Source organism: Gossypium arboreum, chromosome 7 (genome assembly GCF_025698485.1).
Source record: "Gossypium arboreum isolate Shixiya-1 chromosome 7, ASM2569848v2, whole genome shotgun sequence".
Lineage (NCBI taxonomy): Eukaryota > Viridiplantae > Streptophyta > Magnoliopsida > Malvales > Malvaceae > Gossypium > Gossypium arboreum.
In genome coordinates this window covers 86,355,684-86,499,862 of record NC_069076.1, presented here as the reverse complement: position 1 = coordinate 86,499,862, position 144,179 = coordinate 86,355,684, and the positions used below count along the sequence as shown (strand labels likewise).

The window sequence follows — 144,179 nt, the reverse complement described above, 5'->3', positions numbered from 1 at the left end:
GAATCAACCCTAGATCTTCCTTATCATATCGAACCTCCATGGCCTCCAAGGTTGAGAGAATTTCTTTAAACACTGTTAAGTGTTCGTGTCTGACGCACCTTCCTCCAAACGATGAGCATAAAGACGCCGCTTCATATGCAACTTGCTTGTTAGAGTTTTTGACATACATATTTGTTCTAGCCTCTTCCATAATGCAATGGCAGCTTTTCTCTTTCATCACATCCCGCAAAATTTCGTTGGACAAATGCGATGTAATTGTGTTAATGCCTTTCGATCCTTACGCTTCTTCTCTTCATCTGTTAATGTCAAGGCATCTTATCTATCCTAGCAGGCATCCTCTAGATCCATCTGCAAGAATCGCTTGCATCTTAATTTGCCACAACGCAAATCTGGTGTTGCGATCCAACAATGAATTTCATACTTCAAAGACGCCATTACCGTGATCGAGATGAATAACCCTAAGCTCGATACAAATTTGTGAAAAATAAAATAGAATAAAATAAATAAAAATAAAGAACACATAAATTTTACGTGAAACCCTTTCGGAAAAAAACCACGGCAGAGGAGAAGAAAATTCACTATGTCGAAAAATTTTTACTTAAATACAAGAGGAATAGACTATGTCTATTTATAGGCTTGCAAAGCCATATTCTAGTAGGATTGAAACACCTTATCCTAATCAATATAAAATAGATGGAGTTTAATAAGGTTTAAAACCTTATTCTAAAATAAAATAAAAGAAGTCTAGTTCTATATGGATTTTACTTTTATTTTATTTTCCATCGTATTTTATTTAAATAAGAATTTGGGTCACTTAATTCTAACAGATATTGATAGAAAATACAAATTTGAATCGAAATTTTTCAAAACAACTTCTTAAATTATAAATTTTATATTGGATGATGAAAATCTAACTTGTAGTAAATAATAATCTTACTAATTAATTCATCATCATAGCTTTTATTAAATAAACAGAGGAAAGTGAGATGTAGCACATCTTTGTATAAATTCTGTTTGTTGAAAAATCACACATTATTGAATTTAATTAATAAAACTGTTCATTCCTTTAAAGTTCCACTCAGATAAATAAATAAATAAAATGTTTTAGTCAACACCACGAGTTTTCCATCTATAAGATTGAACGCTGATTCATCATCCACAGCTTTTCTTCTTGATAACCTTTTCTATTTGAATAAAATAGCTAGCCTTTTTATTTAACATATTTTCCTAAAACCTTAAAATATCATTATCTATAATGTCATTAAAAAGTAATTTAATGACATTTTAGTATGGATGTTGTCAATTATTAATTATTTTAATGTTAAATTATAAAATAAATATTTGAATATTAAAATATAATTTAAGTCTCTATTTTTTATATTTAAAATTTAGTTGTTTTTAAAAATTTAGTGTTTTTATTTTTGAATTTAAAAATTTAAATTTAATTATTAACATCATTAAATTCGTTGGTTTGACATTTTAAAATTAAAAAAATATATTCAATTAATATTCATGTAAAAAATAATATTAAAATTGACTTGCATTTAACAAATAGTTTTAATATTGCAAACAATTTTTAAAAGTTATATCAGTATTTTAATCAAAATAAATGTACCAAATTATGTCTAAAAGTTGAAACTATAAAAATTAAATTTTAAATTCGAGTGTAGCAAAGACACCAAAATTAAAAATTGACCAAGAATTGAAATTGAAATTTGAGGGGTTTTCTGTAGATGTCAACCATAGTTACATAGATTTTGGGGGAACGGATTCAAACTTTTTTCTCAAAATTAACGCGACTCTTTTAAAATTTTTAGATAAAAAGTTAGATATAATTTCATTTCCTTAATTGAATAGAAGGTATCTAATTTATTGAGTTTGTTTGAGTTAGGTATTTAAATTATTTTTTGAGTGAGAAGGAGGGGGCAGGACGATAGGAGAGTGGTAAATTATTTTTATTCTTTAAAATATTAATATAATTATTTTTATTTAAAATTAATAAAAAATTAATGACATTAACAACAGATATCAACTTCAGAACGGAATCAAAATTTAAGTACTCAAATTTATCAAAAAATATTTTAGATACCCAACTCAAACTAATCCAATAATTTAGGTACTCTTGTTTAATTAAGCCAATTTCATTGAATAGTTTATATGTCATTTTTACTAATAATTTCTCTAAAAGACTTGTCTATAAAATTATGCCATTTACTCTTCTCACTCTTTCTTAATATTTTCTTTTCTTAGATCAATAATTCCTTAAAGAATGGAAGTCTGTTTGATGGTGAATTATCGTCCATCAATCTTTGCCAAATTCGATTTATTATTAGCGAAAAATGAAATGTAGCATGATTGATGTGTAGAAACTACTTAATAATTTATTTGTCTTGTTTAAAAATAAATTTGTTTTTTAATCAAAATATTTTGATAAAGAAGACTTTGGTTATTTTAATTATTTATATGTGAATACATTAATAAATTAATAAAATCACCAATTTACTATAGTTTGAGATTTGTAATGAACAAATAAAATGGATTTAGATCCATAATTGTAGAATATCAATAACCTATTAATAGTATCCGTTGGTATATGGAGTCATCTGAAAATTTTAAATAATTCAATAAAATACATGAGAAACGTAATGCCAACATCTCTAAAAATAGTCAATCATTGAATAACATTCAAATCTTAGTAGCACTTGGATAACCCATAAATATCTTATGTTGGCTAAGCCTTAACCTTTTCTCATGTATGACTTTTCTCACACATGTTTTTACTCCATTATCATCTTCAATCTTGTTTACTCCCTATCAAAATATTGACTTAAGCATTAGAGAGTGCCCCAAACCACAAGCTTCAACACCTCTAAACTCACTCATGTCTTGCAATTTTACTGACTACAAAATTCAATTCATTGGCTACAAAACCCTTCTCACTTCATTTTTCAAGCCCAACAAAAGAAGAATAAACAATTGCGTTTGTGGCAAACAAGCAGAAAATCCATAGCTCAATCTCCTCATTGTTGTTTCATGTTGTTCTTTGGTTTTCATCTCTCTCATTTTTTTTTCTAAATTTCATCTCATTATTGAAGCATGTTTTTGAAGTGGCTATCTATGAGCCAATGGAAGTGACCAGTAAAATTGTTATACACATAATTTGCCTTATTTGGTAGCATATTTTACTAAAATATTTTGATTATTTACTTGCATTCTTATCTCATGTTTATTATTGGAAAAGAGATTGAATCGAGCAATGTTACTTTTCAAATATTCTTATATGATCTACTTATCTTACATACTAATATATGTAATTCAAGAAGATATGAGCAAACTTTATGATCTTTTGTGTGAATCAAGATAATTGATTTGATGAGATTTGGGTAAATTAAGATAGATTAAAGCTTACTCTGTGACGTTGGATTCTTGATTTAAATATGGAAGGTTTGTTCAACGTGGATAGATGTTTTATTGTTAAAACAAGTATTTTTGAAGTGACCATAGAAGTGCCAACATAAGTGGCAGTACAGTTTGTACTTTGACAGGAAACATAATTTGTCTTATTTGGAGTTGGAAATCTTTTCAACAAAATAATTTGGGTAATGATTGAATATCAATCTTGTGAAGCAAAAATGTTTAAAGATCGGATCGGATCAGATCGAATCCAACAATCGAATCCCTTTGATTGTAGAGAACGGATCAAAATTACATTGAAGACATATATCTCCAAAAATCCATTTTATATTAGTCTTTATTATTATATTGTATCTTAATATTTATTAGTTGTTGTTTAAGAAGGATTGAATTGTAATTGATCTTTAGTATGTTATCAAGTCTTAAACACTCTTATATATTGAGAGACTTGTATAAGTTTTATGCGAGACATGCTAGTATTTGTTTCTTCATTAAGGAACTTGTATTTGAGAGTGCGTTGAAAGTGTAAAGCAACTTTGTTGCTTGGTTTTACCGCCTAAGTTCTCAATTGGAGAACTAAAAGGTGAGTGATCTAGATCTATAGGTAAAAAAGTGAGGTTGCTATGTTGGGATGTGATAAGACTTAAATCACTTGTTGTATTAGGTATTAAAGATAGTGGATTTACAAACTAAGCTAGGCTCTACAGATGTAGGGAAATCGAACAGCATAAATAATTCATCTGTGTTTCAATTTTTTCTATTGTTTATAACAATGCCATATGAAGTGTCTACTTCCACTACCACTTCGGTCATCACTTATGCACTTTATTTTTCTTAAGCAATTATTGATTAGAGGTCCAACACTCACGTTATTTTTGGGCTTCATATCTCTCATTTATTTTTGGATTCCTTTCTATGTTAACTTTCTCTATTTTGGGGTTCTTAAACTTAAGAAATCTTAACTTTATTTTTGGGCCTCTTAAAGCTTCCTCAAAATATTATATCACCATTTTTGGGTTTCTTGAAGTTTCTCTCTTCCTCAACACATTTAATCTCGATCTTTGGATTTTCCTAAGCTTCCTCAACACTTGTGTCATCTTTTGATCTCTTAAAGCTTGTTCTTAGGCTTATAAAAGCTTTTCTCATTTTTTTAGCTCATTAAAGCTTTTTCAACATTGACATTATTTTTAGGTATCTTGAAGTTTCTTTAACACTCATATTTTGTAGCCCATATTCTATGATCAAAACTTGTAACAATTTTATAGCCATGGTTCTATGACCTTGATTTGTGACAGTGCTTCTATAGCCCAATTTCTACAATCAAATCTTATGGCGACAATTTTGCAACAACTCTAAAGTCTAAATTCTACAACTCGGATTATGTAGCTTGATTTTGTTAGTTTCTTCCAACTTCCTTAACTATCAAATTCTACTTTATAACTCAAATCAAGCTATACATCCTCATCTTTCTATTGCATTTTATAGCTTTTTTTAGCTTCATATTATTTTTTTATGTTGGATGAACATGTAGTTTGTTGTCTCTTTTCTAAATTTTTACAAACTCTTTGGTGTTATTTTTGTATGAGCATTTGTTTTTTTGGTTTCTTCTAGTTTCATGTAGCTTTTCTTGTGTTGTTTTTTGGTATACATATATTTCACACAACATTTTCACGTTAGTTATGGGTGCACATACTTTTTTCAACTTTTAGTAGCCTTTTGTGTTGTTTTTTAATGCATGTATGTTATATTGGGTTTCCGTCTTCTTGTTTCCTGCAGCTTTTATAACTTTCAACTTTTGGTAGCTTAGGTTTAAGTTTTGTCTTTATGTTGGCTTCTTCCTTTTTCCTTGTAGTTTACTATAGCTTTCTACAATCTGAGTATGATATGTTTTTGGGCGCCATACCTTCCATATTCATGTAGCCTTCTGCACACATTACAACTAAATTATCTTTTGTAACTATGCTATCCAATTCTTTCTCTACAACTTCATAGTTTAATTTTATAGATATGTTGATTTATTTAATTTCTTTAGAACTTGTCATACAACCTCTTCAACTTGTCCCTGTAGATTCATTATGTTCATTTCTTATCACTATGTTGTTTTGTTACTCATCTCTACTCTATAACTTTACAATGTAAATATTTCATATTGGTATCTTTTAGCTTCATATAGTTCTCTACAACATCATATAACCTTTGTATTTCTACAACTTTTTGCACATATGTTATGTTGGTTTCTTCCAGTTCTTATTAGCTTCTTGCAACTTTGACGTTTTGTCATGTTGTTTGTTGCTTTTTACAACCCATAATCCTATTTTTCTCATAATTCTAAATCCAATTTCTATTATGATGATTTTAGAGCCTAAATTCTGTGACGACAATTCTATGACACTGTGATTCTAAAGGCATGATTCTGTAGCCTAAATTTAATTAATCTAATGATGCAATCTTCAAATAAAGTTTAGTTTCTTCTAACTCCATATAACTTTAACTTTGTTTTCTTTTTTTCACTTCAAGCAACTTTGGCTTTTCACCATGTATATATGATCTACACTGCAATTTATGCAATTTTATCCTATAACCTATGTGTCCTACAACTTTTTATAGCTCTATAATCTTATTTTCAAAAGCATGCATGTTATATTGGATTCTACAACTTTCTACAAATTCTATCATGTTATTTTTGAGTGTATATATGCTTCCTACAACTTATATAGTTTCTTGCAACTTCACTCCATAATTTATGTTGTTTTGGCTTTTACATCTTACAATCTTATTAAATAATTTTGTTATATAGATCTCTCTCAACAAGGTAATTTCCCACTTCACAAACAATAAAAAATTTCATGGTATATAATTTTCGCATCCACAAATCTACCCACAAAGCATGGTTAAGAAAAATCATTTAAAAGATATTATTCCACCAAACAAATTAGCTTTGAATAAAATACTCAGTCCATAAAGTTAGAACTTCTACTTTGGCTTCTATGACTGTCACTCCCAACCCCAAAACTTGAGGGAGAAAAAATCTTACTATTCAGTGGTAAAATCTTACTCTCATAGAATTGCTTAAGCACATATCATCTAAGAGCTACAACTAAACTTTCAACACTTTTTTCATCTTAAATACTTTCAATTTAGTGGTATATTTTACTTGTAATTTAAATGAACGTATAAAGGAGGTTTTTTAGTTGTATTGGGCATAATTGAATAAAAGTTGAAGTTTTCATTTACTTTGCCTGAAGAAAGTTTTCTTTGAGAGTTGAGTGATTCTTCTCTTGTTTATTTTTAAAATTTGTTACTTTCAAAATCTTTCGATGAGTGTAAATCTTCAAGTTTCAAGCCCAATTATTAACTTTTTAGGAGTCCTTATTTTAAAGGTTTTGTAGGGGTTCAAGTCAGATCATTGACATTCTCAGATACAAGTTATCAAAGCGTTCTATAGAGCTATTCTATCCTTATTTTCTTTCTATTTATTTTCTCTACTCCTTTATTTTGAAACTGACTTGGTTTAATCCTATATCTTATTTTCATATTCAAACACTCTTTGGGCTAGGAATTGTATTCAACACACTCATGCTTCCTCTAGATCGAATACAATACAATAAGCCTATTCTTTCTTCTTTGATTTTTCTTTCTTTAATTTTCCTTCTTTTAATTCCTTATTTTTAAAATTTTCAAATGTGATTTTGTGGTTTTTTTTAAATTCTATTTATTTCTAGGAATAATTAAATAAATTGCAATTGACATAAAATGCAAATCATTTTTATAAAAAGTTGTAATATGAAAATTATAAAAGAAAATTAAAAATGCTAAAATTTTGAAGTCATGGGAGCTTTTGATTTAGCTAACTCATTGTTGATTTCTTGAAGAAATTGGTGTGAAATTGATAGATTTTAAGCTTAGATTATGAAAAGGACTAGATTGTAATGTTTAATTATTAGTTTTGTACATAAGGACTAAAGTGAATAAAATATATTTTTTTGTGAAACTTTAGTATAAATAGATAGTAGAGAGTCTCTAATGAATATAATTGAAGTTGGTTTTCAAAGCGAGGCTCAAAGATATGGTTATTTCAAATGTAAGGACTAAATTGAATAAAATGTAAAAGTTTAGGGGTATCAAAAAATGAGATTATTTAGATTCATTCATGTCATGGCATAATGTATGAATGTTGGGTATTGATGAATTGAATGAAAGAATTGCATAGATCAAGAATTGGATCAAATTGGAAGTAATTGAGGAAAAACCAAAATTGTTTATTAGTCCCTAGGTAAGTTTGTATGGTACTTATAACTTAGATTGTATATATTTGAATTATATATATGTTTGGTTGTAAATTCAAGTGGTTGTGAATTTATATAAAAGGTAAGAATTGGACTAAATTAAAAAGTGATGATTATATGTGTAATAGATGCCTGTGTGAACTTACTAAAGGTTAGGATACGATTGGCATGTCAATAGGGTCTTGTGCGCGCTTGTACGAGATTGATCACAGATGTTACCGAGGTCCAACATTTGTTGTAGATTCTCAATTATATATGACATAGGTCTAGCTCAGACGAGTAACTTGATGTCGTTTTAAAGGTTTAGCCCGGACAGGTAACCTGAAATGTATATATTTAGCCCGAATAAGGAACTAGTGTGGTGTAGATACTTGTGTATCTGAGCTCATTTACTAGGGTCCATCGAGCGAAACGATTTATATGAAAGGAGAAATTGAAATGGAATGAAATGAACTTGACTAATCAAATGGTGAGTTATTGAATGAATGGTGCAAGAGATATTGATTTGAGTAAGGCCATTAATATGTATATGAATGTAATATCCTTTGAATGAGTATGAACTTTAAATTGTTACTTATTGTCTCATGATTTGGCATATTAAGCATTTGTGGTATTATATGTGGTTTGATTTTAAGCTAATGCTCACCTTGTTGATGTTGTGATTTGCCATGTCTAACCAAACTATGCCAAAGTGTGGTAGCTTATTATATTTAATTAAAAGATAATGTAAGTTTTATTTAATGCCTATGAACTTACTAAGCATTTCATATGCTTACCTAATTTGTTTTCCCTTTTCCTTGTAGATCGTCACCTTGTGGAACATGTCAAGCTGAATCGTCTCGAAGCTCACACTGTCCCCAATTCAATAGCTATTTGGTCATTTTGAGTCTAGGGTTGTGGCATGTATATAAGTGTTTTGTGTAAACTTTAATGTATAAAGTCTATGATGAGTTTAAATGTTGGTCTTGGTATGCGAATTAGAAATGCATGATTTGGAAATGGTGATGCCTAGTTGAAATGGTATATTTTGAGTGACATGCTTGAGATATGTAATGATAAATGGTTGATTTGTTTTATGTTTAAGGCCAACAAGCCATTAATTTATAAAAAGGTCATAAGTGCATGAAGTTAAGGTGATATGGTATGTTTCAAATTGATAAGGCATAGGTATGAATTGATAATTACATGACTTGAATGTTAGGTTAAAATAACATAGACATGTTTAAGTTTAATTGATGAATAAGTGTTGAATGCGTTGTTAAGATGTTGAATTTGAATGTTTGAGCTTGTTTAGCATGATTGGTAAGTTTTGAATTAAGTAAATGTGGTGATTTGTGAACATATTGAATAGTTGTTGTTGGAAACTATGAAATAGGTATCAAATGGTTCATTTTTACCAAACACAAGGTCCATGTCCTAACGACCAACCTATCTCGTAGCAACTAGACATGCTCATGGGTCGGGCTACCCAGCCCGGTCCGAAGGATCGCCCGAAATGTGGGAGGATTGGGGCAAAAATATAGGCCCAAAAATGGGTTTGGACAAAAAAATGAGGCCCGTTTAAAAAATGGGCCGGGCCTCGGGTAAGGTATTTTTGGCCTAGGCCCCACCCGACCCGAATTCACTAAATGACAAAAAAATTATGCTATTTTTTTTATTTTTGAATATTATTTTCTTGTTGTTTTCTCCCTATTTTGCTACCATATTATTATTAGTTGCTCCTATTTTGTTGTTATCATTTGGATATTGTATAAAACTTATTTTATTATTAATTTTGTTATTATTTTAAAGGTATTTGTTAATTTTATTATTATTTTAGAGGTATTTGCTTGTTAAGTTGAATCTATCTTAGTACTATTTAAGTTTACATATTTTTAAAATTTATTTTAATTTGTTGGAAAATATTTATTTTGATTTTTTAGTATTTTTGATGTATTATATATATTTAAAAATTATATAAAATAATATAAAAATAATACAAAGTGCTGTGCTAGGTAGGGCCTTTTTTTAGTATTTTTATTTGGGTCGGGCTTGGGCAAAATTTTAGGCCCATTTTTTGGGCCCAACCCGAGCCCAATGAATGGGCCTAAATTTTTAGTTGAGCCCGGCCCTGGCCCGGCCCATGAGCACCTCTAGTCGCAACATCGATTGTCAGTATGTGACATCGTGACGTCGAGTGGCTTGAAGTTGAGACGTGATATACTGTTTTGGCAATGTCACAACATAGAAGAGATGACATCACAAAGTCGGCCCTGAACTTCAAAAACTTTCCAATTTGATCTTGTTTTGTGTTCGGGTTGATAAAAGAGCTTTTGTAAGCTCGATTAAAACTCGAAATTGATTGCTTAACATGATTTGAATGTAATGGACACGTAACTGCACGTGTGAATGATTATTTGTTGTGTATTTGACTATAGTTGCTCCAACAACAAATGTGGCATCCTGTAACTCAGACCAACGACCGAGTCGGATGAAAGATGTTACATATTCATAATATCTTATAAATATAATAAAATTTTCTATATTTTATAATTTTCTACAATGTCTAATTTTTATAAATTTTTTCATATTTTTATAGTATATTAAAAAATTTATGTTAAAATTTTTATAATTATATATATTTAAATTTATTATAATATTATAATAATTTTTATTTTAAATAATTGAGAATCAATTAAGTGTTGATGTCATCATGTTATAAATTTTTTTCATTGTTAAATATTTTCATCATTACTTAATGGTTTGTCGAAGATTTCAATAAAAAATTTATTTCAGATTCTATTAATTATAATTTTTAATTATTTTATTAAAACTTTTTTTTGACATTTTAACCTATTTAAAATTCAATGCTTCGCTCACATTGCAAACGACGTTAAATTCGGGTGCGTGATTAGATTACTTCTCTTTTCCTCGCCTGTGCCTAACTTTCATTTGAGTCCCACTCTTTTTTAAACAGTGGGGTCCTTTATATGATCTTTCCATTGACTTTTCCTTCATTTGGTCTATCTTAAATTTCACTCTTCTACTTTATGAAAATTAAAAATAGCCCATTTATTTTAATTTATTAAAATTTAATCCTCAAAAATAAGTTATTAATTTAATTAGGTAACACTACTAAGTCTTACCGTTAAATTAGTTATCTAAAATTTAGTAGTTGACTAATTTATATGTACAAAATTAGCATGTCCAACAAATTAGCAAGTTTATGTATTTATTAGTAGTAGGATTAATTTATATGTATTTTAATGAGATAATGAAGTTTTCAAGTAATATTACCCAAGTTTTTAGTAAGAACTGATTTATATTAATTTTAAATATTTTTTATTGTGTCTTAGAAAATATTAATTATGGATAATCTGATTAAGTATTAAAATTAAAATTTAATGGATAACATTTTAAAAAGGTTTAGTTGCCATTTCATGTGCATTTGCATTTGAATTTGGGGATTTCTTTTCCTTTTTCTTTTAAAGAGGGAAATGAAAGGAAAGAGCGATGGGCTCATATTTTGGACTCTTCTTATAAAAATGGAATATCAACGAAAAGTCTCTCTCTTTTCTCTTTCTTTGTTTTTTTGTTATCATTTTTTAATGCGGGTTTGAAACTTTGAAGTTTGAAGGCACCAAGCTTGCATTTTTCTTAAGGACACATTCTGGGTTCTGATCTTGTTATCACATTTGTGTTTCAAAAATCAAAGGCATGTATTCTCTTTTCCTATGTTGGTGCTCTGTTTGTGTTTGTTTAGTTGGTGAGAAAATGTGGGAAAAGAGTGAAACTTTCAAGTGTTTTGGTTGTTGGGGATAGTTACTTATTCTATGTTAGTACTATGTTTGGGAATTCTGCCTGATTGTTTTTGTATCTATAGTTAACTTTTATTGAAGATTTTGGTATTTTTTAACTGATTTTTCTGTTCTTTAATTGGTTAAAATTGTATAGGCGTGTTTGGTCGAGTAGAAAATTAGAAAGATAGATAGATAAGAAAAGAGTGTGAAAGTGAAACGAAAATGATTTTCTTGTGTTTCTGGTAAGGGAATAGATTGAGTAAATTTACTCACAAAATAAATCATTTTCAAAATTAAAAAAAAAAAAAGAAATACAAGATTTCCATCATATTTAGATTTTACTTTTAGAATTTTGATTGATAAAATATAAACTGGTAAATTTCTTTTCTACCCATTCTGCCAGGACAATCTATATGCTTTGGTTTTAATTCTAGGATAAGCTTATTTGTTAGAAATTTAATGGTTAGTTTTTTAAGGATTACAACTTTATTTGTAAAGTTGAATGTTTAAGGAAAATTTATGATGTATGTCTCTTTGTTTTTTTTTTTTTTTTCTGTTAAATTCATGAATTGTGGGGTTTTAGTGTGCTCTGTTTCTCTCTTTTTATGTCAATTTCAGGCTCTGAATTTTTTGGATGAGTTGATGAGTGTTTTTCTTTTTGTTTTCTCTTTGTTTGCAATTTTTGCAGAAAGAAAAATATTTTTCAATGTGCAGTGGTCCAAAGAGCAAACAAGCTCAAACTAGTTTCTCGATGGAGGGTGAGTCTCATAAAGAAGAAGGGCTTCCTCAAAAGTTGTCTATTTTGCTAGAGTTGTCGGCTTCAAATGATCTGATTGGCTTTAGACGAGCTATTGAGGAAGAGGGTTATGACATTGATGAGTCAAGCTTGTGGTATGGAAGGAGAATGGGATCAAAGAAACTTGGGTTTGACGAAAGAACACCCCTTTTGGTAGCTTCCATGTTCGGGAGCAAAGATGTGGTGAATTATATTATCAAAAGTGGCTGTGTTGATGTTAACAGGGCTTGTGGTTCTGACGGGGCAACGGCTCTCCACTGTGCTGCTGCTGGTGGCTCCTTTGAGTCAGCTGAGGTTGTCAAAATCTTGCTTGGCGCCTCCGCTGATACCACTTCTGTTGATGCAAATGAAAACCGGCCTAGTGATTTGATTGATCCAGATTTGGACTCAGCTTTTAGCTCGAAGAAGAAAATGCTGGGGTTTTTGTTGAAAGGAAAGGAAACTGTTGGTCAAATAGCGGGTTTGCATGCTCAGGTAGGAAATGAAATGGAAGGGCAAGAGCAGCAACAAAATTCAATGGCTCAGGCTTTGAAGGAAGGAACTGAGAAGAAAGAATATCCAGTCGATCTTACTCTTCCAGACATTAAGAACGGAATATATGGTACAGATGAATTTCGGATGTATACTTTTAAGGTCAAACCTTGCTCCAGGGCTTACTCTCATGACTGGACTGAGTGCCCCTTTGTTCATCCTGGGGAGAACGCGAGGAGGCGTGATCCTAGGAAATATCATTATAGTTGTGTCCCTTGCCCTGAATTTCGTAAGGGTTCCTGCAGGCAGGGTGATAATTGTGAGTATGCACATGGTATTTTTGAGTGCTGGCTTCATCCTGCTCAATATCGAACTCGTTTATGCAAGGATGAGACTAATTGCACCAGGAGGGTCTGCTTCTTTGCTCACAAGCCCGAGGAGCTTCGTCCATTGTATGCTTCAACAGGTTCAGCAGTGCCTTCTCCAAGATCTTATTCAGCTACAGGTTCCTCCTTAGACGTGGGTTCGATGAGCCCACTTGCTCTTGGCTCTCCATCTATTATGATACCTCCGACATCAACACCACCCTTGACCCCTACCGGTGCCACTTCTCCTATGGGTGGAGCTATGTGGCCTAATCAGTCTAACATCTTGCCTCCTACTTTGCAGCTTCCTGGTAGTAGGTTGAAAGCTGCGTTAAGTGCCTGGGATATGGATTTAGACATGGAACTATTTGGGTTGGAAAGTCATCATCTCCACCAGCACAAGCAGCTAATTGATGAGATATCTGGTATTTCCTCCCCAACCAGCTGGAACAATCCCTTGTCTACTGCTTCAGCCTTTTCTGCCTCTGGTGACCGAAATGGGGAATTAAATAGGTTTGGAGGGGTGAAGCCCACTAGCCTTGAGGATATTTTTGGATGTCTTGATCCTAATAATTTGCCGCAATTACAGGGAAATTCACTTGACGCTGCAGCTCCTCAGCTGCAATCTCCCACTGGATTGCGGATGCGTCCGAATATTAACCAGCAGCTCCGTGCTAGCTACCCTACCAACCTAGCATCCTCTCCTGTGAGGGTGTCTCCATCCTTTGGGATTGAGCCCTCTGGGCCAACTGCAGCAACACTTTTAAGTTCGAGGTCAGCTGCCTTTGCATACCGAAGCCAGAGCTTTATTGAGCGTACTGCTGTGAATTGTCATTCAGGGATATTTTCACCAGCTTCTTCAGCAAATGCAGTGCCTTCTAACCTTTCAGATTGGGGTTCCCCTGATGGCAGATTAGACTGGGGTATACAAGGAGAAGAGCTAAACAAGATGAGAAAATCTGCTTCTTTTGGGTTCCGAAGCAATTTCAGAAATGCAGTACTCTCAATGTCATCAAGTTCTGATGAGCCTGATGTGTTTCGGGTACAGTCTCTGGCGAAGGACACTTCCTCTGGACAGTTGAGTTTGGAGGATGAGCAGCAGCAGTGTCATCTTAGTTCCGGGGGTGCGGAGATGCTCCCTGCCTGGATGGAGCAATTGTATGCGGAGCAAGAGCAGATGGTGGCCTAAAAGCAAAGCCGGCCCCCAACTTGGCTCCTAAGTTAACCATTAACTAGTTTTCTTTTCGGGTCATTTTTGTTAGAGTTGAGCTTTTGTAATTGGAATGAAATGGAGATGGGAAAAAATTGATCGCTCCCTTAGGAGAGAATACAAGGTGAGCAGAAGAGAGGCTTTCTGCTAATACTGCTCTTAGATTCTCAAGAATAATGTCTTCTTTATTCTCTTTTTGTCACAAAATTTGGTTCATTTGATGAATGGGGTTCCATATTCATCCAAGTAGAAACATGATTTGCAGAAGAGGGTTCCTTTTTCTTTTTCAATTTCTGGAGGATGTGCATATTTTATGTAACACAAATTGCTGCATTATTTAATATATATGTGTATAAGATTTCCAGTGAAAAGTGCTTGCTTATTCTTTTACTTGTTGAGGTTTTGTATTTGCTCATTTCCTCTAGGGACAGAAGGATGGATCTTTGGATGTGAGTCCCTCCCCACTTTAATCATTGTTTTTATCTTTACAATGTTATTGCTTCATCTTACTTTGGGCATTTGAAAAGGTGGGTGGCTCATTGGTTCCATGATTCTATAACGGCAATCCTGCATGCTTGTATCTTTTAAATAGCTTTCTTATTGAGTGGGATGGACACTAGAAACCTGGAAGAATGAAAAAACAAAGATTTTTTTGGCTTCTCATTAGCAAAAAATAGAAATAAAAAATAGAGCTTGATTTTCTCCACATTCATTAAGGTTTCTTGGGGATGTAGAAATCAAATGATGAAAAATCTTGTTCAAAATAAATTAGAGAAAGGCTGCTGCCGGCATTTGCCTGCTTTGGGATTGTTTTATTTTGGTGTCGTGAGGTTTTTAATATTTTCTCAAATTTATTTGTTTAATGTGCGTAAAATAAAAGAATTATTAGAAATAAATCTGACAATTAAATTTGTTACATCTTGTGAAAGCAATACGAATAACAGAATTATTAACCATCAAGTCTCAATTTATCCTCAAATAAAAGAATTATTTGTTTAATGCTTCTTTCTTTTTTTTTTTTTAATTTATGACTAAGTCCTCAAGCAATACAAGTAAGCTTTCTAAATAGATTTCTTGTGAAAATCTGTCCATTCATAATTTATCTAAAAAACGAATTCATTTATTAATCATCATATTAAATCTCAACAATTACGTCTCATCTTTAAGGCACATCATAATACCACTCTATTTAGTTCTATCGCATTAAACAACTTGCCCCAAATCCATTAATACCTACTCAGCACATGGCACATGGGATAGTAGAGGACAAGTATATGAAGACTCATGTCCAAGGATCAGACCAAACTATCTACATCTCTCCTCCCAGCCTAGCTCAGGGCACATCCTCTCTTCCTTTTTGTCTTTCCTTCCCAATACTCCAATCATTCTTTCTGACAGCTCTTTGCCCTGTCCTAAATAGGGTGAACTACCCATCTTCACCATTTATCCATTAGTGTATCAACAACTGAGACAGTGAGCATGAACCCACTTCTGACCAAGTAACATTTCTAATGGACCAGGCTAATCGAAACAACCAAATTACCAAGACCTACAACAACAACCAAACTATCCAATACATTAATCAGACTCAACCACAAAACCAAAACTTTGGAATGTACTATGACGACCTATACAACCTGGATGCCCAACATTCTCCTTTACAACAAATATATTACGAAGCTTACCCTAGTCACCAGCCCACGAACCAGAAAATTACAACTTAAAACCAGAATAACTCTCACCAGTTTTCTAAGTTGCAAGAAAAAGTTTGGAATTGGCAAGAGCAGTTTAGACAATCTCAGGAATTCCAACAACAATAGCAACAAGTATACAAGCAACAACATTAACTTTTACAGTGTAAAGTGCAAGAACTATTGACGGCCCAGCGCCATCAGAGGGGATGGTGTAATGACGAAGAGACAAGAGCTTTCTCAATCAGGCAAGGCTAGGACCGCAATTGGAACCGATAAAACCGACAACAGAGAAATAAAGCAGGCAACAACCCAAGGGCCGATAAGGGAATTACACAGTGAAGGGATCTGGAGTATGTTTTCATACAATATGGAATGATGAATTTCAAACTCTTTGCAAAGAGTTGCAGGATTTGCAGACTGCACAGCTGCGTTATACAAAATGAATGCCAATCACTCAGATCCCCTAGCAATGTGTATCCAGACAACTTAAAATTGCTAAAAGAAGTGTACGATGGTAAAAAGGATCCCACAGGCCACCTATTGCAAATAACAAGCTGCATGGATATTTTTGGGCATCAAATGAGTTAAAGTGCAAAGTCTTCCCTACGACACTCTGAGGGAATGCAAAAAACTAGTAAAATTCTCTCACACCCAGGATTATTTAGCAGCTTTTGATGAATTGTCCGAACTCTTTGTTGGTCATTTTGTTGGGTTTTTGAACAATTTATCCAAAGGAAGTATGAAGTTCAGTCAAGAACTTGAGCAACAACGTAAAAAATCCGAATAAATAATGAAGGAAGATTGAGCTTCAAAAGGTTCGATATTTGCAGGATAAACAAACAGAATTTTACTTGGTAAAAGAAAGCAAAAATTGAGAGATTATTTTTCTTGAATGATTTCTATTGAAATTCATTGATTAAAAAATATGGCATACTGCCAATATATATACCGGTCATAAGCTGATCAGCTTTAACATATTAACTATTTTTAGATTTACTTGCACCACTTACACATTGCAACTTGCAAATCAACTTGCACAATTAGGTAAGTTGATCTATCAATCTTATCAGTACCCAATTAAATACAATACCTACTTAGTTCTAATTTAACTAAGTTACAAAATATTATTTAGAGTAACAAAATGAAACTGAAATTGAACAGTCGCATCAATTTTAGTAGCTGCATGTACTTCATCCAGAAATACTACAGGAGCTTGATCTTCATACTTCATCCACATAACTTGGACTGTATGTACTTTGTGTGCTATAAGTGCGGCTTGATCTGCTTCTTCATACTTCATCCGCATAACTTATGTTGCATGGTCTGCTCCTTGGTTACTTTATCTGCTGCATGCATGCCAACTTCAACACTCCTCCTTGGCTTGTATGCTGCAAACTCCCATTTTGGCTCTTAAATCTTCAAATCTTGACACACTAAGGGGCTTTGTTAGGATATCAGCAAGTTGTTCTTCAGAACTGCAATGAATCAGCTTTACTTCTTGAGCTTGCTCCATCTCTCTAACAAAGTGAAATTTGATCTTGAAGTGTTTCGTTCTCCCATGGAACACTGGATTTTTTGCAATTGCAACAGCAGATTGGTTGTCACAATTGATCTCTGTTGCTTCCTTTAGTGTTGATTTAAATCGGCCATTATTTTTCTTAGCCAAATAGCTTGATTGACAGCTCCTACAGCTGCCACATACTCTGCTTCAGTAGTTGATTGAGTAACAACAGTTTGCTTCTTTGAACTCTAGCAAAAAATGGTTGAACCAAGGGTGAACAGATACATTTCAAGATCAAATTTCACTTTGTTAGAGAGATGGAGCAAGCTTAAGAAGTGAAGCTGATTCATTGAAGTTCTGAAGAACAACTTGCTGATATCCTAACAAAGCCCCTTAGTGTGTCAAGATTTGAAGATTTAATAGCCAAAATGGGAGTTTGCAGCATGCAAGCCAAGGAGGAGCGTTGAAGTTGGCATGCATGCAGCAGATAAAGTAACCAAGGAGCAGACCATGCAACATAAGTTATGCGGATGAGGTATGAAGAAGATCAAGACTTACAGACACAAAGTACATATGATCAAGTTATGTGGATGAAGTATGAAGATCAAAGCTATAGTATTTTCGGATGAAGTACATGCAACAATCAAGTTGATGCTACTGCTCAATTTCATTTGTTATCAAGTAATATTTGTAACTTAGTTAAATTAGAACTAAGTAGGTAGTGTATTTAATTGAGTGATAAGATTGATAGATCACCTTACCTAATTTCAAGTTCATTTGCAAGTTGCAATGTGCAAGCTGCAAGTAAGTCTAAAATAGTAAATATGTTAAAGTGACCAAATTATGATCGGTATATGTATTGGCAAGATGCCATCTTTTTAATCAATGAATTTCAATAGAAATCATTCAAGAAAATACTCTCAATTTTTTGCTTTTACCAAGTAAAATTGCTTGTTTATCCTGCAAATATCGAGCCTTTTGAAGCTCAATCTTCCTTCATCTTCAAGTTTTCAAAGTCCCTTCTTAAATTTAGTAGCTGTTGCTTCCTTGTTCTTTCAGTCCCTTGGAACTCCTCCTTCAGCTTATCCCAGGCATGCTTTAGTGACTCACAAGCCATGATTATTGTGAAAATCACATCAGACACACTGTTTTGGATGCAAGACATGGCTTTGTGCCTTTGGGTTCTTTCATCTGAATGTTGTCTGATCTGAGCCACTGTTGGATTGGCTCTAAGAGGTGTTGGTTCAACATTTGAGTTAACAACCTCCCATAGGTCAAATGCCTGTAGGTAAGTCTTCATTTTTACTACTCATATGTGGTAGCCTTCTCCATTAAAGACTGGTGGCGGCACTGGTGAGAATCCTGATGAAGACATGGTTTTAAGGATTGAAAAAAAAAATGACAGGTCCACTAAGAATAAGGCTCTAGATACCAAATGTTGGGTTTTTGAACAATTTATCCGAAGGAAGTATAAAGCTCAGTTAAGAACTTGAGCAACAACGTAATAAATCCGAATAAAGAATGAAGGAAGATTGAGCTTCAAAATGCTCGATATTTGCAGGATAAACAAACAGAATTTTACTTGGTAAAAGAAAGAAAAAATTGAGAGAGTATTTTTCTTGAATGATTTCTATTGAAATTCATTGATTAAAAAAGATGGCATACTGCCAATACATATACCAGTCATAAGCTGGTCAGCTTTAACATATTTACTATTTTTAGACTTATTTACACTGCTTGCACATTACAACTTGCAAATCAACTTGCACAATTAGGTAAGTTGATCTATCAATCTTATCAACACCCAATTAAATACACTACCTACTTAGTTCTAATTTAACTAAGTTACAAAATATTACTTAAAGTAACAAAATGAAACTGAAATTGAATAGTAGCATCAACTTCAGTAGTTGCATGTACTTCATTCGGAAATACTACAGTAGCTTGATCTTCGTACTTCATCCACATAACTTGGACTATATGTACTTTGTGTGCTATAAGTGCGGCTTGATCTGCTTCTTCATATTTCATCCGCATAACTTATGTTGCATGGTCTGCTCCTTAGTTGCTTTATCTGCTGCATGCATGCCAACTTCAACACATTTCCTAGCCAACAAGACGACTTTGAAATTAAAAGACCAACCTATTAAGAGTTCGACAACAACTAGGGGAATCGCTTAGCAAGTTTACCCATCGTTTCAGCTAGGCTACGTTGGAATTAAAAGATCTCACTAATGAGTGGGTCGTATCTGCATTCATAGCTGGCCTAGAACACCAATTTCAGAAGTAAAACTTGACGGTTAACAGGCCAGAATAGTATTTCAACTGTATGATATGGCGAGTGAATGCGCAGAAACTAAAGATATCAACAGTGCGACAAGCTTTGGGTATAGTGCAAACCCTTCCGCCCAGGATTTTGACAAAAGTTGGAGAAAGAAGCACAAAAAATCGAGAAAGAAGGCAATAGGCAATATGAGTGAACATGGGAGAAACAATCTCCTAAATTCCCGTAGGCTGCATTTCATAGGCAGTCAAAGGCAACGTTTGAAGGGTCCACGAAATAGTCTCGAAGGCAACCCAGTTTAAAGTGCCTTTTCTTATTGCAGATTAGTGCAAAAGAAACATTTAGACGTAGATAAGTATTTGAGCACCCTAAACTTTTTCCTATCCACTTTGGGCAAAAACAAAGTCTTAGCCTTTTGCTTTCCTTTAGCTTACTTTCCCCTTTTTTTTTTTGAGGAAGAAGCAACTGTAAAGTTGGCTTCTGTTCTTTTTTGGATTGGTACTCTATTATTCAACATCAACTCAGAAGTGTGCAACTCTTTTATAGTAGTGTAAGAGTGAGCTCTTTGTTTCCTAAGTTGTAAGCAGCCCTAAGATCGACAAATTCCTTAGGCAGAAACTTAAACACCGTTTCAATCTAGTGTTATGATCTAGTTCAACCTCATTATCCTCCACTTCTGCAAAGAATACCATAAGCGCTAGCGTACAGGACTTCTGCTTAGAGTTTATCAAACTAGTTATTATGGACTGTCGAGCCAAGGTATTTTGGCCTTCATACATCTCTTCCAAATTGTCCATGATCTCTTTAGTCATAATGTAGCAGCGAGTTATCTCATTTGAGTCCTTTCTACAGACCCTAGCTTGATGTTGGTTTTCAGGAGGGCATGCTCCATCAAACACAAATTTATGTTTTTCACAGCTTAGAACAATGTGTAGCTTCTGGTTTCCATTGCTTTTATTTTCGTTTAACTTATTTTTAGTAAGAATGTTCATGAGTGGCGTTGGTGTCATTTTGAACTGAAAATAAAATTAACCATAAATTAATTATATTTTTATTAATTAAATACTCTGATTATATTTTGCAACAAACAATATGCATTAAGAATGATATACGCTTCTTACATTAAACACGTTGAAAAATTAGTAAACTGTTGCAACCATAATTACATAAAAATAATTTGTACAGACATGTATCACATTTACATATAACAAATTTAATATCTAATTTTAGAATTTCTCACTTTAATTTAACTAATTAAGTGCCAATAATCTATAAAAAAAATATATCTATAATATTATTACATTTATTTTTGTTAATCACAATAAATAGATATTGTTTTTATTTTGACAAGACTTTTTATTTAAAAATTGATGATATATTTATAATATAATTTTATTCTTAAAATAAATTTAATGAATAATTAAAAAGAAAAATAAATGAAAAATTGGAGAGAGCGCCACTTGGCACAAAGATAGAATGTGTACCTTGTTCTATTATATTTTATATATGGTTTGTCATTTTAAATATTTTTTATTATTAATAAGATTTATCACATATAAAAATAAAAATTTAATTTACTAAAATATTTCATTAAATAAGTAAGAAGCTTTATGAAACATATTAATAAGAATTTTTTTGATAATTACAATAATAGGACAAGACTCGAACAATCAATGCGACTAGTACAATTTGAACTCAAGTCACATCTCAAGAAGTGAACACCTTTGACCATTAGGCCATCACATAAAGTTCATATAAATAAGAATTTTGATTCTATTAAAAGATTTTTATTAAATGAATTTATATAATAATAAATAAGTAAACACTTAATTTTTTATTGGAATACTTTATTTTATATTATTTTGTTTCCATCAACCAAAAAGTAAAAAAAATGTAGTACTTTAATTTTAAATAACAAAATTTAATTATTTCTATAATAAGTAAGTTTATATTTCATATATGAAAGCTTATAAATAATACATTTATATAATTTAAAATGTTATATTATATGTGTATTATAGTCTATTAATTAACTATAAAAATTTATGAAAATTGAACAAGATTTTAATTTACAATATATCAATTTTTTATGACTCATAAAAATTATAATTTGTACAAATATGCTTTAATGACGATTAAGGTTTTTATTAACATTATATCTAAATTATCAAAATATTGATATATTTTAATTATATTTATTAATTATTATTTTGAACAATATTGTTTTGCATTATTTATATTATATTATACCTCGAATATGATATGAAAATTTTAATATTATTAAAAATTATTGATCTACAATATAGTCAGTTTTGCTATGGTATAAATTCTTTAATTATTAATTGAAATTTTGTTAATATATTTGAATTATTTTCAATAATTTGAATAATGAACTAAAAATTAATTATAATAATTAAAAACATATTATTTAAAAATAATTAAAATTAAAATTACAACATTGAAAACAAGTGAGAAATGAACAAATTATGGCCCTTAATCTTAGTTATTGTATCATTCAGATTTGGCAAGGGAAAGCAACTTAAACAGGTTTAGATCAGTCCGATAAAACACTATATCTCCACTATTGCTGACGTAATGATCTTGTGCGAGGCTTGTGATTAAATTATTGATCAAATGAAATGGAACAGCCCCTGATTTCTTCGGCTCCCGGTAGAATTTTCCTATCACCGGTTTTGCCGCTTTAGTCTGCAAAACCCAGAAAACATCCTTCATTTTATCTTATGAAATCAATCGGTTTAATTGTTTCTAAAGAATATTTTGCTTACAGCTTCCACTAAGTGATAATGAGGGATTTGAGGGAAGAGATGATGGATGACATGTGTCCCAATGTCATGGTGGATATTATTGAATAAACCATAATCACGATCCACTGTTGTAAGCCCTCCTCTCAGATAACTCCATTCCTGTCATGTAAATGAACAAACCTCTCAAGTTTGAACAACTTTTTACTCTCAAATGCGTACATACAAAGTTAAATTGTAGGTACCTTGCCACGGTACCAAGGTAGTTTCTGCTCATGGCCATGGTGATGTAGGTAAGTCACTAAATCTAGCCATATCACGAAAATCTACGAAACCAGAATAAAATGGCTCAGCTTGATGGATCGAAACTTAGCGCAAGTGAATCACACAGCTTGACGTACCAAGTAGGGAATGCCATAGAGCTTAAACATGTGGGATGGACCAACTGTAAAGGATACGTAGGCAAGTATAATAGCCATTGTAGACCAACAGGCAGTGGATATCATCACAAGTTTCCTCTCTTGGGGGCTAAACAAGTTGCTGTAAGGGTTGAAATGAGATCCTTCTTTGCCTGGGCTTCTATACCACTGTAATGAAAACAAAAGATAGCCAAATTTAACTCCTTACCAGCCATTATGTTAATCTTTTTGTCGACTAAAACAAAACAAGCTTTCTCACCAAATACACGGGGAATGCAAATAGGGGAAAGGGGACGGTGAATCGCAGTAATCGCGTACTGGTGTCGAGTTTCTTGTAAATATTCTCAGGCAACTGAGATTAAAAACCAAAAGCATGAAGGGTTAGTCTGCAACTTGATATATATAGCATGGATGAATTATAAGAAAAATAAGGTCGAAAATGTTGTACCGGAACCCATGACTCATCATTTTCGACATTTCCGTGGTTCTGATGATGAGTTCTATGGCTTATTCTCCTGTAAGATTTTCAGATTCTGTTATGTAGTTGCAAGCATACAAAATAAAGAACAAATATTTACCTGATTGAACTCACCATCCATGGTAAGGAACAAGAACTGAAGAATGTAAGATATGTCCCACCACACTATTCAAAATAGCATTGTCTGAAAAGCTTCCATGGCCACTGCAAATCCAAAACTAAGATAAAGAGTTATACTAAAAACAAGAAAAAGGAAATGAAGTGTACTATTACCAATCATGTCCAAGGACAAAGACAGCCCAAAACATGGTTCCTTGGGCAAACCAGTAGATTGGCCAAAACAGCCAATTATTGCAGTAGACTGCAGCTGCTGCTAATGCAAAAACCACACTGACATCCCTAAAAACATAACTCATTGACCTCCATGGATTCTTGATCCAACACTGCTTCGGTATGGCAGCTCGGATATCCGCAATCCGGAATGGAGGAGGTGAACTCGGATCAAAATCACCTTGCTCATTCATTCCATTAACATACTCCCTTTTCAACTCCATTGTTTCAAATCATGTATCTAGGATGAGATAGGTGACCAATGGTTGCTTTATCTCCACTCCTTTCTAACCTTTATATAGATGTGAACTTAGAATTTGATATTTATGCTAACAAATCCACCTAATTGGAATTACCCTCGAGATATTAATGCTTCCTTGCAACAGAAAAAGTGAAAAAGGTTAAAAAGATTATTCAGTGTATTTGCAAAAGCTTTCAAAGTATGGAAATGTCTATTTGTTTATTGAAAGAAAATTTCATCTTCCAATCACACACACAATTCCTTTTCAGGGTTTTTCTAATTTTATCATAATTACTCTAATTAATCTATCTTCCAACTCTCTGAATCTATACTAATTATAATGTGAAAATTAAGCATAACAACACACAAAGAAAATAAATTAACTTTTTATCAATCTTAAATTTGATACTAACACTTGACTAGATGCAATAGTAAAGAAAAATGTGAAAAATATAAATTCAAAATGTTGAAGACCTTATTATTAGGCGGAGCAGTCATAAACCCCGAACATGAAATATAACAAAAATTTTAAATTTAATTCGAATTTCAAAAATAGTTCCTAAACAAGCAATGTGCTTAAATCCTAATATAATTTATAGTTATTATATTCAACAATGCATGTAACAAGTGTGTTGTATTTGCGGGCTAAAATCAAACACGATCAAAGTGCCAAAATTTTCAATAGACTTAATAAGTAAATTCTCACTTAAATTATACCATTTTCTCATCTTATATATTTAGTCCAAAGCTATATAGAAAAAGTAGCAACATCATTTAACAGTGAATTTTATATATAAGCCTATTGAATATTATAAAATTAGTGGATGTGTAACTTTTGGGTACAACAAAAGTACATGCAAACATCCATCCATCAATGGCGATTTTCCAGAATGCTAAAAGGGTTTGAAAAGAATGATTTCATTGGCCAGACCAACTTAGCATGGAATGGAAGTGAATTATCAGGAAAAGAGAGTAGAAATTCCAGTAAAACAAAAGTTAATAAATTGTTCTGTTTTTTGGGGAATCAAAACCAACAAATTCTACTTTTTTCAGAGTGCAGGGAACAAATTCTAAGACCACTAATTGAAGTTTAGCTTGAAGAACAAGTAAGGAAACCAAAAATAATAAAGAAAAAGCTTGTTTACACTGAAGGTTCCAAGAAGCTGGAGCAGTAAATCTGAAAAGAACACAACCATGATCTTAAAGCAATCCCCCTCATAAAAGAGATTTTAATTACTAGAGTAAATAAAAGAGAGAATGCAATTTTTATGTACCAACCTGAAGAAGAAGCTAGCTATCAACTTATGGACTTCTCCACTGAAAAATTTTCGACCAGTTTTATTTTCTTAGGGAAAATTATCTTAGTTGGTTATCTAATTTTTAAGCCGCTTTTATTTTAGTCACTCAAGTGTTAAATCTTTAATACATTTAATTGTACACATCACATCATTTTTACATTTTCATTTTGGTCACCCAACATTCAGGCCGCATTCATTTTGGTCGCCCAAAAAATTCCCCTTTTTTTTTTCTTTTTTGTAAGTATGAATTTTGGGTAAAAAAAAATTGAGAATTAAAATGAATAAGCGTTAGAAACCAAAATAATATACAAAAAATATTTAATTGTACTTTTTATCCCATTGAAAAATTCTAATTTTCTTTTTTAATATTGAAATTTTATTCAAAACATCAAAATAAATTATTGAAAAGAATTATCTCTTGATAATGTCAACCGGATTGTTACTACAATATAAAAATAATTAATTTAATTTCCTTCTAAATTTTAAAACTTTATTTTATATTTTCAAATTATCCTTAACGAAATCATCTCAAATAACTTATATTTAATAATTGTCTATGAAACTTAATTGTCTTTGGATTATATAATCTCAAATATTTCATGCTAAGCTAAAAGCAATGAATAAATCCTTGCAAGGATAAAGGAGTAATGAAAAAATATGAGTTTTGTTTGGCATAGAAGATAAAATTAATTAGTTAAATTAATTGCAAGATTTTTATTTTTTTTACTTTTAGCTTAGCATGGAAAATTCAACATAAAATCAAAAGAAATTTATGTTTCATAGACAACTAATTAAAGATGAGTTATTTGAGTTTATTTTAATTTAGAAACATAAAATAAAATTTAAATTTTAGAAGGAAATTAAATTAATTATTATCAATACTATAGTAATAAATCAGTTGACACTATTAAGGCATAAAATTTTTCAATAATTTATTTAATTGATTTTGATGTCCGTAAGGAAGTAAGCAAGTACAATTTGACAATTTTTTAATGTATTATTTTAGTTTTTACCTTTTTTTTACTCTGAGTAGTACTTAAAAGGATTTTTTTGGTGTGATGAAAATAAAACTGACCTAAAAGGTGGATGGCCAAAACGATAATGTAAACATGATATGACGTGTGCAATTAATCATCGTCAGAGATTTAATGCTTAGGTGACTAAAATAAAAACACCTTGAAAGTTTGATGATGAAATTATAAAAATTTCATTTTGAGTGACGAAAATAAAATTATCCTAAAAAATTAAGTAAGTAACTAGGTAGTTTATATATAAGCAAGCTAACTAGGTAGTTTATATATATTTTATAGTAAAAATTAAGCAATGGGATGGATCTTTTATAAGCAAGCCCATAAGTAAATTCATAACTTTTTCACATTTGGAAACGCATGCCGGATGACAAGTAATTAGAGGTCGCAAACCTACGGGTTTTGGGCGGGCAGATAAATTTTAGATTAAATTAACTCGAGTTTGGATATTTTCGAGTTCAGATTTTGTTAGATTTAAAATTTTTTTGAGTTTAAATTTTTTAAATTATATCAGTTTAGTTAGACAGATTTAAAAAATTTAAATATTTTTATATTTTATAAATTATATTTCAAATGTGATAATTAATTTTATTTATAAATGACAATAACACAATACAAATCTGTTTTATGAAAAGGAGAAATTTTTATTTAAGTTTTTAAAAAAAATAGAAATATTGTATATAACACAACTAAAAAGTAGTTAAAGTAATTGTTATATATAATGTTTATGATTATATAATAAATAAGAATTCTATAAATACAATTAATATTATTATATAATACATATTTGAATTTGTATATAATATTTTTGTTTATTTGTATGTAAAATTTATGGTTCTATGATATATATATATATATATATATATATATATATATTATTTGAATTATTATCTAAAATATATATAAGGCACTAGTTTGGAAAATATTTTAAATTGAAAAATAATATTTATTTTTTATTATATTACTAAATTAATATTTGAATAATTTTTTGTTATTAAATTTTTAATATTGAGAAATATTTATTATATTTAAGCTTAAGGCTAAAAAAATACTTTAGTAAAAAACAATTAAACTCTTAAGAATGTCAAAAAAAATCAAATAGACCGTTTTGATAATGAAAATCGTCATTAATTGATTTGACTTATAATAAACACTTATACAACTAACAAAATCAACGAGAAGCTACTACATGACATGCTACTTGGACAAATATACTGACGTGGCATGCTACATATCATATATTAAAAAATTAAAATACTAAAATTATAAATTATACAAATATACTAAAAATATAAAGAAAATTTGTTTTAAGAAGCTTTTGTGTTCATTTTTCATATGTATTATGGGTACAATGAGTCTATACAAATTTGATTTTTATTAACTAAAAGTTTAATAAATTTGATAGGTAAGATGTTTAGGCTTAATTTGAATTTTCATATCATTAAATTAATATATTACGTCATTGTATATTTTATATAATCATTAAATTTAAATATTTATTATATATACATTAAAATTATTTTATATTTCATAATTAAATTTTTAATAGTTCATTTTAGTTTACAATTTAACATAAAGACATATTGTTATTTATAAAATCTTAATATGATTATATAATATTTAAAATATATTTTCATAACATCTTTTTCTTTGGGTTTTAGATCGAATATATTTTGGGCTTAAGCTTGGATCAGTCTCAAGCTCGAAACGGGTCTCGGGTCGGTCTTGGATTATTTTTAGCTCAAGCTTTCTCAAGCTCAAGTCAGCTTAGACCCGAATTTTCTCGAGTTCAGACTTTCTAGGGCTCGGATATTTTGAAGTTTGAATTTAGATTGTTACAAGCTCAGATCGACATGGGCGGACTTTCGAGGTCGGACCTATTTTGTCAGCTCTACAAGAAATATTAAAATTAAAGAAATAAAATTAAACCATTCATTACCATTGAAGTAATCAAAATTTTCTTTGTTGAAGGTGTAACAATTTCAATATATTCAATTATTGCAAATAATGAATAATTAACTCAACAACTAAATTAAATAATTAACTAGCAAACTGACCTACTATATTTATAAGTGATTGACTAATTAGAGAATGTAAACACAAACTCTAAATCTTACCATTTTCATAAAATATACAATTTCTCTTCATAGGATAATTCTGAAGAGGTGATATTTATGGATTTAATGTTCACAATCTTGGCCATCTAACTACATCTAGAGGTAGGTTGTTTGCTGTGTGGTTGAATCACTGCCTTGCCTGCACCATACTCCACAGTGCTTTTTTTAAATCTCTAAACTCTTTTTGACTTGGGAGCACCAAGAAATACAAAATTTCAAGTTAACCTTGGAGAAAGCTATTTAAGATTTTATCATAATAATAATAATTCTATTTTACTTTCATCGTTACATGTTTTTCAAATATAATGCACATCAACCTTAATCCTTAGCCGACTAACCCTTTTTCTTGCTATTGGGTTATCATCAAACAATTTTTTTCTATCAGTGAAGGCAAGACATTTTCTTTTCATCAATATTAAATTATAAATTTTAAAGAGATTAAAACATAATTTTATGATTGTATGGATTTAAAATTTTACACTTTTAAAGGGTTAATTCATAAATTTATCATTTAGAATTGAATTATAAATTTTAAGAGGACCAAAATTAAATTTACAATTATATTAATTCAAAAACTTACAATTTTAGTGTAAAATTTTAATTTTCAGATTTTTTGAATGCCCATTTATAAAAAATTATATTCAAGAATAATAATTTAATTTTTTCATTTTTAACATCTATTTTTCTATGTTCTTACTTTCAACTGTTTATATTCCATCACATATTTTACCTATTTTTGTAATGGTGTTAAAAACATGAGTGTGCTATGTTGTCATAAAAATAATATTAAAAAATTAGGACGTATAAAATTTAAAAATAAAATCTAATTGAATTTTTTACACAATATTTTTTCTTCTTAAAAAGTTCATGAAAGCATCCAAACTACCAGAATTTCCACTAAAATTATTTCTTTATTATGAAGGAAGTTAGATAAGAATCAAAATCAAATCCTGCAATTTCCAAAATCATCTAAATAGCATTACTCAAACATCTAGGAAAAAGGAGCAATCTTTACTGGTAAGTATTTCATGTAAAAGGAAAAGGAAGAAGAAAATCACTTCAGATCTACAACATTGATTTAAAATTCAAAACCTTAATTTTAACCCAATGAATCTACCCCACAATTTCCTTTTTAGACAATCACAATTCAATAAGGATAAGTAAAGTTTGACATATATAAAATATGTTTTTTTTCTTTTAGATTTAAAATTTATTTCTTAAAATCAATTTTTATTACATTGCTATCGAGTGGTTATTTATTTTTATTTCAAAATATCATATCAACGAAATTAATAAAAGAATGTTAATAGAGTTAATAATTGGACTTGAATTTTTAAACCTAAAAGATAGAGAGATTAAATTTCTGAAAATAAGAATAAAAAGATTAAATTCTTGAAAATAAAAATAAAAAAACTAAATTTCAACTATACTGAAAAGTACAAGGACTTGAAACATATTTTAATCTAAAATAACATTTACCAAATTTAATTCATTGCTAAAATAAAACTTAGGGCGTGTTTGATTAAATATAAAAAAAATTCAGTACATTAAAATTTTTAATATTTAAATTATTGGGTTTAAGTTTATCTAAACTAATATTTAGATATTATATTCAAAAGATTAAAAATGATAATTTTAAAAAAATTAAGATTTGCCGTCATCAATTGTAATAAGGTTTTTAAAATGTTAGCAATGATTCTTTAACACCGAACTTGGTTTGACAATCAAAATAAAAATTTTAGGCATGCCATAGACACGGCTACATCAATTAATTAAACATACAACCTTAATTATCTCAAACATTGAGTCACTGGTTAGGAATTACATGTCTTAATTATATAATTAAGAACCGATATCAGATGACTAATTGAAGGGTTAATTCCACAATTGGTTATCGAACTTTCATAAAATTTCATTTTGAGCCTCAGAGGAGAAAATTTTATTTTAGGTATTGTTGCTAAAAACTGTTTTTTTTTAGGCCACCTACTATTAATTTAATGTTTGTCGCGCCCCAATTTTATAAGGTTAAGCGTCCAAGTTAAACAAAAAATGAATTAGGCTTGATGATGTGTTGTACATTATACCTAGCTTTTCAAACCCTAGCTATTTAGTCATTATTTTCCTATTTTGATTCGGATTGTCTATTTTCAAATTCTAGTAAAATTTCTCTTCATCTTATATTTCTTTTCTTCTTCTTTACACCATATTTTCGTCGTATTGTTGTTGATTAATTTACTTTCCTACATCCAATCATCACCCGTTCAATCGTTTTCTATCGGATTTAAAATTGTCATCAATAACATCCGTATCTTTGATAAAAAATGGTAAGTACACCTCGTTTCGATGATTAGATCTCATATTTTCATAATACTACTATTCGACATTAATCTTTCGTTTGAATAATCAATTTTTTACGGATCTTGCCAAATCTTTAATAATCTTGTCAAAATCTTGATATGGATTGTTAATTTGTGCATAGTTGCCTTTGAAGGACCGGATATAGATGAATCATATCAAAGTTGATTGTGGGAAACGTCAACCAGACCCATGGTGAAAGGTATGTGTCTTTTCCAAGTGAATCAATGATTATCATGTATAGGTATAGGGCCACATAGTTGGACCACTAGAAACACAAAAAAATACACACTTTTTCATGCCCTTTTTAACTCAAATTCATGCAGTTTTAGTAAAATTATTGTAAATATATATATAAATATTATAAAATAATTATTTTGTACTTAAATTATTAACATAATGAATTTTAATTAATTTTATAATAAATTCTGATTAATTTTGGTCATTTTCAACAGATTTGCACCAAGGGTGAAAATTGGCTCGGCAGACACTACTAGAAGCACAAAACTGAGAATCAATTTTTGAACAATCGAGACAAATGAATTTTTCAGCTAAAAACGGTCTAAATTATGTGCATTAATTCATAATATAATTAATTTTAATTTTAATCTAATTTAATTTAATTTGGGTTAAATAAATTATTATTAAATAATTATGAAAGGTTGTCCAATTGAGCTGAACCGAGAGAACCGAACCAACCAAGCTATGGGCAGCTCAAAACCGTCCAGCATGCTGACCCAATCAGCTTACTTGGCTGATTAATTGGCTTGCAAAAAGACCTTCGAAGACTTCGTCAAACTGCAAACAAACCCCTCCTCTTTTAGTGCCTTTCTAAATTTGCCTCAACCTTAATATAACAAGTTTGAAAGCTTCAAACTTGCCACCTGTGTGGCCGGCCAAGGGAGGGCTCTTTGGCTACTGATTTTGGCTATTTTTAGTAGCCCTCTCACCCTATAAAAACCCCCCATTATCTGCTCATTTCAACAAATCTCAAGCATTCACATCTTTTCGCTCTTCTCTCCACTTTCTCTCTTCTTTTCCATTCCAAATTCCCTTACTCTTTTGTCGATTTCTCCTCTTCGAAAAGGGGCATTCAGCCATTTGGAGCAGAAATTAAGTGTTATAGTAGCCTTGGTCGACGAGGATAACGGAGAAGGAAGAATAGAGCAAACTAGTCAAGCCACGGAAAAAACCGAATTTGATTCTTGTTCCCTATCACCAAATTTCATTCTTGTTCCCTATCTCTTTAATTTTTGTTGTTGTTGTGATGAACATATCTATGGATATTTATGTTGTTGGAATGATTAATTTAATCAATTTAGCTTGAATTTAATTCGTGTTAGGTTGATTGCATTTTGTTTGCTAAATTTGTTAAAATTGTATTTATGTTGTTATAGGCCTCGGTAAGATGCTTGATTAAATAAAATCATGACTAAGTTATTCTTGCATTACAATTGTGAGGTAGCTAATGAATTAATTATTTAAACGGATTGAAATTGTAATTAATGGACACAGTACTTAATCAGTGCATGTTTAATCATCTAAAGTAGCTGAGGGTTAAATTAGCAATGGTATCTGACGATACATTTGCCTTGTATAACTTGCAAGATTATTGTGATTAAACTGTTTCAAGGTAGGGATACCTTGTTACCTCACATAGTCTTTTATGTGCTTATTAGATTTAATTAATCGTTTGAATTGACATAGGGATATGTACAAGAGATTATTTCGATTTAATAAGTATGTATGTGCAATAACATATTTGCCTATTAAGATTTATTTAACCGATTGAATTGACATACGGATATAGTCAAGAGATGAATGGATTTTGGTAAGTGAGTATGTTTATAAGTTAGCAAATTACCGAGTTGCCGTGAATTTATTTGTAACAATATAAACATGAGTTTAATAATTCTAAGTTAAGAAATGTAATTAATCTAAGACAATTATGTCATCTTGATTAAAATCGTATTTTGAAATAGTGCATTTGAGATTTATTTATTTAGTTTACTTAATTTAAAATCTTAGTTTTTAATCACTCTTTTCAAAAAAATATTTTTCTTTACCAAAGTGTTTTAAATAGCATTCATAAATAATTCTTTTCACAGTCCCTGTGGGTACGATAACTCGACATTTACTTGTCACTTTATTACTTGTGATTGTGTACACTTGCACATTTTCGTTGTTCTAAGTTTTTGGCATCGTTGCCGGGGACTGTATTATTTGTAAATTTGTTAGTTTTTCATTTTGGTTTATTTTTCTGTTCAAATTTTAACTTAATTAATTTTTCTGTGATTATTTCAGGTGTTTATGAGTATTGACCGAATTATCGATTTACTCCCTATAGACTCTGAGATAGAAAAAACTTTTCGACAGCGAAGAAGACAAGGGAATCAGAGAAGGACTGAAGAGATGAACCTTGAAAATTTGAATCAAGGAAACGGACCTTATTCAAAATCCTATCCTTATTGCTGATGATAGGGATAGAGCTTTAAGACAGTATGTAGTGCCAGTGTTCAATGATCTTAATCCGGGTATTAGGAGACATGAAATCGAGGCATAACAATTCGAACTGAAGCCAGTCATGTTCTAGATGCTTCAGACAGTGGGCTAATTCAGTGGAATGCCTACCAAAGATCCTTACCTACACTTAAGACTGTTTATGGAGGTGAGCAATTCTTTCAAGTTAGCCGGAGTGCCTGAAGATGCATTACGATTGAAGCTATTCCCATATTCACTAAGGGACAGAGCTCGAGCCTGGTTGAACTCATTACCACCAAATTCAATTTCCACATGGCAAGAGTTAGCAGAAATATTTCTCATGAAGTATTTCCCGCTTGGCAACAATGCTAAGTTGAGGAACGAGATCACTACTTTCCAACAAATGGATGATGATTCCTTGTATGAGGCATGGGAAGGGTACAAAGAATTACTACGAAAGTGCCCTCATCATGGAATCCCAAATTGCATCCAACTTGAGACGTTTTATAATGGTCTCAATGCTCACACGAGGATAGTAGTGGATGCTTCTGCTAATTGTGCTCTCCTTTCTAAGTCTTATAATGGGGCTTATGAAATCATTGAGAGGATTGCCAGCAACAAATATCAATGGCCAACCAATGGAGCAGCATCAGGAAGACGAGTTGCTGAATACATAAAGTAGACGCTCTCACTTCACCCGCATCTCAGGCATCCTCAATATCTTCAATGCTTAAAAATTTTACTACTAATGGGTCTAATAGTTTTGCAGCACAACCACCAAATCAATTTAAAAATATAACATGTGCCTACTGTGGGCAAGGACATTTGTTTGAAGAATGTCCATCGAACCCAGAATCCGTATATTACATGGGTAACCAGAACTAAAATCGAGGAAGGAAAGGACTGCAATCTAATTTCTATAACCCATCATGGCGAAACCACCTAAATTTTTCCTAGAGTAATTAAGGGGCTGGAACCAGTAACACTTACACTCAACCTAGATCAACCCAGCCACCTAGTTTTCCCCAACAAGTTCAGAAACCAACCCAAGTTGAACCATCCAATGACTTAAGAAAATTTGTTAAAGGCATACATGGCGAAGAATGATGCCTTAATTCAAAGCCAAGCTGCTACATTGAAAAATCTGGAAAACCAAATAGGCCAGCTTGCTATTGAACTCAGGAACCAACTATAAGGTGCTTTACCTAGTGATACAGAGAATCCGAGGAATCCAGGGAAGAAGTATTGTAAAGCGTTGACATTGAGGAGTGGAAAAACTTTAGAGCGTAATTCCGTTGAAATTGAGAAGGAGCAAGTTGAAGCTCAAGACTCAGAGGAAGTTTAATCGAGTGTTGATATTCCAGTTTCATCGAAACCAGAATCTGTAAAATCTGGCAAGTTAACTTCAGAACTAGCTAATTCTTATCAACTAACAACTTCGTTAGATGCAAAATTACCACAGAAGATGAATCAATCAGTTCTAGTAAAGAAACCTCCACCATTTTACCTTTAAAGACTTTAGAAGCAGAAGCAGGAAATTCAATTTAAAAAGTTCCTAGACGTACTCAAGAAACTTCATATCAACGTCCCGTTAGATGAAGCACTTGAAAAAATGTCGAACTACATCAAATTCATAAAGGATATCCTGTCTAAAAAATGAAAACTTGGAAAATTTGAGACGGTAGCTCTAACAAAGGAATGCAGTGCATATCTTCAAGACAAACTACCCCCAAAATTGAAGGATCCTGGATGTTTTACCATACCTTGCAATATTTGAGCAACAAATTATGGTAAAGCACTATGTGACTTGGGTGCGAGTATCAACTTGATGCCAATGTTAATATTTAGGAAGTTAGGGATAGGTGAAGCTCGACCTACTACGATTACACTTCAACTCGTAGATCAATCCTTAGCACACCCAGAAGGAAAAATCGAGGACGTATTAGTACGTATAGACAAATTTATTTTCCTTCTGACTTTGTGGTTCTAGACTTTGAAGCAGACAATGAAGTGTCAATCATCTTAGAAAGGCCTTTCTTAGCAACTAGAAGGACCTTTATTGATGTGCAGAAGGGCGAGCTTACTATGCGTGTTCAGGATGATCAGGTAACATTTAATGTTTTTAAGTCTATGCGATTTCCTGACACAAATGATGATTGTTCTGTAGTTTTCGATTTAGAGGAGTTAATCATGGAAAAGGAACTCAACTATGTTGATAACCCATTAGAACGAATTTTGACATCAGATCCTTCAAATAATGAAAAGGAGGATGAATACTTAGCTTTGTTAGAAATAATCAAAGGGGATTTAATCTGTAATCCCGCTTTGAATCTTTGGAGTTAGAGAAAAGGGATTATGCCTATTCAAAAGTGTCAATCAAGGAGCCATCTAAATTAGAACTTAAGGTACTTCCCTCAAATTTTAAATATGTTTATTTAGGTAACTCTTCTACTCTCCCTGTGATTGTTTCAGCAGAATTAACTACTGAGCAAGAAAAGAAACTCATCCTGGTATTGAAAATTCAATAAGGCTATCGGATGGGCCATAACCGATATCCACAGAATTAGTCCATCTGTATGTATGTATAAGATTATCCTGAAAGATAGTGAAAAAGGGACAATTGATGGACAACGAAGACTAAACCCCATCATGAAGGACATAGTCAAGAAAAAATTATCAAGTGGTTAGATGCGGGTATAATTTACCCCATCTCAGGCAGTTCATGGGTAAGTCCGGTCTAGTGCGTACTGAAAAAAGGAGGTATCATGGTCATTGAAAATGAGAATAACAAGTTGATACCAACTAGAACGGTTACGGGATGGATAATTTGCATTGATTATCAGAAGCTGAACAATGCGACTAAGAAAAATCACTTTCCTTTTCCATTTTTGGATCATATGCTGGATAGACTTGCGAGGCGAGACTATTACTGTTTTCTTGATGGATACTCGGGGTATAATCAGATTACAGTAGCACCAAAAGATCAACACAAGACAATATTCACCTACCCGTACAGTACATTTGCATTTAGACACATGCCATTTGGTTTATGTAATGCACCTGCTACATTTCAAATATGTATGATGTCTATTTTTACTGACATGGTTGAAAAATACTTTGAAGTTTTTATGGATGATTTTTCAATATTCGGAGATACATATGATGATTGCCTAGCCAATCTAGCCAAGGTACTAAGGCGATACGAAGAAACAAACCTCGTACTCAATTGGGAAAAGTGTCATTTCATGGTACGAGAAGGTATTGTTCTAGGGCATCGGATAACGAGGCATGGAATCGAGGTAGATAAAGCAAAAGTAGATGTTATTAAGAAACTCCCACCTCCAACATTTGTAAAGGGTGTTAGGAGCTTTTTGGGCCAATGCCGATTTCTATCAAAGATTCATCAAGGACTATTCCAAAGTTGCTAAACCCTTATGCAAATTATTGGAGAAGGACGCGACATTCAAATTTGATGAAGAGTGCTTAAGAGCTTTTAAAGATTTGAAGATTCAACTAGTTTCAGCACCCATAATCATCACAGTAGACTGAGATTTTCCATTTGAATTGATGTGTGACGCAAGTGACTTCATGATAGGAGCTGTTATGGGCCAGCAAAGGAACAATGTTTTTCATTCCATCTACTATGCAAGTCGAACTTTGACAGGAGCTCAACTGAATTACACGATGACAGAAAAAGTGTTACTTGCTATTGTGTTTGCTTTTGACAAGTTTCAATCTTATCTTATAGGTATCAAAGTAACTGTCTATACGGACCACTCGGCAATTAAGTATTTACTTGCCAAGAAAGACGCTAAGCTGAGACTGATCTAGTGGGTACTTCTACTTCAAGAGTTCGATTTAGAAATTCAAGATCGAAGGGGAGTAGAAAACTAAGTAGTAGATCACTTATCTAGATTGGAGCCGCAAGAAAGGAATTCTCCACTTATACCCATTCAGGAAACATTTCTAGATGAACATATACTGAAGGTAAATCATGTCTATAATACCCCTTGGTTTGCTGATATTGCTAACTATTTAGCTTATGGTTTGATACCGATTGATAAGACATATCATCAAAAGAAAGAGTTTCTTCACGATGTGAAGTACTATTTCTAGGAAGAACCATATTTGTTTAAAAAGTATACGGATCAATTAATCAGGAGATGCGTGGCAGAAGATGAAGTACATAAGATTTTATACCACTATCACTCAGCTTCGAGTGGGGGACACTTCGGAGGAACACGTACTGCGACCAAAGTATTACAAGCCAAATTCTTTTGGCCAACACTATTTAAAGGCGCAAATGCTTACGTAAAGAGTTGTGATCGATTTCAAAGGGTTGGAAATGTCACCAACAGAAATGAGATGCCTCGAACAAACATCATTGAGATGAAACTGTTTGATGTTTGGGGTATTGACTTTCTCGGTCTTTTTCCTCCGTCATTTGGTCACAAGTACATGTTGGTAGTAGTAGACTATGTGTCAAAATGGGTTAAGGCCGAGGCATATCAGACAAGCGATGCTACGGTTGTGATGAAGTTTTTGCAGAAGCATGTGTTCACAAGGTGTGGAACCCTAAGAGCCATCATCAGTGATGAAAGGTCCCATTTTGTGAACAAGTGGTTGAAATGGTTACTTGACAAACATTGAGTGAAGCACAAGGTTGCCACAGATTACCATCCGTAGACGAATGGGCAGGCTGAACTGGCAAACAAAGAGATCAAAGGCATACTTGAGATGGTAGTTTGCCCGAACCAAGGAGATTGGTCCAAAAGACTAGATTATGCTTTATGGGCCTACAGGACAGCATATAAGACACCTTTAGGGATGTCACCCTATAGGTTGATCTTTGAGAAAACCTGTCATCTACCCTTGGAGTTAGAACACAAAGTTTACTGGCTCTCCAACAACTCAACTTGGATCTTAAACTTGCTAAAGAGAGACGGATGATCCAGCTCAACGAGTTATAAGAATTCTGAATGTTTTCATACAAGAATGCCAAATTACTTAAAGAGAGACTTAAGAAATGGCATTACAAGCATATTTGAGTTCGAGAATTTGAAGCAGGTCAGCAAGTCTTGTTATTTAATTCCAGATTAAAGTTCTTTCCAAGTAAGTTAAATTCACGTTGGTCTAGCCCATTTACAATTCACCAAGTTTATCCGTACGGAGTTGTTGACCTTCAAGGTAAGGGAGGGATTTTCCGAGTCAATGCTCAGCGCTTGAAACATTACTGAGGGGATAAAATTGAACGGGATCAAATCTCATTCATTTTATTGGATATTTAATTTTTCTTGTTTTTCTTTTTAAATAAATGTTTTAGGGTATATTTTTTGGATTAGTATGTTTAAATAAATTCTGTCTAGGAGATTGGAACTTAAGCGGGACCATTTGTGACCCTTCCAATCTTTCCTGAGAATTAATTTTAACATAATCTTCTGAGAAATTATCCCCTAAATGGAAAAATAAATATTTAGTTTCAAATAAAAGGGTCAATTTTGATCCAAGTTTTAAATTGCAACTCAATTTGATTTTCTTTAAGTCCAGGTACTTAATTAAATAATTTTCAAAATATGGTTGTTCTTTTTATAAGTATCAAAATTAGATGCCTCTTTTGTAAATATTTTCAAAAGGCTTCTAGAATAAATGTTTTTAGTTTAATAAAAATATGATAATTATTAATATATAATTATATCTATTATAATATATATTAATTATTATCAACTTTACATTGAGTTAGGATTAGTTTTAATTTAATTATATTTTACTTGATAAGTTTTTATCTTAATAAATTAATAGAAAATAATAATTTAATATGCATTATACTAATTATTAATTGTTATTTACTTTGAGTAGAATTAGAACTTAGATTTTTTATTTATAAATTTCTTAAAGAATTCTACTTTAACTCCTATTTCCTCACTATAAATACCACCAAACTTCTCCATCTTTCTTCATTCAAACTTCTATCCCACCAAACCACCTAGTGTCGTAGCCCTCAACTCCATAGTCGCAGCACTATCGACAACCCAGTTAGCCAGCACACTTCCAGTAGCCCTCGCACACAAGCGCACTAATAGCTCGCCTGGCCTTCTCCTTAGCGTTGCACCTGCTTCTCGCCCCAACCCGTGTGCACCCCACTGATGCCTGCTGCCGAGCAGCTGCCCACGCCAGCTTGTGTTGCTCTTTGAACCCAGCACCCGTGTGCCACATCAGCCCTATTACTCACACAAACACCCCATCCTTAGCTAATAATCCTCTAACCTACCCTAAATCGACCTTTTTTGTTTTCTAATTATTTTTTAGGAGTTCTTAATTTTTATAAAAAGGTAATAAGACAAATTTTCTCTTAAATTTTAAATTTTATTTAATTATTTAATTTTTCAATTTATTGAATTATTAATATTTTATATTAATTAAATTTTTGAGAAATTGTTTTCCATCTTATGTTCAGGTTAATTATGCCTCACAAAAAACTCGTGCATCTGCCTAAATTGACGAATCACAAATCAAATTTCATTGTGAAGAAGCCAAAGCGAGATACGAAAATGTTTTCAAGAATCAACAGATGCATCCAGAGAAAGGCTTCACATTGAAAGAAAACAATTATATTGATTCCATGGTGCACATTCGTCAAGTTGCTGAAACTCTCAATTAGGAGTTGTTTTGTGAGAAAAGACCTAGTGTGGATGAGGAGTTAGTTTGTGATTTTTATGCAAATTTAACATCAAGTGATTTGACAAAAGTATCTGTCCGTGGAACTAAGGTACCAATAAACTTAAATGCTATTAAGAAATCTTTGAATTCCTTGATTTTGAAAAAGACGAATATTCTTACTTGATGAGTGATATTGAGCCTGAAAATTTTCAAGAAATTATTAAGGAACTTACAGTTCCAAATTCCAAATGGACTGTGTCAAAACAAGGAATTCACACTTGTTGAAGAGAATATTTGACACCATTTGTGAAGGTATAGTTCTATTTCATCCGATCCAGCCTTATGCCTAGTTCACATGGAACTACGATTTCATTAGAAAGAATGATCTTATTATACTCGATTTTAACTGAAAAGACCATTGATGCGGGAAAAATCATTTCGAGAGAGATGCGGAATTTTGCTACTAGACGTTTTGGCCCAACTTACTTCCCTTTTACGATAACAATTTTGTGCTTGAAAACTAAAATTCTTGCAAACGTAAAGAAGACAAGTTATAGCTAGGGCACAATCACAGATTGGGACCTCTATTGAATAGCTGGAGACTTTGTTCTACAGCAACGAGTTGAAAAAAGTAAGGACCCCGAAAAAAAGAAAAAGATCCCACAGAGATCGAACCAATGCTATCAGCTGAAATCCCTGATAAGGCAGAACCAATGGAACCAGAAGCTGAACTTGATGTCGCAACTTCAACGTTCAGAACCCAATCGCCTCATCTAGATCTTCGAGATGAGCTGTCAAAATTGATGGACTTAATGCAACATATGCAGTGGCAGCAGCAAGCTTATTGGAGATATTCAAAAATTAAGGATGACTCCATGAGAAGCGCTTTTACAAAAATATATAATGACCCGTTTATTTTTGTGCCTGAGTTTCCAGATTTCATATTTGAACCATGGAGTCCACTATCGAAGAGGGAGCAAAGCTATTCATGCAAAAACAAAGATGATGGAGCAAAAGACGAGTCGAATCCGGAAGAATCTGCAAATAAATAAAAAGAGGGGAGCTTGACTTTATTTTATTTTTATTTTTAAGTTATCTTAGGATTAAGTTTAATTAGGAATTTTTTTCGCATAATAAAACAAGAGGTGGGAATCATTAATAAGCAAGTCGCAAAGTATAAAGTGTGGCAATAGATATATACATGTCTAGGATTAGATTTAGAGAGAACTTGGTACTTAAGCAGTCAAATTGACTCACCTCCTCTTTTCTAGAATCCTACCTGGTATATAGTATCTATTCATTTTTCACAATGAGGACATTGTTCATTTTAAGTAGGGGGACCGAAAAATTGAAATTGTTTCCACTCAGAATAGTTTTTTTCTTTAAATTATGATTAGGATATATTTTATTTAATAAATTTGAAATTTTGTTAAGTATGCTAAACTTCAGTATAAATAAAGTTCGATTATTTCAATAAATTGTTATGTTAGCTTAATAATGACATAAATGTATTTTTAATAAAGCATGCAAATCATACCATAAAACTTTTAGTTCCTTAGGAAAGTTAGGTATGCCTGAAAGTTTAAGTCTCTAGAATTGACTTAGTAGTTTCTTGAGGCGAAATCTTAAGAAGCATGGAATGTTGAAAATAATTTAGGAAACTTTTGTTTGGACCGTTTGAGCCTTTCAACTGACCTTGATGAAATTTTACCTTCTGAAACCCAACTTTGAGACTATATTGCCTAATTTTTTTTGAACCTTTGCAATATTTAGCCATCACGTTTCTCTTAATTATCTTTAAATTGTCCCAAACACTAGACTCAGTATTATGCAGAATATTCTTTGAAAATAAGTTTGGGGGAGTTGAAAAGAAGTATCAAATGCTAAAAAAAAAAAGAGCATACATACTTGAAAGAAAATAGATGTACAAAAGAGCATGTGAAAGCAAAGTAATTTGCTGTATTTAAGGTAAACGTTCCGAAGGTCCGATTGAAGCTGAGTCTAGGGTTTTTAGCCTAAATTTATCTATCTTTTACCTACCCCTAGCCGAGCCACGTTACAACCTTTGTAAAAACCTATTGATTCAAGTTTCTATGCTACCTACATTAGTGGAGAGAAATTGCTATATTCAACATATTAAGGCATAAGTTAAACTTAATGATTGCAGTTTAATCTTGAATAAGGGAATAAAATCAAATTGGTAGGGATTTACATGTTTTAATTAAGAAAGCATTTAGTCTATTTTTGCTATCATAGTAGTTATTGATATTAATTTCAATGATATGTATACATAAGTAACATAAAATATAAAAATTCTTGTTCTTGAGCATAAGTGTACCTAATTCATAATTTTGTTCTGAATGAGTTTTTCAAAGGTGTTTCCGAGAACTTCTTTCCAATTTGTGCATTACTCGGGACGAGCAATGAATTAAATTTGGGAGTGTGGAAACACAAAAATATACACACTTTTTCATGCATTTTTAACTCAAATTCATGCAGTTTCAGTAAAATTATTATCGAAAAATATAGAAATATTATAAAATAATTATTTTGTACTTAAATTATTAAAATAATTAATTTTAATTAGTTTTATAATAAATTTTGATTAATTTTGGTCATTTTCGACAGATTTGCACAAATTGTGAAAATTGGCTCGGCAGACACTACTAGAAGCACAAAATCGAGAAGCGATTTTTGAAGCATCGAGACGAATGAATTTTCCAGCTAAAGATGGTCCAATTTATGTGTATTAATTTATAATATAATTAATTTTAATTTTAATACAATTTAATTTGGGTTAAATAAATTATTATTAATTAATTATGAAATGTGACCCAGTTGAGCTGAACCGAGAGAACCGAACCAACCAAGCTATGGGCAGCCCAAAACCGTCCAGCATGCTAACCCAATCAGCTTACTTGGCTGATTAATCGGCTTGCAAAAAGGCCCTTGAAGACTTTGTCAAACTGCAAACAAACCCTTCCTCTTTTAGTGCCTTTCTAGACATGTGTGGCCGGCCATGGGGGGATCTTTGGCTGCTGATTTTGGCTATTTTTAGCAGCCCTCTCACCCTATAAAAACCCTCTTAGCTGCTCATTTCAACACATCTCAAACATTCACATCTTTTCTCTCTTCTCTCTACTTTCTCTCTTCTTTTCCATTCCAAATTCCCTTGCTCTCTTGTTGATTTCTCCTCTTCAAAAAGGGGCATTCATCAGCCATTTGGAGCAGCAATTAATTATTCATAGTAGCCTTGGTTGACTAGGACAAAGGAGAAGGAAGAACAGAGCAAACTAGTCAAGCCACGGAAAAAAAACGAATTTGGTTCTTGTTCCCTACCTCTTTAATTTTTGTTGTTGTTATGATGAACATATCTATGGATATTTATGTTGTTGGAATGGTTAATTTAATCAATTTAGCTTGAATTTAATTCGTGTTAGGTTGATTGCATTTCGTTTGCTAAATTCGTTAAAATTGTGTTTATGTTGTTATAGGCCTTGGTAAGATGCTTGATCAAGTAAAATCATGACTAAGTTATTCTTGCATTACAATTGTGAGGTAGCTAATGAATTAATTATTTAAACGGATTGAAATTGTAATTAATAGACACAGTACTTAATCAGTGCATATTTAATCATCTAAGGTAGTTGAGGGTTAAATTAGCAACGGTATCTGACGATACATTTGCCTTGTATAACTTGCAAGATTATTGTGATTAAACTGTTTCAAGGTAGGGATACCTTGTTACCTCACGTAGTCTTTTATGTGCTTATTAGATTTAATTAATCGTTTTAATTAAATAGGGATATGCATAAGAGATTATTTCGATTTAATAAGTATGTATGTGCAATAACATATTTGCCTATTAAGATTTGTTTAACCGGTTGAATTGACATAGGGATATAGTCAAGAGATGAATAGATTTTGGTAGGTGAGTATGTTCATAAGTTAGCAAATTACCGAGTTGCAGTGAATCTATTTGTAACAATATAAACATGAGTTTAATAATTCTAAATTAAGAAATGTAATTAATCTAACAAAATTATGTCATCTTGATTAAAATCGTATTTTGAAATCGTGCATTTGAGATTTATTTATTTAGTTTACTTAGTTTAAAATCTTAGTATTTAATCAGCCTTTTCAAACAAAATATTTTTCTTCACCAAAGTGTTTTAAATAGCATTCATAAATAATTCTTTTCACAGTCCTTGTGGATACAATAACTCGACATTTACTTGTCACTTTATTACTTGTTGCAATTGTGTACACTTGCACATATCCGTCGTTCCAACCACATGGCCACCCTACAGTAATGTGCACCTATAGATTTTAGGGACTTCATGAACCACACGACCCCAACCTGTTACACGACTTGCCACACGGTCGTATCTCTACTGTAGGGTAATTTATCATTTTCCACACGACATCAAGTTGTTACATGGCCTGGCCACACAACCGTATACCCATTTCACACTCGTGTAACCCCTATTTTACAGTTTTCTCTAAAAATTTGTAAATTATTCTATTTAGTCCCTATACAGTCTTCGAATTATTTTTAGAGTTTTATTTCACACAATTGAGTCCCTAATAATATGTATACTTTGGAATATACGATCTGATTGACTGAATTATTATTATTTTATGCATTATCTGTGAATGATACATGCCTACTACCATTGTATTTTTGATAAACTATTACTGTTATTTTTGTCACTGTATTACTGATTACATGTTCAGTATGCCTATAGTTACTATTGAAACGAATACATGTTAATTATGTCTATTGTTTTTGCATTGTTCTGTTGCAAGCATGACATATTACATTTCTTGGGGTGAGACGATATGAACGGAGAAAGTACTGACAGTTTAATAATCAACAAATACTGGCAGTTTATCTGGAAACTTTTTATCTGAAAATACTAGCAGTTTATCCATAATTTTTATTGGTAGTTTATCTGCAAATTACTGATGGTTTATCCACAATGTGATGTGCAGGGATGGATGAGTTCTAGGGAACTCTTACTATGGTGTATAGTAGAGTTAGGTAAGATCTTTTCTGATAAATTGAAATTGCATTTGCCATTCATAAAGCATTTACATGAAAAACTGTGAATTCTAATATATTATATTGATAAGTAGATCTGAAAAATCGAAACTCTAATTTTCTATTCGATTGTGATTATTCTATGAGTTATTTTTTCGTATGTCTTGTCTATTGTTTTGCACCGATTTTCTTATGATAGGACTCACACTAAGCTTATTAAGCTCACTCCCACTTAATTTTCATCTTTACAAATAACCCAACAAGGTTAGGACACAGACTCGATATACGGAGGGCTCGACTCGGTTATTTTAGCTAAAAGTATTTTAGATGTATTTATATAATTTTTGTTATTTTGGCATTATAATGCTTTATTTGAATTGTGGCATGGGACTTAGATTTTGGGTTCATTTTGCATGCATGACATTTAATTTGATTTTAAGACATTGAAACATGAATTTTGAATTAATTATGCATAAAATTGTGGTTTTTCTTCATCAAAACTATTTTGAATATAACTTTTCCGCTGCGATAGCACATAAATGAGATTTTGAAAAGAACACAAATTGAAAATCAACTTTTGCTAATAAACTTTAAAACCCATCGTTTTTTGGAAAATTATATCTTTTAGTGAAAATAAGATAACATACTTTTTTTTTCTTCAAAAATAAGTAAATGTTTTTAAATTACTATTTTATAAATTCTGATAATTTTGCTAGGTCATTTCGGTGGCAATGTAATCTTCAGAATTCGGTTATAACTTCTGGACTGAGTTAGGGAGGTTACATTTGGTGGTATCAGAGCCCAGGTTTTCAAAATTCAGACTGTGAAATTTTTAAATGAGTCATATGCATGTATTTAGAAAATGGGTATTTGGGGGGGAACTCATACCACAAACTTATGAAAAATAATTTTCTTCAAAAAAATAAAATTTGAGACTCCGATGTCAGTCCTAATTTAGTTATTGTTACTTTTGAAACTTTAGATAAGTTGTAAACTTTAAACTATAAGCACTCAGGAAAAATAACTAATGCCTAAACTTTTATGTGAAAATTGTAAATATACTTTATACTATAAATTTCATGAGATCATTATGAACACTGAAGGTAGACATGGTAGAGGTAGGCCGCGTAGGGTCGCTCCTATTGAACTACCCACCATTTAGGGTGAAAACCCACTTTTTGAAGTAGATTATGTAGAGAATTCAACTGCCAATGGTGGCGGAAGTTATGAGAATAGAGATGATGCAGTGTTGCAAGCGATGATGATGGTTCTATAGAAGGTTGCTGGAGCCCAAACTGGATCTGGGAGTCATGGATCTGTTACGAAAAGGCTTTGATCTAATGAAGCTAAAATATTCAAGGATGTTGTTGGAACAACCCCTACGGTGGCGGAAAAGATTCTAGAGGAATTTGATTGTACTCTAAAATAAAAATTAAAGGGTATTGTGTCCTTACTAAAGGAAGAGGCCTATTGTTGGTGGCAACCTGTTGTGTAAGGTACACAGGCTAAATGGTTAATCTGAAAATATTTTCAAGAGGCCTTTCAGAAGAAGTTTGTAGGCATTAGGTACGTGGAAGCCCACAGAATCGAGTTTATCGAGTTGAAACATGGAGAAAGGACTGTGGCAAAATATGAGGTTGAATTTCTGAGACTCAGTCGCTATGCTTAAGGTATGGTCACCACAGAGCAAGATAAATGTGTGAGGTTTGAAAATGGAATGCGCTTTAACCTTAAAATATAGGTTGTTCCACACTAGGAAAGAGTGTTTGAGACCCTATGTAATATCCCGCCGGGCGAAGTCTCTATACCTGGTTATTTTTTTGTGTGTTTTGGTAAAATAAGGATATATGTGAGTAAGTAATGTGTGTGTTTTGAATAAGTATAGGAATCTATGTGTATGCACCATTTGGAAAATTATTTATCTTGGCGAGTTTTGCAGTTTAGCAGACTATTCTGTTTAGTATTCGTCCAACTCAGATGTTTTGGAGAACTCAATAAGTTTGTAGTTGTTAGATTTGTTTATTATTTAAGTATGATAATTTGGCTAGTTAAATCGAGACTTGGTTAGAATAAAACAAGACTACTATAAATGATAAGACTCAAATTAAATTAAGAGCACTTAATCACGATAATCAAGAGAGTTAGTGGATTTATCTGATTTTTCCACTAATCATTGTCTCCGAGCTTAAGTATATAAAGTCAAGCGGTGGTCTTTCTGAACATTTTTACTATTTCTTCTTATTTCCAAGCTTTCTCCAAAAAACTCTTTGAAAACTTAAGTTCAAAAAAACCCCCTTTAAAGTAAGGTTTGTAGTATTCAACTAACTTACATGTTAGTGCCAACTTACTGGTAATTACTAATGAAACTTAGGTTATTCTTTAAGTCATTTACGTGTTCTTTATTTTGCATGTATAAGTGCTAGAATGGTGTGTAAGGAAGGAAACTTCTTGATTCTGTATGAGTGTTGTTGATTCTCGCATGCATGATCAGATTTGATAGAATGGTGATTTGATATGTTAAATTATCTTTATTTTAGCTCAAGAAGATAACGAAGGTCCAAGTAATAAGGGCAAGGGACCTACTTTATAGACTTGTGTTAGAGTTTCTAGTGAGTTCCTTCTTACTATCATGTGTTGTAACTTTATTTATTTATATTTTCTGTAAGGTAAATATTACTCATGGATGAAAAGTGTGTGAGTGTGTAATGAATGAAAATTGTTGTGTAGGTAATGGTTATCCAAAGTTATCAGTTTGAGTGCACTCCGTTTGTAATATGAAGTAACGTTACTCTTCATGCTCAAGCCACTACCATCTAGTTCTGATATGTATTCAGTGAAATCGGAATAGTGGTTTTGGAACCACAAATCTGAGCCAGAAAGAAAATTTATTTTAATATTATTGCATGGTCTGTATTATGATAGGAATGTTATATGAAAATTCTGATAAGAAAATTTTACCGATTATGTGTTTAACTATGGAAAGGACCAAATTGCATAAAATGCAAAAGTTAAGTTCTAGTAGCTATAAGTATCAAATAGCTATAGAATTCAAAACTTGAGTTCCTTATATGGTAATTAGACCATTAAAGAAAAGTTAGTATATATTTTTGATTAATCATCCATGAAAAATTAGAAAAAGGTAAAGACTTAATTGGAAAGTGGAAAAATTAATAGATTTTAAATAATTAATTAGAAATATTATCATTTTATATCATCTTCATCCCCAAAATATACATGGAAACCCTAAGAAAGAGAAAACAAGCTTTCTTGACTTAATTAGGTAAGTATTCTTGTCCCGTTTTTAGTAATTTTTATATTTTTGAAATCAGAATAGCTTAATCTATCTATTTTGGGGATTAATTTGAAAATTTATCAAAGTATCAAATTTTTTTCATGGATGAATATGTAGAAATTTTGAAATTATGGTAGAAAATGAAAGGTTGTTGATAGATAAACAACTTTTACAAAGTCAATTTTGATGAAATTATGATTTAGGGATTAAATTGTAAAGATGTAAAAGTTATAGAAAAATTCTAAATTTCGTGAAATACATGTGTTGTAAATATTATATGAAAATTTTGGTTAGGCTTGGAATAAAGATTAAATTGTATGAATTTCATTTTTCAAGCCCAGGGACGAAATTGTCATTTATGAAAAGTATAGGAGCAAAATGGTAATTTTGCCTAGGATGTAAATGGAATCCAATTGAATATAAAATGTGATAAATTGATGATTAAATTCATTTATATATATTCGGAAAACTCAAATTCGAAGATAGATCAAGGGAAAGAAAAAATTTCGAATTAGTAGATTTTTATATACAATCAAGTGTCGAAGTAAGTTCGTGTAACCGAATTGTTCTTATTTATATGCTTGTATTGAATGTTATGTGATTGTATGAATTATATGAATGTTAAAAATAAATGAAATAATCTTATGTTCAATCATATCCGTAAAATATTAAGTTCCGTTCGAATAATGAAATTCGATGGATTTATGTGATTTCCCATATTACATGTGGTCTTGCATATGTTGCAGACAAAATATAGCTCGGACAAGCAATCCTGTTATAGCCCTCTCGAGCATCCTCTTATATAGTTCCTATAAGCATCCTGATCAGTAATGATTCTGCATGTGTTGTGCACTATTGCAGCTCTTTGTGAGCGTCCTGTTACATAATTCGATTGGTTGTGATCTAGTATATAATGCGGACACAAATGCAACTCTACATAAGCGTCCTGATTTTGGATTTTATGAGCTTCCTGACATGGCTCACTTGAACTCCCTGTTACCTTATCTGGTGCTCCTTAATATTAACTCTTCAAAGTTATCTGTTAAGCTCTATGAGCTCCCTGATTAAAACTATTATGAGTTTCCTGTTTAGCCCGAATAAGAGTCCTGTTATATGGCTCAACTGAGCATTATGATATGTGGCTCGAGAGTGTGCTCACTGATTAAGTGCCCTAATGGGTACCCCTGATTCTGAGTTGACGGTTTACAGTTTTGTACACCTTGTGTGTACTACCTGAGTATCCATCAATATTTCAATAATTCAATGGACAAAACTTCTAACATGAAAATTTATAAGATTAAAAGAGTTATGTCCCGAATACTTCTGAATACCTGAAAAAGTGTAGCATGATGAGCTCATTCATGTTTATTTGATGTATATGTGAATTATGTGACTAACTTGCTTATTTGAGTGTAAGTGATGAGGCAAAATGCCAATTTGTTGGAAAGCATGTTATTGTATGCTTATTGTAATGAATGTGATTGGTAAGTTTAATTCCTGTTATACGAAGTTACTAAGCATTAATTGCTCACTAGATTTTATTTCCTCTGTTTTATAGTGCCTGAAAGCTCGCAAAGGTTGAAGATTAGTCGAAGCATCATCACACTATCCACTAGCTCGTTTTGGTATAAATAGTAAACTTATTTTGGTATAATGGCATGTATAGGTTAACTTGGCCAAATGATGACTTGAAAATGGATGTTTGTAATCTAGCCATTGGTATGGCTAGTGATGTTTGATTTGGTATGTTACTACAAAGTTATATCATGTTAATATATATATGTATGGTATAGTTAGATTAAATTAAGTTAAACTATATACCTTAACAAAAAGGCAAGTTTGGTTATATGAATATAGGTAATGTTATATCATACTTGTTAATGATGTTTGCTTGGTTTAATGCTTGGAATTGGTTGATATATGTGTGTAAGTGTTTTGGCAGGTTGATGGAAAAAGTTTGGGTGAGAAATAAGGCTAGGAAATGGCCTTATTTTGTTTACACGGGTAGACACACGAGCGTGTGTCTTGACCTTGTGTGACACATGGCCTGGCACATGGGCATGTGGTTTGGCCGTGTGTCCCCTACATCCTAAAATTTAGAAACAGAATGCTCAGAATTGAGCACAAGGGCACAGACACGGGTGTGTGTCTCCGCCATGTGTGATACACGGCCCAGAATGTAACAACCCGATTTTGGGCCTAGTCAAAACAGTGGTTTCGGAACCACTATTCGAGGCCGGAGAAAATTATTTTGATATTATTTTATGTGATATAACATGTTTATAAAGATGCATGAAAATTTTGGTATATTAATTTTAGCAATTTCTAGTCCAATTTCGAAAAAAGGACTAAATCGCGAAAAGGTAAAAGTTGTATTTTAGTACCCAAATGTGTCTAATAGCTAGAGTATTAAAATTAGGGGGCCTTTAAAGTGAAATTAGACCCCTAAATATGGCTTGGCCGGCCATGGGACAGGAAATTTCAAATGGTCAATGTATTTGGTAAGGTGATGTCATATTAGGTGATAAAATGGTACCCTAAGGACTTAGCTTCAAATTTTTCATTTCTTCCTTCTTCTTTGACCGAAAATACCAGCAAAGAAAAGGGTTTTGAAGCTTTGAAATTTTAGCAAAGAAACTCCCTTGAAAGTAAGTGATTTTAATGCTTTTTCTTGAAGATTTTTACATTTTTGAAACCCCTAAAGCATGAGCTTTCATAAGAGGGGACTATTTTGCAAAATGATTAAGAGTCTAGGGTTTTTCCATGAAATCATATGTGTTGTTTTCTGAGTTTTTATGGAATAAAATGAGTCTTGGTAGTGTTATAAACACTTTTTGTGAAGGAAGATTGCATGAAAACTCCTAAAAATGGGATATTTTGCAAAGTAATATAATAAGTGTAAGTGCATGAAATAGTTGATATTGTGAGTTGCTATAGTTATGAAAATGGTTCATCTAGTCTTAAAGAGTAAAGAAATTGGATAAAAATCATTTTACGAGTCTAGGGGCAATTTGGTACTTTTGGCAACATAGAGGGGAAAAATTGTAAATTTTGCCAAAGTGTGTCAATGGACTAATTTGATCAGTACATTGTTTTAATTAGCTAAATGTGATGTTTTAGATGTTGAAAAATGCGATTTGGGCCTAGAACGTGGAAAATTAATTTATGGACGATTACGTCTTTTTCACCTTTGTGGTATCGAGGTAAGTTCGTATGTAAATAATACCATACTGTACATGTATTTAAATTTTATCATCACATGAACTATATAAATATTAATGTGTATGTGATTAATATAAATATGATGAGACAAAGCCTTGATAAGCGATGAAAAATCCCATTTGAACCTTAGGAATAAAATAGGATACGAGTGACATGTCACTAGGAATTATGAGTCTAGATGACTAGCTCGAGAGTGAGCATTTAAATGTCATGAGATATGAGGTAGCTTTAGCTACAGTTGAGGCACTTATGTTTACAGGTTTTTCCGCGTATCCAATTAGTATTCCAAGTGTTCAATGGGTAATCCGAGGAAAGAGTTGATGATGGTCCCAATGAGGTAAGTCATTGGTGAGTATGCACTTGAGTTATGTACAAGTTGTGCAGGTATGTGCACTAAGCCTATGAGAATGCCTTGGTATGTGATGATCTATGATGCATAAATATGTATTCTTAGCATGATGGATGAAATGATGTTGTATTAAATTTGTGAACAATGATCATGAATGAGTAACTTAGCCTTGACAGATTTGAGTTATTGCAGTAGTGTAACTTTTAAAATACACTAAAAATAGTGGAAAATGAGTTAGAAGCTTAATAAAATATGTAAATAAATCTTATTAAGTCTAGTTTCTTATAAAAGAAACCGTGTAAGCAAAAGAATTTCCTATAATGAGATATTTGAAGTTGCGTGGGACAGAGTCAGAATGACTTTGAAATCCCCTGTTCTAATTTGAGAAAATCATTATAAATTTAAAAAAAAATTATGAGTTATGATTTATATGTTTAGAATTCTTAATGAGTCTAGTTTCAAGAGAAATAGACGAGAACATTATTCGAGTCCTATGCTATAAGATTATTGAACTTTAGTGCAAAAGGGTCTGAACTGTCAGACAGTGAATCAGGGGTAACTTTGAGGAATAAAATGTACTAATTGGCTAAACCAAAAATTCTGGAAATTTTATGGTAGAAAGGTACATGAGTCTAGTTTCAAGGAAAATTAACAGAACTTAAGTTGGAGTTTCGTAGCTCTAGATATAAATAATTTAGTGACTGTTGCTCAGGAAGACAGCTTGTCGTGAATTTGAGAATATGTTGTAAACATTGATAAAACATGTTAATGAATTGCTTATTGCTTTCATATGAACTTACTAAGCGTAAAGCTTACCCCTATTTCCCATGTTCCCTAGGGTTTCCAGGTTAGCTCGGGTTGGAGGCCGTCAAAGATATTATCACATTGTCAAGTTAACGTTATCGGCGTAAGTAAATCCTAGTGTTTTGAGTCTATGGCATGTATAGGGTTTTAATGTTGAGTATGTGATATTATGACATAGCCAAAGGCATTGGCTTGTTCTTAAGATAGTATATAGTCATGTGAATGGGCCTATGTCGGCTAATGACGTTATGGGCCTATATGATTATTCTTATGCATGTATGTTATTATCTCGTGATGTGGCTTACAGCATGTATTCCTAGAGATTAATTTGAGATTCATTGATGAGTTAGTAACTGATGCAAGATTAAGTGATTGGTAAATAGTTAATAATGCCTCATAAATGGTTTGTGGATATGATTATGCATGTCTAGTGATGGACATGAGGTTTGTGACGTAATGATACTTATGATAAGTATGTGGTAATTATGTGAGTAAATTCTATGATATTTATTGCTTAAGAATTCTATGATATTTATTGCATAAGAAATTGACATGAGCATAACTTGTTTGTAGATGTTTAAGAGCTCATTTATACCATGTTGTATATTATTGGATAAGTATGTATGCATATGTTGTGAGGGTGACAAATGGCTTGGAAAATAGCCTTGTAATTGTCTACACAGGTAGACACACAGGCGTGTGTCTAGACCGTGTATGACACACGGTCTGCCTCAATGGGCGTGTGCCATGGCTGTGTTTTAAAGTCAGTGTTGCACACCGGTTAAGGGCACGGGCGTGTCCCAAGCCACACGGGCGTGTCCCAAGCCACACGGGCGTGTGTGACTACAAGGTCTATATCCACACGGGCGTGTGGAGCCTTAAAGCATGAAATTTTTTTAAGTTTTTCTTAAGTTCTCGGTTTAGTCCCAAACCGCCTCTAATACATGTTTTGGGCCTCGTGAGCCCGTTTAAGGGACAAATTGTATGTGAAATGAAAAGTTTTAAATTGATCAAAATTTTACAGCCCGATTTTTGTGTGATTGGTTGAGTTTAAGTCAGGTAACACCTCGAACCCTATCCTGGCGTCGGATACAGGCGAGGGGTGTTACATAGAACACGGGCGTGTGTCTTGGCCGTGTGAAACCTAAACCTAATTTATGAAAATTAAATTGACCACAAGGCCTAGCACATGGGCATGTGGCAGACCATGTGGCACAAGTCAGAGAGTTACACGGGCTGGGACACGGCCATGTGCCTCACGTCGAATGCCCACATAGCCTGAGACATAGGCATGTCACTTGGCCGTGTGGCCTACCCACACGGGCGTGTGACCCCTGTTTATAAGAAAAATTTCAAAATTTTGAGAAAAATATTCTAAATAACCAATTTAGTCCCGACTTTATTCAAATGTTTAAATTGGGCCTCGAGAGTCCATTCAAGGGACAATATGATTAGTTTTGGATATGAATAGTAAATGACATAATTTACATGAAATTATTCTGTAAACTCTAGTAATACTCCGTAACTCTTTTCCGGCAACAGATACGGGTTAGGGGTGTTACAATATGAACTGATATGTGAAAAGGAGATACGGAAATATGTTTGTATAGCCTCTGGTAGGGCAGATATATTGCAAACCAGATTGGCAGATCACAAAAAAAATGCTCTTTAGAATGGAAAAAAAAAAGATATGTGAATGATACATGCCTACTATATTTCTGATAAACTATTACTATTATTTCTGTCACTGTATTACTAATTGCATGTTCAATATGTCTACTGTTACTGTTGAACCAAATACATGTTAAGCATGTCTATTGTTTCTTTATTGTTCTGTTACAAACATGACATATTGGTTTGCATGGGGTGGGACGATATGAATAGAGGAAGTACTGGCAGTTTAATAATATGCAAACACTGGTGGTTTATCCATAATTTTTACTAGAAGTTTATCTGCCAATTACTGGTGGTTTATCTACAATGCAGTGTGTAGGGTTCAATGAGTTTTAGGGTACTCTTATTGTGGTGTGTAACGGAGTTGGGTGAGTTTGTCATTCTTAAAGCATTTAGATCCAAAACTGTGAATAAGATATTATATTGATGACTAGATCTGAAAAACTGATTTGTTATTCAATTTTGATTATTCTATGAGTTGTTATTTTGTATGTTTTGTCTAGCATTTTGCACTGTTTTTCTTGTGATAGGACTCACACTGAACTTCTTAAGCTCACTCCCCCTTAATTTTCATCTTTATAGATTACCCATAAGATTAGGACACGAACTCGACATACAGAGGGCTCGACTTGGTTTATTTTAGCTAAAAGTATTTTAGACGTATTTATATTATTTCTATTATTTTGGAATTGTAATGCTTTACTTGAATTGTGGCATGGGGGTTAGATTTTGTGTTTATTTGGCATGCATGATATTTAATTTGATTTTAGAATATTGAAATATGGATTTTGAATTAGTTATGCATAAAATTGTGGTTTTTTGTTCATCAAAACTCTTTTGAATATCACTTTTCCGCTACAATATCACGTAAATGAGATTTTGAAAAGTAAATAAATTGAAAATCAACTTTTGCTAAGTAAATTTTAAAATCCATTGTTTTTGGAAAATTATATCTTTTAGTGAAAAGAAGATAACACGCAAAATTTTTCTTCAAAAATAAGCAAATGTTTTAAACGACTATTTTATAAACTTTGATAATTCTACTAGGCCATTTCGATGGCCAATGTAATTTTTAGAATTTGGTCATAACGCTTAGACCGGGTTAGGGAGGTTACAATGTTATTTTCAACTCATTTTAACCTCCCAACTTTAATAAGTTTTCATTTTGGCCAATTATTTCTTTTTTTTTTAAATATATTTTTGTCAAAAAAATCTGAATCTATACCAGGAATTGAGCTATTTAGTTGTGGAAATGAAACCCAAAGTTTTCCATAAAAACTCAAGTTTTTCCTATAAAACCCAGGTAATTCACAGTAAAAACCTAAGGAATTTCTTCTTTTTTCTTTTACTAAAAAACTAAAATTAATTCTAAAAGAGGGAAGGAAATTAAATAGATAAAATGGTTTTTCTTGTAAAAACCAAGTTTTCTCAATTAAAACCTAGGAAATTCCTTGTAAAACCCAAGTTTTCCCTTTTATTGAAAAAAATAAAATTAATAATAAAAATAAAAATTTCCTTGTAAAAATTCAAGTTTTTCTTATAAAAATCCAGGTAATCTCCTATAAAAAAAAAACTTATGTTTTCTCCTTTTACTAAAAAAGAAAATAAAAAGATAAAATGAGTGATGAAAATAAAAAATTCTAAAGTTTATTGACTAAAATAAGTGTAAATAATTTTTAAATATAATGCGTTGAGTTATGAGAATTGAAACTTTCTAATTTAACCTTTAATTGAAATAGAAATGAAGGAACTAACGGCATTAAAAATTATAATAAAATGGAAAGGAAATGAAATGAAATCAACGTGAAAAACAAGGAGCTAGAGAAGGCATCAAATAGAAAGAAATCGTAGATGAATAAATACTTCATTTCATCTACTATTTTTTTAAAAAAAAAGAAAAAATAAGATATTTTATATTGAATATTAATTATTTTTGAGCATCATATCAATAAAATTAAAGTCAAAATTTTAATATTTGCAATTATCAACTACAATAAGATCTGTGGAAGTATTGGCTGTGTGCATTTACGTATACGTGAATTATGAATTCAAATTTTATTTTATTTTAAGTCTTCGTCTATTTATGCATGTAATAGTTTTATTTTTCCATTTGTAGATACTATTTGGTCCTGAAGTTGAATTCTCTTATGTTTATTGTACTATTTTTTAGTTTTGTATGATTAAAACTATATTTTCCCAAACTTCGTCTGGGAAATCCTTTTATAAATAATAATGATTTGTAATGCATATATTATTTTTAGTATTTTGCTACTGTTATGATCTCTCTACTACAATTAAGAATTTAATATCTTTTCTTTAATTTTTATGTAATTTGGTCGTCGTTGGTTAGTTGAAATAGTAATTATTCTGGCTAAAATATTGAGTTCGAATTTATCCCTTAAAAATATTCATTCCAACTTCATGTAAAAATATATGTATTGTGTTAGAAAAATGTTTTAAAGAGAAATTCATGTAATCATGTATCATTTACACTAACTAATTTCATTATAAAATAGATGATCAAATTATATCAAATTAAAATATAATAACTAAATCTCAAATGCAAGCATAGTAGAGAGATCGAAGATACAATTTTACCATTATATTATAATGACTAAAAAATGTTGTCTTTAGATAGCCCAAATATTTAGTACCCTACATATTTTTTTTGTAGCTGATGTGAACTTTTTTAATAACACTCTTTCCAATTCATTATGTTAAAATATTTGTTATTAGAATAGTATTTTTTTGAAATCAACATAAAAATTTAATTAAAATAGTTAAAGATATTAATTATTTAGAATAATTAATGTTATTGGAATATTTGAGAATCAAATTATATCAAATTAAAATATAAGAATTAAATCTCAAATGTTATTATAATAGAGGGACTAAAATTGAAGTTTTACCATTATAATTATAATTAGGATTTTGAGTGCTTAGGTTTGATACGCATGGTACATTTACTTAGTGAATTTAAGTAATAGTTTAATTTTGATTGTAGTTTAATTTTGTTGTACGCTATATTAATTGAGTAGACTATATGTAATTAATAATTGTAGTGATATTCAGGCTAAGTAAGAAATTTTTTTGGAAGTCGAATAAAATTTTAATTTTTATATTTTATATCTTTATCATTCTTAAAAGATTAAATTAAATTTTATAATTTTAGTGGGTTATAGTGCAATTTTAACTTCACTAATTTAAAATTTTAAAAGCTTAAATAATAATTTTCTATTTTAAGGAGGCCAGTCCTCTGCCAACCCCACTAAACTCGCCTATGGTGATACCTAAAAAAACTTGTACAATTACCAAACTCTTACACCATATTTGAACAAACCCCTTACAATTAGGTAATATTCTTTTTTTCTTTTTTTTACTCATTTAATATAAAAATTTATTTACTAAACACTCCAAAATCTCTTACAATACCTTTTATTTTTCCTTTTATTGAAAAAACTAAAATTAATAATAAAAATGAAATTAAAAAGAAAAAATCGTTTTTTCATGTAAAAACTCAAGTAATTCTCTGTAAAAAATTCAGATTTTTCCTTTTACTGAAAAATAATGAATTCTAAAAGAAAAAATAACAAAAGAAATTAAAAGATAAATTAAGTTACTAAAGCTTGGTGACTAAAATAAGTGTATAATTAACCGCATGTGATAAATAAAAATAATTTTTTAAATGTAGTGCTTAAAATGTAAAAAAAAAAAGTTGATGCTCAAAATGAAAATTTATGAAAATTATAGTTGACCTATAATATTTTTTTATCAAAATAATTGACCTATAATTGAAATTGAAAAGAGGGGAATTAAGCTTTCCGATGCATTAAAAATGGAATGGAAAAAAATTAACGTGAAAAATAAGGGAGCAAGAGATGGCATCAAATAGAGGCTTAGAGAAAGAAAGTGTAGTATTTTATTTTTAAAGAAAAAATTGGTATATTAAAAAAATGTTGATGGGTGATTTTTCGAGTCTTATGGGTTCTAAGATTGCTCACAGTTTATTGTTAGTTTTGTTTAGTTTTGTACGATAAAAAAGAAATATTATTAGCGGAAATCCTTTTATATTTTTTTTGATGCAGTCGATGAGAGCACAAAAAATATTTTATTCCCTATAAAATAATGAAAAAGAACAGTAAAGAGGAAGTAGGGTCGAATCCTTAAGAACCAGATTGCACGAATGTTTGTTTCTCGAAATCCTAGGCAGAATCGTGTCCAAGAAAACTTACGTTCCTAAAAAAAATAAAAAATAGATTTTTAAAGTTCTGATCTAGGAGAAAAATAAAAAAAATGAATTAAAAGTTGAATTGAAATTTCAGAAATTAAAAGTAAAAATAAAATTGAGAAAAAGATTTCTTATAGTGATTTTCCAACATCCGGTTGTCTCGATTCGCCTTGGGTTCAATCATTGGCTTTTAAGTGATCCTTCTCAAGCAGAATAAGCCAGTTATAGTGGAAGAGGATGCCTACAACCACCAGCTCTGTGGAACCTAACTCTAGCCAATAATCGCTTTTGTGGGACTATCTTGTATTAGATCATCACTTCCCAACTGCAAATACCACGCCATTTTGTCTCTTGAAATCGCCAACCTCTGACGCAGAAAGCTAACGAACCGACTGTACAACCTTCCCAAAACGTAAAATGCGGCCGTTCCTTGCACAAGTTGAAAATATCACCTATTAAGGGACATGGACGGAAGCATCAGCTCCGTAATGATGAGAAACGATGAATACCCTGTTAAGCTCGAATTCTAAGCCTCATGAACCCTTTTTGGAGGATTTTGACAACTTTTGGCTAGATAGATTTAGTGGTTCATGATTTTTGGAAAAGAAATAAATATAATGGAAATGGAAATTTTATTGAAGAAAATATGGAGAGAACAAAAACTAAGCTTTTTTGGAGAGAGTGTTTACAGAAAAAGATATGTTTAATTTGTGCCACTCCATCTCCTATTTATAGTACTAGAAAACCTAGTCTATTCTTAATTAAATTCTAAAAGATAAATACAAATAAATAAAGATAATTAAAGATAATAAAAGATAAATGAAAATAAATCCTAAAATTAAATCCAAATAATAATCCTTAATAATTATCCTAATATAATTGGAGTTAAAATAAAGTCTTGTGCTATAAAATCTCTTCTTTTGTATTTTTGCCCCAAAAGTCTTGCGCACTTTGTATTTTCGACACCACTTCTCTCCTACTTCGCGTGCTGGCCTAATTCATCCTTAATTTTACGCTTTTTGCTTACAAAATTTCTTTTGCCTTCAATTTAGTCCCTACAAGACGAAGAATCATAAATAGCCCAAATTAGTAGGATCATACTCAAAATAAACATGTAATTAGCACATAAAAATATGACGTTCTAGAGTATTATCAAATTCCCCCTACTTAGCCCATGCTTGCCCTCAAGTATGGTTCTTATCCACTGTGGAAATTAGATCCTGCCATGAAAAAAATACTACTCCAAAGTTTTATAAAAATTAGTCAAAATGCATACGAAAAATAAAGAGAACCCTTAGCTTGATTTAAGTAAAATTGAAAAAATGTTCCAATTAACACACACAAAAATTAAGATCGACTTGGATTATTTCATGAAAATTAGGTAATTTACCAAACCTATCAAGACACCCTAGTTGTTTCTACCTTTAGTCCCCACATTTTATTAATACATCTCTTTTTTTTTCTTTTTTAATTAATTAATTTTTGCTTAGGAATATACTGAACCTTTTGACGCGAAGAGAGATGACAGCCAAGCACCTCACCCTGGTTATTCAGCCCAACACACTCTTAATTTTTATTTTTCTTAAGAACATATCGAACCTTTTGACGCGAAGAGAGATGACAGCCAAGCACCTTACCCCGGTTACTCAGCCTAACACATTCTTAAAAATTAATTTTGGTTAGGGGAGTTTTACCTAACACGTCACACAACCTTTTAACGCGAAATAGGATGACAACCCAAGCACCCTACCTTGGTTACTCAGCTAGTCACATCTTAAGTTGCACTTATAACCACGGAAACATTATTATTAAACGAAATTTTAATTTTGGAGGACTTAGGAGCAACAATCAAGTGTCAAAAATAAATTTCAGCAACCACCTTAATAGTCATGAATATATTTTAAGCATGCAATTGTATAAAGTGTCCTCTCTGTATTTAGACTTAATCAAATTTACTAAAAGCAAAATAGGGTTAACTCTATTAATCATAATTATTTTAACATAATATAAATAAAACAGTGGGGATGAAATCAATTATAGGAAAATCATAATTTTCTCAGAAGACAAAAATCATGATTGTAAGTCAAACAGTGGGCAATTCCTGGTAAAAATCTTAGGTATGAAAAGAAACAGAATATTCTTAAAAAAATAAATGTGGGCAGAAACGAGTACAAGGCAGCAGCAACAGTAACACAATTGTAAAATCAGCAGATAAAATGACAGAAATAATGAGGAATGTCTTCCTCCTACTTAAAATACATTGTCCTCGATGTAAAAAATAATATTAATAAATATGCTGAAAAGAAAGAGTTTAGAACATTCCCCATGTCGTCACTATCGTGTATGCATAAATGCAAGGAGAAAAAGGTTTGACGTCGCGTGGAGGAGGGGAAGGCGTTCACCGGCTAAGTTGACGTGTTGGGGCGCTGGGTATTGACGCCGGCAGCTATTCATGGTGAAGGATGGTTCAGCGGTGGCTCGGCTTCGGGTTCTTACCATGGTGTTGGAGAAATCAGCGGTGGAAAGGGTAGAAGGAAGGTGCGGTGGCTGGTGGGAGTTTGGGTGAAAAATAGGATAAGTTTTTAGGGTTTGGAGGTGTATAGATGGAGTGTTTGGCTGAAGGGTTAATGTTTGGTTGTAGGTTGTGGGTAATCAGGAGCATGGATGCGCTATTCTTGGTTGAAATAAGGATAAGATTAGGGCTATTTCATGCCAATTTTTTTAACTTTTCTCCTTTTTCTCCCTATTTTCGCGTCGGTGTACCCAAATAAAAGAAGAGAAATTAATTATCACCCAAACAAAATAAAGTAATAAATAATAAAATAAAATAAAATAAAGTAATGAATAAATATATAAAAAATAAAATAAAATAAAAAAATAAAAATTGGGTTGCCTCCCAATAAGCGCAGCGCTTGTTTAACATCGCTAGCTTGACGCCTCAACTAGTATTGGGGTTGTTCCAGCTGAATTCTTTCGTTTGTATGGGTTTCGAAATTCTCCTTTTTTATCACATTCATCATATTTGGGTTTAATTGTCCTTGCGCCTCTTTCCTTGGTTTCATTTTCCTCCAAGGGGTTGATCCCTTTTAAGTCGTCAATGGTCTCATTATTCTCCAAAAATGTGAATTTGAGATGCTCGGGAAGTTATTTTAATTTCGGATCTAGTGCCTGCACAACAGAAGGTAGAAGTTTAGTATCCATAGGTGCCAATAATTTATTAACAGATTCAAAATCATCAAACATCATTTTAGATTTATCTCCATAAGATGACTCAAAAATTTTTTCTACTGCTGAGTCAATTATGTCGACATGGTTTACACCCAAGACTTCACTTCGGTGACTAATAATGCTATATATGTGAGGACTATCAAACATCATTTGGTGGAAGTTGACTCTAGCCAATAATCGCTTTTGTGGGACTATCTTCTACTAGATAGTCACTTCCCAACGGCGAATACCACGCCATTTTGTCTCTTGGAATCGCCAACCTCTGACGCAGAAAGCCAACGAACCTACTGTGCAATCTTCCCAAAATGTAAAAAGTGGTCGTTCCTTGCACAAGTTGAAAATATCACCTATTAAGGGACATGGACGGAAGCGTCTGCCCCGTAATGCGGAGAAGCGATGAATACCCTGTTGAGAAGACTAAGGGCGGATTCTAAGCCTCATAAACCCTTTTTGGGGAATTTTGACAACTTTTGGCTAGATGGATTTAGTGGTTCATGATTTTTGGGAAAGAAATAAATATAATGGAAATGGAAATTTTATTGAAGAAAATATAGAGAAAACAAAAACTAAGCTTTTTAGGGGAGAGAGTGTTTACAGAAAAAAGATGTGTCCAATTTGTGTCACTCCATCCCCTATAAATAGTATTAGAAAACCTAGTCTATTCCTAATTAAATTCTAAAAATTAAATATAAATAAATAAAGATAATTAAAGATAATAAAATATAAATGAAAAAATTAAATCTAAATAATTATCCTAATATAATTGGAATTAAAATAGAGTCTTGTGCTATAAAATTTCTTCTTTTGTATTTTTGCCCCAAAAGTCTTGCACACTTTGCATTTTCGACACTACTTCTCTCCTACAAATTTTATTTTGCTTTCAATTTAGTCCCTACAAGACAAAGAACCATAAATAGCCCAAAATAGTAGGATCATACTCAAAATAAACATGTAATTAGCACATAAAAATATGACGTTCTAGAGTATTATCATTTTTCTTAAAATTTAATGATATGTTATGTACCAAAAGAAATTAATATTAATCAATTTCATTCCAACATGTTTTTATCATTTGTAATGCATATATTGTTTTTAGTATTTCTTTTTGATAAAAAAAATCGAATGCCAAATGATCCCTTTACTAAGTTACAATTTACAACTTAGTATTTATTCTTTAATTTTATATAATTTGGTTCCTCTACATGATGTCATTGGTTAGTTGAAATAGTTGAACCTTGATCAAAATGTTGAGTTCGATTTTCTCTTAAAAATATTCATTCTAACTTCATGCAAAAATATATGTGTTGTATTAAAATTGTGTTTTTAAGAGAAATTCATGTAATCATTTTATCGATATAATTAAGGATTGTAATTATTTGGACTAACTAATGATGACCTAATTATGTCAAATTAAACTACAATTTTACCAATATTATAATGACTAAAAAAGTTGTGTAAGTTCAAATATTTACTACCCAAGATATTTTTGGTAGCTAATGTGTACTTTTTAATAACACTTATTCCATTTCATTATGTTAAAACGATTTTTAGTAGAATAGTATTCTTTTAAAGAAATAATTAAAACAGCTAAGGAGGTTAATTATTTAGACTAATTAATGTTATTGTAAAATTTGAGAACCAAATTATATCAAATTAAAATATAACTAAATTTAAATGTTATAATAATAGAGGGACTAAAACTGAAGTTTTACCATTATAATTATAATGGCAAAAAAATCAACAAATGGTGATTGGATGCGTGTCAGGAGGTATTAGGCATTCCTAAGGTGATTGGATGCGTGTCAGGAGGTGTTAGGCATTCCTTTTATATAGAGTCAGTAGTATGATTTCAGCACGCTCGGTCTTGTATTAATTATTTATTTATTTTAGATTAATTTATAAAGTAAAATTTTAAAAATTATAATATATTTTGTATATTTGTAATTTATTTTTTATTTTATTTTAAAAATTTTAATATTTTTATTTTTGGATTTAAAATTGTAAGTTTAGTGTTTAATATTGTTAAAATATATCTATTAAAATTAAGTTCATTACAACATCATTTTTTATACATTACTACTAAGTAAATAATTTTTATTTCAAAATTTCATTTCAACGAAATTAATAAAAGAATTTTAGCAAAGTTAATAATTGAACTTGAATTTTAAAATCTAAAAAGTGGAAAAACTAAATCCTTAAAAATAAGAATAAAAAATTAAATTGTTAAAAATAAAAATAAAAAATAAATTTCAAATATACTAAAAAGTACAAATACTTGGATAGTAAAATAACTTTACCAAATTTAATTTATTGCTAAAATAAAACTTAGGAGGGTTTGATAAAATATTGAAAAATTTCAAATCCATTTAAAAATTTTGGAGAGTATCTTAAGCTAAAGTTGATCTATTTGGAAGGATTTTTTTTTGTAAGAATTTATGTTGAAAAGCTTTATGCGATCCTAAAACTGGAAGTGCTTTTATGAAACTCAGTTGTCGGGTCCTCAGTTGACTTTTTAATATATTTTTCTGAATTAAGATTAAATTCACATCATTTATAATGTTAAAAGACTCAAATTTTAAAAGCATCGTCAATTTTCTGTCAAATTATTTTTTATTAGTTATTTAATGGTAGGCGACCAAAAATGATAAATTTAAAAATATTAATAATTATTTTATAATTTTTATAATTAAACGTTTAAAAAGGAAATAAGTGATTACTTATATAATTTGCTTTTTTTTTTTTGGCTTATATGAAAGATAGGTACTCAAACTTTGTAAATTTTCCACTTTAGGTATTCAAAGTAGTTTTTAACTAAAGTTTTGTTCTGTTACACATTTAAGTTCAAAGTTGACATCTGTAAGAAAAGAAAACTTGAACTCCAATGAAATATTTACACAGGACAAAAAACAAATATTATATATATATATATATATATTCTTTTTTCCATTTGTTATTTTTCCTATCTCTAAAAAATTAAGATGATAAATTTTGTAAGCGTTAATAGTTAAATTTATTAAAATTTTTAAATTTAAAATCAAATTGTTAAAATGTGTAAATATTAAATGGTTAAATTTATTATTAGGTCAATAAAAAACCCACACCCACTATATTAAATGACTAAATAAATAATAATAATAGTTGGATCACCAAAATAAAATTAAAAGCATAGTATAGTCACTATATTTGTAGTTTACCCATAAAATAAAATAAAAGATAATTTATATAAATAATCAATCAACTATGCCCGCATTCTTGGTTATCCAACTTTAAAAATTTTCAATTTAGACATTAACATTTAAATTTATTTTTGTTCTAGTCATTGAAAAACTTTTTTTACTAGTACAATAACACATTTAGTCCTCAATACTTTGATACTAATTCTAAATAATTCAATGGCAAAATTCGTCATTATATTTGTAGTTTAGCCATAAAATAAAATAATTAAAAAAATTAAATAGTAATCTATAAATTAGAGCCTTTATGATACGAGTAATAAATACATAATTTCATAACAGTTGGGAAAAATCAACAACGCAGCCTGCGTCTAATTTCATTATTGTATGTAATTTTTAGTATGTCCTGTAAACAAATCAACATCGCCTTGAGATTCATTGATAACAGACTAAACTCCTCCTCCTCCTCCTCCCTCCCAATCCCCAAGCTGCTGCTAACCTCTGACTAACAAACACAAATGCATTGATGCCGATTAAAACTTTACACTCTGGATGAAAATGGACAACGAGCATTTGCCTCTTAAAACGGAAAAAAAGATACCTATCTACGAGTTTATATTCTGCTTATGTCGCGACCGAACACAAAAGTTGTGAGCCAGTTAATAGCCACATAGAATCTGTTCCTCCAGCTGACGACTCGTGTTAGATATGCCGAGCGCCATATAAACCAGCTGACAAAGCCTGCTAGAGATATCCCTTTTGCCTCCTATAAAAAGGAATCAAATAAGTCTCACAACTCATCCAAACTAATAGCTCAAATGCGGGGAAAGAAAAAGAACAGAATCACCTTGCTCTGTCTTAGATCAACAAGAGCCTTAAATCTGCCCACAGTTGCCATGCTTCCAAGATGCTTGTACTCAAACGGATCCCCCAAGTTCATGTCCTTAGCACCGTTGGCATGTCCTCCTCCATCTTTACAGATTTTATTCAATAGCTTTGCCAGATACTTTCCTTGTCGCTCGGCAACCTGAACAGGATTGAAATATTGGCACCGCAGTTGTTCGAAGCAACAAAAGGGTAGGCATTATCAATCTCCCTGGTGTATAAAGAGAACTATATATCTAGTCTAGAAAGCTAATATAGAAAGTTCATCGTAGAGTTTGACATTCAATTGTTACACAACTTGGGTCCAACTCTGTATTGTACCCGTGTTTTGGATTGAAAAGAGTAGTTCGAAAAAAACACCATACGGAAGAATCAAATTTAAGTTAGGAGTAGGTAAGAACAGTTCACTTAGCCAATCCAATGAATTCATGTAGTAACAAGCATGCAGGAAACACCCAAGTCCAATTTCGAATGGAACTGGATGATATTATCTCGAACTTTATGAGAAGAAAAAGACTTGAAGGAAGGCATGGAAAAGGTTGGGGTCCTAGCTTACCTGCGCTAAAGCCGGAAGGACTGGTTTGCCGGTACTTTCCAGAAACCCGCTGCAATCACCAATTGAAAATACATCTTGCACAGTAGGAACCCGAAGCCACTCATCAACACCAATCCTGTTAGTAAAAAGGAATTGAATTAGGTGAACCAGCTGGTATCTTAAGTTTTATTTACAATTTATGAAAACTTACCAACAATTTTTATGCCAGTTGGTTCAAAACTCTATAAGGTGCATATTACCAAGCCATCAAGAAATCTTCATAAAAATAAAAACAATGTCACTGGGATTTTATCTTACCTTCCACCCGGAGATTTCGGAAGTCCTAGAGAGTTCACAAAAGGAGAAGGACCAACACCTGTTGACCATACTAACAATCCATAGGGAACCTCGGAACCATCAGTGAGGACAAGATTTTCAGGTTTAACATCCTTCACAATCCCACGAACTAGACGAACTCCTGACTGAGAAAAAACTACTTGATGAAATAAAAATAAAACAATAAAATCCTCTCTTCTCAGCAGCCTAACAGAAGATATTTAAACTCCTTCAATGGAGTTAGAAAGCTAAAACAATATTTGCGTCAATCAACCATCTTTTACCTTCGTTAAATGCTTAATTGCATAGCGCCGGAGACGATCGTCAAAGGAAGACAGTATCTCATTAGCCTGAAAAAAAGATAATAATTTTATTATAATTCACAAATCTCCTCAATTCAGCAACTTAAAACAAGGCATGAGCACAAGAAGAATCTCAAGAAGGTCTTCAAGTTTCCAGGCAGAGTTCGGAAAGCCAGCACTGGCTTCAACAAAGATATTAGAAGACAAAAGAACTACATAAATGGCAGTACGGAGGAATAACTGATATCGTAGTGAAACAAACCTCAATCAGTGTGACATGGATATAGTCTTTTACATGAGTGTATCTTTCATGAACATCCCTCCTAATAAAATCACTAAGTTCACCACTAAACTCAACCCCGGTCGGACCGCCTCCTACAACAACACAATGCAGCAATCTACGTTTCTCTTCTTCAGGAAGCCCTGCCTCGACACCGAACCAATAGGTAAACATATAATCATACTCAAGAAATTATTTTCCATTACAGCAGGTAGAAAAACCAAAGTGTGGCATTACCCGGCACATCGGATAGCATCAAGTTGAGAAGTAGCTTCCTCCGAATTTCCTGAGCATGGTGAACTTCACGCAGAAAAATAGCATGTTCCTTCACACCATGGATTCCGAAAGTCGATGCCTGTGCTCCTGATGCAATTACCAACTTATCATATGAAATCTTAAACTTCCATGGGTCCAGGGTGTCGGTTCCATCAGTAACAGTCTCACAATGCACCTTCAAATACCCAAAACCAAATATTCCATGATCAAAAGGTCAAAAATCCAAAATTTTCCTACTGCATTTTATTTTCCATCAAACAGAACAAGAACAAAGAACTTTCCGAGTACAGTGAGGGAATGCTACCAACAAGCTTAATTCAACAATTGCATTCTACAAAGCAATATCTAGACATACGATCCATCACTATTCTCTAGTTCAAAAAACTAGAAATCTTTAGTAAAATTAAACTAAATTCAATACCCAAAAGCCCAAAGCCAAAAATTTAAACAATCAAGCTAATTTTAGAATCATAAAAGGACTCCCAACCTTAAATTGACATTCAACTCAGCCAACAGTCAATGCCTTTTGATTTTAGTTCTCCCAAAACGGAAATAATAACTAATTAAACCCAATAAAGGCGACATATTGTTGAAATACCTCATGGTTTTCAGTATCCACTGCAGTAGAATTGGCAAGAAAAAAATAAGATCCAGGTGCTGAAGAGATGGAGGGCTGAATCCTCGCAATGGGTTCGGCAACGGACCTGAACTCAAGAGTCCCAACACAAGTAGAAGCCAATAGGGGAGTAAATACCATATGGTTCCTAGGCGAGACACAAACGATGTCATACAGCTTGGGGTCCAAGCCTTTCATTAGCCTGCAACCAGCCCATCCAGATCCTAACACCACCACCCTTGGTTTGTCGTGTGGCTTGGTGGGTCCGAGACCTGATGGCTGAGCCTGAGCCGAGGCAGGGGGTTGGTTGGCGGTGCTGAAGTGGGATAAAGAAGCTTGTAGAAGATTTTTGGTGATGGGGGTTTTGGATTTGATAGGTGTGGATAGTTTGATCAAGTTCCTATACCAAAACATGGCTGCCTGATTACGTTTCTTTCATAAAACAATGAGAGATTGCTTTGGGGGAGGATGTATTGGGATTTGGGATGGGAGAGTTTCAGTCAACTTCAGTGGCACGTGTCAGGTGATAGTTGAAATTTGCATGCAAATAGAAAAGCCCATTCCCTCACTGGGCTAAAATTTTCTAAAAGAAGCATCATACTCCATTTAGACTGTGATTAGAAAGAAATGGTTGAAGTACATTTACACCTTTAAGTAGGCTATAGCATGTTACTAATTTGGCTATCCTCTCATTTGTGCCATCTAGATCATGGGACTCCATTGAACTTTCGTGAAGAAGGAAAAAGCATCACTTGCAGAAGAGACTCCTATGGAAACATGTGGGAAAGAGGAGATGCAGACCAAACAAGTCATCTATGGCAATGCTAATGCCATCATTCCCATTCACTGAGAGAGAGTAAAACATTGGCAAGTCACGGTCAATACATCTGAGTCCTAAAGTCTACAAGTCAACAACAGATTATCTCGGATAGTCTCTGTCAGATGGGAATAGTTGGCAAAATTGTCGGTAGTTAATATACCTCCTTCCTGGCAATTAACATGGTTAAGCATTGTGTTCCTTTCTCCTCTCTTGCTGCTTTCATTTTTCTCTTACTTTGTTTTATCTTTTCATTAGTTGCAATTGGTGTGTATTTGAAAGGTTATTTATTAATGTAACCAAGAGAAAAAGGTGATGGTAAGCCTTTGGCAAACCTTTTCAAACATTCTTAGATGAGCTTTAATTTTCAGGTCATAAAAGTATTCCACCCTGAAAGCTCCATAGCTAACAAAGAGTCTAAAAGGTTGCAGAGGCAGAAGACGAATAATACTCCTTACAGTGAACATGAGTATACTGATGGAGACCAGATTTCACAACATAAAGACACCAGGTGTGTTCCTCTGGGATTAAAGTCAATGGAGGGCACAGAAGTTTATAAGACCATCTCAAAACCGCCTCAATATGAGTTTGCTTGCTGGGTGTACTGGATTAAAACAGATGTAGACTGTAAGTAAAAATCTAACCATATTGCTCATTCAAATGATTTAAAATCTAACCATATTGCTCATTCAAATGATTTATCCATTGTCTGAAATAGTGGATACCAAAAAACAGGGATTAAAATAGCAGTCGGGTAGCGGAATAGAGGCTGGTGTATAGCGGTTGGGGTGCCATCCGAAATCGCTATTGCTGAAATAGCGGTGTGAAGCGGAGTCACACCAATAGCAGTGGATCGTGGTTGCAATTTAATGGGTAACGGTCAATTGCGGCAATAAGAGCCGTTATTTCTGTTATTTTTTCGTTATTCTCGTTTATATCTTCTTCTTTTTTACTTTGTTATTAGTTATTAGTTGTGTGAATTTTAAAAAAATTCACAACCGCAATACCTACAGTGACCGCAATAACATCCGATATGTTCGCAATTGCGATAAACATAACGCGACCGAAAACGCAGCCGCAACTGCAATTTAAATCCCTGCAAAAAAGTTTCCCATAAACTACAAGTATTACCATTATCATAAAATAAGAGGTCGTGGGGGCAGGAGCAGTGATCCGGGATCACAAAGGCTCTTGGATTGTTGGCTCATATGTCATTTCGTCATGTTCCACTTGCGACTACCGTAGAAGCGGACTTATGGGCCCTTCGTGACGGCTTTAGACTTGCTAAGAGCTTAAATATTAGGCATTTGGTCATTGAAGTTGATTCTACTTTAATCATTCATTTCATGTCTAATATAAATACTACTAATCTACTGTTATCTCCAATTATGAATGATTGTAAGCCTCTGTCTATTGATTTCTAAGAGTATTAAACATATCTTTCGAGTTTAGTACGTATTCGGAACAACCTTCTTGATAATTCCTCTTTGGTTTGTAACTCTTTTGATGATTTCTTTTGTACTGGTAACTCCCCTCGTAGCTCCTTAATTCCAATTGTTGAGGCGGATGCCAGAAAGGACATTTTGTTCATGTAGAACCTTTTATCAATGAAGTTCCTTTCTTGACAAAAAAAAAAAAGGAAAAGAAAAATGACAATATTACATTTACATCGTCGTCCCATCACTTTAATTTTTACATACAAAAAAAAAAAAGGCATAATGCAACAGGCAACAGCTATAAATACAAATCTAATTGTCTTATTCACTAAAAATTAATCCCTTAAAATCATAAACGACAAAAAGCTCTTTACTTACTTCCAAGCAAGTGTAGTTACATGGGATTTTGACAAGTGGAGTTCTTTTGAAGCTAAACATGTAAAAATTCGAACTTTATAGTCATTTCTTTTCAAGGAAGGGATTATTTTCAGAATTTCAGTAAACTGGTTAAGAAGTTAAGTTGGGTGCAGAGAAGTTTGAGTACTAAAGGCCAAAAGTCAACATTAAGTTTATACAAAATGCGAAAGATGGCTGATGACGTGGAGAAAGACGAGGACCGCGGTGGTCCGTAGCGCTGCAAGCGGTAGCGGGACTGGAAGAAGATGACCTTTTTTTTTATTTTTTTTTATAAAATGATTATTTTGTCTTTTGGTAGATTCTTGACTGACTTTCATTGGGCCACCGCATTGTACCAAAAATCAGTTCGGCCTAATCTGTAAGCCCAAGAGCTTTTTCTTTGGCAAACAGGAAAGTATATAAAAGAATTTTTATAAAAAATTGATAATTCGTAGAAAATTATGATTTTCTTTAAAAATTGAAATTTTTAATTTTATTTCTTAACTAAAAATTGAATCGATTGAACTGAAAAAGTAAATGTTTAATCGATTTGATAATAATTCAATTTTAAAATTATATATATTATCTGTTATATATTTATCGATTGAATCTCTCAACAGCAATAAAGTATTATCTCGTATCATAATTTTTTTTTTAATTCTATCGACAACTCAAATGCTTTAAAAAAACTTATTCATAACAAGAAGTTCACTGAATCAGGACTCTCTCAGATTGGAGGAAATATTAACCGCAAATATTAGAGGAAAGGTGTATGGAACTTAGAATGAAGGGTCAGAAGCGTATGAAAGCAAATTGAGGACATGGCACTCTTGGAGCACAACGTGGATGTTGTAGCGCCTATGACGTGTGTTGCAACGCTTTTGGCCATTTTGGCCCCATTTTTGTCTTTAAATGCAAATTTTCGACTCTTTGATGCCAAGTCTGACTTTGAAACCCTAGAAGGTCATACAAAGACATATAAATAGCATACTTTAGGCTACGTTAAATATGTGAAATTAGGTTATTAGAAACTATTTTGTTTTTATCTAATTTTCTAACTTAGACTTTTAGTTCTTCTTTGTTTTTCAAGAGTGATTGTTTGGAGATTTTGTTTGTAAATTCGATCAACTCTTAGATTGAATTATTGAAGAAATGTGCTTCAATTGAATAAAATTTTTTTCCTTTTTTCTTTAAATCTTTTTCATTGTTATAATTATGTTATTATTTATCTTTTTGTGTTGATTTGAATTTCATCATGAATTAATTCTTCCAAATGATTGAGGATAGGCCAATGGATTGAAAATTAAAATAGGTTAAAGATTGCGTAGTGTAATGTTTTGGAGTTAAGTTTAGCTTCAAGAATCAAAAAACAAAATCTACATGCAAACATACACGTAATCATAAAATGATTAGTAAATTCAAATGAAAATCACTATACTTATACCTTACCTTGATATGAGCATGTCAAACATATAGCTTAACAAAGTTATACGTTAAACTAGAATAAAAGCATGGCAATGTTAAAGCATTCAAAATTGTATTAAATATATAATGAAATTCTCTATACAACAAGTTTTAGCATAATCATTTTCATTCCACGTCTCAAGATTCAAAACACATCTCTCAATTAAACTAAGTATGTTATTATAATCACACAAATTATAATCACATATTGATTTCATTAGTATGTTATTATCAGAATTACAGATTTCACACCTAGTGTAACCTTAGTAAAACAAGACTTTGACACACACATTTTCACTAAAATATATCAAAGAAAAGATTAGCATTATAAGTGCAACTATCCAAACATCGAGAGAGTTTTCAAAAAGATAGTATATACACTTTGTTTGCATAATATGTCCAACCAAGGGATTACACATCAGAACTCTATATTCACATTAAACTAGAACAAAAATGTACATATAACATTAATTAGTTTGTCAATCGTATTAATACAATATTAATAGATTTTAAGCGAAAATTTTGGTGGAACTAAAATTAAAGAGGACATTGATTTTATTAATTTCTTTTTTAAAAATTATCTTCAAATTTTGATAAAGAGATCATTTGTTATATTATTTTATTTTTCCAAAGCTTAGAGCGGTTGGTTGAAACTCAACTAAAAAATGAAATAATATCACAAATGATTTCTCATAGTTTTATTTTAATTATAGAAGAATATTCTTTTAATTTTACTAATCAAGATAATGATTAATTTATTAGTGACACCAATTTAATCACAGATGTTGATGATAATTGTTAAATTTTCATTTGAGCCCAAAATGATAAAATACACTTTTTGGTCCAAGTGCGGATTTTGGTAAATAAACTTTTGAATAAAAATAATAAAAGGTAATCTTTTCCGCATTTAAATACTATAGATTACAGTTATTTATTAAGACATAAATTTAATTTAATTTCAGCAGGCCACACCAAATCTTTCTTTTTCTACAACGTAACATGCGAATAAGAAATCACAGCCATCAATGGTTGGGCCCTAGTTGATGAACGTCAAAGATGCATCCAAAATGCAGCGAAAACTGGTTCTTGATGAGGGAGCATAGCCAAGATGAAGCGAAAATAACGTGAGAGAGAGTTGAAAAAAGAATATATTCCGATTTTTTTTTCTTTTCTTTATCTGTTGTTTTTTTCCCCTTTTTTAACTTCTCTTCATATGTATATATATATATAATATTTGCCATGCTTAAGAAGAACGTACATGTTCAGTCAAATGGCGGCACTGGTGTTCGACTGGAGAAACCGACAAACCCTCTGTTTTGTGGGAAACTGAAACGTAACAAAATGAGTGGGAGGAAGAAACTTGATGTTAATGAAAAAGTTGAGGTAATGTGGTTATTGCCCATTATGGTTTTTGTGATTTTTTTTTCAAAAAAAAAATTGGTTTCAAATTCTGGGTTGTAATTTTGAATGTTCTTAATGTGGGTACTTTTCTTAGAAACACTAGGTTGTTATTATTATTATTTTTGGTTTTGTTTATAGTTGAAAGCTTCAAATACTGTTAATCAGTCTAATTAGAGCTACATTTTGTTGTTTGGTTCTTTTTCTCTGTAGTAATTTGCTTATCTGCCTGTTTTGGGGTCTCTTTGGTAGCCATGCAATTAAAACTTGGAGCAAGTGTTTTTTACGCTCAAAATTTCGTCTCTCATTGGTTGGGCTTTTAGTTTTTGAATATGAATAAAAAAAATTGGATTTGAAGTTTTAGTTCATTGCATAACAAAGTTGGTATGGTGTAGGTGAGGAGTGAGGAAGAGGGATTTCAGGGCTCATGGCATCAAGGGACTGTTATTGCATGGGATAAGCGGGGGTTTCACATCAAGTATGACCACATTGTTGTTGATGATGGTTCTGATAGTCTCGTTGACATTGTGGGTGTTTCACCTGGAATAAATGGTATTGACTGTACCTGTGAGAATCATCGTCACTATCGAGGGTTAATGAGGCGATTGCCACCTAAGCTAGAGTTCAGTAAATGGAGTCTTTGCTATGGTATCTGTGTGGATGTATGGTATATGGATGCCTGGTGGGAAGGTGTGATTTTTGACCATGAAGATGGTTCAGAGAATAGGAGAGTGTTCTTTCCTGATTTGGGTGATGAAATGGTCGCTGGACTTGGCGATTTACGGATTACACAAGATTGGGATGATTTTGAAGAGGAGTGGCACCAACGTGGAACTTGGTTGTTTCTTGAGTTGATTAAACAATATGAGCATGAGTGGTACATTTCTGTTTCTGTGAAGCAACTCTGGTATGATTTACGGGAGAAAAATAGTTTTCAGAATGTTAGAGAGTGGACTATTTCTTGTGATTCTTTGTGGAAAAAATTGGTGCTGGAGGTAATAAAAGATAATCATGAGATCACTGTGAATCATTTTGTTAGGGTATTAGGCCTTCCTGGGTCCTCTCAACCAGAATCTGAGTCGCAACTGGAGCCTACTATGCCAGATGCAGATTTAGATGAAACTGCTTCTCTTTTACCATTTGAGCATAAGGTTAACAGTAATTTGTTAACTCCAAATTCATCTATTGTTCAACCAATTCAAGAGAAATCTAGTATAGGTCCGTTGATGTGCATCTCAAATGATGATACTCATGTTTTAACTGAATGCAATGGGTCCTCTCTTGATAAAGCACTTTCTGTTTTACCTGAAGCTTTGTTGGTCTCACCCTCTGTTGTGGACGGAATTTCTTGTATCTGTTCTCTAACCAGCAATAAAAGATTTTCCAAAACCGATAATGATATGGCTCAAAGGAGGGCCAGGCTAAAGAGACACAATGCAAAGGTGACATGGATAACTGCTGGTCCCAACCTTGTTCCTGAGGCTGAGTCATGCCCTGATGCCATTAGAAAATATGCTCTTGCTGACAAGAAACATCTGAATGCTTTGAGAACTGATGTTAGGAAGCATCTTCTATATCAAGGATGGAGAATTGAATCGAAGCAAGAAAAACATCTTGTCAGAATGCGATACATCTCACCTACTGGTGTTTGTTATTACTCCCTTTATAAGCTCTGCTCACATTTAATGAATAACACCAGGGAGCTTATTTGTTCAGACACAAAAGATGCGCATCATGTTATTGAATCAAACATCAAGGTTCAACATGTTGTTGATCCTGAATATTGCCCTCAAGCTGTTTTAAATTGGTCTAAAGCTGATATCAATGCGATTTGCAAGCGCCGTCTCAGGAAAAGTGATATGATACCGAAGGCAAAAAAGCATCTCTCATGGCTGGGTTGGGTGTTTCACTATGCAGTCAGCAATGGAAGGCGCTATTTGTGCTATACTTCACCGAGAGGAAGGACATGTTATTCACTTCGTGGAGCCTGCAAAATTTGTATAAAAGAAGGCGGACTTTCACAAGATGCTGCTTCTCCTTCTGTATTTGTCGAAAACATTAATGTCACTGGAGAGGTAGATAGTCAACTAGCAGGCAAGAAGCTTTCTTCTGCACTCTCTAATATGGATATCCAGAGGAAGCTTGTTTGTTCTGACACCAAAGATGCACATCATGTTGTTGAACCAAACATCAAAGATCTACATGTTGAACCAGAATATTGCCCTCAAGATCTTTTGAATTGGTCTAAAGCTGAATCGAATGAGATTCAAAAGTGTCATTTCAGGAGAAGTGATATGACCCTGAAGGCTTCTCCTATACCCGTAGAGAAAATTAATGTCAATGAGGAGGTTGATAGCCAGCTAGCAAGTGAGAAGCTTAATGTCAATGAGGAGGTTAACAGTCAGCTAGCAAGTGAGAAGCTTTGTTCTGCACTTACTGATACAGATATCCTGAGAAGCTTGGTGCCATCAAATGCTAAATCTAACAATTGGACTAGAAAATCTTATTCTAAACTGGAGACTAGAAATGTTTCTGAGCAAAGTATAGTAGTAGGTCAAAGAACTCAGAAGCCTAAGAGGAAAAAGGATAGTTTATCAAATCTTGTGACTGACTTAGTTAAAAAGCAAACTGACTCACCTGTTAAAAACACTAGCATCTCAAGATTGAAAGGTGGAAAATCACCTGCAGCATTGATCAAATTAAGAGAGAATCTCAATGGCAATCAACATAACCATTTGTTACGATCAACCAAAAGAGTGCAGCAGGTTGTAACTCCTAGTCTGTTGCATAAAAATCCACGAACTGTGTTGTCTTGGCTGATAGATAACAATGTTGTTTTACCAAGGTCAAAAGTACATTACTGGAGGAAGGAAAAGAGATTGAAAGTTGAAGGCCGGATAACTCGTAATGGAGTTAAGTGCAATTGTTGTGACAAGATATACACTCTCGGTGGCTTTGTAGCACATGGTGGCAGCAGTAACCACAGAGCAGCTGCCAAGATCTTCTTGGAAGATGGCAGGTCTCTGTTGGACTGCCAACGTGAAATGATGCTAAGTAATAAGATGAAGTTTGAAAGAAAACGGAGTTGCCGTTTGACTCGCAATTCTCAAATAGACAAGAATGACGACATTTGTTATGTTTGTCATTATGGAGGTGAACTAATATTGTGTGATCAATGCCCATCATCATTCCATAAAAGCTGCCTCAATTTAGAGGTATATCTTTTATTCTGTTGTCAGTTTATTCGGATTTAGATTTACTTTTTCTTTTTTTCCATTTTCTTAAAACCCCCAGATCTTTGATCTATCATAGAGTATTCCAGATGGTGACTGGTTCTGTCCATCGTGTTGCTGTGGAATCTGTGGTCAAAGCAAGCTTAAAGAAGACGTTGCTAATATTGAGGATGATAGAGTTCTTACTTGTGCTCAGTGTGAGCATAAATGTAGGTTGCTTTTCTCCATTTTCTGACAGGTCAAAGCCACATATTAATGGTTTCTTATGCTTTTTTTTTTTTTGGTCTGTATTTGATGCAGATCATGTTCGGTGCATATGCCGTAGAGGGGCAGATAGGTTGGAAATATGTGCAAAAGAAAATTGGTTTTGCTGCAACAAGTGTGAAGAGGTATTTCCAATCTGCTTTATTTTTGTAATGTTTATTGTGCATCAATAAGTGGTAGCTACTGCTGACTGCTTTCTGACCTTTTATTTTGGGCACGTGTAGTTTTGCATCTTCAATCCTCTGTTAACTATTTGAGTGGTTCATAGTAGAAAGCTAGTAATATTTTCATTTCTCCCTTGATTTACCTTGTAAGAAGACTTTTAGCTCTTTTTATGTGCATGTTTAGAATCAAGCAGTGAATTGCTAGCAGCAGGGAACTTCTTTTGCTGGAAAAGATTTTACGATGTGATTGATATGATGGAATGATAATTGGTGGGAGATATTTCTGCTATTTATAAAATTAATCACAGGGATTATTGATAGTGACATGCATTGCTTTCACCTGAGAATAACAGCCAATTCTAGCCTTCTTGTCACCGGTAATATTGTTAGGATTAGGTCATAAATGTTATTTCATTACTCATTTATTTACAACAGTAGCCTACTTTAAAGTTAGTATTGCAGCAGTGTAATACCATAGATGATAGTACATCTTGAAAATGTTGCTTATACCCTGGTCTTGCTGCAGATATTTTTGGTCCTTCATGAACTTTTAGGAAGACCAATTCCTGTCGGAACAGACAATCTAACATGGACACTAATTAAATCCATGCCATCGAATACTCATGATGAGGCTTCAGATAATGAAGCCATGGTTGAGAATTATAGCAAACTTAGCATCGCGCTTGACGTGATGCATGAGTGTTTCAAGCCTATAAAAGAACTTCGCACTGGCAGAGATCTTGTTGCAGATATTATATTCAGTAGAAGGTGTGATATTCTTATTTTTCTTAAGCCATCTTGATAACTTCAATATCTACTGAGCATTGAGGTTGTTATTAGTGATGATTTATTAAAATTTTTTGTGTTTACTATTAGAACTTCAGTATTTATTGGGAATTGAACTGATCATTAGTGATGATTTATTCAAATTTCGTGTGTTTACTATAAGCAAATAACTTAAACTTTTATCATCATGATTTTGAATTCTACAGCTTTGAACATAACCGCTTGAACTTCCAAGGCTTCTACACAATACTTTTGGAAAGACAGGATGAAGTCATTACTGTTGCTAATGTTAGGTATGCTTATCTAATTAACAATATTTAGCTGTATAGAGCTAAAGCTTTTGGTTTGACTCTTCTGTATGTTTGCTTTGATTTGTCTATTCAAGGGTCCATGGAGAAAAAGTAGCCGAAATACCTTTAATTGGTACCAGATTTCAATACCGGCGACTTGGAATGTGTCGTATTTTGATGGATGAGCTTGAAAAGGTTAGTTACACCTAGTTTGTTTGGGTTTGTATTACCAGTTCCTTATGTTCATTGGTCAAATTCCTTCATAATTTATGGCACTCGATATTTGAGATTAGTTATCATCCTACATTTTTTGTGCTAAAATGCATTGCATCTTACAAATTTCTGACTATTGTTTGTTGATTTCTTCAGAAGCTCATAGAATTAGGAGTTCAGAGGCTGATGTTACCTGCTGTTCCTGATGTGCTGCCCACCTGGACTGGTTCATTTGGGTTTTCAAAGATGACTTCATTAGAGAGATTACAATTTGTTGATTATACATTGTTAGGTTTCCAGGGTGCCATCATGTGCCAGAAGCTTTTACCGAAGAGTTCTTTAGTGGAATCAAACCTATCTCTTGGTATTCCCTGTTATAGCCACCTAGTTCAAGTATTAATTACTGCAATGAACCAGTGATTCACATTCATGTTTACGTTACATCTTCCAGGATCCCAGTTTGAACTTCATACTGATGAAAATGCCAATGCAGATGGGTCCAGTTCAGTCTCTGAAGCACTCCAAGCGATTGAGGAAAACAGATGTATGGATCAAGGACCAATGGAGTACGTATGACCTTTTTTATTAACTCTAGTTCGAAGGGAAAATGAAAAGTGGAAGGGGTAAAAAAGCTCTAGCTTTGCTCTCCTTAGGTTGGTCAAACTTGTGAGAACTATTGGCTTAGACACTAACCAAGTTATTAAGATGAAAGATCTCCTATGTAAATTTTAAAACTCTTAAGTCAGTTAGGTTCAGGTAGTTGTGGTTTGTGGGAAGAAAATATTCCTAGGTAGTCATCCTTTGGTATTTGAGGTTCTCAGCAAAGAGAGACTTCGCAGTCTTTACAACTATTAGAGAGGCAGAGATCATAAATGACAACTCTTACAAAGCAAATACCCTTTACTGGTATGTGTTGATACTGTTAACTTTGTAAAATATGAAAGCAGTGACCCTAGAATGCCCCACTTCCACTCTTTAGTTTAACCGAGCTACCATGTTTCAGTTGGATATAGTTACAGGTTGTCCATTGCTGGTCTTTGAATCCTGAACTCTTTCAAGTATATCAGTTGGATATGGTTTTCGATGGTAATGATGATGGGTTGCTCATTGCTGTTCTTCCAATCCTGAATGTTTTGTTATCACTTATTAGCCCTTTGGAATGATCAGCATCGGAAGTCTTTGTCTCTTACCAAAGACACAGATGTATGGGATATAGCTGCGTACAGTTGTTTACACCTGTGAATTGATGGTCTCACCGTCTATGCTAATTTATGAAGTAATAAGCTGAGTTGTACACCTATTTCAAACAATTCGGACTCTGCTTTGACTCGGGATATTTATTGGCTCCACTCATATGAACCTCTTTATTTTCTCAAATTTTCATGTTATATTCTCTGTTCAAACATACTGCCTCTGATGCTGCCTGCTAAAATATGTTAATAATAATAGGTATATGATGTTTTGGCAGGATTGATACTGGCGGGTGGATTACTAACAATGTTGATATTGTGGTTACGGTACTTTTTTATTGACTCTCAAGCACATTTCATTAGTCCATCATTAACCTAATTCTTTCATTTTATTTTCTCCTTCTCGACTCACCAGATCTTTCTCAGTTACAGGCGAACCAACCAACTCAAATTGACCATGCTCGATGCGATAATGAAGTCAATCCAGATTGCTCAGTTCAGGCTGCCTATTGTGAGGAAACAAAAGGTGGCGGTAACCATTTTGTCAAGTGCTGCTACAACAAGCGCAGGAGGATATCTGTGAATAGGAGGTAAGGATACCTACAGATTCTGCCATCAGATGGGAGTTGTGCCATGGTGAAACCAAAATGGTGTTTTTCATTTTTTGGATGCTGTCAACACATGAACACAGCTGCAGGGCATCTGAGTTTTCTTCATGGATGTGTAAATTTCTTGTACAGAACATCTCAAAATCAGATAAGTTGTGTTTATATCAAGTATAAACTTGGGAAATTATACCTTATAGGATGAAGGATACAGATCTCATTTTGATTACCTTTTTGTCCATAAATTCCCTTGTTTCATGTTCTTTTTGATGGGTTTGGCAATTAAAATATATCATAAGTTAAACTGGAAGCTGCACTTCTCTCTCTGTTCCCAGGCTTCAAATTTTACCATAACTTCCTTTGAAGAAGTAAAAACAGGTATGTTGACATGAATACCTTTTCATTCAAGCGAAACATAACTTCTCTCTTTCTACAAATTTTAACTATTTAATTTAAAAATTAATTCCAATACATAATAACACTAATGTTAAACTACATTACTCAGCCTTCAATTGAAAATGTTACAATATAGTGCCATGCTATTTTTTAATTGGTATAATATAATATAATAAATTTGGTCATAACTTTTATATTTTATATCAATTTCACCTTAATTGCATACAAAATTATAAAAATATATATATAATATATACAGAAAATTATAAATATAGATAAGACTTTAAATACATTAAAATACATCTAATTTATTAAAAGTAAAATTTTAAAATATATAAAATACATTAAAATTTCCAAAAATGTTTTTAATATCTACTTTGAATTTGAATTATTTTTAATTTAATTTTATGTAAATTTTAAAGTTATACATGAACTTTGATTCAATGTACAACTATACACATGAAATTTAGATTGTGGTTCTAAACTTTAATTTTAATTCGACCATGCAGATTTGAAATAAATATATCAATTTATTTTTATATTGTATAATTAGGGAAGAGATCTACTTACACATGGTAAAAACCTAAAGTAATTTTACACACTTCCATAACTATTTATATAATTAATATTTTAACAATTTAATCGTTGAATTTATCAATATAATTGTATTTGTCATATATGTAAATTTTGAATCGATCCGATATCTCTATCATATTAATCTAAATCACTTTGTATATTAAAAATATTCAATGGTTAAAAAGTTTTTACATAAAATAAATAGTTAGAAGTTTTAAATTTATATTAAAATTAACAAGCATAATCTATATGAATAGATCATCAAATATAACGATTAAATCATTAAAATGTTAATCATATAAATAGTTATGAAATTATATGAAATTAATTTAATTTTTACATTATATAAATATAATTATTTGTATATATAATATATAAATATAATTATTATATTAATAATTGTATTAATAACCTATGAATTTTCCTCACCTGCAATTTAATTGGTTCAACAAAAGCTTTTGTCCATCCAGTAATTTGATTGGTTGAACAAGAGCTTTTTGGAGAAAGCAGAGTCTTGAGTAGAAGCCAATGTGCTATTTTGTTCAGCAAATTGCCTGGGATTGGGAGAGGATGATGGCAGAGTGAAATTTGAATAATAATAATATTACTTTGTAGTTTATTTGTTACGAGAACGCTGTCCCTTGACATGAATTCCTGGGAAAATGGGAACATTGAAATAACTATCCATTTCCTTTTATAAGAAAATCAAGATTTACTAGTGAAGTCAGAAAATATTTTTGTTAAAAATTAAATTATAATTTTTACGATAGTAAAAATATAATTTTATTATTTTAATAATTTATATTTTTATAATTTTAAAAATTAAATCAATTTTATTATTTTTAAAGGGATAAAGTGTAATTTTACTTTTACTAATTTAAAATTTTTAAAATTATCTAAATTAAAAATTTTTATCTTTAGGAGGGTCGGGGCATTGCCAGCCTCTCTAGCTAAGCCCTTGTTGTACCTGAAAGGCGTAGCATTACTTGAGATTGAATCTTTAAAATGGGAGAAAGCTTTAGACTTGCTGCTACTGTACTAAAGACACAAAAGACTTCAGCCATCAGAGTTTGAATTTAGTTGATTTAGCTCAAAAGAACACAAGGCAAGACGAGACGAGAATTCTACCTAGACTAGGCAAGAGCTTGAAAAGAAAGTATGAAAACAAACCTATAAAAGAGAAAATAAGGGTAAACTACATTGAAGATCACTAAATGATTAGTTACATTTTGATTATTGAACTAATTGAAAGTTCTTATTTAAGTCACTGAATTATATGAAAGTTTTTATTTAAGCCATTAGGATATTAAGTTTTATTTTTTTAAAAATTCGATTAGCGAGCTCCAAGCAATGATTTGAAGATCGATAAGATGGATTAGTACCCATCGATGAGTAGAAGAACATTCCTTCGATCCAAGTCAATTTGAAGGTCAGTGTCAAAGATTAAAGAAGAAAGCTATTTAGATTTTGATTCACATATTCGTGACATTCAAAATTATTTCATAAAAACAAAATTGAACTATAAAAGAGAATGGAAAAGAGATTTTTCAATTGGTGCATGTATTATGAACAAATATAGCGGTGATTTTATCAGTCCATTGATTTAAATGAAAACTTTTAAACAATTCAATGATCATTTTATAACTTTTCACAATTGAGCGATCAAAACGTAAACTTTCTAATAATTTAATGACATTTGTTGTAGTTTACCTTAAAAAGAAATGTTTGAGTGAATTAAAGGATCAAACTTTGAAGCAAAGATCTCCCTCTTCTCTTCTCTATCCGCAAATCCCTTCATTCAAGCTTAAAATTCAGGCATATAGAAATAGAAAGGGAAATTTAAATTTATATCAATTAGGTTTCCAAGTGGAGTTTGAACTTTTATGTATTTATATAATTTTCTAAATTTTTATTTGTTTTCAAGTATTTATGTATATTTTTATTTTTATAATTTTTAAAATTTGATTTTTTAAAATTGATTTTATATATAACTAGGGTTAAATTGAAAAAATATAAAAATTAAAAACTAAATTTATTTTTAAACCAATTTAAGAATATCATGTCATCATTCGCTAGTCACCCAACAATAGGGTGACCAAAAAGAATAATTTTGAAAATGTTGGTAATCAAATAGAGTCAAGAGTTGACTCACATGCAAGTTTATTGTAACCTCCTCAACTCAGCCTGGACATTAGATCCGAGTTCGGAAGATTACGTTAGCCACCGAAGTGGCTTGGTAAGCTATCAGAGTTTTTGAAAAAGATCGTTTTAAGACGTTTGTTTAATTTGTTTAGAAAATTTAGTTAAATACATGATTTATTATTCCTCAAGTTTTATTTATTATCTAACAACAAAAAAGCTGGCAATTACTTATTTTTTAATAAAATCGAGGAATGTCATACAAAATAATATCAAACCTAAAACCTAAGTCCCATGCCACGATTTATAAATAATACAATCTTTTTAAGGAAATATATAATATCAATAAAACCTATAATATTAAGGAAAAAAAACCAGAACTAAGCCGAGTCCCTTTGGTCGTCTTTCCTGTATCCTAACCTGGTGGGTTATCTGAAAGGATGAAAATTAAAGGGGAAAGAGCTATGACGCTCAGTGTGAGTTTATTTACAATAAAACCAATGCAAACAATTGTTAGGACACATTAAATAACATTGCACATAATTATCATAAATAGCAATTCAATTTAGAGTACAAGTTTTTTCAATGCAACCATCATTTAAGCATTAGAATTCACAATCACAGATTTCAAAATAGGCAAATTCTCATATTTGCCACTATAACCATATAAAAATATACACATTTAAATATATGTATCCACTCATATGCTCATAAATATCATAACATAGTTTCCAGAACTATATGCACATGATATCAAATATGCCATACAATTTCAAGTTTAAACAAAATATATTCTACCTTACCGTCACACACCACATTGGGAGTTTCCAAGAACTCTAACCACCAACATACCAAATTGTGGATTAACCATTAATAGTTTACAGTTTTACTACTGATAACTGTGAACACACAACAATACATCGCAAATGGAATTTACTATAGTTGTAGGTACACGACAAAGTATTGCAGGTGAAATTTGTCAATGCCTGTGGAAACACAACATGCTCATAAATGATAACTATCAGAGGGTTGTGATTGCACAACAAAACATCATAAGTGAAATCTGCTATGGTTGTGGGTACACACAAGACCATCGCAATTGAACTCTACTATGGTTATGGGTACACAACAAAAATAAATGCAGATATACTGTCGATTCTTCCTTCGATCATATCGTCCCAATCCCATGCAATATGCAATATGAATGACAATACAAACACATTTTTAAGTAACAGATTACGTAGTACATTATCACTAAAAAGTTTACTCATCAAATTTCATACAAACAAGTGCAAAACACATAGACTTAGTTTAGATTCCACACAGGTTTACAGATAAGGTTCACATGAAGGTTTGCAGTACAGTATACATAAGGGTCCGCATAATAGTTAAAAGGATCACATAACAGTTTACAAAAGGGGTTCACATATCGTTCACTAAGGGGTTCGTATAACATTCACTAAGGGGTTCACACAACATTCACTAAGGGGTTGGCACAAATATTCATTAAGGGGTTGGCATAAATATTCACTGAGGGGTTCGCATAACATTCACTGAGGGGTTTGCATAACATTCACTAAGGGGGTTTGCATAACATTCACTAAGGGGGTTTGCATAAATATTCATTAAGGGGTTTGGCTTATCCGATGATGCATTATGTGTATGCCAATATAGTTGCTTCGATTTATCTGATGATGCAATGTGTATACCAATATAGTTGCTTTGGTTTATCCGATGATGCACTGTGTATGCCAGTATAGTTGTTCCAGTATATTTGGTGATGCACTGTATGTGCTAGCATAGTTTATTCAGTTTATCCAATGATTCATTGTTTGTGACAGTATAATTGTTTCGATATATTCAATGATGCATTGTGTATGCCGATATGATTGTTTCAGTTTTATCCAATGATGCATTATGATGCTAGATTGGGATACAATTTGGTTGATCTATGTGTCTAGCTTGAGTCTGAGCAAGATTAATAAAAGTTATATCATGTGAATAGGTTAAGAGAAATACAAATTGCGATGTATGAATATCAATAACATGCGGAAGACCATGTGATACAATTAAACGAGTCTAAGGATCGATAAGAAAGATAACAAATGAATTAATTCGATTTGAAAATAAAATTCTAGTATCCTTACCTCTTTTCAGGTTAATTTCGGATACGAAATTTCTTATAAAGGGAGAACTGTAACAACCCAATTTTCAGTGGTGTGAGAAAATGACGATTTCAGAATTCTATTTTTGATGAGTGAGTATGTAAATATTATTATTAAATATTTACAAAGTTTTTATATAGGTGAATTGAATTTTTGATAGGTAACTTTACTGAAAAGTGATTAATCAAGGTAAAAGGACTAAATCGAAAAGTTTCAAAAGTTAACTAATTGAGATTTTAATTGCTTAGGGGCTTAAAAGATAATTAAATTAAGGTTTGAAATGGTATAAAAAAAATTGTATCACCCAAATTTTAGGACCTTTTAATTTTGGGTGTTCTTGAACTTAAGTAATGTAGTATAAATCGAGGAAAAAACTTAATGATGCTAAAATTTTGATCTAGCGAAATCGAAAAAGTCTTCGATGAACACGTTTGTTATACGAGAATTTAGATTGATCTAAAATTTTGAATAAACTCGGTAGACATTGATATTATTTCATTGATCTAATTTATTTCCTACGGATTTATTTTAAGTGATATCGAACTTAGAACATTTAACAAATTATTTATTCTCGACTGACTTTGTAAACTTATCTTCTAGAGATGATCAGTTAACTAAATTAGAAAAAAAAATGTAAATGGAATCCTTAAAAACAAATTAAACAAGTAAAGTGAGTCAATTATATGATATAGAAGAGGTTGACGTTAATGCATGAATTGAGTCTTTAATTGTCGAATAAAATGTTATTTTAGAAATGTAAGTTGAGTGTTGCTAATGACAAGCTTAATGTTGTATTAAATAAGTGATTTTAGTGGCTTCATGTGCAAATTGTATTGAATTGTTTTCAAACTTAGAACAAATCTATGTGTGTTTGATGAGGGTATTGAACAAATACTAATATTACATGCTTAAGTTTAGGGATATACCACTAAGTACTTTTCTCTGTGTATGGTTTATTTTTCTCCGTGCGTAGTTTAGATTTACTTTGAGATTTTCTGAACATCAATCTCAGCATCCCATCCACAATCCCGGCCTTAGCAATGTTTGGTTGTTCCACCTTAGTTATAATTGGCATGTACCTAGTAGGTTAGGTTCCATAGTATTAAATAATATTACAACTAGACTTTCATCTTCGTAAGCTAGTTCTAATATATATAAATATAAATATATGGTTGATCAGTTGTATGTTATTAGTGGCATATATAAATGAAACTCGTAGTTACTTAAGTATGTTTAATGAATGTATATTCGTTTGATTTTAGTCATAATTGTTTAATTTAGTTGCGAATTATTTGTAGTTGCCTTGGCAATGGATGTGGCACACTGTAGCTCAAACCCGACGATCGGGTCGGGTATGGGGTGGTACAGTGACAAACATGTTTAAACAGTAGTTACGGATTTACTTCTAAATTGTTAGAAATATACTACTCTAAAACAAAAATTGTTAGCATTGACAAAAAAAAAAAACCAATTGAGCGTAAATAACGAAAGAACCACTGTGCCGTGGAAAAACTACTTCCTTAGAAGCAAATCCATCTTGATTGGTGTAATGGTGTAGTGAATGTCGCCTCATAAAGTTAATACTGTACGTCAATATTCATACAACCAAATAAAAAAGGTGGATCACAATTGGTATTGCTCTTCTCACAAAGGAATCAAAACCGAAAAACAAAAGCTCTAAAAGAAATAGATGAGTTGTGGGAGAAAAGATTGATTGTTGTTGTCAAAAATGAGAAGAATGGTATGCTACTTATATAATTTTCAAAGGGGCAAAATGATAAAATAACAGTGTCAGTTTTCAAAAATAGCAGAGGATTAATATTTTGCAACAATTAGAGGATTTTCCTCAACCGAAAACATTCTAAAAAACAAAGAAAATATTTTTTTGCATTACCAACATTCCCCCACTAATGCAAATGAATTGAAAATTTTGTAAACATGAGAAAAGGTAAAACATGAGAAGAGCAACAGTGAAATTAGCCGCTTAAGCACTAGTATTTGTGGATTTGAACTAGCACGTAGTGCAATAAGTGATTATTCTTTTTAACAAGTGATCAAATCTTGAACTTGTTAATATACCGGTTAACTCATGACACACGCCTAATCTCATATCCAATTGATGTTCCACAATAGATCAACAAGTTTTAACTAATATACCTCGAGTTGCTAGTAAGTGCTTTAGAAAGACTGCCTACTGTCTTCAGCAATGAAACCATCTGTGAAAATACCATGCAATGAGCTATTAACAAATTATTGGATTTTTTTGTTGTTGCCTTCACTCCTAAACATATTCTGATCCCCTCCATTATTGGAATTTCTTGGCAGAAGCCTCTAGCTAGTTGGCGCAAACTTAACTCTGATAGTTCCTCCATTAGTAACCTTGGTGCTAGTGGTGCTAGTGCTTTTGGTAGAGATCATAATAAAACTTGGATTATAGGATCATACCATCATATTCTTCATGTGGAAACTGAATTTTGGGCTCTCGAGATGGTTTACATCTTACTTATAACAATATCACTAACTGGAAATTGAATTGGATGTTACTACCATTATTGATTTTATGTCAAACATACTCTTAGTGAGGGTAATGAAGGCGTTGATCTTAGGGGCGAAGTCAGAATAGTTGATAAGGGGTCGAGATATTTTTATCAAATATGCACGAGTCGGGACTACTTTTACTAATGTATTTTTAAATTCAGGACAATCTTGATTACCAAATTTTAGGAAAATAAAATAAGTTAATGTTCACTTTGTATTAGATATTATAATTATTTAACATTATTTCTGTAACAGCCTAATTTTCAGTGGTGTTAGAACAGTGATTTGAGATCACTAAATCCGACAAATGAGTAGGAAATATTATTAATTTAGTGAGTATAAGTTAAATGTGAAGTTAGAAAAAAAATTGAAATAGTGAATAGCGTACTAAAAATAAATATTAAAATAATTAGAATCGAAAAACGAGGTATTGAGACCTCGGGAATTTTAAATCGAGCCATAAATATTTTTATAAATATTTATGAAGCGTTAATAAGTTAGTATTAAAGTTTCGTCAAGAAATTTTAAAGTTCTGATAGTTAATTGAACAAAAAGGACTAAATTGTATCAAATGTAAAATTGTGGGAAATGATTAAATAGCTTAAATGATAAAAGAAAGAGGGTTTAAAAGGCAAATAGACCCAAAGTCTCTTTGGGCTGGACGGCAAGGCATGAAATCAGCAAGAAAATAAGGAGAATTAAGGGCAAAATTGGAAAATTGCAAAATTTACTTAATAAGGTTAGGACTAAAGTGGAATTATCTAGATTTCTCTTTATTTTCTGTATTCTCATCAGCAAAAACACCATGGAAGAGTTCCTTCAAGCTGGTTTTTCATATTTTTACTGCAAGTAAGTTCAATTCTTGATTATTTCTTGAAATTTTTGTGTTTTTATGACTTATACAACTAGGTCCACTTGTTGAATTCATTAGTTTTTAATTCTATGAAAGAAATTGAAAGTTGCTATGAATATGTGCTGGAACTATATGATGATTTGGCATGGAATTAGAGCTTTAAATTGTTTATATGCTGATTTTATTGAAAGAATTGAATAGAAAGTGAATGTTTAGGACCTAATTGTAAAAGAGTTTGAAGTTAAAGTTTCATGTGGAAATTCTGAATTTCAATAGTTATGAAATAACTTTTAATGTCTAGGAAAAGTATTAATTGAGAAAATTATCTTAATTGAGGGGTTAATTGAGTAAGGACTGAATTGTATGAATTGTGAAATTTGGGAAAAAATAGAAATCAACACTTTGCACTAAAACTGTTTTAGATAGCAGCAGTAGTGTAACTTTGAAAAATCACCAAAATTGTAGAAATGGAATTAGAGGGTGAATAAAATATGAAATTAAAGCTTATTGAGTCTAGTATCTTATAGAAGAAATTATGTAAGCAATGGAATTGTAAATCATGAGATATGATAAATTTTGTGAGATAAGGTCAGAATGATTTCAGGTTCCCCTGTTTTGAATTTGAAAATCACCAAAATTGGATTAAAACAATTAGGGGCTTAAATTTATATGTTTAGAATCCTAAATGAGTCTATTTTTAAGAGAAACAAACGGGAACATTATTCGAATCCTGTACGATGAGATAATTAATTTTTAGTGAACAAGGGTCAGAACTGTCAGACAACAGAACAGGGGAGACTTCAATGAATAAACTGTATTAATTGGCCCAACCAAAAAATTATGAAATTTTTATGGCAAGAAAACATATGAGTCTAGTTTCTGGGAAAATTTATGGATCTTAATTTCGAGTTCTGTAGCTCAAGATAAAAATGATTTAGTGACTATGACACGGATAGACAGCTTGAATATTCACATAAGTAAATAGTGAAAATTATGGATGATGTTACTTACAAGTGTGTTATTTATACTAAGGATGTGGATGGAGAGGAGGAGGAGGAAAAGTAAATATATATATATATATATGAATGACTTGATCAAATGCCCGATTATAATCGATAAATGTTGAATTAGAAATGATATAATGTTTTATTTGGAATATTTATTATGAAATTATGAATATCGTTATAATACAAAAATCGTACTTGTGAGTTTGTATAACTAAATTTTAGTGACCATTTGTTAATTTTATGAATTTCATGATGTGTTATTTTATATGTATTGATGATAAAATCGCGAATAATGTAAAAACATGAAAATTGAATAAATGATCAAATTGAGCATTACAATTCAGTGACAAGATGAATTGAAGGAAAATACCATGGTTGGACCATGGCAACAAGTGATAAGTGATAGCTTCGGCTACACTTATCTGATCAATGACAAGTGAAAGTGATAAGTGATAGCTTCGGCTGCACTTATCTGATCAAGGACAAATGAAAGTGATAAGTGATAGCTTCGGCAACACTTATCTGATCAAGGACAAATGAAAGTGATAAGTGATAGCTTCGACTACACTTATCTGATCAAGGACAAATGAAAGTGATAAGTGATAGCTTCAGCTACACTTATCGATCAAGGACAAATGACAAGTAAAAGTGGTAGCTTGCCACCGATCAATGAAAATGGTAGCTCGGCACCGATCGATGAATAGTGATAGCTTCGCTACAAGTGACAAGTGAATTACGTATACGACCATATCTCGGATAAGACATCAGTGTGATATGTGTATAAAATGTAAGACCATAGCTGAGCTATGGCATTCTAGTGAAAAGACCATAGCTATGCTATGGCATCAGTGATTGTCAGTGAAATTTAGTGCATATCGGTGCAGACCAATTCCGTAAGATGTTCACTAATTTGAAAAAGTTTGGTAAGTATTACATGGAACTATGTGACATAAGGAAATACGAGTTGATGAGACATGAGCATAAAACTCGATTGATGAATGAGTTCATTTGTGATTATATATTTCTACGCCTTGAGTGTATTATCCGTATGAATTGGTATTCCAAATGAGTTAATGAGAAAACTTCTAGTATGAAATAATTTGAGTTCGAAATGAAATATCATGAAAACGTACCTGAAATACATTGGTATGTCTTGTATATGCTATTTGAATTCATGAATGTGCAAAGTAAATGTATGTGGAAATAAGAGATGATGATATCTGTACATGGAATTTATTGATGAATACGTACATCCAAATTTATATGATAGATTTTAGTGTACATTGAAATTGGGCTCAATAAATGATTTGGCAATTTAAATCGTGATTGGCAGGAAGAGTTAGTGAATTGCATATTTATGAATTGTTACACGTATTTGTCTAAAATACGAGGAAGTGATGGTAATTGATACATGTAAATTTGAGACTGATATATATATAAAAACATGGAATATGTTTGATAAATGTGTTCATTTATAACTACGGAATTATGTACCTCATGTGTGTTATTTGCATAAAGATGATATTTCAAAGACTATGAAATCGAGACAAGTTGTTATGAAAATGTATTTAAATTATCTATAAGTGTTTCGTGCTTCTCGGTAATGCCTCGTACTCTATTCCAGCGACAGATACGGGTAGGGGTTGTTATAATTTCTTTACCTACTTAATATTTAGATACCATTTATACTTAGATATTGCAATTATTAAACTTTATTTTTACCAGATTAATGTTTAGATACTATTTTGTATTAGTTTACCAAATTAAACTAAAAATATTACTAAATTTATCATTAAAAAATTAAACTCTATAAAAGAAATCAAAATAAAAACTTTGGGAAAAAACACAAATTTGTCCTTTTTTTTAAACACTAATTATAATATCAAAATAAAAAAACTTAAAACTTGGACTTAAAAATAATTTTACAAAATTTAGTGGGGTGCGGCCTTTGCCAACCCCACTAATTTTGCCTCTGGTTGATTTGATATTGTATTTTACTAATACATATTAGGTGCAATGTTGAGACACATTTCACTCATGGAGAGAAAACTCAAGTTCAAATTGACAACATTGTTGGAAATAATAGTTAAGAACCTTAAAAAAAATTGTGTTCATGAATCATAAAAAAAACATGGAAAATACCTTCATAATATTACATATATAAACAAAAAGCGTTAATGCTATTGCTGGTTTGGTAAGTATTTTACAATATCTCATTCACGCATCTCTTTTGGATGTAACTTCCATTTTGTTTACCAAGAGCCCTATGATTGTATTAAAGTGAGTCTAGGGTGAAACTATAAAATTTTTTGAGGGGAGTCGGAATAAAGTTGTATATTTTTATGATAACAAAAGTGAAATTTCACCATTTTAATAACCTATATCTTTATAATTTTTAAAGGATTAAATCAAAATTTTTCTCATTTTTGGAGGGCCAAAGTATAATTTTACCATATATTAATTTAAATTTTTAAAAATTATAAAAAGACTAAAGTTAAAAATTTTCATTTTAAGGGGGCCGGGCCCCTGCCAGCCCCCCTTGGCTCCGCCCCTAAGTGAGTCTGCTAGTTGAAGCTAATGGTAGTGTAGTGTATCCAACCATATTTTAATTTGACACTTATTTAGTCCTCCGATTTTATAGATAATATCATTTTAGTTTTTTATTTAATTTTTCGTCTCTTTTAACTTTTAAATTTGTACTTTTTTTATTAAATTATCTCAAAATGGATGGAAAAATTAATAAATGTTAACTTTGATGATATGGATATACACATGAACTACTGACGCGGATGCGACATTAGCAATTAATTAATTTTTAAAATTTTATTTTTTGTTTTTATAAAGTTTTTAAATAATTTTAATAACTTTAAATTTTTTTGAATTTTTAAAAAAATTAAGTACTTGTTAATATCCATATGGTAGTCCACTTGTATGTCCATGTCAACAAAATTAATGTTTGTTATATTGTCTATTTATTTTGAATTGATTTGATAAAAAAGTACAAATTCAAGAGTTAAAAAAGGAAAAAAGTTAAATGAAAATCTAATATAATTTTTTTGTAAAAACTGAGGACTAAACATGTGATTATACCTTTTAATTTTGAATGAATGGTGGTAGAGTGAAAATATTAAAAAACACAAATTCAAATCCACCGCCAAGTTGAGAAACACACCATGCTAAGCTCACGTGATGGCCTATCATCTAGACCACAACACAACAAAAAAGCACCACTCTTTTATAAGAACCTCACAAATCACCATGGCCTTAAAGCCCCCACATTCTTTCTTTTTTATATAGTAATAATACTGCACTACTATTCCTTTCCAGTTTCCTCCCTCTTTTCTCTTCTTTATTATCTCCTTTCTTATTTTGGCTTTTTCCTTTGGCTTGCTTTCTCTTCAAAATGACCCTTGTTTCTTCTCATCTATTCAAGCCATGTCTAACCTTTGTTTTTCTAGCTTTGTTTCAGTCTCACACAACTTTCTCTGCTCTGATATTGAGCTTGAGGAACCACCGTAGCTACCCCCAACATCCAAGGCCAATGTTCCAAACCAACCGAACTACTTGTGCATTGTTTGCAGGGACTTGGGTCCGTGATGATACTTACCCATTGTACCAATACTCGAACTGCCCAGCCATAGACGCTGAATTCAACTGTCAAATGTCTGGGAGACCTGATTCCGGTTACCTTAAATATCGATGGCAGCCTCTCAATTGTCAGCTCCCAAGGTATCAGATAAACTTTTTTTTTTGTAAAAATTCCCCCCCCCACAGTTTTAGTTGATTTGTTTTACATTTTGTGATAATCTATGTTGTAGTATGTTAATGTCAGGTTCGATGGGCTTGTTTTTTTGTCGAAAATGAGAGGGAAAACAGTGATGTTCGTTGGTGATTCACTGGGAAGGAATCAATTTGAGTCTTTGATTTGTATGATTTTAGCTGCCAACCCCCAAACCCAGACTCAGATGAACAGAGCAATGCCTCTCTCTACTTTCAAGTTCCTGGTCAGTCTTCCTCTTATCTAACCTAATTTCTACTTTATTCCATTCCCTTACCTTCTTTCTACACTGGTTACAGGCTGTAAGCAACCTATTTTGACCATTTTTATATACTTGTATCAAACACATATTAATACAACGAAAAAAAAAAAAAAGAGGATCCCAAATTTCCTTTGGCAGATAGTGTCTTTCAAAATATCTGAACCCAAAATTTGCTTTTGCAAATAGTGTTGAAGCTTTTTCAAGTTTTTATAAGTAGATTTTTGTTCAAAGCTTTTACACTTGATGGCCTAAAAGTGGTTTAAAGCACATGTCCTTATAGCAGTTGCTTTTAGCTAAAGCTGAGACATGAATTTGACGTTTGAGGGACCCGAAGTGAGAACTATTTTGTCAAATATCGTGCTAATACTTGCCAACTAAAAGCCACTACCTAGTCTCTTTTTTCCCCATATTATTTTTGTGCTAATATAGAGACATGCTCTTTTTTTTTTAATTACAATAATTCTTTATCTATGAGAGATGATATTTCATATTTTTGTATTAAATTGTATCAGATACAGACTATTGTTTCCACTAAGTAATCCCAAATGATTAAGAACAGTGAGCATCTTGTGGGTTGAATTTTGTTTACAATGATGAATGCAGGAATATGGTGTATCCATATCATATTTTCGAGCTCCATTTTTGGTGGACGTAGATGTGATGCAAGGGAAGAGGATTGTAAAGTTAGACGACATAGCTGGAAATGGAAACGCCTGGCGAATGGCCGACGTGCTGGTGTTTAACACAGGCCATTGGTGGGGTCATGAAGGATCTCTTCGAGGGTAGGCTAAAACAGTTCCTTACTGGTGTTGCTTTTATGTTTGTGAAAAGTCTTGAATGAGGGATATCAAATGGGATTTTGTTTTTTTGTTTATTTTTGAATGGTTTGAGGTAAATCTTGGCAGGTGGGATTTGATTCAATCAGGAGGTAAATATTACCAGGACATGGATCGTTTGGTTGCTATGGAGAAAGGGCTAAGAACATGGGCCAATTGGGTTGACTCCAATGTCGACATAACTAGAACCAGAGTCTTTTTCCAGTCTGCTTCCCCCGACCATTACAAGTAAGTCTCTCAGTTGTTTGGAATCTACCATCGGATTTAAATTGCAATTGCAGATGTCTTTGATTTAAAGGCTTTTTGTATGAATCTAAATTTTTTATTTTCATTAAATTAAATTTATTAAAGAATAAGAGGGGTTGTGGCTGGTTAGGAAGATCTGAATCATATGATAGCAGAAAATATCTACTTGAGGTTCTGATACCCCATAATATCAACATAGTACGATACAACTAATAATGTATTTACTTGATTTGACTGGTTTTATTGTTCTCTTTTTACAACTGTAACGTCGTGAAACAGTGACTGAAGTTTCTTTTTAAACCACTTTTAGTGTCGGTGGCCAATAGCCCTTTATTTTAAATGATGCTTAGAAATGTTACAGTAAACGTGTGCAAGATGCCCTACTGCGACCACACCTTGCAACTGGGCCTATGTCCCTCACAAAAAGGTCATGATAATGCATGGATGACCATATTGCTCTGTTTTGATAATTCAATGATTTTGTTTGGTTAACTCCATTGACAGTCCAAATGAATGGAGTGCTGCAGCAACTGCGACGACTGCAAAAAACTGTTATGGAGAGACGGAACCAATGAAAGGAACTACGTACACCAGTGCATATGCAGATCAGATGGGTGTAGTGAATGAAGTCATCAGGGAGATGCATGTTCCTACATATTTGATGGACATAACAATGCTCTCTGAGCTTAGGAAAGACGGGCACCCATCAATTTACCGTGGTGATTTCAGCCCTTCTCAGAGGGCTAACCCGCAAAAGTCAGCTGATTGTAGCCATTGGTGCCTTCCCGGATTACCTGATACTTGGAATGAACTATTTTATACTGTATTATTCTACTAGTTTCGATCTGGTTCACTTCATTTTATAGTAATATGGTTACTATTGATTTTGATGATAGGTTAGTGTAGCCTTCATTATTAAGCAATACATTATCATTTTGAAGTGAAGATTCTCATTAACGATTAACTTTCCAGTGCAAATTATCAACAACATAGTTTCAAAAGCTTAAGCAACATGTCGATGACAACAACAGACGGTGATCAAACAATCAGAAATTGTTTTAGTTACTCATAAACACCGCTTATAGTACACATCAGAGAATTATGAAGTTTCATGGATATATGCCACAAATTCTACTCTGAATTATTCAATTCATGTGTTCTGCTTTCCTTCCTGTAGGCAGGTACTAGCTCTGTATGGCAACTCCGGGAACTTCAATCATCCGTGGTATATTGTCGATAACCTTGGATGGCATGTTGCTGAGTGGAGTCTCGGCGTTGTAAGCAGAGAGATGGACTCCCAGGGCGGCCCTGCCTGAAGGGTCAAGGTTATTCTTCCAGGCAGAATCCCACTCAACTGCTTTAGCAGTGCTGCATGCTACGGTAGCTCCTCCAGGTACGGTCAATCTTGCCGAATTCTGTTTAAACCAAGCAATTATTGTTACTTACAGTTATAAATAGATCCTAACTGTGGAGTTTCGGAAAATCACCTGAGGGAAGAATCTCTCGAAAATCATCCTGTAGTAGTAAGCTTCTTTTGTAGTTGGTGTGTTGTGAGGGAAGATGTTAGATGCGTTACGCATCATCTTATTGGTTACCTGAAAGTATAAGGTGAAAATCAATAAGTCATCCCATCACTCTTTTTTAACTTGATTCCACATGGAAATGAGATGATGTTACTTACATGTTGGTCAGCATGTGCTTTGAGACCATCAATCCAACTATAACCCACACCATCACTAAACTGTTCTTTCTGTCTGTAAAGGATATGCTGCAGGGCATCAAACAAAACATGTTAGTTTGGTTACTTGTGTTGTGGACATATGCCAAAGACAGGAGAAGATTATATGATAATACCTTTGGCAGATAGGGATGTTCTTCATCATCGAAGGCCCTCCTAAGAATCCACTTCTCGATGCGTCCTTCATCCTTTTTTATCTGATTCATGAAATAGAGAAGCATGTATAATGAACCAAGCAATTCCAAGACAACAATAAATTGATTGCTTACCATCTTTGATTCAGGGTCTATAGACATGGCAACATTGATGAATTGCTTGTCTAAGAATGGGACTCGAGCCTCCAATCCCCATGCAGATGTTGCTTTGTTAGCTCTCAAACAATCATACTGGTGAAGAGCCTTTATCTGCATAAAAAAGCAACAAAATAGACCAAATCTCAGTATCTTCTTACATTCAAACTCCCCTGGTAGTAATCAAGTGCTATATAAGATGGATCCATCACCTTACGGCAGGTTTCGTGGTGGAATTCATCCTTATTTGGTGCCTTGTGGAAGTACAAATACCCACCAAAAATCTCATCAGAACCTTCACCAGATATAACCATCTTCACCCCTAAAGACTTGATCTTCCGCGACATCAAGAACATTGGAGTGCTTGCCCTGATTGTGGTAACATCATAGGTTTCTATGTGGTAGATGACATCTTCGATGGCATCAATACCATCCTGCAACATTAGAAGGAAGTTTAGCTTTGTCCAAGGATGTTATTAAACACGAAATAGAAGTATTAGTAAATCTTCAGTAAATACTTGAACAGTAAAGTGAAACTCATGATGAACCGTTCCCAGATATTCTGCAACCTCCCTTGCAGCCTTCAAATCTGGTGAATTCTGCAAATAAACCGACCACAAAAAAAAAAAAAAAGTTTCAACGAACAAACCTATAAAGCTATACTTTTAAGGCTTCATTATCACATATTATACCACTTTACCTCGAGGCCAACACAAAAAGAATGGAGCTGGCTTCCCCAATGTTTAGCAGTCTTGGTACCAGCCAAGTATCGAGCTGTGATAGAAGCAACCAACGATGAATCGAGACCTCCAGATAGAAGAACTCCAAAAGGTACATCGGTCATCAGTCTTTTGATCACAGCCTGCAAATACATTCGATGCGACCTGTGAGATAAAATTACTAGAAATGTTCTTTTAAGTGTTGGGTTGTTTCTTCATCGTATCTTACATTTTCAAAAGCACGTCTTAGAACAAGGGGATCGTATGGAACTGATGGAATGGCCTCAGAGAACCATGGTGGATTGTACCATCTTCTAAATACTCCTGTTTTGCTGGAGTACAAGTGACCAGGAGGAAAGCACTCAAAGTGTTCACAGTCATCATTTAATCCTTTCATTTCGGAAGATATCCAAACCGAACCTGAATATTAAAAAAAAGTAGGGAGTTGGCAAAAAACTGACTAAAACCCAGATTTCAAGAGCTGGAAATCGATGCAAAGATTGAATACCGTCAAGTCCCCAGCCAATGTAGAGGGATGTGACCCCAATAGCATCACGTGCAACAATGTAGCTGTTGTCTCGGGTATCAAGCAACACAAATGAGAAGATTCCATCCATCATATCCACAAAGTCTTCCCCATACTCCTCGTACTATCACATAGTTTAAGTTTAAATTAGAGCAAGAATTCGCAAACACAAGCTAGAGAAATTGAAACCCAAAATCAGATTTATGCCTGAAACTTACCAGATGGGCAATAACATCACAGTCACTGCCAGTCCTGAACTTGTGGTTTACCAATTTCTTCCTCAGTTCTTCATGGTTGTAAATCTCTCCATTCACCTAGTTTTCAGCACATTTTGTTCATCTCCATCAGTAAACTTAAAATTACAAACTATTTCCAGAGTGTCATTATTAGCCGCCAAATTTGAAAATATAAGTGCCAGTATGGTTTCTTTTATTATTCATTTCGAAGGTATATTACATTCGGCCAAGTGACCATCATCGGCAAAAAGGGAATATATTAAGCAGCAAATATGTTATTTGGTTTGGAGTGTGATATGATTCATATCCGAATACGCAGAGACCTACCGTGACAACAACACTCTTGTCTTCGTTAAAGAGAGGTTGGTCACCCGAAGCAGGATCAACGATGGCAAGGCGTTGATGGGCCAAATAGCAGTCTCCATGTTGGTGGAGGCCACTCCAGTCTGGACCACGGTGTTTCAGCCTGTTTATACATCAATTTTCAGCTCACTATTTCTCTACTACTCCAATTAGACACTAATTAATTGATAGATAGACTAAGTAATTTATTTATTTATTTATGCTAATATTGAGTTAACGTGTTTTAAAGACACAACCATCAAAAGTAGCTAAAAGGAAAAAAGATGAATTTGCCTGCGGGAAAGTTCCAGCACTCGAACCCTTTTTGCCTGAGAATCGTCAGAACAACCCAAAACAGCTAAAATCCCACACATTTTTCTTTCAAAAAAAAAAAAACAAGAACACCTTTTTTTTTGGGGGGGGGGGGCTTGTCAAGGAGAAGAACTAAATAAAGTAATGGATATCCTTAAATCCCGAAGAAAGATGCTGCGAAATGAACAGAGAAAACAGAGGAGCTAAAAACAGGGGAAAGGTAATACGTAACGTAAGCTGTTTTTCCAAAACTTGATGAAAATGCCACGTATTTATAGTTGCAAAACTTTAGGGGCTTTCTCTCTGTTTCGTCGCGCGACACAACTATCTCTTTCCACCACTTGGTGTCAAGTGATTGGTTTTTACCCTTCCACCATGGTGACCCATTTTATCCATTTCTCCGGTGGGGTCAAAAGTATTGTTTTTTTTTTTTTCATTTTGCTCATTTTCTCCGTTGGCGATGCAATCTAGGCCGTTCATTCATTTCACTTCAAATACCATCAACTGAAATTAGAAAATTGATTTCTCTCCTTTTTATTTATTTTTAATTTTTAAATATTTTTAAATTGAAAAATAAACATATTCGATTAATTAAAACTAGACTCCATAGCCTCCACCTATACTAACACCTCTAAGATTTCATTGCCATGTGACCTATTTTTATTTTTTATATTTTATGTGAATTTTTATAGTTAGAAGAACTACGCTCATATTATATATCACATTAAATAGAGCTAAGAAAAAAAAATTAAAACTAACTCGAATAAAAGTGTTTGAACGGTTTATAAAATAAAAATTAAAAATTGAGACTACTCAAGTTGAATCAAATTTTTTATAATATAGAATTAACATATAAAATAGTGAAATAATTTAAAATTTCTATATAAAATAATTTTTCAAAAATAGCATGTAAAATTTATTGCTAATTTTTATTTACTTGAAAAATTATTGTTTCCTAGAAATATTTATAAAATATATATATATATATATATATTGTATTTTACAATCCAAAAACTATAAAACAAAGTTTATTTTGTGAAAATAAATCTAAAATTCAAAACTAAAATTAAAGATAAAAAATTAAAAATAGAACCGAACCAAATTATGATAGACAATTTGAAAAATCCATAAAAAAGTCTAACTAAACTAATATCAAGCAATAGTTAAGATGTTTTTGAAATTTCTTTTAAAAAAGAAAAATAATATTTGTAAAAAGAAAGCGTAAGTTTCAAAGTAAGTAAATATAAAATTGTATGTTAAGGTTAGATTGAGAAAGAGATGAGGCAGTAATAAACAAAATAAAAGAAGATGTCAAATATTTGAAAATAACAATACACACATATATATATATATATATATATATATATATATATATATTACCACTTAGGTTTATTCATTTGATGGTCCATTTTAGTTTTGTCTGATTTTCTTTTTCCTTGTACAATTATATCTGATCAACCAAGATGTTATAATTAACATTATATTTTTGCCGTTTTATTTTTGGGTTTGCCTAACAAGTAGATCCCACCATAATGTTTGCATGTTGTATATACTAATAAAATAAAATATCCTATTAGTTTTGGTATTTCTTTAAAATTTGAGATTTAGTCATTATATTTTAAAATAATTTAAAATTTTTAATCCAATCATTATTGTTAATGGTAATTTCTGTCAAAATTTGTCAACTTAACATGTTTATTTTCTGTCAATCATATACAATGACATACGAGGACAGTCTAATCAACATGTCAAGTTAGAGATGACATTATTAGGAGAGGCAATTACAAATTCCGAATATAAACCGTAAAACAGACATAAAGAATATTAAAAAAATTGTAAGATTTAAGTTTAAAGTTTTGGCAATGACATCCTCTATTTATAATGTACAAAAAAAATCATTTTATTTTTTTAAATCACAATAATAGACATCTTAGCATTTTAGATAAAGAAGCTGAATTTAAAGCGGTGTAAAATGCATCGTTTTGAAGGATGAACAATGTTCAATAGCAACTCACCACTTGTTCTAAAAAGTTGTTGTTCATCATTATCACAACTTCTTAAAAACGCAATCCTTAGAGTACATTTATGGTAGAATCTTAAAGATTTTGATATAATAATCTATAATAAAACAACGCCACCATCCAAAGCAACTTATAAAAGAGAGAACGGATCATAATATCTCGAGGAAGGTCACTTTATAACCCTCCTCTCGACTTGAAAAGGGGGGAAGAAATATTGTTATACCCCTTTTCGTATCAACACAAGTGGAAAGCCAGAAAGACGCCCAAATAGTAAGACTACCACCAGACTACACCAGTGATTCGAGAGGTCACCTGCGAATTTTTCCTTTTGAGTTGACTATCCAGACAAGTGCAGAGCATTTGCCATCTGAATCTTTGAACTTCATCGGGAATATGAAGTTGTTGGTCTCCAAATACAATGTAGGTTCAACTGCTACATACCATTAGGTCAGAATAAATAACACGATCTGTTCTATCACAGGCATCCTTATCTAATCAAAGATATCTACCTCATGCAATCCATAATGATGGCTTAATGGCAAGCCCAACACATTAACATGACCTTACATGAAACCTTTGCCTATAAATTCCTCCAAGAATAACGAAGAAATGATCGACTCTTCAAGCATACCAAGTATACACTCTGTTAGTACTTCTTTAGCTCTCAAAACTCTTTCATTACTCACTCTACATAACCTCTGGCTCTCCACCCCGACTAGGTGAATTGACCTCCTTAACAACCACTACTACCTCATCTGTACACCCCTCCTTATTATATCATTGTATCAACAATTGTAGTATTTTTATTTAAAAATGTAACACTCCAAAAATTTAAGTTTTGTTGTTAAGTTGTGTTAATGAATTTGTGTTTGTTTTCGTGGTTGTGTGTTCTATTTGCTTATTTGTGATTTGAGGTTTGAGTCGCATTTATTAATTTCTTTATTTGAACCTTAGTTTAGGTTTCCTTTCTTAAGTTTAATTTTGTGCCTTTTTGTGTTAAGAATGAGCCTATTGGTTCACTGGTTAAGTATTTACCCATTCTCTGGTCTCGTGTTCGAGTTTTTACGTATACATCAAAGACTTTTGTTTTTGCATTTTTCTGTGAATCTGTTCTGAACTTTAAATGCTCATTCCTTTAATACGCTTTAAAATGTTTTCTTCTTTATTTTTTTCCATTTTTTTATTTGCTTTCATTCATCTCAAAATTCTCATTTTCTTCCATTCATCTTGTGAAATTGCTACGTTGAGTCACAATATTGCGGTAAGTTGCTTTCCATATGTTTTGGTGAAGTGTGTCGAAGGTTTCGACGAAAATTGTTTGTTGTTTGTGTATTTACGAATGTGTTATTGAGTTCGACGTTGGAACTTGTTTTAGGCTTGGAAATTGCATTGTGGTGCTTCTACAACGTTAGTAACAGGTGGGTGTCGAAACCCCTTCTTTTACTGTATTTTTCATTGTCTGAATCGAGACTATTAACGACATACTGGTTGCCACACAGGCTTGTGTGCAGGCCGTGTGGTGGACCATGTAACTCCCTAACTTCGAATTTTTGGTCACACAAGCAAACCATACAGGTGTGTGTCTAAGTCGTGTAACTCATTAAGTTCATATTAGAGTCACACAGGCGAGAGATACAGACGTGTGTCCAGACCATGTAACTCACTTACTTCGAATTAGAGTTACACGGGCAAGTATCCAGGCCGTGTGACTCTCTAAGTTTAGATTTGAGACACACGGGTGTGTGGCAGGCCGTATGGTCGTGTGAGCCTGAATTTTGAAATTTTGTTAGCATGATAGTTGATGTGCAAGGCGGGGGTAAGTCGTCGTATGAATTGAACTGAATTGTATGAACTTATTTATCATAAATATTAGTTAGTCCTGAACATCGAAATAAGATAGATATTAATGATATGGACATTTTGCTATATTAGAAACATGTGATTGTATCTGCAACTGCGTTATATATATGTGTTTGATATCTGTTCCGAAACTGCATGAGGTGGAAGTTATGAAGTGAAGGAAGTGTTTTATGTTGAATCGGTGGTCAAACTACCTATATATTATGTTCAATTTGGCAGTGAGACTGTAAATACTGCAACATGTCATATCGACACTATAAGGTGTATAGGGATGGACGGGTATAATATAACAATTGGTGTGTAAGGGGGATGGAGATGGCGTGTAGCGGTTAGACTAGGGAAATTGCATCTGTATTTATGTCAATATGACATCTGTATCTACCAATGTGTTTGTGTTATATGTATGTCTGCAACTGATCTGTTGTATTTCAGGACTGTTTTGTGTCTGAATTTGTTTTAGGTTACTACTTTGATTGATGATACCGAATATCTGGACACTTAATGGCATCTGAGTTTCTATACATAGTATAGTTTAATTATGTTTTATTCTATTTTGCAACGCTCTAACTATTCGTATGAATTTCAGGAAACTCATAGGACTAAACGATTGGTGGATATGGGACTCGGTCATCTATAGGACTTACTATATGTATGTGTGTGAATCTATAAACTTGAATTCATATTGCAAAACTTATAAGTTTTAACTATGTTTCGAATAATGAATGTTTTCAAAACTTAACACTAGTTGAAAGGTTTGCTTAAAATGTAACTAAGTTCTGGTAAGTTGTCGTGGCGTTCTAAACTTGATCTTTCCATCTAAGCTGGATTTAGGGTGTTACAAAAAATAACAAATGCCTTTATTTGTTATTGACTTGTTCAAATTGTTCTTGAATAGTTGTTGTTTTTTTTTTCTTTCTTTTGGTTAAAACCTGAATAAAATTTTAAATTGTTAAAGAATGTGTTTCATTTATATGTTGGTGAAACAATCAAACTGAAATTTGTTTATTAATTTGTAGCTCTATCTCTATAAAGAAAAATTAATCTAATTTAATTCTCAACATAAAAATCATCTTACAGATTTAATAAATTTTTCAACTTTGTAATTATAAAAACAATACAAATCAAAAATTAATAATATATCACCATATGAATTAACACAGTTATTTATGTTCCATTTCCTTGTATTACATAATAGTGTTTGTCTAAAATAATCAATAGAGTTGTGTTGACCTTAACAAATAAGGTTGTAAAAAGTTGAAAACTACATTATTTTGTCTACATTATTGGCAATTAATCTTTTCTTTTATTCCTATTCAATCTCAGATTATAGATATAGAAAGATTAATATCTTAATTTCAAGTTACGAAAAAAAAAAAAGAGCTTAAAACTCTAGTGAGGGCTACAAGCTGTTAACAAAGTCTGAAACACATCAACAATGATCACATGTGTAATTTTTTCTTAATGTTGTAGCAAAAAGAAACTATAACTTCTCATTAATTTAGGTTTTGAAATCTAAAAAAAGATAAGTTGTAATATCCAAATTCCGTCCATTTGAAGGAATGGGGCAAAGTTGAAGTTAAAGTTAGATGAGATGAAGGAGCAGCTAGTTTTTCAACAAATGGACAATCATTTCTATTTTACATTGGAATTTTCTATCCTTTTGAAAGAAAAAAAATAGTTTAATGAAGCAAGTTGTGCATGTGGTTGATATAATAACGAGGTTGCAAGAATTAAGAAACCTCAAATATTATAATGTATTGGGTAATAGCTTAGTTATGGGACCAATTTCATAGCTGCTTTTCGTTTTTGCATGATATGCTTATTCGGGCTTCAACAATATTTTTTTTTTAATTTTTGGAACTTATTAATTAAATATTAATTATTTCAAGATTGGAATTTAAATTATCCTATTTCAATTTTTAAAGTTTAGAGGAAAACAAATAATTTGGTATGGAATGACTTTGAATTTTACAAATTTTAACATTGTCCAGGATGAATCATTAAAAAAGTGTTTGGTCAATAAAAATAAAAACTGACTTTTCATTCCTACGTGGGAAATATGTGGCGTATAGGAAGGATAGTTAAAGTTGATTTTAATAATAACGATTCACAATGAAACTTTAAATTGATTGGCAAGTTTTTGTATCCACAATCATGTTATTTTGTTTTTATTGCTTAACCCCTGCCTCCTTCATTTCTGTCCTTTCCTACCAACATAACATCTCTCACTCAAAAACATTTTCAAAACTCTTATGTAAATTATTGGAATCAAATTCCACCCATAGAAGAGTTAAATTGATTGACTTGTATCGATTGAATTAATTTTCTTTATTTTTAAAATTTTATATCTTATATTTATAATTTTTTTAATAATTTGTTCGATTAAAACGGTAATTAAAACTAGTTGTATGATCGATTTGATCATCCACTCGATTATGAAATCCTTAATTATTACATTTTTATTTTTTTTTTCAATATTTCTTCTTATTTATCAACAACTTCTTAATCTAAAGACAATAACATTATGTAGCCGATATAAAAATTTAAATTTGATAAATTTTTTACCATTACATTCAACATTAATGGATTAGAAAATTTTAAAATGGTTGATGGTCCGCAAAGGGGTTTCGTGCGGCGACACGTTGGAGTTGCGTGTGTAAACTACTAAGAATCCGGCATTCTAATTTTAAGTATACACACTAACCATGCGTGTGTTTTTATATGCAAGCTAAAAGTAAAATCATTTCATTGACTTGCTATATATGCTACTTCCCAATAATAATAATATTAACGTAGTATGCATCCCTTTATGTTTCAACGATAAGATCAGATTTAAAGGGTTATATGATGTTTCTTTTTTGAAAATAATTACGATAATGATAATACCTATTTTTCCACTAATGTCTTTGTGAATTGTAGCTCAAATTCCTCCACTTTGGAACGTCTCTTGCAAATCTTTCAAACAAATTTTCTTAACAATATTTTATTCTTCTTATCTTATATAATATTACGAGAGAAATATTATTTTTACGGAAAAAATATATTGTGAAAGTAAATTGGTTATTCTATTAAAATTCTATCCATTTTTACGATTAAAAATCAATCATTGTATGTCAATATGAGGTACACCATGTGTCATTATCTAGTTATTTCATCAATCACACCAGCTTTTTAACGGTACAAATATATGAAATTTTAAATAAAAAATGACCACTTTACTTTTTGATCTAACTTACATAAACTAATTTTCTTATTTTTAAATAAAAAAACCAAAATATAATTTAAAACTTACTATAAAAATTTTCACAATACTTTTACCTATCATTACTTGAATAAAATAATATATATTACAGTTTTGAATTACTCTAAATGATAAAGATAATCCCAAGAATGAAAAGAATTTATTTTTTTTTTTGGGTAGAATTCTATGTTCAACTTTAAGACTAGGCATATATTCACAATTTCCCAACACAACAAAGCCATTGAATAGTCATAATTTTTGGGGTTGAAGCAACAAATGTTTTCGATTTGAAAAGAAATAGTCATACCTTTATCCATTGGATCTGTTAAACATGATAATTTGGTTTCACCACTCAAATTATTGTATATTTAGATATAAAGATCTAGATTGAATTTTAATTCAATTGGTATTAATATTGTTACTTATACAAGAGGATGTGGATTCGAACGCACTGAAACACATTTATCCTCCTATTGAAGCGTTGGCGAGGAACTATGGGTAGTTCTAAAGCATTTATATAAAAAATATATAAAGATTTTGATAATTTTATAGATAAGAATAAATATTAAGATTATACATAAACTTTGATCTAATATGGAACTTAATGCATGAACTTTAGTTTTGTGAAATTATACATATTAAATTTTAATTTTGGTTCAAATATAGACATGAAATTTTGATTTTGATTCAATTATACACATTTAAAGAAACAAATACTTCAACTTATTTTTATTTTGGATAAGTATAACTATTAGTGTATGTAATATGTAAATGTAAATGTAAAATGGTGTTATATTGGTAATGATGTTAATTTTTTTTGGTTAAAATTGAATTAAAACAAAATGCCATATATAAAATTGTACAAAATCGGACTTCAACATTGCATATTTAACCAAAATTAGTGTATAGTTTTGAGATTTATTCCTAATAAATATTATAGCAAAACTTATAGTAAATTATATTATTTGAAAATACCTAAAACAATATGCATTATATGCAACAACCTCACTTGTTTTCGATTAGTATATATTTTCTGGATATTTAAGTGAGACATAATTGAAGGTAATTAAGGCTTCAACTTTTGAAATGAAAGTAAAACATAAAACAATATTTTTGTACCACGAAGTCATTCTAATTAAAATATTTAATGCACTTAAATAGTTAATTTTGTTGACATATTCACACAAGATAAATCTTGCTAAAACACCTTTGAACTTTGACATATATGATTTCCGAATAAAAAATATCTTTTAGTCAACATTAATTATAATAGTGTAGTATTTAGGTAAAATTATCTTTATAATTAAACTAACTAATAACATTATAAAATAGAATGAGCAAATTATGCAAAATTAAAGGAGAGACTCTATTGCAAATTTTAGCATAACAAAGGGGACCAAAAAAGAATTTGACCAATAAAATATAAGGTTTTATTTGGATCCAATGGGTCCATCAAAGTTGGTTTCAGCTAGAAATTAGCAATTCCAAGCCCTAAACTTTTGGTGGGTAAAGCAGCAGGCCTATTCAAACTTATGAAGCATTGTTAATAAGATTCATAGGCCTGACCCAATGTTATGAGCCTTTGCTAATGGACTATGCCCTACACTTAGAGCTGGCAAAACCAGTCTAAGCCCAAAAGCCCGTTCATGCCGATCCAAGCCAGTAACAATTTAAGTTTGAAAATTTTGAGCTCGTGAAAATTTGAGTCCAATAAAACCTGAGCCCGAAATAAATTTGACTCAAAATCCGACTTATAACTAAACAACCATAATAGATTTTAATAATTAATATAATTTTATGATAATACTTAATAAAATATAAATAAATGATAATTATTTACCTTTTGAAAATGTATTGATAAGCATTGCATATTTATATTAAAATTTATTAATAGAAAAATATTTAATAATAATTTTTATGTTAAATTATAAAGTCAAATAATTTTTAAAAACATTAATTTGGTATAAAATATTTTTAATACTATTATTATATATGTATCATAAATATATAAAATTAATAAGTATTAAACAAATCTTCATTTACTTAAGTTAATGGCCATATAATCGTACCGTCCAGTAACACACTTTAGCAGCATGGTATATTTGTTATTTTTAAACCTCTTGTTAATTGCAATTTAAGTTCCCAAGCTATTTACTAATTAAAAATCTATAGCGAAATTATATATTACAATTTAGTCCTTTGCCCCTAATTAATCACAAATTCAGTTAAATTAACTATCCAAATTTCAATTCATCTAAACTTTAATTCCGTAAATATTCTTATTAAATATTTATGGACTTGGCTTACAGAAATGGGGTCCCAAAACTGTCTTTTTCGACACCACTAGAAATCGGGTCGTTACAATTCTCCCCTCTTAAGAAATCTCATCCTTGAAATTTGCCTGAAAAGAGGTGGAGATACTGAGATTTCATTGCCTCTTCAGTTCCCAGGCCGCCTCTTCACGGTATGGCTATGCTAGAGGACTTTTACCAAAGGCACTCATTTATTCCTTAGCTCTTTCACTTATCGAGTTAAGATTTTGATCAGTTCTTCCGCATAAGATAAATCAGGTTGAACTTCAATTTCTTCCACCGAAATAATATGACACGGGTCAGATTGAGATTGCCGGAGCATGGATACATGGAATACATCATGAATCTTTTGCTATTCCAACGGTAGAGCTAGGCAATAAGCAATTGGTCCCGCTCTCTTGATAATTTCATACGGCTTGATAAACTTGAGACTCAATTTCCCTTCACATCCAAAACGTAGGATCTTTTTCCACGGAGACATTTTCCAGAATACCTTGTCACCCACTGCGTATTCGATATTTCTTTGTTTCAAATTAGCATACGACTTTTATCTATCAAACGTTGCTTTCAATCTATCCTTGATTAGTTTTACCGCATTTTTAGCTTATAAAAGATATAGTGTTTAATCATTATATTATAGAATTTAATAAAAGATATAGTATTACATTATATTATAGTGTTAAATCATTGATGCATATACAAACTATTAATATATTATATACTACATGATATGATATAGCATTATATAATATAGTAGGAGGGCTATCTTTCAAATGTATGAAAAGTATATGGACTTAGAACATATTTCAACCAATATAATAATAAACAATAATATATAATAATTAATATACAATGTACTACTATTACATATAACTATTATTATATTATATGATAATAAACAATAATATATGACAATAATTAATATATTATGTACTACTCTACTATTATAGTATGTAAGATAGTATTATACAATGAACTAATATATTTTATAAGTATTAATATAATAAATTTTATTATATTATAGATTATAATAAAATATATGTAATTTAGTATATTAAAATACATATTTATAATTATAACTAGCAATACCGAAAATAATATTAAAATTTTAATATCTTAATAAATATTAATTTTCAAATTAGATTTTGAATTGGGCTTTAATTTTTACAAATTATATTTGGGTGTTGGGTTTAATTTATTTTTATTTTGAATTTGAGAATTGGGTTATAATTAGTTTATTTTGAATTTGGGTAATAATGAGTATATTATTTGGGTTTGGGATTAGTACGATATATTTGAGTTTTAGAATAAATATTTTAAAACATGAGTATTAGGTTTATAAATTTAATAAGAAAAAAAATATTTAATTGTTAATATAATATAATAATAAACAATAAAAATATTTTTGTTAATTCATATAATGTAATAAAATAATAAATTTTACATACGTTAAGCATTTTAACTATTTTATATAAAACAATTTTATTAAATACATATAAATTATTTTTTATAAGAAAATTTTAAATTATATTGTCAACTTATCATCATATAAAAAGTAAAATGAATTGTTAATTTAAAATTAAAATATTTATAATTATAAAATTTAAAATTATTTAAATCTGTGAAAGTCGGATTTAACTTAAATCCAAAAAATTTAAATCAAGCCCAAAATTCCGAATATGAAATAAATCCGTCCGAGCCTGCACGATTAACAGCTTTACCTACGCTTGTAACATTCCACCATGCCACTGAATAATGCTGTGGTTGTGGCCACCGACGTATTCCATCAAACCAAACACTGCACACACTAATGGCTAGTATTATATTTATATACACAAGACATGAGGTAGGCATTAATGTTGTGCTTCACTTTAGCTCCATTTATTAGTTTTTGATAAATCTGAAATTTTAAATATATATTTAAGTGGATTTTCACGTTATTTAGGATGTTATCACTGTCATTATTTTAATTTTAATTGTCAAATTTTATTAGTATTAAATTTATATTAGAAAAATTTATTATTTAGGTTTTAAAATGATCGTATCTACTCTTTTTGATATAATACCTAGAGCTATATCCATAATCTCATCATACTCAAACTCACGTCCTACATTATTAATAATACTCATGCAATTCGAACTAAGACTCAATCGACAATAATTTCAAACTTTTCATTATTGTTTTATGTGGGCTTCAATTTATTTATTTCGATTGTGTTATAAAATTGGATAAGATTACATCATTTTGACAACATATAGAAAGTCCCTTTATATTTTATGTAAACTAGAAGCCCCTACCTCAGTATTTTACGCTTAAATTATGCAAATAAATCTTAATCAACAAGCAGGTGAGTAAGTGAAGCAACTTGCTTTTTAAGTTGGTAAGAAACCATTAATACATTGCACATGTGTATTTACTCAACAATTTGTGAAAAATCATTATTTCGTCACTAAAAATTAGTAAAAAAAATATAAATTTAAGTCGGGAAAATATAAGACTTTAGTCACTTGGACTAATAATAATTTTATTCCCTTAAAGAATGTTTATGTTAATTGGATCATCAATTCAGTTATGGAATTATTAAAAATAATAATTAAGATTATTATGACGACACTTTTGTCTTTTATATCATCTTTAAATAAAAGAAATAAAATTACAAATTTAAAAATTAAAGACGTTTTAATATTATTAAAATAAAAGTTTGTTATCATTCCATCTACATTCATTATTGAATAAATTTTAGAAAATATTTTCTTTCACTAACATTGTGAATGTGACAAAATCTAGTATTGATAAAATTGTTGATTGAGTTAATGTCACAAGTTAACTCAACCCAATTAAAGATATATGACATTACTATAATAAACAATTGTAGTGCATTTAGTATTATTAATCGATATATGTATGTTGTTTTACTTACAATATTATATATATATATATATATATATATTTTTTTTTTCATTTTAATATGTACATATTTCATGTGTTACTATACACTTCATTATTTATTATATGTTATTTTTAAACACACATTTTTATTCTAAATACTAGTTGAATTTAAGTTCTATAAGACAAAATATCTTCCAAAATTTTAAAAGAATATTTAAAATACATTAATTAATATTTTTAAAATTCCACAGGGACAATTACTTAGTATGGTTATAGGTTGTATTAAGATATATTTAAAACTAAAACAAATTTAAAAATAAGTGAGAGCTAGGATGGATTGTTAAATTAAAAAAAAAAAGTAAATCAACTACCTCAAGGGTTGTGGAAGATGGATGCATTATTGCTCAATTATTATTGTATTTAGTTTTGGCTTTTAATAAGTTTGACTACCATGACTTGTTAGGGTTATTTTGTTATACAAATAGAGGAAGAAAGCATTAATTTCCTTTATAAATCTTATTATTATAACTGATCACTACAAAATTTTTTAGTTTTTTATTAAAAAATAACTAATTAATCCTCTACATTAGATGGGTGAGTAAAACAATCCCGTTAAATTTTGGTGTTTATTTGTAGGGTACAATAATTTATTTTCCTCAACCTTTTAAACATTTATTCAATTTGACCCTACTCTTTTATTAGAAGTAAATTAAAAATTTGTGAAACTAATAAGGCTAAAGGGTATAAAAGGCCTTAGTAACAAATAATAAAAATCAATTAAGCCCTTTTAAAATTTTAAAAATTATTTAAAAATCATAAAATTATAAACAAGATTTATAAAAGAAGTTATAAAAATTTTAAAACTATAAATATTTTTATTAAAAATTAACAATAACAAAGTCTAATGGTATTTAAAAAATTTTGACCCTACTCTTTTATTGGGTGATTGTTATTTTTAATAAAAAATTTATAATTTTATAACTTTATTTTTAAAAATCATTTTTATAATTTTATGATTTTTAAATTTTTTTAAATTTTAAAATGACTTAATTGATTTTTAAAAATTGTTACTAAGGCTTTTTTGACCCTTTAGCCTTACTAGTTAAAAAAAAATTTCTAGTTTACTTCTACTAAAAGAGTAGGTGTCAAATTGAATAAATATGTGAAATTGAAAGTTAAATTTGTTATTATACCTTACATATAAATACTAAATTTTAACGGAAGAGTTATTTTACTCACTCATTTAACATATAAGGACTAATTTACTTAATTTTTAGTAGAGAAAGTACAATGCAATCCGGATTATAATGATAGGGTTAAAACCTGAAAAAAAAAATCAGGGTTAGAAGTTAGAACAAAGTGTCAATATGACAAGTTACTTGCAAAATGAGAAAGTTAGGTCAGTCAAGCGTTCTTTAAAACCGTGAACTGATAAGAAAACCTAAATCTGTAATCATTAGGCTGAAAATAAGGAAGGAGGAGTGTGAGCAGGTAGGCGACCTAAAGCAAAACTCAAATTATAACGATAAATCTTGTAGCGGGGGTGATCTTTCACATGCTTCTTATTTGTGTATACTAATTTTAAACTGTCTTTCATATCCTTTTTTTTTTCTTCTTAATTTTGAGCTAGTAATTAAGAGGTTATTACATGTTCAACCTACTTTCATATTTTTTTTCTTTATCTTTTCTCATTAATGTTTATCTTTTGTAAGTTTGGTTTTTTTTTTTTATATTATTTTGGTTCTCAATCTTTATAAACTTTAATAAATTTGTTGTTTTTAGATGGAAAGTTGATTGGATCATTAAGATTTTGACGATCTTAATATGACAATTTATGTAATAGTTCACATGTACTTCATTAAAATTTTAAAAAATTCACAAAAATCTTTATCAAGTTATCCATATTAGAAAAAATTACACATAAATTATTGTGTAGGCGCCCCATTAATACTATTAAAATTTTAATAGATCAGTTAATTTTTGATCCAATACAAAACCATTTGACTAAATTTTGTTGGTTAAGGGCTAAAAAAATAAAATCAAAGTGACAAAATAGAAAAAAGTTAGAGATTAAATTTATCATTATATCTATTTATAAAAGAGAATATATCTATTTATAAAAGAGAATGGTTTATATGAAGCTTGTAAAGTTTAAGATTTATGATGATGCATAGCTTGCAATGTGCCTTGAAGTGTGGTTTTAAAGTGTTGGCATATTTCTATCCACGCCTTAACGGTAGTCAATACACCATTATGAAGAGTTGACAATTTTAACGTGCTATTTATTATTATCTTTTTTAAGTAGCAAAATTGCAACAATTTAGCTGTTGTGCTTAAAAGATAATTATTATTGCTCAAACAAATATAAAACATTATATATATATATATCTCGAAGACTTTTAATTGATCAAGGAAGTGAAATTCATCACAATGAGTCCTTCCATTAAGACTTCTTTAGCTAATAAGATATGGCTATTTCAACCAAGTAATTTGAGAATATATCAACTTATATTGCTGAAAATGATAAAAGTTGAATATCAACAATTAAATAGACTCACTTATCTCTTGCATTGTCGTAACCATTTGTTGGAAAATGGGAATCGACTTGGATTTTGAGAATGAAAACGAAAAAAACTGGAGTCGCCACCGATCTTTTTTTGATGAGGTGTGATCGGGTCACCTTTGATTAATCATTTTAATAAAGTTTAAGATTTACTAAAACGATGATTTTTGGTCTACGAAAATCCAAAAAATGAGTTCAGGAGTCGGTTACGCACGAGGAAGGATTAGCACCCTCGATACGCCCAAAATTGGTACCTAGTTGATTAATTAGTGTCTTAGTGTCGAAAATTTAAAAACTTGAAACAATTTTGAAATATGATCCTTCTTTAAAAAAAGCTCAAGTGTTAAAGACCTTCTCGTCTCAAGATATGAAATGTCACATCCAGTAAGTTAGGACACGACATCTTGAATTTTCGAAAGCGAGCTTGCCTTTTATATAAAATTTGCGTATTTTACTTTATTAAAAGAGTATTCGATTATTTAGAATAAACGAGAGAAATCGAAACCCAGTAAGTTAGGGTACGTTTTCGAATTCTCAAATGCCGAATATCGCCTTTATTTAAAACAAATTCTTATTTCGAGGTGTGAGAATGTCATACCCGATGAAGTTAGGGCACAACACTTCGCATCTTGAGAATAAGCATTTTCAGACTCGCATCGTAATTTAAAAGAATATTCCGTTATTTAGGTTAAATGAGAAAAATCGAAACCCAAGAAGTTAGAGCACGATTATCTCGAATTACCTAATACCGGAAATCGCTTTATGAAAGAATTATTTTAATATATTGAGTAAAAATGTGATTTATAATAAAACATAAATGCTATGGTATTAATATGTATAACGACATAATGATAGGTGTAATAGCGTCAAAAAATAATTATAAAAGATGAAACCATAGTGAAGCTTAGAAATATGTAAATGTAAACACATACGTGAGGAAAAATGAAATAATCGAACACATAGCGAATAAATAAATAAATAAATGTAAAAATGGTAAAATGAAATGACAATGGTAATGATAATAATGATAAAAAAGTATATACATATATGTATTTAGGTACATACATAATAATAGAAGTAATAAGAAATATATAAAAGAAATACATACATAATAATAATGATATAATATTAAAGGATACGTATCGTAGTATATAAAAATGTATACATAATAAAATTATATAGTATATATATATATGCGTTAGTGATAATAATGATAATACAAATAATGGATGATTCAAAGTTTGAAATAATTTATAAAAGATGCAAATAAATAGGTGATGAAATGATAATAATAATAAGAGTAATGGTATATATAAGCAAAATAGGTGCGTCAAAATATATATATATGTGTATATACTAAATTAGTTAGTATAAAAATAGCAGCATATAAGTGATTGCAAAAGGAAAAATGTAATAATAATAATGTTAAAATGCAAAAAAGTAAATATAATATGATAGTAAATAAGTAATTAAAATAATACTATACACATAAAGAAATGTATATACGTACACATGCAATAAAGTATATATATTAATAGAATAATAATAACCATGTAAGTGATAATAGTAATAATGGTAATAATATTTAAAATATATGTATATGAATAATAATAAAAGGCATGTATATATATAATAATAATAATAATAACAGTTAATATAATAATAAATAATGCTACGAAAGAGAAAATAAGGTAAAATAATATAAAAATTAGATTAAATCTAAAAAGGATCAAATCCAAACTAAAAGCAGAGTTTTGGGCTTAATTGAAAGGAAATATAAAAGAGGGGACCTATTTGAATACGCGTGCGACTACAGAGGGCCAAAAGGGAAATTTTCCCAAGTCCTTAAAACGGCGTCACTGAAGGGAGGACCAAATCGCAAAGCGCGATAAACTTCAGGGCTAATGAAAACTTGATTGCAAAACGTGTGAAAAGCTGAAGGACCGCGCGCGTAATTAGACCATCAGAACAAAAACACGCGGATCCCAGGGTAGGACGGGTCGGGTCTTCGGGTCGCGCCTAAACGGCGCCGTTTCTGGGTTTTAAAATGGCCGGGCAAAACGCACCGTTTGCCGGCCTATATAAGACATTTATTTTTTATTTTTCATTTCTCCTCTCTTCTCCTAAAAAACCAAATCCTCTCTCCTCTCTCGGTCTGTAGGCCGAGGCCGAGAGGAGTATTTAAGCCCGTGGCCCGTCGCTCCGACCATCAGACACTGTGGCGAAAATCGCCCGTAGGTAGATTTTTCCTCTTTTTTTATATTTTTATTTATTGAATATATGTGTTGTTTTGTTAAAATGGGGATAATATATGTAAATAAATTGAAAAGAAAAAAAGAAAATAGACCTTAGGCTTCTTTGTTTTTGGTTCTCCGATCTTTGATATGAGGGTATTCCCTGCTTTTGAGGTTGCTAAAGTCTCTATTTTTTTTGAAATCGAATATTGTTTGCTTTTTATTTCTAAAAGAATCCGAATGTCCCCCCTTACAAAGGTTTTGATTTTCCTCTTTTATAGCCATTTACATGCTTATTTACCATTTTTTTCTTCTTTGTATGACAGACAAACGGCGGTGGTAGTGCCACTAGCATGAGGCAGTGGTTGGAGCCAGGAGACCCTAGGTGCGGCGCACCTAGGGTTTGAAACTTTTGTTATTTTGCTTTGGGCCACATTATTTTGGGTTGTAATGGGTTTTGGGTAGGTTTGAGTTGGGTTTGGGTCAAAAGAGTTAGAGGGTTCTGGGCCCAAAAATTAGGCTTGTACATGCATATGTAGAGATCGATTTTACCAAACTTTTTTAGTTTATTTATAGGTAGCTTTATATGGTGAGATGGATAGAACATTATGAGAGTGTATTTTCTTTCCGCTAAAGGGATTAGTTTGAGTGCTTTGTATTTTACTTTTAAGTGATTACATACATTACCTTTAGTAGGAAATATTGTTTTGATTTGGGAGACTTCATACTAAATGTACTGGAGTGAGACTATAATTATTTGAAGGTTAAGATAGATTAAACTTAAATTATTGTTTGTTTCGTGAGATTTAGAAATAAAATTCTTTTCTGAAAAATGTTTCGTAGACGTTGGCTAAATTCAAACTGTGTTAACAATGCTTTGCGTTCTCTTTTTTGCTTTTGTGTGTGACATAAGGTGTGCTCATTTCACTTGATACACCTCATTACTATACTTTTCAGTTTATATTTATATTTGAATAACTTAAAAGAATAAATATATAAGTATAATCACAATTTTACCTACAAATAATACATTTGAATAAATACAATAAAAACCAAACATTAAAAAAGCACGATTAATTAATAACTAGAATATAACAAGATCTAGATCAAAATAAACCTGAATTTGACTTACATTTGAATAATTAACACATGGTTTACAAAAGGTAAACTTGAACTTTGGAATCTCTAAATTTTCAAGACCTTAATAGTACCCATAACACATATATCCTCGGAGGTTATTTTTAAACTCTTTATATACCATTGTTCTTCAAATATATATATATATAATATATATGTATATATGAAGTTGCCAATTGAAATAGCGCCATGACTTAATCAACATTAAAATTGATGAAAAATATAAAAAATTGAATAATTAAATTTAAAAAAATGCAAAGATAAATATGTGAACTAAATTTTTTATAAAAAGAAATATTGTTTAAAATTTTATCCGCATCACTATAACTACTCACTTTTAATGGTGAAGAAGAAAAAGCCAATCTTATTATATATCACTATCCATTTTTAAATAAAACTTATCACTATTTTTCAAAATAAAATTTATATAAAATATTAAATTTCCACCTCAAATTTAAATTTTTTTTGAAAAACAAAGTAGTTAGATAATATATTCTAAAATATTTAAACTCACATCCTTTTGTACTAACAATCATATTAATACTAATCGAACTAATATTCAATCGATAAAATAACTAAATATGTAACTCATGTTAAACTAGTAAACATATGCGATTTAAATGAATACGTGAAGTCGAGATTTTTGTTTTCATATAGGCTTCAGATTTTGATTGGAAAGGCAGCAATTGAGTTAAAAGGATTGTTGGTTTTAAAAGGTAGAGTGAGAGGTAGAATCACGAGGCAATTGTGAGATACAAGTAGAAGGTATGCAAGTGATGAGTGAGGGTGTGTAGTGTAAAAAGAAAAGCCTAAAGTAAGGGATTATAGTTGGCATAAAGTCGTTGTCCATTGGATTTAGATATTTGATGGCAACCGCTGTCCTCATTTTCCTTTATTTTTTTATGTTGCTTCACCCATTTGTTGCAACTTCCGATGTCATCCTCCAACGCATCATATCTTGTACTAAAAGTCATCACTAAGCTGCTACCTATGTCTTTTTTCCATTTTTATTTTTATTTTTTAAAATTCCCATTTTTCTACGATATTTGCCTCTCTTTTTTTCTTTTCTTCAGACTGAATGTTACATTTCAAGAGATTTCAACTAATTAAGTTATGCTTAAATTCCTTCTCCTTTATTGTAATACCTTAATTGGCTATTAATATAAGAGAATGGTAGAGTTAGTTATATCCTCTAGCATTAGTGTTTCATAAATAAGTTATGGGTTTTGCCGAGTTGATAAATGAATTTTGTGTTTTGGTACTAAATAATTCACATTTTCTCATTTTCTTAGATTCCCTTAAATGTTCAATTTTTATTTATTTACATTTCATGTATTAATTATATATAAATATATATTATTTGTGAAAGTAGAGTGTTTATGGATTAAGTTTGGTTGAAATACGACTTGATTTTAACAATTGTTTGGCCTAACATGATTAATCTAAATAACCTGTTTTACTGTTTAAAAACAATAAAATATTTAAAACATAGATTTTATATTAATATTTATATGTTTTTATAATTAAATTTAGATAAACATATTGTTTAATTACCTACTTTTAATTCAATCTAGACCAAATCAGCTCAATGATATAAATACCTTGTTAAGCTTTGCCGATTGGGTCAAATTGGCTACTTGACTCATGAATAGGTCCAAGTGAACAACAAAATACCATCTCATCAAAAGTAAAATTTTTTGTGATACATGTTTTGGGCAAACGGAAAAAAAAAATACTATCATTACGAAGGATTAACTAACATTCAAAGAATTTTAAAGAATTTAACTTAGTCATTCATTCATTTTAGATTCTTATATATAATTACTGAAAGATATAAACATTATTGTAATAATTTTAAAAATTTAAATTTTTCAATTGAATTGATATCTAATTAATTTATAATACTAACTTAATTAACAACTTTATAAGCAATACAATTGACATAAACCGATTTTATATGAAATATGAAGGTAGTTTGGGCCCAGCAAAACGAAGCTAAGTTGTTACTCAATCCCATGCCTCAAATGTCTATAACACCACATCAAGATGATTGAAATTCCTAACATGGATGGTGTGTGAACCACCACTAAACATATATATATATATATATATATATAAATCAATAATTAGAATTGAATGTTTTAAGGCATCTTACTTTCAACTACACTCTAATATATAGTGTTAGAAATGAGAAAGAAAAGGTGCCTTCCACAATACCCTAACACCACCACCACTACGTAGATGGGGGAATGCTTTCGAGTGACGTTTAAACAGATCAAATTAGCCTCCAATATATTCATGTTATGGGGACAGATGACATCATCCTTATATGGACCATCTGTTATGGGGGGAAGAAATATTCAAGTTTGCAGGCCTCCAAAAGGTATCATAAAATTCATCAAATATTAAATTTACAACTTCATATCTATTGGATTAGATTGTGCGAGTATGAATCTCGAGGGAGGTTGGGTGATCCAGCAAAATGGGCAAGTTGACTGTTTAAAGGATATTGTTGATGTTGTTATGAGTTCCAATCCCAAGGGCCGATGGTTCACTCACAACCAATCATTAATAATAATAATATTATTATTAGGGGAAAGGCAGGCAGGCAGGCAGCCAGCCAAGCAAACAAGTAGACCAGCTTTGTTTGGTCAGTGACAGCCAAGAAACATATAAAACAAAAAGCAGTTATTTATGATAAGCTGTTTGTGTTGTTACTATTACATATGATCAGCAGCAACTTGCACGAACTGTAACTAACTAACTAACATATGTATGTTACAAAGCGCAAGCGCTTTCTCTCTCTCCCAAGCCATACTCCAATGACTTATTAGAGCCGGAGAGCCCTCTCTTCCTCCTTTTCGCTTTCATTGGCCAGTAGTCGAGTGTAGTGTGTGTGTGTCTCTACACTATTACTCTCCAATTCATGACAGCAGCAGCTGCCGTTGGTATGGACCCATCTCATCTCAAACCATACCCAAAACACAACACCCCTCCCCCCCAACCCCAATACTAGAATTATTCCTTGGTTAAATTTTGCTCCAAGTCCCCTTCAAATTTAGTTTCTGTTTACATTTTCAAAAATTTATAATCTCTTTGAAGAAAACATATTTGGCTGAAGTTTTTTAAAAATGACTTTAAGAAAATAAAATGAAAATATGCAAAAATTAGAAAATAATAAAAATAATTTTATTGTTTTCATTAAAAATTTTAAGACTATGTAATTAATTGACTCTAGTTCAAACCCATATAAATGTAAAATTATTATTTTCATTAAAGTTTCAAATATTAAATCTAGTACCTTGATTCGAATCCATATGGATGTAAAATTATTTATTTTATTTCTAGTGTTTCTATTATAAAAAATAATTATCAATCATCTTTTCATTATTGAAAATAAATTTTATTTCTATTTACCAAATACATTTTCAATTTTAAAATATAGAAAATGAAAATTGTTTTCTAAAAATGAAAATGGAAAATGAAATAAAAGATATTTTCAAAATTCAAACCTTTTTGTTAATATAATTAAAAATTTCTATTAAATTCGTTGGTATGACATATTGAAATATAAAAAGTAATCACTTGGTAGCCATGTAACAAAAAGAAGAAGTTATATGAACATGAATTTTACGAAGAATTTTAATAGTATTAATAATTAAACTTGTATTTTAAATTAAAAAAATAAAGAATTTAATATTTAATTTAAATTTGTCTTCCCATTTTCAATGATTAATGTTGGTACTAGTTATAAGCTCTCAACTTCAAGTTTAGTTGTAAATTGAGGAAAAGTAACTTGCCTTATTTAATTGATATATCTTAAACAATTAATTTAATTCTATAATTGTTGAATATTTAATATTATTAGCCGTGTAAGACTCAATTTGTGGCCGGGCTTACACCAAAACCGAAACCAAAAAAGTAAAATAATAAATAATAAATAATAAAACCAAAATAATTTAAAAGTCCAGTCCATTTACATTTTTTTTAAATCCAACAATAAACCCAAATCTTTAACAAAGCTAACAGCCCATTACAGTGGCCCAGATCACAGACCTAAACTTCGGTTTCAAGAACTGAAACCCTAGGAAGGTTTGCGCCGCAGCCTCGCTTGGAATCAGTTCCCCCACGCGCCGTTGCTTCACGCTTTACGTCACACCCCACGAACGGCCTCTCCATGTCAGCAGCACCACGACCTTTGTACCTGCAACGGACTAACAACCACAATAACAAGTAGCAGATAATAGCAAATGACAGCAAGAAAATAGAGTTTTTATTTTTTATTTTATTTTATGCTGTAAAATCCGGCTATAAAAAGCCATCATTTGTACTATAAAAGGGGATCGATAATACGCATATGGAAATCAATACCAAAAGTTTGAATAAAAAACAGTTTTTTAGGAGGTAATTGAAAATCCCTTTTTTCTTTTCATTTTGCTGTTATATATTTGATTTTGTTACTATATGAGTATGAAAATAAAAAATAAAGAAAAGGGAGAGTACTTATCTTGATAATAGCCCTCAAATCCTTGTTGGCTTTGAAGAAATCGGAGCTTAAATAAGGATTGTGAGGTCTAGGAATGGTAGAACTTTCAGATTCATGGACGAGTAGGGTCGATTAGCCTTCGTGCGACGATCGTCTGCAGAAAACGGAGGCAAAACGACGGTTGAAGGATGCTTTAAGTTCTACCGAATGAAGAAGAGAGAGAGGCTTTAGATTTTTTCTTTATTTTGATTTGTTTTTAGGTGATAAATGTTAGTTTTAGGGTTTTTTTAACTTCATTTTATGCAGAACAATAAACGGCGCCGTTCATGGGAAAGTAGATCCACGCATTGACCCACTCTGCAGCCCGGATCCGCGTTTTTGACCTTGAATAGTCAATTTGCGCGCGAGGTCCTTTTACCTTGTTGATCTATTCAATCGCGCCTTATTCGTTTTGCCTTGTTTTTTAATTTGGCCCTTTGATTTGTGCTTGCTTTCACTTTAGTCCAAAACACAGTGCTGCGTTTTGAGCTCGGGAAGATTTTCAATTCTATTCCCTATATGTTCACGCGCGTTGCACTTTGGCCCTTATTTCTTCTTAATGGTTTATTTTATTTATTAATTATACCTTTTAATTTGATTTTATTTCAATTAGGTGCTTATTTCAATTTACATAATTTATTATTTTTCATTCATTGAGCATTTATCTTTTAAATTTTATTTGTATGCCATTGAACTTACTTCAATAGGTTTACGGCATTCTTAATTATAAAATTATTATTTTAAAATTTTCTTTTGGCATCATATCATTTTAAATTTTGGTATAATCTTTAATTTAAATTACCTATATATTAATGTATATATATATATATATATATATCAAAATTAGCATTATTTTATCAACATTATTAATTTTATGTTATTTTAATTTCTTTTAAATATGTTTATTTGTATTTTTTAACAATTTATTATGTATATAATTCTTAAGAACATATTTTATTATTTCTTTGTTAGTTAAGATTCTTTCATATACATATAGTCTTATTGTATATTGGCTTGTTCATCTTTCATGTATATTGTTTATCCTTTGTTATGGTATTATATCTTCATTATATATTTTTATTGATTTTTATTATTGTATGTATATTAACAACGTAAAATATAGGTTTTGTTTTTAGAATATTCTTGCATGTTATTAGCTCCAAATTACTTCTTCCACAATATTTATTTTCATATTCATTCACATATTCTTAATTTTGTTTTATATATGTGCATCCTTTTAAATCTAATCATGTGTTGATTCATTTTGTAAGTTATCATATATTTAATAGTTTTCAAATTATTTCCAAATTGTTTTGTGTACTATGTGTCACTTTAGTTTTCATGTTATTTCATGTTATTTCATGTATTATTGTTTTATTTGATTATTAGCCTTTTGCACTATTATTTAAATTATGTTAGTTTGTTCTTTTGTTTACTTGTATAATATTTCGTATAGTAATCCGTGTTTGTAACTTTGATTTTTTCTATATTGTTGCATCGTGATTCAAATTTTAGTATTTTGGTTGATATTAATTGTTTCGTTGTTTTTGAGGAAATTTTCAATTTTCCTTGTCATTCAAAAATTCTGAAATAAGGCAATATCTAATATTTGAGGAATTCGAAAAATCGTGCTCAATCGTACTGGGTATGACTTTCCCGGTGAACCAAATATTTGGATACCCTTTTATAATTTCAATGTATGAAGTGTTCAAAAAGTCAAAAATCAATCGCATCATAAAGGTATAGAAGATCGTATCCAATCGTACTGGGTATGAAACCACATATCTTTGAAACGAGAGATTTTTTGACCGTTAATTTGAGCTATTCAAACATTTTTAAAAAAAGAATCATATTTCAGAAAATCTTTTCTTTAAAAAAAACTTTTGATATAAGGACAACATCGAATCAATTTGGTACCAATTTCTGGGCGTAATGAGGGTGCTAACCCTTCCTCATGCGTAACTGACTCCCGAACCCACTTTTTGATTTTTCATGAATAGAGCATTTTAGTAGGTGGCCCAATCACACCTAAATCAAGAGATTGGTGGCGACTCCACATTTTCGTTTTTAAAAGTTGATCCCCATTGCTTTCCAAATAAAAAAAGGGTTTCGACAAGCCGCACATCTATTAAGATTTTATACTAGAGAATCAAGTTAAGTACGTATCGAGATAGATTGAAATTAGATTTTCAATTCAATTCGAGTTCCTTTAAATAGATTATTGGATCTTCAAAACAATTTGACCATAAGAAGATTGATCTCTGCCAAAGTAACAAATGTTGAAGACCTTTTAAAGTGACTATTTTAGAGGAATGAGTTAATGTGATTGTGATTGATTATAACTCAATAAAGTCAGCATTTAGGCTGTTGTATTCGACTCAACAAAGTTTGTATAGTTCGTTTTATTTTGGTCATTTTTCATGTACCTAAAATTACTTTGCTAAATGTTACAAGTGGCCAAGTTTGTATGTGTAAATAAATTGTGATGTTCTGAAATAATTAATATTTATGCATATAAATGAAAGTGTCAATGGTTAGAAGTTGTATGTTGAACATTCTAATATGATGAATGGTTGAATTGGAGTCCAAAGATTAATAATTATGCATTTGTTAGGTTCTTAGAAAGGCTTGTATAGGTACCAAGTTGAGTATTGTTAGAAAATACGGGTCATGCCATAACGAGGGCAAGTTAGAGAGTCACGTCGCGATAATGTGTACTTGAGGTTTTGACGAGCACAAGTTAGAGAGTTGTGTCGCGATGAGGAACCATCGAAGTCGTGATATCAGTCCAAAACTTTGAAATCTTTACAATTCGGTCCTATTTTGACCTTAGATTAATAAAAAGTTTTTGTAAGCTAATATAAGACCCGAAAATGATTATTAAAATGCGTGATTTACTCATATTTGAATGTACAATGGTGTCGAATTGAGTTTTATTGATCATAGTTGCTCTGCTAACGAATATAGCATCTTGTAGCTCGGACCGGATGATGGAGTCAAATAATAGGGTGTTACAAACTCTTTCGACTCTAACTACCCTCCAGCTACTCGACCTAGGCCTCAAAGATCTCTTGAAATCGGATGCCTCGCCTCTTTTTGGACTCTATGGCTGCACATCAACAGTGACTCTTCCTATAACCTGATAGGTGGAGCAGCGATTGTCCAAGGATCTAATTGTTCACAATTGTTCTCTATAAAAGGTTTCAAAGCTACCAACCAATTACAGGCCAGAACCTTTATCCGACGATCAAATTCTGTTGATCTTCGAAACTCATAATGTCTCGTCATAGGTTTGTTGGGAAGGATCCAAAATGGATAAACATTATCCTTGGTCATACTAATGTTGGATGGAACTTTTTCAGGCGTATAATGACATTCGGCACCTCCTCAACTTTATCTTAATCTATCAAGAGAACACTGACAACCCGCAACTAAGAAAGAAAGCTAGATAATGTGCTGCTTGCGCATACAGGATATTCATTAGCCTCTCTTGGCCATAATATCTTGCTCTTTCTTGTTATGTATCGAAAAAATAAAAATAAAAATGTTTTTTGGTATTAGACCATAGACTTAGTTTACATCCTAATTATTAGTTAATTGTTTGTAAATTGCCAAACTGGTGAATTGAATTAAATTAGTGTAAATGATGCATGAATTGTTGAGGAGGAAAGCTTCGTTGGAAACAGTGGATTTAGCTAAGTTTCTTTGTCCATCAATTGAATTTGTGAATAAATTAAGCAGGGTTTAATCATTGTGAATTTGAGAATCTTTTTAGATAATTAGCCATCTTCCTACCTTACTACACTCAACCTTACTTTTCCAAGCTTTTCTTTTTTCCTCTTTTTGTCTTTTTGCTATTAAATTACGACTGTTAATTTATTATATGAATGGAGATTACTTAATTTTCATTAAAATTTTGGCGTACTGTGACACACAAAATTTAAAAATTTTATTGATTTTTTATCGAGAGGAATTAATTCTTTCAGTGATGTGTGATTATTTCTTTTAATAATGTCATATTCAAGATTTAAATTTATATTCTCTTTTGAAAGTATGATATATTTTACCAGGAAAAAAACATATATGAGTAATGATTGAATGAAAAAGTATTTTGATTTTATGAGTAATGGGATTTTTTTTTCTTTTCTTTTGTAGAATATTGGTGAAATAACTTTATAAATAAGATTACATTGCTGGCGTTTCATTGAAGCTAATTTGTTTAACTAACATGGCAGGTTTGGCAAACTCAGAAGCATTTCCCCCAATAAATGAAGTTGCTATTTCAGCTATACGTTCCTTGTTAAATAATAAATCAGTTCATGTTAATGAAGTAGTAGGATTGAGGTTATGAAATTCGAGTTTTACTTTTTATGAACTTATATTTATTTTTTATATTAAAAATATTGATAAATTATATAAATATCATGGGCAAATATTATATATAGCTTTAATTTAAAAAAATAAAAATAAAAATACCCCTACTTGAAGCAAAATCATAATAAGCCTGAAAATATAGGAAAGAAATTAAGGAAAAAAAAAGTAATTTGCTTTAGGAAGACATGGAGTGAATGAGTGTACCATCCCATGCTTTTAACGTGCAACTCCCCTCTTTCCTTTCGGTATATATATAAACCGAGTTGTTGAATTTTAAAGGTAAATGTATGAATGAATTTAATTATTTTTTAATTTAGAAAATGAATTAATTGGACCTCGTAATTTGACATAATATATGGTTGGGATATTCGTGACTTTGGCTGCCAAACTGTGTGCGAGAAAACTGAAAGTGAGTGTGTGTGTGTGTGTGAAACTGACTCTTAACGTTAACACCAACTCAATTGAACTGTCCTCTCTCTCTCTCTCTCTCTCTCTTCCCCACCTAATTCTCAACTCTAATCTTTAACTACACCATAAATTTAGTTTAATTAATGCTTATTTTAGTCATTTTCTCTTAAATGCTTCGCACCATTTTCAACCATTTATTCCTCCATTCCATTTTCCTTGTAATTAGTAAAATCTTAACTTGATTTCAATGGATTAAATTAACGTCACTTTTAATATCAAGATTACGATCTTAATACTTAAAACATAATTTATTTTTAATTAGACATTTTAATCTTTATTTATTTATTTATTTTTAATTGGAATATAAATTTTAATTAGGATGATGAACACTCTTAATTTATATTTTTACCACAACCATTGTTTCTACTAATGGTAACACCTATGAAAGTTGAAAGCAAAAGTAAGAGGATAGGCGGCATCTATAGAAAGCTAATATATTACAAGTATAGACTAATATAATAATACAAACACCAGCAACAACCCTTATTATCCTTCACTATATAAGACTCCCCTCACTCTCTCCTTCATTTCTTATCTCTCTACCTCTGTTACTGCTTTCCTCGGTTAGGTCACTTGCTTCCAATTTTCTTTTATTCTTTTTAACCCTTTATACACTGTTATTGGCCGGTGCGGGTGTGATGGATGTGCAAGCTCATCAAGAGGAATTTGTGGGGTCTAATGATCATCAAGCCTTGGTCATCAAAGGCAAACGTACGAAGCGCCAAAGGCCGTCGTCCCCGTTCGGTGTCACGGTGACTTGTAGCTCCTCAAGTGCTTCTATTGGTGGTGGAGGAGTGGCGGAGGAGTACAACTCCATTTCCTCTCCGACGACGTCGGGTGAGATTCATGAGAGCACTGAGGAGGAAGAAGATATGGCCAATTGCTTAATCATGTTGGCACAAAGTGATGGTCCCAGGAAGAGGATGGATGAAGGGAAATTCAAGGTTGGTAGCCGAAAGTTGTCTGAGATTGCTACCACCACTAATAAGGCTGGTTTTTTTGTTTACGAGTGTAAAACTTGTAACCGATCTTTCCCTTCCTTTCAAGCACTGGGAGGCCATAGGGCAAGCCACAAGAAGCCCAAGGCCACCATGGCTGAAGACAAAAAACCACTCGTTTTAGCAGTTAAAGATGATAAACATGTGGATCAAGAACTCCAATCGGAAACTCCCCTTCTTGCTTTACAAGTAAGCAACAACAACAGTAAGGGTTGTCAAGTGAACAAGGGTAATAAGATTCACGAGTGTTCAATCTGTGGGTCGGAATTCTCGTCGGGTCAAGCCCTTGGAGGTCACATGAGACGGCACAGGGCAGCAGCTGCCACCACCGCAAGCAATCAAGTTGTGGTGAGCGTTGGCAATGGCGATGGCATTAAACCCAGAAATATTCTATCTTTGGATCTTAATCTTCCTGCACCAGAAGATGATCTAAGGGATTCCAAGTTCCAATTCGGAGCACCCAAACAGGCTATTGTTTTCTCCACACCAGCTTTGGTAGATTGCCATTACTAACCCACCCCCAAAAAAAAAAAAAAACAGTATATGGATCAATCAATGTGAATTATAATTGATATTGTTTCAATCCAATATTATTTACAGTTTTATTATTCTTTGAATTGTTGGTGCCTTTTTTTTTGGGGGGTTAGAGTCCTGAATTTTGATGATCTACTTGTTGAAGTTGAATACTTTGAGTAAGTAAGTGGTTAGTGTTCATGGTTGCCTTTCATTCACGAAAAGTGAGTGATTGGGGCATCTTTTATTTCATTTTCTTTTATTTTGCTTTTATAATTTACTTAATTATTTTAAAAACTATTTATAATATTATTACGAATTAATAAAAATCCAAATGCCGATGTTAACTGATTATCCAAGGTTTGGCGGCATCAACACCACAACCAAAAGTCGCGGATTAGGTTATCTTCACTTTGTGAGTTTTTTTTTTTTACGGGTGAGTTGGAATAAAAGCTATATATATATTTCCCCACCTTTAATTCCACACACTCTCACTACACCACAAAGAATAAATGGATAGCAAAGGTGAGTTGGAGACTGGCCAAGCCATCTGTATCTCTACGTTTTTCCTATAAAATGGATTATTTTAATTGTCCTATCTTTTGGTTTAGCTTTAAGCCTGCTATTCGTTACACCTAATTAACCAAACTGCATTATCGCTTACTTTGCAAGTCACTTAATGGGAAAAAAACAGTAACCCATAGTTGACATCATGAAATATATAAATTATGGCAATCTAAAGAAACCCACTTCAAATATAGATGGAAAATTTGATTAGTAAGGAAGGGTTTAGTGACTGACTTAAGGAGGGGGGAGGTGTAAATGGAGTTTGTTAAGTGCACGTTTTGGTGAATATCAGTAAAGGCAAAGCATGTGGGCAGGCACTTGCGTGAGATGTCCAAATACAAAGAGAGAGAGAGAGAGAGATCATCATTGACATTTGCACATGTACTTGCCTTGTCTTCTAACCTCCCAATATTCTCCTCTTTATTTTTCCATAACCGACGTGCTTATAACTCTCCTTAACTCTATTTATGCTTACTTTTTATTTAATTAATTAAAAAGAATTGGACCCAAAATTAAATCTTGGTTTATCAAGAAATTAAATAAATATACATTGAATTTGAAAGATTCCTATTCATTGCCCACTCAATTGCTCAAAGGATAACTAAAACAATAAGTTTTGTGCTGAGAGAAAATGTCATACTACCATCAATAATATTGCTTTCTTTTATTGCTTCTTAACTAATGAATCTTATCCAAATTATTTTCAGCCAAGTACTTTTGTACATGTTGTAAATACCACTCCAAATGTTTAAATACTAACACTTGTATAAAATATTTCCTAACACGGCCTTTATTTTTGGTGCAAATATGGAATCCAACTTACGAATTCAAATTCGAGATGGTACGCAATATCAATTCAAATTTGTAATTACTAACACCTTTTGTTAATATAAGCTCTTTTTGTTAGTAGTAATATGGCAACGTGGTTATCATCATGGAATATATTAGGGATATGCATGGTGAGATCTATCCTGTTATTAAGTACGAAATTATTATGTCTAGGTAAATCTCAGTATGTCTTGAAGAAAATGTTCACTGTTGGGGATTGACCCAATTAAGCAACAAACAAGTAAAAATAGTAGAAGAAATTGAGAATTTAAACACACAAATTTAATGTGGAAAAATCCCTCCAAAGAGGATAAAAAACGATGGGCATTGATAATTTTACTATAATGGCAAAAGAACAAAGAGTACAAAAGATGGAGATAAAACTAAACCCCGAAACTCGAAAACAAATAACCCTCAAAATGTAAACACAAAATTCTCCAAAAGTGTTATGAGTTCTAATATATAAGAGGTGTATTTTCTAAGGTTGTAAAAGAGCTTATTTATAGGCTAAATTCATAGATAAAATAAATTGTGCTAACAAATACTAAATATATTATACTAATACATACTAAATCTTCTAGAAAAGAAATATATTTTGTTTAACTTAACTTGCAAGCAATCTCTTATTTGACTAAAATATGAGGGATACTCAACATTCACATTGAAAAGCAAGTGGCGAGAATATGATGAGCAAGTAACTTAATTAAAAGGGATGTTCTTTTATTAGTAGGTGGTCTCTCGATGAATGGCTAAACTGAAAAGTTGAGCAGCTAAAAATGGTCCAATGTATAAGAGGTTGAGAGGTACGTGATGTCTTTTGAAAGTGTCACGTATCTAATTCAAATGAAAATATAACATTTTATTTTATTATTAAAAGTTTAGTTAACAATTTCTAAATTTTTTAATCACATATCTTTATTGTTTTTATTTGGTGAAAAAGGCTTTCAAAAGAAAAATCATTTTTAGAAATTATTATATAAAGTAATTGAATTCTTAAGCATCCAACTTATAAATAATTAATAAAGATTCAACTTGAATACATCATAAATAATCCAACATTTAATTAATGTGAGATAACTATAGTTTAATATGTCCATCATGCATAAACATTGAAGAAGAGCGTATAAATAAAATAAGTAACAAATTACCGATTAAACCACACTAACATGAATATAAAACACAAACAATTTTAAATTTAATCCATATAAGATAATATCGCTATTATAATCCCAATAGGTATGGTGTTAGTTTATCGGTTAATCTAATTGAATTAGTATTAATTAAATTAAATTATTTTTTAATTTTTAATCGTTAATCGAATCGAAATTATTTTAAAAAATTAATTAAATTTAAATATTTTAGTTAATTCGATTGGTTAACCGATATATATATATATATATATATATATATATATATATTTTGTTGAAACAAGTATAAAACACATATAAAATAAATAAATTTATAATATTCATTTGACCCGATTAACGAATTAACTTAACTAGTAATAGCCAAATACATATAATATATACTATTATTTATTAAGTTCGATTAATTCAATTAATTACCGATTTCAAACTGAATTAACCGTTAATCGAAATTCTAAAAAAAATTTAACCAACCTTCGAATGAAGTTTGAACACCCTTAACAATAATAGGAAGTAATTAGGAGCATAGCTAGGGGCTGGCAGGCTCCTTAAAATAGAAAGTTGTTCATTTAGGTCTTTTAAAAATTTTAAAATTTTAAATTAGTAAAGATAAAATTATACTTTAACCTCTCTAAAAATAATAAAATTTTAATTTAATTCTTTAAAATTATAAAGATATAGGCTATTAAAAATTACAATTTAATTTCAGCCTCTCTAAAAAAAATTTTAACCGCCTCCGTAAGTAATGATGAAGTTAAGATGCTAGTAGGAATTTCGATCTATCCAAAATAGAATTTTAATTTTAGTTCTTTTATAACTTATAGAATTTTAAATTAGTATATAATAAAATTATACTTTAATCTATTAAAATAATAAAAATTTAAATTAAATTTTTAAAATTATAAAAATACAAATTATTAAAATGATAAACTTAAAAAAATTAACTTGGGTAGGGAGGAATATTTTTTTTGTTTTTTTTATGAGCTTTGTTGATATTATCTAACAAGGTGACAAGTGGAGAGTTGATGATATAGAATATGGAAATGGCGTGGCCTCCAATTTCATTGCTGGATGGCTATGTTAATCTGTTGGCATTCACAGCTTTGCACTGCTTGTGTGTGTGTTGAAGTGGTCAAGTCATTGTGTTCACTGAAAGTGACCAAAAGACTTCAAAGGCGTTGGGTAACTATGACAACTAATAAGCCAATAATAACTAATAAGCTTAGGTGTGGTTTTGGTATTTGCCGGCTATTCTCTTTTATTAATTGACAACACTAAACAAACGTTACTTGGTTCTTACTTAAAGTCTCCATGAACTTGGGTTTGAGTCCAAAATACTAAAACCTAATCCATTACCTATGTTTACTTCACTTTTCACATTATAATGACTATAATAAATCATGGGTTAGATTGGATTATAACTTTTTTTTTTGTGAGATGTTCGCCTACCTAATGTGCTTCATATATATTTATATAGGTCTTATTAGTATGTATATTGTTTAAGTTGTGAATTAGTACACGTAATTTAATTTGGTTATTTTAGTTTAAAATTTTAGTTTTAATTAAATGATAAATATTAAATTTATTATGTTATGTTATTTTTTAAATTTGATATGTCAAATACATTATCATATATGTACTGTTATGTTTGTTTGTTATTTTCACATATTACTTACAAAAAATTAGTTAATAGATTTAACGACTTTCGTTTGCATTATGATTAAAATTTTGAAATTAAAAATACATAGCCATTAATAATGATTCGATTGGTGGACGTGGATTAAATCTACAACTTTACACATAATATAAGACTAATGACATAATTTAACCAAACAAATTTCATTGTTATAATTGGAGATCAAGACTAAAATTTTAAAATTCGAAAAGTATAGTGACTAAAATTGATCAAATTAAAGTACAAGTAGTAAATTTACAATTTACACAAAGTATAAGGTTTAATAACTAGATTTGACCATTTATATATGGTTTAGTTAGGTTTTCTTCAATGGCCACGGTAGTTGCCAAATGAAAAGTATGTGTTGATATATATATATACACACACACACATGGACATTAACATGCAATTAAAGTATGAGTGTTGCTTTTTCAAGTTAAATTTTGTGAACAAAATCAGTTCCCCTTTTGTTGATTTACTTGCATGGGTGAAAAAAGTGATGACTCATGAGGCGTTTTGACTTGACATCTTATAATAAATGTAAAGGTAGGAAGAGTGTTGGTGTGAGACTATGACGGTTTCCAAATGTTTACATGCCAACCAGTGAAGAAAACATAACTAATGAAATATAAAGTAAAACTGTGGTTCATCCCATCATCGGATGGCCATTTTGGCGTTGTGGTAATTTATACATAAGAAAAACACAGAAATTGGTCATCGAATGTTGCTGTGGTGTAGTGGTTATCACGTCAGTCTTACACACTGAAGGTCCCCAGTTCGATCCTGGGCAGCAACAATTAAGTTTAGTTTTTACCCCCTCTCTTTACCTAAATATATACACATACATGCAGTTTTTTAAAGAACACAGTGAAACCTAGGATCACTACCTGAATATCACCTCCACCATTTACACCATGGCATATTGGTGTGTTAGTACAAAAGCAGCATCCTCATTAGTTTTTTTTTTTCACAAGTAGTCGCCTTTATGAAACTAAAGGAGAGCTGACATTGAAAGAGGGATTGGTCTCTGGTTCTCTCTCCACGTTATTGGTACTATTGTTGATTTCTATTTTTAGAAAAAAAAAATCGAATTAAATTAAATTAAAACAAAGTCGAAAATAATACAACACATTAAATAAGAGAGAACACTTCTAAACCCAAGTTCATAACTTACTCTATATACTCTATTCTATACATTCTACTCCTATTCGACAAAAGATTAAAATCTCCTTCAATAATGAATCTTAACATAATAGGTAAAATTTATAAACTTATAATACGAATTCAACGATAAAGCCGCCCTCGTTAAAATAATGAGTTGCTTTATTCGCCTCCCTTTTAGTCCAAAGAAAAGATAAATTAGTGAAACAAGATTGAAGGAAGAGGAAGTCGTCGACAAGAACCCAAAACTTCGACAATTTTCTATTAGTACTCTGCAAAGCCTTCATCGCCAGAAGACAATCCGATTCCACAATCAAATTATCCAAATGCTGCCCACGAAGCCATTTCAATGCTTTGCAAACTGCATAAATCTCAACCGTTTAAGGCTCCAAAATCGTATCAACAAACCCTGATAATCCTCGGATAAACTGACCATCATGATCCCTAAGAACTGTTGTAAAAGACGTACAATCTGCGTTAGAAAAAGTAGCAGCATCAACATTACATTTCAGAACGCTGAGCTCTGGACGACTCCAACTAGCCCGAAAATCATTAACAACATTTGGTGCACCCTCCGTCCTCTCAACCCAATGCTGCGGAAAATTATCCGCCGTTTGAATCATATGGGTCGGAGAAGCAGCAGTACCCTTCCAAATAAAAAGATTACGATGAAACCATACACTCCAGAGCACAATAATGTTAATTTGAGCAGTCACTATATCAATGCCATTTATCATTTTGGTAAGGAAATGTTGCAAATTTGATCCTAAAGACATACAACCAACTTGCTTCCAAACGGCTTGAGTCGAAGAGCAAGACATAACCACATGATCCAAAGATTCAACATTACCACATTACGCACAGGCATCATCAATGTTAATGCCTTTACCATGTAATTTCACCTTAGTCGAGACAAAGTTGTTCATACACAGCCAAACGAAATCTTTACTTTTGGCGGAACATGGCTATTCTAGGGCTTCAAACATGGGTCATCTTCCCTATTATGGGTCAAAATTAGTATAAAGGTCAACTGCCAAACAATATCCCGATTTGACCGAATAATAATTGATCCCAAAGACATACAACCAACTTGCTTCCAAACAGCCTGAGTCGGAGAGCAAGACATAACCACATGATCCAAAGATTCAACATTGCCACATCACGCACAGGCATCATCAATATTAATGCCTTTACCATGTAATTTCACCTTAGTCGAGACAAAGTTCTTCATACACCGCCAAACGAAATCTTTAACCTTTGGCGGAACATGGCTATTCTATAGCTTCAAACATCGGTCATCTTCCCTATTATGGGTCAAAATTAGTATAAAGGTCAACTGCCAAACAGTATCCCGATTTGACCGAATAATAACCATCAGTAGTCCAATGCCAAATTAAATTATCCGACAGATAAACAAGATCAATTGTAACTTTAGACACTCGTTGCAAATTGTAACACCCTCATACACGATCTAATCACCGAGTTTAGGTACCAGAATGTTATATTCGTTGTCGGAGTAATTTCAAAGAAATTAAATTAAATACATGACTTTATTCAAGCTAATGAGATCAATTGACATTTATAGTTTTAAAAGCTTACATATCATTAACATATAGTTTTAATCATAACTTCTCATAACACAAATTATATCACTATCTTTGAGTTACAATTTATAATATACTTTTCATCACTACTACTTAAATAAAATTCACATATTAAACACTCAATTTAGTACATACCTTAACTTATTACTTTGAAATATCAATTAACCTTTTTTTAACAAGAACTTCCTTTTTCCTTACTTCCCTTTCTATTTCTTTCTCACTTCCATCACTTCCCTTCCTTTCTTTTCTATTTTCATCACTTGCATTTCCATTTCTTGCTTCTAAAATGATATTCTAACTCTCTAGTGTCTCTATTTCGTTTTTTCTTTTGAGTGGCTATGGAAACTTTAAAGGAATTTAGGAGAAATAGTGAATTTTCATGGTAAGGGACAAAAAATGTAAGAAACTGAAAACTTCCTCTTCATATATATACATAGTAATCTGATAAGCATAAAAGATGAAAGAAAATTCTATATTTTTCTATAAAATATCTCATTAATTTAGTTAATTAAAATATTAAAATATTTTATAAAATAATAAAATATTCAACCAATCATAATTTAACATTTTTCTTCTTTAATTATTGCACCATATATTTATCTAATTTAGGTAATGCCATTTTAGCCTTCATTTTTTTCAAAATTCTATCCTTGAATCACTACTCACTTTTGGTAAAATTGCAATTTAGTCTATTATATTTTTCACTTATTTAATTCGGTCCTTACATACTAATTTCATGTCATAAGAAATTAGGTTATTTTCAATTTTTTTCCTTCAATTTTTTTGTGTTTACACTTCAACCCTTCAAATTTTGAATAATCATACTTGAATCCCCAAAGCTTTTCACATCTTTATGTTTTAGTCCCTAGCTCAAATTAATATATCACAACATTCTTTTTATTTCAATTTTCCCTGACATCACTCAACCTTCTCTTTTATCACTTTTAATTTCCCTACTTCACTTTATCAAGAAATCAACTGTACACAATCTTGATTTATTATTAATTTTATGGTATAACAATTTTAGGGGTGTTAAACAAATCGTGAGTGTAACACCCCGATACCCAACCCATTCGTCGAGTCTAAGTTACAGGATGTCACATTCGTTGCTAGAGCAACTACGATCAATTACATTCAATTTATACCATTAAACATTCATTTACGAGTATTATAAACACATGATACGATACATAATCATTTCCTAATCTTATACGAGCTTACAAAAGCTCTAATGCTAACCAGAGGTCGAATTAGGATCAAATTGTAATGATTTCAAAGTATTGAGTTAACGTTACGACTTCGAGGGTTCCTCATCGTGATGCAACTCACTAATTAGGCTCTTCGCTACATTGAGTATATGTCGTCGCAACGTAACTCTCTAATTGGTCTTGTCTCGACGTTAAGAGTACGTTGTTACAATGTGTCTCACTGTTTCCAAAAAGACCAATTTGGTACGAGTTTGAGATGCCTGAAATAACACGTAAACATTCCAAATACAACCAATTCAATAACATACTAATTGTATTCATGCCAAAATGATACTTCAAGATAACACCAATCAACCAATTTCCAAAATCGACCGTTTATGATACAAAACTGGAATAAACCCCAAGTACATGTTATATACTAATCAAAAGAGAACTTTACAAACTTTTTGAGTCAGGGATTTCTTCTTGGATGCTGGTACTTCTCGTATTCTCTAGGATCACTTAAACCTACGCAAAAAGAAAAAAACCATACGCTGAGTGATAGGGCTTAATGGTACTTTCATGATCCAAGATAGTATAACACAAACATTAATATCATTATCTAATACAATTGCATATACTTGTACATTTCATGTTTAACTAAACCATGGCCATATTTATAATCCATTTCCATTATATCTTCACACATATAACATACAGATAACATTGGTAAGCTAATTCATTAATCAATTCAAACTGAGCTTATAACTAAATACAAAAACCACATGCCAATTAATATCATATTCACTTAACATCTTTTACCTTGGTAGCTTATCATTCAATCACTTTTCTAGAGTCGTTTGAGATATTCACAAACATTTCAGGCTTTCAGGCTCGTTTTCAATAATTTTTTCAGTTGAAATTCAAATGAGGCCATATCATTAAACCATTTCATTTGACAATATTTGTAACAGTCAGAATTTCAGTAGTGCCAAAAACGGTGGTTTCGAAAACCCATTCTCCAATAGTCGAGTCCATAAATATTATTAAATAATATTTACGAGATTATTATAATGTTATACTGGATTTTGACCTAATAGATTACTAATTGGACAATTAGTTAAAGTACAAGTAGTTCGACCCTAAAGTCAGTGGTCTTGAAAAATGAGGTATTAAGACCACGTTTTAGTAAACCGAGCTCGTAACTATTTTTATTAAATATTTATGGAGTTTTTATATAAGTGATTTGAATGTTGATCCAAAAATGTTAGTGATTGGATGGTTAATTAAGGTATAAGGAATAAATTGTAAAAATTATAAAAACTGTAAAAATTAATCGTTATTGATTTTTATTAATTAGAAAGGTCTAAAAGGTGGTTGTTTGAGGGTTTATGTGGCAATTAACCACTTTAAAATAAGTGAGATGATTATAGTGCTTGTATGTTATTAAGATATGTGTTAAATAAATAAAGTCAACTTAAAAACAAAAACAATGCCATCTTTATCGTTTCTTCTTCCACGATTGAAAATGAGAGAATAGCCATTGTTGAAAGCTTTCCCCTATTTGGCCAAGCTCTACTCCTTGCATATTGGAGGTTAATTAAGAAAAAGAAGAAATTATGGATTAGTCCCTGATACTTTATGATTTCTATTTTTCTATATAAGTTCATATGGAACTTACTATGTTATTTTATATTATGTTTGAATTGTATGATTATATTTATTTATATACATATGAAATAATAATGACTTATGCAATCAAAATGACTAAATTGGAAAATATAATATTTGTGATAAATATGAATGAATACGTAGTATCGAATGGATGTGAAATTTGTAATCTGAATGAATGATATATATATACATGGTGATGTTATATTGTTTAAAAGGTATGTATTTATTGTTTTGGTATCAAGTGGACTAAATCGATGATATGTGAAATATTAGATAAATGTGAATAGATAATTTGTATGGAATGAATTGGAAATTGTTATAAGTTTGGAAGATGAGTATAAGCTGATGTTACATGGTTCAAAATGTGTATGAATTGCTATTTGGAATATGAAAGTGTGTATATGGTTACAGGGTTTGTAATGATATAGAAGAAGGAAAACGGGTGTTTGATCAGGAGTTAATACGATTGCTTGAGATCTAGCATATGTTGCGGATTTTCTGAAGCTAGTGTTAGCAGCGTCGTACCAAGCTAGTGTTAGCAATCCTACTTAGAAGCTAGTGTTAGCAACCTAAATACGTCAGCTTGTATGAACAAATATGTGTTTTGATCAGGGATTAATTCGATGACTTGAGATTCAACATATGTTGTGGATTCTCTGGAGCTAGTGTTTGCAGCATTTAACCAAGCTAATGTTAGCAGCCTTTATTCAAAGCTAGTGTCTAATTGCCTTCAAATTTAATTATACAACATCATAACATATCTTCATGTATTTGAATAACTAGTTTTGATTGTTCGTTAGTGTGAGGATGGAATGATGTACTAAAATTTCATTTTGTACCCGAAACTTTGTGTAATTTACCCTAAAATTTTGAGGTAAATCTTGGGTCTCGGTAAAAAATAATAGACAATGGCACAACATGCAATTTAAAAATCTCAGAGTTGTATAGTTTAGCTAACTTCTCGAGGGAGTAATATGTCCTAACAAGAATAAAATGTGTTGACTTAATATGTCTACTATTACCTAGATTGCATCTTTCATTTTCAGAGTTCAATGTAATCTCGATACGAAACCCATTGTAACTCATTCCCATTTTCATTTCGAAATCATCACAAGTTATAACAAATCTGACTGAACTTGATATTCAGCTTTGACATGTTGGCATACTAGACACTTTGCCACGTATTCAGAAATTTCTCTTTTCATTTTCAACCACCAATATAACTATTCCAAATTGTTACACATTTTGTTACTGCCCGGATGTATGGAATAGGCACTAATCTAAGCTTCGCCTAAAATGTCTCGCTTCAGATCTAAATCTTTCGACACATAAACGGTTTCAAAAGCATAGATTCTTGTTATCATCAATACTAAACTCAAAAGTTTGATCGCTTTCAACAAGCTTCCGTTTTACTTGCAACTCTGAATCATCTTTCTATATTTCTTAATTCCCTAAAGGAATAACCTGTTTAGCTCTTAATTAAGCTAAAATAGAATCGCCATGTTCTAAAATTAAATGCGCATTCATTGACTTTAGAGCAAATAAAGACTTTGTACTCAAAGAATCAGCTTCAACATTAGTTTTACTCAGGCGATAATTGATAATCAACTCGTAATCTTTTAACAACTCGAGTCATCTTCGGTGTCTTAGATTTAACTCTTTCTAGGTCAATAAATAATTCAAGTTTTTGTGATCTGTGAAAATATAACATTTCTCCCCGTATAAATAATGTCGCCAAATCTTCAAAGAAAAAACCACTGCGGCTAACTCTAAATTGTGCATAAGGTAATTCTTCTCGTGTGACTTAAGTTACCTAAAAACATAAGCAATTAACTTTCCCTCTTGCATCAATACGCAACCCAAACCATTAAGTGAAGCATTGTTGAATATAACAAATTCTTTCCCCAATTCGAGCTGAATCAATACCGAAGCTTTCATCAAAATAGCTTTCAACTGTTCAAAATTCCATTGGCATTTAATTGACCAAACAAAACTAACATTTTTCGCAACGATTTCATTAGTGGTAAAGCTATCATCGAGAAACTTTTAATGAATTGTTTATAATACCCAACCAACCTCAGAAAACTATACACCTCTACGACATTTTTTGGAGGTTTTCTAGTTTACAACCATTGAGATTTTGTTCGGATCAATATGGATACCATCAGCCAAAATCACGTGACCCAAGAATTCCACTTCTCAAAGCCAGAATTCACATTTATTGAATTTTGCGTCCAACTATTTCTCTCGCAATGTCTGCAACACAGTTTTCAGATGCTGATCATGTTCAGTTTCATTCCTCAAGTAAATTAGAATGTTATCAAGAAACACAACAATTTTTTTTTCAGATATAGTTGAAATATTCAATTCACCAGGTCCATAAATGTGTCTAGGTGTTAGTTAGTCCAAATGGCATCACCAAAAATTCATAATGTCTATATCGAGTCTGGAAAGCAGTATTCGGTACATTTGACTCTTTAACTCTGAGCCAATAATAACATGATCTAATATTAATCCTTGAAAACAAGATAGCTCTTTTCAACTAAGCAAACAAGTCGTCAATACGAGGCAACATATACTTGTTCTTTATGGTCACTTCGTTTAGTTGTCGATAATCAATTTACAATCTCATAGTTCCATCTTTCTTTTTCACAAACAGAACTAGAGCACCTCTGGGCGACACACTCAGTCGAATAAATCTCTGGTCTAATAATTCTTGCAAATGTGCCTTTAATTCTTTCAATTTCATTTGTGTCACTTAATACGGTGCAATAGAGATTAGAGCAGTCCCTTGAGCCACTTCAATAACAAATTCAACTTCTCTGAGGTGGTAAACCCAAAAATTCTTCAGGAAACACATTAGTGAATTCATTAACTATTGAAACTTGTTCTATCTTTGATTCTAGTACTTTGCTATTTCAAATGTAAGTTAGATATGTTTCACAACCCTTTCTGATCAATTTTCTGGCAGATATAACTGATATGATATTGGTAGAATAATCGAATCTGTCAACCTCAACATTTATCCATTCACCATCCTGACATCTCACTACAATTAGTTTCTATCTACAGTTGACAACATCATCGTGCAGTGCTTAAAATCTATACCGAGAATAATGTCAAACTCATCAAACGACAATATCATATTAGTAGGAAATTCACGGCCCCGAATTTGCAGTGGACAACTTTTCCATCTTTGGCTTTGAAGATACGACTTGGAAGGGATTCTGGCTAAGAAATGAACCTCTCAACCTGATTACCAAGCATATATTAAAATAATAAAGGTCACAAGATCTGAAACCTCTAAATTTTTTCAGAACATAAAGCTTATCCTAAGAGACCCAATGAATTCTATTATCAACATTACCACTCGAGCCCTACCAATAAGAATTCATCATCTTTTGCAGAGTGTAACAAGTGTTAATAAGAAATAGAAAAAACACTCAAGCAAAAGGAAGGTAAAGATTAGACAACTGTCTTGATAATAACTTCTTTTCCTGATTTTGACAACAAATGATTCATCCATCTATGAGCATGCTAGCTAAGCCTATCCCTCAGAAACGAAAACACTATTTTCTTGATAAATAAGAGGAGGAAGGCACATGTAATACCCATGATTTAGAAGGGTAAAAACACCCAACAACTTTTGCACCAATAATCTTTCTAAAGCTTTATATTAACACTAAACATAATTTCTGATTTTTGGAAATTGATACCTTGCCCTAAAGCTTGCCTATAAACATCAAGAATATGCATCACGGTCATACATTCAGAATTAGTGGCCCAGAAAAATAGAAAATTGTTTTCAACAAACAGCTGTAGAACTCCAACGACAAACCGAAATACCATGCAAGTCTCCTCTCAGCTTAGCTTCACAAAACAAAAAACTCAACCTTTCAGTGCATAAAATAAATAAATAAATAAGGAGATAACAGGCCACCCTGTAGAAGACCCTACTAGGAAATTCGGGCTAGCCTCTGTCCCATTAAACATGACAGGATAATTAACCAAAGTAATGCACAGCATAACCCAATCAACCCATTAACTAGAAAACCATTTTAAGCAGTACAAATTTAAGAAAGCTTCAATCAACTCATTCATAAGCTTTACGAATGTTAATCTTAAGAGCTACTTCACCCACTTGTTCACGCCTCTTAATTTCCATATGATGAATTAACTCAAAAGCAACAAGAATATTATAAGTCTACTAGGAACAAACCCAAATTGCGAGAGAAAAATAATAACTGGCAAAATCCACTTCAACTGGTTCACAAGGACTTTGGCAGCAATCTTATAAAGAACGTTGCATAATGCAATAGGCCTCAAATCTTTCATGCTATCATGTTGGTCCTTCTTAGGAATCATAAAAATATTAGTATTATTCAAAGAAGCAAGAAACGTACAAGAATCTAACCAATAACAGAAACAATTGCCCAACACTTCTTAAAGAAAGTTGGGTTCATACCATCTAGACCCAAGGATTTATCGGGATGCATGCTCATAATCGCATCCCAAAATTCATCTATACAAAACAGAACGTTAAGAGTAGTATTATAACTATAAAAAGTAGTAGCCAAAAAAGCAAAAAAAGCATCATAAGTAGAAGTAGTAGAATTCGGAAAGAAAAAAAACTTTTGGAAATACCTTAAAACAATATCAGACATACTATTAGCATCAAAAGACAATTGATCACTTTCATCTCAAAGCCCATAAATATAATTTGCCTTTCGCCTCTTAGAAGCATGAGCATGAAAAAATCTAGAATTAGCTTCACTATATTTATACAAAAAATTCTTAGAACATTGCCGCCAATAAACCGCTTTTTGTGCCAATAAAGAAATTAAATTTGATCTCTATTGAACTATCTCAGTCACGTGAGGGTACCTAACACGCCAACGATCAATACAATCCTCCAACTTCATTATGCGTGAAGTAAAATTAGTACCAGCTTGTCGCCTCAAATCCATTAAATTCAAACCATAAGATTTTATTTTCGATGCAATTTCCAAAGCCAAATGATCTACCCAACTTACATTCACCACATCCATAAAACCATCTTTAGAAATTCAATAATCTTCGAAGAGAAAATGACAAGGACAACGCAACAACATAGAGGAACTAATCAACATTAGCAAATGCTCCATGACCAAAGCATCTGTTTCGTGCCCTCTTTCCCAAGTGAAGCCAAAACTCGACAAAGCAATTTTAGTCAGTTGGCAGTCGGTAAGGCGTTCCCAAAAACCATCAAACCAATTCGCCAGATAATTCCCACCGACATACTTATCATCAGGAGACTAAAAATTATTAAAATCTCCCAAGAAGACCTAAGGAAAATATTGATGACTAGCCAAAAGATGCAACAACTGCCTACTATCACACTCTCTAAATGCTTTAGGAAAACCATAAAAACCAGTAATATACTAATGAATATGGACAGAATTATCAGTAATTAAATCGATGTAATTAGAAGAATAACCAATAGCTGAAACATTATCAACATAACTCCATAAAAAAGCAAGACCATCACTATGTCCAATTCTATCAACATTAAAATAATGATCATACTGCAAAGCCACACGAAGCTCTTCAATTTTATTAGAATGCACTAGCATTTTAGACAAGAAAATTAAAATTGGGCTTATTAGAAAAGACAATCTCTTTTAATGACAAAACTACTCTCGGGTTGCCTAAACCCTAACAATTCTAAGCAATACAATTCAACAATTGTTGATTGAATATCAGAAACACCCGACCCATCCATTCGAATATTCTGATCA

General features: G+C 31.5%; 7 protein-coding genes, 2 long non-coding RNA genes and 2 other non-coding genes across 15 annotated transcripts; 6 read left to right on the top strand and 5 right to left on the bottom strand.

Annotated features, from left to right (window-relative positions):
* The first annotated feature begins 11,157 nt into the window (after nt 1-11,157).
* LOC108460170 (zinc finger CCCH domain-containing protein 66-like) lies at nt 11,158-14,692 on the top strand. Of its 2 annotated transcripts, none has more exons than XM_017759564.2 (2): nt 11,158-11,394; nt 12,168-14,692. In XM_017759564.2, exon 2 carries the CDS (start codon nt 12,186-12,188, stop codon nt 14,298-14,300), a length of 2,115 nt encoding a protein of 704 aa, XP_017615053.1. In that variant the 5' UTR covers nt 11,158-11,394; nt 12,168-12,185; the 3' UTR covers nt 14,301-14,692. The 2 variants fall into 2 exon arrangements, with proteins under 2 accessions (XP_017615053.1, XP_052887139.1); XM_053031179.1 differs by lacking the exon at nt 11,158-11,394 and adding an exon at nt 11,401-11,721.
* Nucleotides 14,693-22,204: 7,512 nt separating this feature from the next.
* Nucleotides 22,205-24,150, bottom strand: LOC108480912 (acyl-lipid omega-3 desaturase (cytochrome b5), endoplasmic reticulum). Its single transcript, XM_017784047.2, has 8 exons — nt 23,733-24,150; nt 23,574-23,663; nt 23,430-23,496; nt 23,241-23,333; nt 22,964-23,149; nt 22,808-22,888; nt 22,587-22,724; nt 22,205-22,506 (listed from the first exon to the last, which is right to left on the bottom strand). The coding sequence occupies exons 1-8, from the start codon at nt 24,011-24,013 to the stop codon at nt 22,312-22,314; spliced, it is 1,131 nt and encodes a 376-aa protein (XP_017639536.1). The 5' UTR covers nt 24,014-24,150; the 3' UTR covers nt 22,205-22,311.
* Nucleotides 24,151-33,679: 9,529 nt separating this feature from the next.
* LOC128295754 (small nucleolar RNA R71) lies at nt 33,680-33,786 on the bottom strand. Its single transcript, XR_008286312.1, has one exon. It is a non-coding gene; the product is annotated as a small nucleolar RNA R71 (small nucleolar RNA).
* Nucleotides 33,787-65,248: 31,462 nt separating this feature from the next.
* LOC108450066 (internal alternative NAD(P)H-ubiquinone oxidoreductase A2, mitochondrial-like) lies at nt 65,249-68,907 on the bottom strand. 2 transcript variants are annotated; one of them, XM_017747632.2, is made up of 9 exons: nt 68,193-68,907; nt 67,556-67,769; nt 67,301-67,461; nt 67,021-67,086; nt 66,719-66,882; nt 66,422-66,536; nt 65,828-66,007; nt 65,582-65,746; nt 65,249-65,481 (listed from the first exon to the last, which is right to left on the bottom strand). In XM_017747632.2, the coding sequence occupies exons 1-8, from the start codon at nt 68,622-68,624 to the stop codon at nt 65,594-65,596; spliced, it is 1,485 nt and encodes a 494-aa protein (XP_017603121.1). In that variant the 5' UTR covers nt 68,625-68,907; the 3' UTR covers nt 65,249-65,481; nt 65,582-65,593. The 2 variants fall into 2 exon arrangements, with proteins under 2 accessions (XP_017603121.1, XP_017603037.1); XM_017747548.2 differs by having other exon boundaries at nt 65,249-65,485; nt 68,193-68,846.
* Nucleotides 68,908-69,075: 168 nt separating this feature from the next.
* LOC128295522 (uncharacterized) lies at nt 69,076-70,507 on the top strand. Of its 2 annotated transcripts, XR_008286004.1 has the most exons (3): nt 69,076-69,212; nt 69,399-69,654; nt 69,746-70,507. It is a non-coding gene; the product is annotated as an uncharacterized LOC128295522 (long non-coding RNA). The 2 variants fall into 2 exon arrangements; XR_008286005.1 differs by having other exon boundaries at nt 69,076-69,654.
* Nucleotides 70,508-73,265: 2,758 nt separating this feature from the next.
* LOC108477901 (uncharacterized) lies at nt 73,266-80,776 on the top strand. The gene is made up of 11 exons (XM_053031182.1): nt 73,266-73,706; nt 74,117-76,936; nt 77,034-77,163; nt 77,255-77,343; nt 77,909-78,150; nt 78,375-78,461; nt 78,554-78,653; nt 78,828-79,035; nt 79,165-79,237; nt 80,140-80,188; nt 80,288-80,776. The coding sequence occupies exons 1-11, from the start codon at nt 73,563-73,565 to the stop codon at nt 80,453-80,455; spliced, it is 4,110 nt and encodes a 1,369-aa protein (XP_052887142.1). The 5' UTR covers nt 73,266-73,562; the 3' UTR covers nt 80,456-80,776.
* Nucleotides 80,777-93,392: 12,616 nt separating this feature from the next.
* Nucleotides 93,393-96,523, top strand: LOC108452477 (protein PMR5-like). Its single transcript, XM_017750275.2, has 5 exons — nt 93,393-93,869; nt 93,973-94,144; nt 94,784-94,962; nt 95,086-95,244; nt 95,767-96,523. Exons 1-5 carry the CDS (start codon nt 93,544-93,546, stop codon nt 96,098-96,100), a joined length of 1,170 nt encoding a protein of 389 aa, XP_017605764.1. The 5' UTR covers nt 93,393-93,543; the 3' UTR covers nt 96,101-96,523.
* Nucleotides 96,190-99,699, bottom strand: LOC108452463 (asparagine synthetase [glutamine-hydrolyzing] 1-like). Of its 2 annotated transcripts, XM_017750265.2 has the most exons (13): nt 99,408-99,698; nt 99,099-99,237; nt 98,754-98,849; nt 98,518-98,659; nt 98,239-98,429; nt 97,991-98,152; nt 97,809-97,889; nt 97,503-97,724; nt 97,270-97,404; nt 97,117-97,197; nt 96,944-97,030; nt 96,750-96,857; nt 96,190-96,677 (listed from the first exon to the last, which is right to left on the bottom strand). In XM_017750265.2, the coding sequence occupies exons 1-13, from the start codon at nt 99,485-99,487 to the stop codon at nt 96,447-96,449; spliced, it is 1,755 nt and encodes a 584-aa protein (XP_017605754.1). In that variant the 5' UTR covers nt 99,488-99,698; the 3' UTR covers nt 96,190-96,446. The 2 variants fall into 2 exon arrangements, with proteins under 2 accessions (XP_017605754.1, XP_017605746.1); XM_017750257.2 differs by having other exon boundaries at nt 97,117-97,404; nt 99,408-99,699.
* A 27,809-nt stretch (nt 99,700-127,508) lies between these two features.
* LOC108483387 (zinc finger protein ZAT5-like) lies at nt 127,509-128,890 on the top strand. The gene has a single exon (XM_017786765.2). The coding sequence runs from the start codon at nt 127,689-127,691 to the stop codon at nt 128,559-128,561; it is 873 nt and encodes a 290-aa protein (XP_017642254.1). The 5' UTR covers nt 127,509-127,688; the 3' UTR covers nt 128,562-128,890.
* Nucleotides 128,891-133,499: 4,609 nt separating this feature from the next.
* TRNAV-UAC (transfer RNA valine (anticodon UAC)) lies at nt 133,500-133,572 on the top strand. Its single transcript has one exon. It is a non-coding gene; the product is annotated as a tRNA-Val (tRNA).
* A 7,715-nt stretch (nt 133,573-141,287) lies between these two features.
* LOC128295133 (uncharacterized) lies at nt 141,288-143,156 on the bottom strand. The gene is made up of 3 exons (XR_008285453.1): nt 143,047-143,156; nt 142,119-142,272; nt 141,288-141,654 (listed from the first exon to the last, which is right to left on the bottom strand). It is a non-coding gene; the product is annotated as an uncharacterized LOC128295133 (long non-coding RNA).
* Nucleotides 143,157-144,179: the final 1,023 nt, after the last annotated feature.

Coding starts and splice junctions, on each gene's coding strand:
- LOC108483387 (XM_017786765.2), top strand. CDS start 127,689: ATGGATGTGCAAGCTCATCAAGAGGAATTTGTGGGGTCTAATGATCAT.
- LOC108477901 (XM_053031182.1), top strand. CDS start 73,563: ATGCTTAAGAAGAACGTACATGTTCAGTCAAATGGCGGCACTGGTGTT. Junction 76,937..77,033: donor AAAGCTGCCTCAATTTAGAG/GTATATCTTTTA, acceptor GATCTATCATAG/AGTATTCCAGATGGTGACTG. Junction 80,189..80,287: donor ATGTTGATATTGTGGTTACG/GTACTTTTTTAT, acceptor GATCTTTCTCAG/TTACAGGCGAACCAACCAAC.
- LOC108450066 (XM_017747632.2), bottom strand. CDS start 68,624: ATGTTTTGGTATAGGAACTTGATCAAACTATCCACACCTATCAAATCC. Junction 67,087..67,300: donor TCCATGTCACACTGATTGAG/GTTTGTTTCACT, acceptor TCTTTTTTTCAG/GCTAATGAGATACTGTCTTC. Junction 66,008..66,421: donor TCCTTCCGGCTTTAGCGCAG/GTAAGCTAGGAC, acceptor AATCCTGTTCAG/GTTGCCGAGCGACAAGGAAA.
- LOC108452463 (XM_017750257.2), bottom strand. CDS start 99,487: ATGTGTGGGATTTTAGCTGTTTTGGGTTGTTCTGACGATTCTCAGGCA. Junction 98,153..98,238: donor TAAGACGTGCTTTTGAAAAT/GTAAGATACGAT, acceptor ATGTATTTGCAG/GCTGTGATCAAAAGACTGAT. Junction 97,031..97,116: donor AACATCCCTATCTGCCAAAG/GTATTATCATAT, acceptor GATGCCCTGCAG/CATATCCTTTACAGACAGAA.
- LOC108460170 (XM_017759564.2), top strand. CDS start 12,186: ATGTGCAGTGGTCCAAAGAGCAAACAAGCTCAAACTAGTTTCTCGATG.
- LOC108452477 (XM_017750275.2), top strand. CDS start 93,544: ATGACCCTTGTTTCTTCTCATCTATTCAAGCCATGTCTAACCTTTGTT. Junction 93,870..93,972: donor CTCAATTGTCAGCTCCCAAG/GTATCAGATAAA, acceptor TGTTAATGTCAG/GTTCGATGGGCTTGTTTTTT. Junction 94,963..95,085: donor CATGAAGGATCTCTTCGAGG/GTAGGCTAAAAC, acceptor AAATCTTGGCAG/GTGGGATTTGATTCAATCAG.
- LOC108480912 (XM_017784047.2), bottom strand. CDS start 24,013: ATGGAGTTGAAAAGGGAGTATGTTAATGGAATGAATGAGCAAGGTGAT. Junction 23,664..23,732: donor TTTGTCCTTGGACATGATTG/GTAATAGTACAC, acceptor TTGGATTTGCAG/TGGCCATGGAAGCTTTTCAG. Junction 22,507..22,586: donor ATTATCACTTAGTGGAAGCT/GTAAGCAAAATA, acceptor TGGGTTTTGCAG/ACTAAAGCGGCAAAACCGGT.